The sequence below is a fragment of the Blennius ocellaris genome (assembly GCF_963422515.1).
Source record: "Blennius ocellaris genome assembly, chromosome: 3".
Taxonomy (NCBI): domain Eukaryota; kingdom Metazoa; phylum Chordata; class Actinopteri; order Blenniiformes; family Blenniidae; genus Blennius; species Blennius ocellaris.
In genome coordinates this window covers 30505445-30645172 of record NC_137652.1, presented here as the reverse complement: position 1 = coordinate 30645172, position 139728 = coordinate 30505445, and the positions used below count along the sequence as shown (strand labels likewise).

The window sequence follows — 139728 nt, the reverse complement described above, 5'->3', positions numbered from 1 at the left end:
TCTGCAAAGCCAATCGAATCAGGACAAACTGTGTGAGTGACTCCAGTTGATTCAGTTCTGAGACTTTCCCAACCTGAATAAACCAGAACGTTGTCGCAACATTTTCGCCCTTTTTAACAAGTTTGTTGCAGAACTTGAAGCTTCAATGACACGTTCTCTCTGGATTTCTATCTTCTGCTGTTCCTGTTGAAGTTTGCAGTAATTCTTCCTCTGTGCCGTCCCGCTTGGTTCAGTGTTTGGTTTGAAACGTTGGACCATGAGTTTCAGGGGTTTGCTGCACTTTTGCTGCAACTTGAGAATTATTCAGCTGAAGCTGAAAGAAAAGACATTCATGGAAACAGTGGTGGTTTTTCTTTCACATATTTTGCACTTTATATCAAATATTTGCATAAAATAAGGTTAGATTATTTGTATTAATTTGTGTGAGGCTGAAATGTGCTTCCAGCTGGTTCAGCACAGCAGGATTTAAAATGTTGTCTTGGGCAAATCAAACCCATAAAACACAATCATGGTATTGTGTTGGTGAGAAACGTGACTCTAGGACAGGCTTATCAGTGCTATCAGCTTTCTTCTCTGATGTTTCCTCATTGTGGGTGAGATCAGACACGATCAGTCCAAAGTGCTTTGACTGCTGTGGCTCTTCCTGCAGCCCTGTGTGTATATAAAGAAGAGCTCAGCCTCCTCTTCATCACTGCTTCGCCTCAACTTCACCTCACAGGTAAGACACACTCTGTCTCCTTCTGTGTGAGACATTGACTTCCTGCTTGCTCTGACCATGTCCACCCGCTCTCACTGCCCACAGCTATTACGTCACTTTGTTCCTCTTCGTCCTCATCATCATCATCATCATGAAGACTCTCCTCATCCTGTCTGTGTTGCTCAGTGGTCTTCTTGCTGCCACGGCAGCTGCAGGTCAGAACATTTCTCTCTGACACTTTGTTGGCTTTCTGAGACAACAGGAGGATTTCAGAAGGAAACACAGTTTGTGATTTTGACAGAAATTCACCTTTATATACTTTTTGCCTCTTTTATTAAACTTTGGCGTCTCATTCAGTCATTTGAATGCTGTTTTCTTTGTTTCACAAATCTTTGTTTTAAATACTCTGCGCTTGTAAATAAAAGAAAAGTCAGGCTTCCCTCTAGTGGTGGGTGGTGGTCATGACAGGAACAGTGAAGGGACTCCAGAGGATTGAAGATGAAGAGATCTGCACTGCAGAGCAGCTTAGTTTGAAAAAAACAAACAAACGAAACAAATCCTGTAGTAATAATAAAGTTAGGCACATAATACAAAGAGTTGTTTCCGACCGATGCGCTGCAGATAAAACCAGAGATAATACATATTCCTACTAATCACACTGATGCTGTTTCCAGTTGGAGCTGCTGAAGCTGCACCGAAGGAGCAGCCTGAGAACATCCAGGGTGAGCTGCTTCCACACACACACTTCACACTTCATCACTGTTTGGACAGGCTGGAACTAAACTGCTCTTTTCTTTTCTGCTCTCAGTGGTGGAAGAAGTTTCTGCAGGTAAAAAGCTGGAAGGTTCATTCATCTTGTGTCCTGGTGGAAAGGCTGAGATCATGATGAGACTTTCTTCTTGTGCTTCTTCTCAGGTGAAGAGCCTGAGCTGATCTCTCCTGAAGAGGAGGCCTCATCCCCTGAAGGTCTGCTGTCTCCTATTAAACACTGACTGTGTCCCTTCAGTCTGATCACGATGTGTCTCTGTCCCAGCAATGAGCTCATCTCCTGTCTGCTTCACAGGTCGGTTCTACTTCTGTCCCGCTGGTTGGCACAGATTCAGGGATGCCTGTTTCCTCTATGTTCGCAGTGCCTATACATGGAACAGTGCTGAAGTAAGTCCAACTCTTTGTTCTCTCTGGGTTTGTTTTGGTAGATTGATGTTACATCATGAGGAAACTAGAGCTCTGTTGGGAAGTAATGAATCAATGAACACGTGAATTCAATTTCTAGAATCAGAGTCAGTTTTACAAGTTGTCAGCTGGTTTGCTTTTACAAATGTAAATAACCAGCAGAACCTGTTCCCAACAGTTCAGAGACAACATAGTAGTCTGAGCTGCCACTAACTTACCCTGAACACAAGTTCTGAGTTATCATCAGTTCCAAGTTGTAACTCACAGCCTCAAGTCACACAAGTTATTTTCATGGCCACAAAGTTTCCTCCTGCAGCCTCAGTTCTGATTGAGCAATCACTCTTTGTGTGTAGTTATTTTTTCCATCATTCAGTCACCCATCTGCCTTTAACTGAGGTTTTACTTTAAATCACCATGAACTGGTCTTTCTTATACCAACACAATATACTGGTGGTTCTTCTCAGGTTTTGATGCATTCATATCACAGCTCTGAATCAGATCACAAGTATTGTGTGACACTGAACTCAAATGAGTTTGACACTCATGAATTAGAGAAAAGCAGCTCAGTGCTTCCTCACAGTGATGTTTCCAGTCAAGACAGTGTCATGTGGAGTCGTTGTGATCCTTTCATGAAGGTTGATATCTCTTCCTCCAGGCTAACTGTGTCAGAAATGGAGGCTCCTTGGCTTCTGCTCGTGATTCATTCGACTACAATTTCCTGCAAGACTTCACCCTGAGAGAAGGAGGCTCCACCGTCTGGATAGGAGGATTCTACTTCCAGGTTATTAGAGCAGCACACACAGTCTCCACCGCCTCCACACACCCACCAGTCACACTGTTTGTATAGAAGCATCCAGCAGCACCAGTGACAGTCTGCTGTGTTCTGCTTGATGTCTCCTGTATGCAGGCCTGGAGATGGGTGGACCAGAGCCCCTTCAGCTACTCCAACTGGCAATCACACCTGTCAGCCACCGCTAACCCATGTATCTACCTGAACACCAGAGGTGAACCTTAACATTCCTATCTGCATGCTGACACTGTCTGTTGCATCACAAATCAGTCAGTGTGATGTTGTTTCTTCAAAACTGATGGATGAACCTTGTTTCTTCCAGCCGGCTGGTCCAATGCTTCCTGTGGAGGTGGACGGCCGTCTATCTGTGCCAAGAAAATTACTTCCTGCTGAACCTGATGCCTTTCTTTGTGAAACATTGTGTTTATTTTTATGTTGCTGCAAATCAGAATTGTACAGAGGCCAAAGGCCTGCAGTGATTTCATTTTTTCTGTGGAATACATGTAACAAATAAAAACTGTTGTATGGACTGTGGTGATTTTAAATTGTGGTGATTTATTTTAAGTCTGAAGCTTAAATGTAGAAAAGAATGTCTTCATCATTGATAACATTATAATCAATGTTTGATCATGTGCTGCTGAAAACGTTGGGAACTCGTTCTAGAACATACAGCACCATATGTTGTTTTCTGCTCACGTCAAGCTCCATTCCACAACAACATACATATTACATATTCTCTCACAGTATTTCATCATGAATGAATCAGACAGTCGCCGGCCTGCATATTAAAACTTGTGTAATATCAACATGTGCAATTGTAAAAACAATCCCCTCTACAAATATGTAAAATGGCAACAAGTTCAATACACAATACAACAGAAGTGCACAATATAAATGTCTGGTGTTTGCCTGGTGCTGTTCATGGTGATTTAGCTATAGCTCTATCTAGTTCTTGCACTGTAAAAGGAGTATCCATTAACTGGTCCCCTGGTATGGGTCCACCAACAATGTTAGAATTAACCCCCTGAGTCTGGTCTCTGCTATATTTCTATACTTCTCTGACAAATTATTGCTACATTGAATTTGGCAAATGTTTTAACCATTAAATCAGCTTTGTCTTGGTCACTGCTGTTATGTCCCCCTGTTCAACAACAGGGTATGAGTGTTCCCTTCTCATCCCTCTCATCATTTGCCACACATTCCTATATCATGTCACAGTATGTCCTCCATCTCTCTTTCTTTGCCTGCTTTGCCTGACAACTTTCCTTACTTGTGCTTGAGCTCTTTTAGATTCTAACAAATTCAGCATGTTGTGCATTCTTCTGAGAACTTGAAAAGCTTTATTTCTTAACGTCACTGCCTCGGTACATCCCTCTGTCCACCAAGGCACTTTGAACTTGACCTTTTTACTCAACTCTCCTTTACTTGGAGGGATAGCCATTTCCGCTGATCTCATCATGACCTCCCTTAGCTTACCATCAGCATCCTCTATATCTGGATTCAAATCAGCCTCATCTATATCCCTTTCACATCAATACTTAAAAACTTCCCATTTACCAAATAGCCACCTCTCCTTCATTTCTTCCCCCCATCTTCTTTATTTAAATAAACGCTACACAGAACTAGATGATGATCCCTACCTATTGTGGAATCCTCCCTCAGCTCCCGATTGGGACAGGTGGAATTTGGATAAAACGTTAGGCAGACTCTCTTGAAGCGAACAGGTCGACTACTGCTCAGCCCAAGCAACGCCACATCTCCTGGACTACCTGAGGATGTGGGCCCCCGCTCGACATGATGTCCACTGCTGTGTTTGACAGTCCTGGCACATGTAGGGCTCTGAGTGAGCAAAAGAGTGGGTGAGCCCACTTCCACAGCTGGGTTGCCAGCTTGATGCTGCTGTACGCTGCACTCACAGTACTGTCTGTCATGACCATGACATGGAAACCTCTCAGCCTTGGCAGGACTTGCCGAAGTGCAAGGGAGACAGCTTTCATTTCCAGTACATTTCTGTGCTGGGTGACCCAATGGCCAGTCCAGAGCTCTCTGACCCCGCAGCCTTCGTGCACAGTGGCCAGCCTAGAAGAGACACATCGGTGAAGACGAGCTAGTGATAGATCACGGTTCCTAGAGCACTCCCTTTTCGTATATTGGCCGAGTCCCTCCACCAGTGAAGGGCCTTGTGTAGTTCCTGAGAAACCACCACTGGGGTCCAGTGGGACCTCTGTGGACAAAGGCCTGTTCTCAACAGCACCTTTGTACAGGCCACATATGCAGGAGACTGAGAGGGACTACCTGCACCATGGCGGTCATTCCCACATGGAAAGAACCTATATAAGGATATATGCACATATATGAAACCTATATGCAGCATATATGCACATATATGACAATATATATGCTGTATATATGCACATTTATGCACATATATGACCATATATATGCTGCATATATGCAGCATTTATGTGCATATATGCACATATATGACAATATATATGACCATATATATGCTGCATATATGCACATATATGCACATATATGACCACATATATGCTGCATATATGCATATATATGCCACATATAGGCAAAATTGATATATATGACAATATATATGCTGCATATATGCACATAAATGCTGCATATATGCACATATATGACCATATATATGCTGCATATATGCACATATATGACAATATATATGACCATATATATGCTGCATATATGCACATATATGCATATATATGCCACATATAGGCAAAATTGATATATATGACAATATATATGCAGCATTTATGTGCATATATGCACATATATGACCATATATATGCTGCATATATGCACATATATGACAATATATATGACCATATATATGCTGCATATATGCACATATATGACCACATATATGCTGCATATATGCACATATATGCACATATATGACAATATATATATGACCATATATATGTTGCATATATGCACATATATGCACATATATGACCACATATATGCTGCATATATGCATATATATGCCACATATAGGCAAAATTGAGGTGCATATATGTGAATATACAGGCCATATAGGTCTCCTGTACTGCTTCTTTATTTCCACATATATATATAGCCCATCCCACATGGACAGAACCTATATGAGGATATATGCACATATATGAAACCTATATGCAGCATATATGTGCATATATGCTGCATATATGACAATATATTTGCTGCATATATATTCGCATATATATGCAGCATATATGCACAGAAATGCTGCATAATGCACATATATGACAATATATGCTGCATATATATGCGAATATATATGCAGCATATATGACCCTGCCAGGGTCGCGTAGGGTTAAAATGTCAGACAGGTAAGAAGAACCAGGGCCCTCCAGGGTTACTAGAGTTAAAATATCAGACAGGTAAGAAGAACCAGGGCCCTCCAGGGTTACTAGAGTTAAAATATCAGACAGGTAAGAAGAACCAGGGCCCTCCAGGGTACGAGAGTTAAAATATCAGACAGGTAAGAAGAACCAGGGCCCTCCATGGTCACTAGAGTTAAAATATCAGACAGGTAAGAAGAACCAGGGCCCTCCATGGTCACTAGAGTTAAAATATCAGACAGGTAAGAAGAACCAGGGCCCTCCAGGGTCACTAGAGTTAAAATATCAGACAGGTAAGAAGAACCAGGGCCCTCCAGGGTCACTAGAGTTAAAATATCAGACAGGTAAGAAGAACCAGGGCCCTCCAGGGTTACTAGAGTTAAAATATCAGACAGGTAAGAAGAACCAGGGCCCTCCAGGGTCACTAGAGTTAAAATATCAGACAGGTAAGAAGAACCAGGGCCCTGCCAGGGTTACTAGAGTTAAAATATCAGACAGGTAAGAAGAACCAGGGCCCTCCAGGGTCACTAGAGTTAAAATATCAGACAGGTAAGAAGAACCAGGGCCCTCCAGGGTCACTAGAGTTAAAATATCAGACAGGTAAGAAGAACCAGGGCCCTCCAGGGTTACTAGAGTTAAAATATCAGACAGGTAAGAAGAACCAGGGCCCTCCAGGGTCACTAGAGTTAAAATATCAGACAGGTAAGAAGAACCAGGGCCCTGCCAGGGTTACTAGAGTTAAAATATCAGACAGGTAAGAAGAACCAGGGCCCTCCAGGGTCACTAGAGTTAAAATATCAGACAGGTAAGAAGAACCAGGGCCCTCCAGGGTCACTAGAGTTAAAATATCAGACAGGTAAGAAGAACCAGGGTCACTAGAGTTAAAATATCAGACAGGTAAGAAGAACCAGGGCCCTCCAGGGTCACTAGAGTTAAAATATCAGACAGGTAAGAAGAACCAGGGCCCTGCCAGGGTCACTAGAGTTAAAATATCAGACAGGTAAGAAGAACCAGGGCCCTCCAGGGTCACTAGAGTTAAAATATCAGACAGGTAAGAAGAACCAGGGCCCTGCCAGGGTCACTAGAGTTAAAATATCAGACAGGTAAGAAGAACCAGGGCCCTCCAGGGTCACTAGAGTTAAAATATCAGACAGGTAAGAAGAACCAGGGCCCTCCAGGGTCACTAGAGTTAAAATATCAGACAGGTAAGAAGAACCAGGGCCCTCCAGGGTCACTAGAGTTAAAATATCAGACAGGTAAGAAGGACCAGGGTCACTAGAGTTAAAATATCAGACAGGTAAGAAGAACCAGGGTCACTAGAGTTAAAATATCAGACAGGTAAGAAGAACCAGGGCCCTCCAGGGTCACTAGAGTTAAAATATCAGACAAGTAAGAAGAACCAGGGCCCTCCAGGGTCACTAGAGTTAAAATATCAGACAGGTAAGAAGAACCAGGGCCCTGCCAGGGTCACTAGAGTTAAAATATCAGACAGGTAAGAAGAACCAGGGCCCTCCAGGGTCACTAGAGTTAAAATATCAGACAGGTAAGAAGAACCAGGGCCCTGCCAGGGTCACTAGAGTTAAAATATCAGACAGGTAAGAAGAACCAGGGCCCTGCCAGGGTCACTAGAGTTAAAATATCAGACAGGTAAGAAGAACCAGGGCCCTCCAGGGTCACTAGAGTTAAAATATCAGACAGGTAAGAAGAACCAGGGCCCTCCAGGGTCACTAGAGTTAAAATATCAGACAGGTAAGAAGAACCAGGGTCCTCCAGGGTCACTAGAGTTAAAATATCCGACAGGTAAGAAGAACCAGGGCCCTCCAGGGTCACTAGAGTTAAAATGTCAGACAGGTAAGAAGGACCAGGGTCACTAGAGTTAAAATATCAGACAGGTAAGAAGAACCAGGGTCACTAGAGTTAAAATATCAGACAGGTAAGAAGAACCAGGGTCCTCCAGGGTCACTAGAGTTAAAATATCAGACAGGTAAGAAGAACCAGGGCCCTCCAGGGTCACTAGAGTTAAAATATCAGACAGGTAAGAAGAACCAGGGTCCTCCAGGGTCACTAGAGTTAAAATATCAGACAGGTAAGAAGAACCAGGGTCCTCCAGGGTCACTAGAGTTAAAATATCAGACAGGTAAGAAGAACCAGGACCTCCAGGGTCACTAGAGTTAAAATGTCAGACAGGTAAGAAGAACCAGGGTCCTCCAGGGTCACTAGAGTTAAAATATCAGACAGGTAAGAAGAACCAGGACCTCCAGGGTCACTAGAGTTAAAATATCAGACAGGTAAGAAGAACCAGGACCTCCAGGGTCACTAGAGTTAAAATATCAGACAGGTAAGAAGAACCAGGGTCACTAGAGTTAAAATATCAGACAGGTAAGAAGAACCAGGGCCCTCCAGGGTCACTAGAGTTAAAATATCAGACAGGTAAGAAGAACCAGGGCCCTGCCAGGGTCACTAGAGTTAAAATATCAGACAGGTAAGAAGAACCAGGGCCCTCCAGGGTCACTAGAGTTAAAATATCAGACAGGTAAGAAGAACCAGGGCCCTGCCAGGGTCACTAGAGTTAAAATATCAGACAGGTAAGAAGAACCAGGGCCCTCCAGGGTCACTAGAGTTAAAATATCAGACAGGTAAGAAGAACCAGGGCCCTCTAGGGTCACTAGAGTTAAAATATCAGACAGGTAAGAAGAACCAGGGCCCTCCAGGGTCACTAGAGTTAAAATATCAGACAGGTAAGAAGGACCAGGGTCACTAGAGTTAAAATATCAGACAGGTAAGAAGAACCAGGGTCACTAGAGTTAAAATATCAGACAGGTAAGAAGAACCAGGGCCCTCCAGGGTCACTAGAGTTAAAATATCAGACAAGTAAGAAGAACCAGGGCCCTGCCAGGGTCACTAGAGTTAAAATATCAGACAGGTAAGAAGAACCAGGGCCCTGCCAGGGTCACTAGAGTTAAAATATCAGACAGGTAAGAAGAACCAGGGCCCTCCAGGGTCACTAGAGTTAAAATATCAGACAGGTAAGAAGAACCAGGGCCCTCCAGGGTCACTAGAGTTAAAATATCAGACAGGTAAGAAGAACCAGGGTCCTCCAGGGTCACTAGAGTTAAAATATCCGACAGGTAAGAAGAACCAGGGCCCTCCAGGGTCACTAGAGTTAAAATGTCAGACAGGTAAGAAGGACCAGGGTCACTAGAGTTAAAATATCAGACAGGTAAGAAGAACCAGGGTCACTAGAGTTAAAATATCAGACAGGTAAGAAGAACCAGGGTCCTCCAGGGTCACTAGAGTTAAAATATCAGACAGGTAAGAAGAACCAGGGCCCTCCAGGGTCACTAGAGTTAAAATATCAGACAGGTAAGAAGAACCAGGGTCCTCCAGGGTCACTAGAGTTAAAATATCAGACAGGTAAGAAGAACCAGGGTCCTCCAGGGTCACTAGAGTTAAAATATCAGACAGGTAAGAAGAACCAGGACCTCCAGGGTCACTAGAGTTAAAATGTCAGACAGGTAAGAAGGACCAGGGTCACTAGAGTTAAAATGTCAGACAGGTAAGAAGGACCAGGGTCACTAGAGTTAAAATATCAGACAGGTAAGAAGAACCAGGGTCACTAGAGTTAAAATATCAGACAGGTAAGAAGAACCAGGGCCCTCCAGGGTCACTAGAGTTAAAATATCAGACAGGTAAGAAGAACCAGGGTCACTAGAGTTAAAATGTCAGACAGGTAAGAAGAACCAGGGCTCTCCAGGGTCACTAGAGTTAAAATATCAGACAGGTAAGAAGAACCAGGGTCACTAGAGTTAAAATATCAGACAGGTAAGAAGAACCAGGGTCACTAGAGTTAAAATATCAGACAGGTAAGAAGAACCAGGGCTCTCCAGGGTCACTAGAGTTAAAATATCAGACAGGTAAGAAGAACCAGGGTCACTAGAGTTAAAATATCAGACAGGTAAGAAGAACCAGGGTCACTAGAGTTAAAATATCAGACAGGTAAGAAGAACCAGGGCTCTCCAGGGTCACTAGAGTTAAAATATCAGACAGGTAAGAAGAACCAGGGTCACTACAGTTAAAATATCAGACAGGTAAGAAGAACCAGGGCCCTCCAGGGTCACGGAGGGTTAAAATATCAGACAGGTAAGAAGAACCAGGACATTGATGGTATTAAAAACAAACAACAGAAGTTTAAAATCGATTCTAAAAGGAACTGGAAGCCAGTGGAGAGACGACGGCACAGGGGGAATGTGTTCACGTCTGGGTGAATTTGTTAAAAGCCTGGCAGCGGCGTACTGCACTAATTGGAGACGTGTAATAGAAGACTGGCTGAGGCCCACATAAAGACTGGCTGAGGCCGACATAAAGACTGGCTGAGGTCAACATAAAGGCTGGCTGAGGCCCACATAAAGACTGGCTGAGGCCCACATAAAGACTGGCTGAGGCCGACATAAAGACTGGCTGAGGTCAACATAAAGACTGGCTGAGGTCAACATAAAGACTGGCTGAGGCCCACATAAAGACTGGCTGAGGCCCACATAAAGACTGGCTGAGGTCAACATAAAGACTGGCTGAGGCCCACATAGAGACTGGCTGAGGCCCACATAGAGACTGGCTGAGGCCGACATAGAGGGAAGACTGGCTGAGGCCCACATAGAGACTGGCTGAGGCCCACATAAAGACTGGCTGAGGCCCACATCGAGGGAAGACTGGCTGAGGCCCACATAAAGACTGGCTGAGGCCCACATAGAGAGAGGACTGGCTGAGGCCAACATAGAGGGAAGACTGGCTGAGGCCCACATGAAGACTGGCTGAGGCCCACATAGAGGGAAGACTGGCTGAGGCCCACATAGAGGGAAGACTGGCTGAGGCCAACATAGAGGGAAGACTGGCTGAGGCCCACATAGAGGGAAGACTGGCTGAGGCCCACATAGAGGGAAGACTGGCTGAGGCCCACATAAAGACTGGCTGAGGCCCACATAAAGACTGGCTGAGGCCCACATAGAGGGAAGACTGGCTGAGGCCCACATAAAGACTGGCTGAGGTCAACATAAAGACTGGCTGAGGCCCACATAGAGGGAAGACTGGCTGAGGCCCACATAAAGACTGGCTGAGGCCCACATAGAGGGAGGACTGGCTGAGGCCAAAATAGAGGGAAGACTGGCTGAGGCCCACATGAAGACTGGCTGAGGCCCACATAGAGGGAAGACTGGCTGAGGCCCACATAAAGACTGGCTGAGGCCCACATAAAGACTGGCTGAGGCCCACATAGAGGGAAGACTGGCTGAGGCCAACATAAAGACTTGCTGAGGTCAACATAAAGACTGGCTGAGGCCCACATAGAGGGAAGACTGGCTGAGGCCCACATAAAGACTGGCTGAGGCCCACATAAAGACTGGCTGAGGCCCACATAGAGGGAAGACTGGCTGAGGTCAACATAAAGACTGGCTGAGGCCCACATAGAGGGAAGACTGGCTGAGGCCCACATAAAGACTGGCTGAGGCCCACATAGAGGGAGGACTGGCTGAGGCCAAAATAGAGGGAAGACTGGCTGAGGCCCACATGAAGACTGGCTGAGGCCCACATGAAGACTGGCTGAGGCCCACATAGAGGGAAGACTGGCTGAGGCCCACATAAAGACTGGCTGAGGCCCACATAAAGACTGGCTGAGGCCCACATAGAGGGAAGACTGGCTGAGGCCAACATAAAGACTTGCTGAGGTCAACATAAAGACTGGCTGAGGCCCACATAGAGGGAAGACTGGCTGAGGCCCACATAAAGACTGGCTGAGGCCCACATAAAGACTGGCTGAGGCCCACATAGAGGGAAGACTGGCTGAGGTCAACATAAAGACTGGCTGAGGCCCACATAGAGGGAAGACTGGCTGAGGCCCACATAAAGACTGGCTGAGGCCCACATAAAGACTGGCTGAGGCCCACATGAAGACTGGCTGAGGCCCACATAGAGGGAAGACTGGCTGAGGCCCACATAGAGGGAAGACTGGCTGAGGCCCACATAAAGACTGGCTGAGGCCCACATAGAGGGAAGACTGGCGGAGGCCCACATAAAGACTGGCTGAGGCCAACATAGAGGGAAGACTGGCTGAGGCCCACATGAAGACTGGCTGAGGCCCACATGAAGACTGGCTGAGGCCCACATAGAGGGAAGACTGGCTGAGGCCCACATAGAGGGAAGACTGGCTGAGGCCCACATAAAGACTGGCTGAGGCCCACATAGAGGGAAGACTGGCTGAGGCCCACATAAAGACTGGCTGAGGCCCACATAGAGGGAAGACTGGCTGAGGTCAACATAAAGACTGGCTGAGGCCCACATAGAGGGAAGACTGGCTGAGGCCCACATAAAGACTGGCTGAGGCCCACATAGAGGGAAGACTGGCTGAGGCCCACATAGAGGGAAGACTGGCTGAGGCCCACATAAAGACTGGCTGAGGCCCACATAGAGGGAAGACTGGCTGAGGTCAACATAAAGACTGGCTGAGGCCCACATAGAGGGAAGACTGGCTGAGGCCCACATAAAGACTGGCTGAGGCCCACATAGAGGGAAGACTGGCTGAGGCCCACATAGAGGGAAGACTGGCTGAGGCCAACATAGAGGGAAGACTGGCTGAGGCCAACATAGAGGGAAGACTGGCTGAGGCCCACATAGAGGGAAGACTGGCTGAGGCCCACATAGAGGGAAGACTGGCTGAGGCCCACATAGAGGGAAGACTGGCTGAGGCCCACATAGATGGAAGACTGGCTGAGGCCCACATAGATGGAAGACTGGCTGAGGCCCACATAAAGACTGGCGGAGGCCCACATAAAGACTGGCTGAGGCCCACATAGAGGGAAGACTGGCGGAGGCCCACATAAAGACTGGCTGAGGCCAACATAGAGGGAAGACTGGCTGAGGCCCACATAGATGGAAGACTGGCTGAGGCCCACATAGAGGGAAGACTGGCTGAGGCCAACATAGAGGGAAGACTGGCTGAGGCCAACATAGAGGGAAGACTGGCTGAGGCCCACATAGAGGGAAGACTGGCTGAGGCCCACATAGAGGGAAGACTGGCTGAGGCCCACATAGAGGGAAGACTGGCTGAGGCCCACATAGATGGAAGACTGGCTGAGGCCCACATAAAGACTGGCGGAGGCCCACATAAAGACTGGCTGAGGCCCACATAGAGGGAAGACTGGCGGAGGCCCACATAAAGACTGGCTGAGGCCAACATAGAGGGAAGACTGGCTGAGGCCCACATAAAGACTGGCTGAGGCCCACATAGAGGGAAGACTGGCTGAGGCCCACATAGAGGGAAGACTGGCTGAGGCCCACATAGAGGGAAGACTGGCTGAGGCCAACATAGAGGGAAGACTGGCTGAGGCCAACATAGAGGGAAGACTGGCTGAGGCCGACATAGAGGGAAGACTGGCTGAGGCCCACATAGAGGGAAGACTGGCTGAGGCCCACATAGAGGGAAGACTGGCTGAGGCCGACATAGAGGGAAGACTGGCTGAGACCCACATAGAGGGCATTACAGTAGTCCAGTCTGGAGCTAATGAAAGAGGTATCACCTTCTCAAGATCCTGTTGATTCAGGAACGGCTTCACTTTGACCAGGAGACGGAGCTGATAAAAACTGGCTTTGACCACAGAACTAATCTGTTTATCAAATTTAAGCCCGTTGTCAAACGTTACCCCAAGATTTGTAACAACTGGTTTAAAATAGGGGGCCAGAGCACCAGAGTGTGTTTTAAAAACATTCGCTATAGGTGATGTGCCAAACAAGATGCATTCTGTTTTTGTGTCATTTAAATGCAGAAAGTTGTGTGCCAACCACTGCTTTATATCAGTAAAACAATCCATTAGCCTTGTAAGAGCAGTGCTTTCATTGGGTCTTATGGGTAAATATATCTGCAGGTCATCAGCATAGAGGTGGAAAGACAGATTGTGTTTTCTTATAATTGATCCCAGAGATAGCAGATACAAGGAAAACAGAACAGGGCCGAGAACAGATCCCTGTGGCACCCCACAAGGGAGAGATGTGCGTGAAGAGCAGAGGTCACCAATCATCACAGAGAAGCTCCTGTTTGCCAAGTATGACCTAAAGCATTGGAGGGCGGTGCCACGGATGCCAGCATACTGCTCTGGGCGAGATAGAAGGACTGCATGGTCGACTGTATCAAAGGCTGCTGTGAGGCCCAGCAGCACCAACACAGCGGGGTTCCCAGCATCCAAGGACAAGGCAATGTCGTTATGCACCCTTAGTAGTGCTGACTCAGTGCTATGTCTGGATCTAAAGCCAGATTGGAACTTGTCAATAGCACAATGTGTCTCTAGAAATGTCTGTAATTGGATAAAAACAACTTTTTCTAAGACCTTAGAAATAAAAGACAAATGGGAAACAGGCCTGAAATTGGACAGCACCGAGGGGTCAAGATGTGTTTTTTTAAGGAGGGGCCTAACCACAGCATGTTTGAAGGCAGCTGGGACGGACCCTGAACTAAGGCAAATGTTTATAAGAACAAGCAGACTGGGCCCAACAGAATTAAAAACCTCCTTCAAAAATGTTGTTGGAATAATATCTAAGGAACAGTTAGTGGGTTTCATGCCACGAACCACCTTAGTGAAAGACGGTAAAGAAATGGTCTCAAACTGCTGGAAAACAGCAGGTTGCATAGAAGGAGCACTCACATCATCAGGGGACGTACCGAGGGTATTACTGATAGTCCGCCTGACTGATGCCACTTTGTCAGTAATAAAGGCTAGAAACTCTTCACAGGTTGCGGTGGAGGCATCAGACAAGACGGCGGGGCGAGGGTTAATAACAGAGTCAATAGTGGTAAACAACAGTCTTAGCTGGTGAGAACTGTTGGCGTTAATGGAGGACAGATATCTGGACTTAGCCTCCTTGAGAGATCTCTGGTAAGCAGCCAAACTATCCCTCAACCAGCCGAGAGATACATGCAGTTTGTCCTTTTTCCACCGTCGTTCAGCCTGTCTACATTGCTGTCTGAGCAGACGGGTGTGATCGTTCAGCCTGTCTGCATTGCTGTCTGAGCAGACGGGTGTGATGGTTCAGCCTGTCTGCATTGCTGTCTGAGCAGACGGGTGTGATCGTTCAGCCTGTCTGCATTGCTGTCTGAGCAGACGGGTGTGATCGTTCAGCCTGTCTGCATTGCTGTCTGAGCAGACGGGTGTGATCGTTCAGCCAGGGATCTGTCTTGGTTTTGGTGTGTTTTTGCTGAAACGGTGCAACAGAGTCCAGAATTGCAGAACATGTTGAATGAAAGTTGGAGAGCAGGCCATCAGGACAAGGAGGAGAAACCAGCCTCCTGCCATCAGGACAAGGAGGAGAGACCAGCCTCCTGTCATCAGGACAAGGAGGAGAGACCAGCCTCCTGTCATCAGGACAAGGAGGAGAGACCAGCCTCCTGTCATCAGGACAAGGAGGAGAGACCAGCCTCCTGCCATCAGGACAAGGAGGAGAGACCAGCCTCCTGCCATCAGGACAAGGAGGAGAGACCAGCCTCCTGCCATCAGGACAAGGAGGAGAGACCAGTCTCCTGCCATCAGGACAAGGAGGAGAGACCAGTCTCCTGTCATCAGGACAAGGAGGAGAGACCAGCCTCCTGTCATCAGGACAAGGAGGAGAGACCAGTCTCCTGCCATCAGGACAAGGAGGAGAGACCAGCCTCCTGTCATCAGGACAAGGAGGAGAGACCAGCCTCCTGCCATCAGGACAAGGAGGAGAGACCAGCCTCCTGTCATCAGGACAAGGAGGAGAGACCAGCCTCCTGTCATCAGGACAAGGAGGAGAGACCAGTCTCCTGTCATCAGGACAAGGAGGAGAGACCAGCCTCCTGTCATCAGGACAAGGAGGAGAGACCAGTCTCCTGCCATCAGGACAAGGAGGAGAGACCAGCCTCCTGTCATCAGGACAAGGAGGAGAGACCAGCCTCCTGCCATCAGGACAAGGAGGAGAGACCAGCCTCCTGCCATCAGGACAAGGAGGAGAGACCAGTCTCCTGCCATCAGGACAAGGAGGAGAGACCAGTCTCCTGCCATCAGGACAAGGAGGAGAGACCAGCCTCCTGTCATCAGGACAAGGAGGAGAGACCAGCCTCCTGTCATCAGGACAAGGAGGAGAGACCAGCCTCCTGCCATCAGGACAAGGAGGAGAGACCAGCCTCCTGCCATCAGGACAAGGAGGAGAGACCAGCCTCCTGCCATCAGGACAAGGAGGAGAGACCAGTCTCCTGCCATCAGGACAAGGAGGAGAGACCAGTCTCCTGTCATCAGGACAAGGAGGAGAGACCAGCCTCCTGTCATCAGGACAAGGAGGAGAGACCAGTCTCCTGCCATCAGGACAAGGAGGAGAGACCAGCCTCCTGTCATCAGGACAAGGAGGAGAGACCAGCCTCCTGCCATCAGGACAAGGAGGAGAGACCAGCCTCCTGTCATCAGGACAAGGAGGAGAGACCAGCCTCCTGTCATCAGGACAAGGAGGAGAGACCAGTCTCCTGTCATCAGGACAAGGAGGAGAGACCAGCCTCCTGTCATCAGGACAAGGAGGAGAGACCAGTCTCCTGCCATCAGGACAAGGAGGAGAGACCAGCCTCCTGTCATCAGGACAAGGAGGAGAGACCAGCCTCCTGCCATCAGGACAAGGAGGAGAGACCAGCCTCCTGCCATCAGGACAAGGAGGAGAGACCAGTCTCCTGCCATCAGGACAAGGAGGAGAGACCAGCCTCCTGTCATCAGGACAAGGAGGAGAGACCAGCCTCCTGTCATCAGGACAAGGAGGAGAGACCAGTCTCCTGCCATCAGGACAAGGAGGAGAGACCAGCCTCCTGTCATCAGGACAAGGAGGGGAGACCAGCCTCCTGTCATCAGGACAAGGAGGAGAGACCAGCCTCCTGTCATCAGGACAAGGAGGAGAGACCAGCCTCCTGTCATCAGGACAAGGAGGAGAGACCAGCCTCCTGCCATCAGGACAAGGAGGAGAGACCAGCCTCCTGTCATCAGGACAAGGAGGAGAGACCAGCCTCCTGCCATCAGGACAAGGAGGAGAGACCAGCCTCCTGCCATCAGGACAAGGAGGAGAGACCAGCCTCCTGTCATCAGGACAAGGAGGAGAGACCAGCCTCCTGTCATCAGGACAAGGAGGAGAGACCAGCCTCCTGTCATCAGGACAAGGAGGAGAGACCAGCCTCCTGTCAGCATGCAGATGAGAGTCACTAAAGGCAGCGGCAAACTCTCCAGCCGTCGATGAGGTGAAGATACGGCGTCTGCCAGCTGGAGAAACAGGCTGATTGGTAGGTGGGGGGGCAGCAAGGTCAAAAACAATGGGGAAGTGATCCCAGATCGCTGTGTCCACTATTTCTCTGAGGGAAACTGAAAGTCCATGAGAGATGACGAAGTCAAGGGTGTGCTCATGTGTTGGTGCATTTACAGCTTGAGTGAGACCAAAGGAGTCCAGGAGGCCTTTAAACTCATTAGCCTGTTGATTTGCTGCACAACAAATATGAATATTAAAGTCTCCACAGATCAAAAATTTGTCGAATTTTGGTATAAAATCAGACAGGAACTCAGAGAACTCTTGAATAAAGTCCTTATCATATTTGGGAGGGCGATAGACTGGGGCACACAACACGGGGCAGGCGAAGTCGATCACAAACAGTTGCAGTTCGAAGCTGGAATAATTATTAGCGGTTATCATTGGGCATCTGAAGCTCTCCTTAAATATTGCAGCAAGACCGCCGCCACGACCAGCGGCTCGCGGGGTGCTGAAGAAGGAACAGCCGGGGGGCGGAGCTCGGAGAAGGTGCTGTCATCACCTGGTTTCAACCAGGTCTCTGTCAGCAGGAGGAAATCCAGGTCATGTGTAGTAAAAAAGTCATTCAAAATAAATGACTTCTTTGTGAGAGATCTGGAATTAATCAGCGCCATATGAGCTGAGCATCGGTCAGTCTGGAGAGAGAAGCGGGTGAGCGAGTGGAGATTCCCCGGCACACCGCCCCGCTGGGAGGTCCGTACAGGCCGACAACATGGGAGCAGCTCCCCGGCGTCCCCGTGAACCGGCCGGAGCCACCGGCGTCTGTACTCCGCGGAACTCCGCAGATCGTAGCCCCGATAATCCGTGGAGGATCCAGCTCGTAGGCAAAAGGGCTCGGGACGGGAAGAAGCCAGGGAGGATTTCAGCCTGTTGAGAATTCCTCCTCGTTTTCCGCGTCTTCTGCGGCGACCGTTGCGGGGCATCCAGCAGGAGAGACGCCGTAGATGTGGCGGTATGGACGCCAGGAAAGGCAGAGGTGTTTTTGAATAGTCATCAGAGCCGCAGATTGTCAGTTTTTCCAGAGACTCGCGAATATTAAGAAGTGTCAGGCGATCGTACACCTGCAGTGATGACACACTCCATAAGGCAGACAGCAGACATAACAGCAACACACTTAGCAGAGGGAGACGGCCAGCCCAACACAGAGGCGCCATCTTGGTAGAGAGAGAGTGAGAGAGAGAGAGAGAGAGAGAGAGAGAGAGAGAGAGAGAGAGAGAGAGAGAGAGAGAGAGAGAGAGACAGAGAGAGAGAGAGAGAGAGAGAGAGAGAGATGGCTTCCAAACGTCAATATGATTCAGGAGTTAGCAAAAGAAAGAAAAAGTCCAAACAGTCAGAGTCTCGTGCTTCACTTGAAGGTGGGATGTTGTTGAAATAGAAAAGAAAAAACTTTGTGGCATAAACTGTTTATGCCACAAAGTTTTTTCAGACGTGAGCATCTGTAAAGTTCTTGTTCATTGTTGATTCGTCAGTAACTGTGATGTATTATTGTTATTATTATTATTATTATTATTATTATTATTATTATTATTATTATTATTATTATTATTATTATTATTATTATTATTATTATTATTATTATGTTATTGGAAGGGGGGCCCCAAATAAAATCCTGCTTCGGGCCCCCACTTGGCCAGGGGCGGCCCTGCTTCGAGGGGACCCGAGTACCCTTGGGTACCAGACCCTGTACTGTATATAAAGCTTTCGTTTTTGTTTTCTCTATCTATCTATCTATCTATCTATCTATCTATCTATCTATCTATCTATCTATCTATCTATCTATCTATCTATCTATCTATCTATCTCTCTCTCTCTCTCTCTCTCTCTATCTATCTATCTATCTATCTATCTATCTATCTATCTATCTATCTCTCTCTCTCTCTCTCTATCTATCTATCTATCTATCTATCTATCTATCTATCTATCTATCTATCTATCTATCTGTCTATCTATCTGTCTATCTATCTATCATAGTCCTCTGGAGTGGACATTTCTGTGAAAATGCCCCTTGAAGCACTTAAAAAAACACAACATGATTAGTAAATGTGTTTGAATGAGTCAGTCTGATTGAATGATGATGATTTTGTTTTTTATAAATTGGCGTGAAATGAATGTGCAGTTTGTTTGAATCAGTAAGTAACGTTGTGCTAACAAAAGCTTCAGGAGACTCATTGGCCTGCAGTACCCTGGCGGGACGGGAGGGGGCAGCAGGGCCTGCAGCACCCTGGCGGGACGGGAGGGGGCAGCAGGGCCTGCAGCACCCTGGCGGGACGGGAGGGGGCAGCAGGGCCTGCAGTACCCTGGCGGGACGGGAGGGGGGCAGCAGGGCCTGCAGTACCCTGGCGGGACGGGAAGGGGGCAGCAGAGCCTGCAGTACCCTGGCGGGACGGGAGGGGGCAGCAAAGAGCAGGAGAGGATTGACCCGACCTGTATTGCGCACCACAGTGAGAGCAGAAGAAGGAAGTGGGATTGTTTTGGTCCAGCGGGTTGAACAAAAGCTCAGAAAAAGGAGTATAAACGGTGATAAAACGGTGTAATCGTCTCCTCGGACTCGTTTTTTTTTAATTTGCAGGTACGTTCAGACTCTCGTTCTGATTAAAAGTCAAGCTAATCGTCCGCGCGCGCGTGGAGAGCTGCTGTAAACACACTTTTCTATCACTCTTCTCTATTCACACACATTCAACCTACTGGAAACACTGGCGATGCTCATTTTTCTTTTAGTCTTTTACATATGATTTGAATGGGAACTTTAAAGGAAACAACTTCAGACTGAATTGCAACAGTGCTTTAATCTGTAGCAGGGTACAGAGGTAAAACACACTAAATAGAACATGTCGGCTTCTACCACACGTATGATCTAATGAAGTGTGTGTGTGGGACTGTACCAGCAGGTGGTCTGCTGACACATCAACACACCACCATCCACACCAGTCCTCACAATCTAGGAGATTAGTTTGGAGAAGCAGGGAAATAAACCATGGAAACATTGAAACAGCAGGACTAAAACATTTTCTGTTTGACCACCATTGAAAAACATGTACATTTACTGTAACATGACACGATTCTGTGCTATTTTTAAGATTTAAAAGTAACTGGTGTGACTGTAGAAGCTCTGTGAACACTGATGTCCAGCACCCAGTACTCACGATGACCTCATGTGGTGAGGTCATGTGGTGAGGTCCAGTACTTCATGTGGTGAGTTCCAGTACTTCATGTGGTGAGGTCCAGTACCTCATGTGGAGAGGTCATGTGGTGAGGTCCAGTACCTCATGTGGTGAGGTCCAGTACTTCATGTGGTGAGGTCCAGTACTTCATGTGGAGAGGTCATGTGGTGAGGTCCAGTACCTCATGTGGTGAGGTCCAGTACTTCATGTGGTGAGGTCCAGTACTTCATGTGGAGAGGTCATGTGGTGAGGTCCAGTACCTCATGTGGTGAGGTCCAGTACTTCATGTGGTGAGTTCCAGTACTTCATGTGGTGAGGTCCAGTACCTCATGTGGTGATGTCCAGTACCTCATGTGGTGAGGTCCAGTACTTCATGTGGTGAGGTCCAGTACCTCATGTGGTGAGGTCCAGTACTTCATGTGATGAGGTCCAGTACTTCATGTGGTGAGGTCCAGTACCTCATGTGGTGAGGTCATGTGGTGAGGTCCAGTACTTCATGTGGTGAGGTCCAGTACCTCATGTGGTGAGGTCCAGGTCCAGTACCTCATGTGGTGAGGTCCAGGTCCAGTACTTCATGAGGTGATGTCCAGTACCTCGTGTGGTGAGGTCCAGTACTTCATGTGGTGAGGTCCAGTACTTCATGTGGTGAGGTCCAGTACCTCATGTGGTGAGGTCCAGTACCTCATGTGGAGAGGTCATGTGGTGAGGTCCAGTACCTCATGTGGTGAGGTCCAGTACTTCATGTGGTGAGGTCCAGTACTTCATGTGGTGAGGTCCAGTACCTCATGTGGTGAGGTCCAGTACTTCATGTGATGAGGTCCAGTACCTCATGTGGTGAGGTCATGTGGTGAGGTCCAGTACTTCATGTGGTGAGGTCCAGGTCCAGTACCTCATGTGGTGAGGTCCAGGTCCAGTACCTCATGTGGTGAGGTCCAGCACTTCATGTGGTGAGGTCCAGTACTTCATGTGGTGAGGTCCAGGTCCAGTACTTCATGTGGTGAGGTCCAGTACCTCATGTGGTGAGGTCCAGTACCTCATGTGGTGAGGTCCAGGTCCAGTACTTCATGAGGTGATGTCCAGTACCTCGTGTGGTGATGTCCAGTACCTTATGTGGTGAGGTCATGTGGTGATGTCCAGTACTTCATGTGGTGAGGTCCAGGTCCAGTACTTCATGTGGTGAGGCCCAGTACCTCGTGTGGTGAGGCCCAGTACCTCATGTGGTGAGGTCATGTGGTGAGGTCCAGTACTTCATGTGGTGAGGTCCAGTACCTCATGTGGTGAGGTCCAGTACTTCATGTGGTGAGGTCCAGTACCTCATGTGGTGAGGTCCAGGTCCAGTACTTCATGAGGTGATGTCCAGTACCTCGTGTGGTGAGGTCCAGTACCTCGTGTGGTGAGGTCCAGTACCTCATGTGGTGAGGCCCAGTACCTCATGTGGTGAGGTCATGTGGTGAGGTCCAGTACTTCATGTGGTGAGGTCCAGGTCCAGTACTTCATGAGGTGATGTCCAGTACCTCGTGTGGTGAGGTCCAGTACCTCATGTGGTGAGGTAATGTGGTGAGGTCCAGTACTTCATGTGGTGAGGTCCAGTACCTCATGTGGTGAGGTCCAGTACTTCATGTGGTGAGGTCCAGGTCCAGTACTTCATGTGGTGAGGTCCAGTACTTCATGTGGTGAGGTCCAGTACTTCATGTGGTGAGGTCCAGGTCCAGTACTTCATGTGGTGAGGCCCAGTACCTCGTGTGGTGAGGCCCAGTACCTCATGTGGTGAGGTCATGTGGTGAGGTCCAGTACTTCATGTGGTGAGGTCCAGTACCTCATGTGGTGAGGTCCAGTACTTCATGTGGTGAGGTCCAGTACCTCATGTGGTGAGGTCCAGGTCCAGTACTTCATGAGGTGATGTCCAGTACCTCGTGTGGTGAGGTCCAGTACCTCGTGTGGTGAGGTCCAGTACCTCATGTGGTGAGGTCCAGCACTTCATGTGGTGAGGTCCAGTACTTCATGTGGTGAGGTCCAGTACTTCATGTGGTGAGGTCCAGTACCTCATGTGGTGAGGTCCAGTACCTCATGTGGTGAGGTCCAGGTCCAGTACTTCATGAGGTGATGTCCAGTACCTCGTGTGGTGAGGTCCAGTACCTCATGTGGTGAGGTAATGTGGTGAGGTCCAGTACTTCATGTGGTGAGGTTCAGTACCTCATGTGGTGAGGTCCAGTACTTCACGTGGTGAGGTCCAGTACTTCATGTGGTGAGGTCCAGGTCCAGTACTTCATGTGGTGAGGTCCAGTACCTCATGTGGTGAGGTCCAGTACCTCATGTGGTGAGGTCCAGTACCTCATGTGGTGAGGTCCAGGTCCAGTACTTCATGAGGTGATGTCCAGTACCTCGTGTGGTGAGGTCCAGTACCTCATGTGGTGAGGTCATGTGGAGAGGTCCAGTACTTCATGTGGTGAGGTCCAGGTCCAGTACTTCATGTGGTGAGGCCCAGTACCTCGTGTGGTGAGGCCCAGTACCTCATGTGGTGAGGTCATGTGGTGAGGTCCAGTACTTCATGTGGTGAGGTCCAGTACCTCATGTGGTGAGGTCCAGTACTTCATGTGGTGAGGTCCAGTACCTCATGTGGTGAGGTCCAGGTCCAGTACTTCATGAGGTGATGTCCAGTACCTCGTGTGGTGAGGTCCAGTACCTCGTGTGGTGAGGTCCAGTACCTCATGTGGTGAGGCCCAGTACCTCATGTGGTGAGGTCATGTGGTGAGGTCCAGTACTTCATGTGGTGAGGTCCAGTACCTCATGTGGTGAGGTCCAGGTCCAGTACTTCATGAGGTGATGTCCAGTACCTCGTGTGGTGAGGTCCAGTACCTCATGTGGTGAGGTAATGTGGTGAGGTCCAGTACTTCATGTGGTGAGGTCCAGTACCTCATGTGGTGAGGTCCAGTACTTCATGTGGTGAGGTCCAGGTCCAGTACTTCATGTGGTGAGGTCCAGTACTTCATGTGGTGAGGTCCAGTACTTCATGTGGTGAGGTCCAGGTCCAGTACTTCATGTGGTGAGGCCCAGTACCTCGTGTGGTGAGGCCCAGTACCTCATGTGGTGAGGTCATGTGGTGAGGTCCAGTACTTCATGTGGTGAGGTCCAGTACCTCATGTGGTGAGGTCCAGTACTTCATGTGGTGAGGTCCAGTACCTCATGTGGTGAGGTCCAGGTCCAGTACTTCATGAGGTGATGTCCAGTACCTCGTGTGGTGAGGTCCAGTACCTCGTGTGGTGAGGTCCAGTACCTCATGTGGTGAGGTCCAGTACTTCATGTGGTGAGGTCCAGTACCTCGTGTGGTGAGGTCCAGTACCTCGTGTGGTGAGGTCCAGTACCTCATGTGGTGAGGTCCAGTACTTCATGTGGTGAGGTCCAGGTCCAGTACTTCATGTGGTGAGGCCCAGTACCTCGTGTGGTGAGGCCCAGTACCTCATGTGGTGAGGTCATGTGGTGAGGTCCAGTACTTCATGTGGTGAGGTCCAGTACCTCATGTGGTGAGGTCCAGTACTTCATGTGGTGAGGTCCAGTACCTCATGTGGTGAGGTCCAGGTCCAGTACTTCATGAGGTGATGTCCAGTACCTCGTGTGGTGAGGTCCAGTACCTCGTGTGGTGAGGTCCAGTACCTCATGTGGTGAGGTCCAGTACTTCATGTGGTGAGGTCCAGTACCTCATGTGGTGAGGTCCAGTACTTCATGTGGTGAGGTCCAGTACCTCATGTGGTGAGGTCCAGTACCTCATGTGGTGAGGTCCAGGTCCAGTACTTCATGAGGTGATGTCCAGTACCTCGTGTGGTGAGGTCCAGTACCTCATGTGGTGAGGTAATGTGGTGAGGTCCAGTACTTCATGTGGTGAGGTCATGTGGTGAGGCCCAGTACCTCATGTGGTGAGGCCCAGTACCTCATGTGGTGAGGTCATGTGGTGAGGTCCAGTACTTCATGTGGTGAGGTCATGTGGTGAGGCCCAGTACCTCATGTGGTGAGGCCCAGTACCTCATGTGGTGAGGTCCAGTACTTCATGTGGTGAGGTCCAGGTCCAGTACTTCATGTGGTGAGGCCCAGTACCTCATGTGGTGAGGTCCAGTACCTGAACGGTGTTGATCTGGTCCTCTCATGTAGGAAACCTGATTGATGGATGTCCTACAGTATCAATGAATCAACCACAATGAGAACATCCACACTGATTCTTCTGTCCTGGTTTCAGTCACATAGATTCAGATCAACTCCAATCAGTGTAATTTATAGAGACCAAATATATTGCAGACATTTGAAAGCACTGTTATAGAGAAAACATTTCCACATGAGTCAGCATGAGCCACTCTGGAAAGGAAAAGCACTGAAACGTTTGTGTTTTCTAGCTCCAGCATGAAGACGAAGCCTGGTCTGATCACTGATTCCTTTAAGGTGGTGAAGAAGGACAGACGAGTGCGTAAAGGAGAGAGGAAGCCATCTCCTCCTCCTCCTCCTCCTCCTCTGGACGGTGAGGAAGAGCCGTCTGCTGCTTCAGCCAGTCTGAGACACTTCAACCTTCCAGTCCATCTCCCAGCAGATCAGTGATGTTGTGTGCTGCACCTTCTATCACACCATGGCTGAAGGTCACATGTTCAGTGTGGACAGTAGCCATTGCATTTTTCATTCTGCCAAGTATTTTGTTTATGCTGACGACGTGTTTGTTTTCTGAGACATTCGTCTGACACAGTGATCTGACCTGTTCCTCTGGGTGTGAGCAGAGCCTGACGCTGACCCGGGGCCCGAGGAGCTGCAGAAGCTCCGACAGTTTGACCTGGACTGGAGGTTCGGCCCCTGCTCAGGTAACATGACAGTTCGGCCCCTGCACAGGTAACATGACGGTTCGGCCCCTGCACAGTTAACATGGCGGTTCGGCCCCTGCACAGTTAACATGACGGTTCGGCCCCTGCACAGTTAACATGGCGGTTCGGCCCCTGCACAGGTAACATGACGGTTCGGCCCCTGCACAGGTAACATGACGGTTCGGCCCCTGCACAGGTAACATGACGGTTCGGCCCCTGCACAGGTAACATGACGGTTCGGCCCCTGCACAGGTAACATGACGGTTCGGCCCCTGCACAGTTAACATGGCGGTTCGGCCCCTGCACAGGTAACATGGCGGTTCGGCCCCTGCACAGGTAACATGACGGTTCGGCCCCTGCACAGTTAACATGACGGTTCGGCCCCTGCACAGGTAACATGACGGTTCGGCCCCTGCTCAGGTAACATGACGGTTCGGCCCCTGCACAGTTAACATGGCGGTTCGGCCCCTGCACAGGTAACATGACGGTTCGGCCCCTGCTCAGGTAACATGACGGTTCGGCCCCTGCTCAGGTAACATGACGGTTCGGCCCCTGCACAGTTAACATGGCGGTTCGGCCCCTGCACAGGTAACATGACGGTTCGGCCCCTGCTCAGGTAACATGACGGTTCGGCCCCTGCTCAGGTAACATGACGGTTCGGCCCCTGCACAGTTAACATGGCGGTTCGGCCCCTGCACAGGTAACGTGACGGTTCGGCCCCTGCTCAGGTAACGTGACGGTTCGGCCCCTGCACAGTTAACATGGCGGTTCGGCCCCTGCACAGGTAACGTGACGGTTCGGCCCCTGCACAGGTAACGTGACGGTTCGGCCCCTGCTCAGGTAACGTGACGGTTCGGCCCCTGCACAGGTAACGTGGCGGTTCGGCCCCTGCACAGGTAACGTGACGGTTCGGCCCCTGCACAGGTAACTTGACGGTTCGGCCCCTGCACAGGTAACGTGACGGTTCGGCCCCTGCACAGGTAACTTGACGGTTCGGCCCCTGCACAGGTAACGTGACGGTTCGGCCCCTGCTCAGGTAACGTGACGGTTCGGCCCCTGCACAGGTAACGTGACGGTTCGGCCCCTGCTCAGGTAACGTGACGGTTCGGCCCCTGCACAGGTAACGTGGCGGTTCGGCCCCTGCACAGGTAACGTGGCGGTTCGGCCCCTGCACAGGTAACGTGACGGTTCGGCCCCTGCACAGGTAACGTGACGGTTCGGCCCCTGCACAGGTAACGTGGCGGTTCGGCCCCTGCACAGGTAACGTGACGGTTCGGCCCCTGCACAGGTAACGTGACGGTTCGGCCCCTGCACAGGTAACGTGGCGGTTCGGCCCCTGCACAGGTAGCGTGACGGGAGAGTGTCTGCACTCACATGGACACAGAGAGACAGAAGAGCAGATGGAACGTATTGATCTGGGGCTTTAGAAGATCATTTCAGTGTCACTGCATCACTACTGCTGGCAGCTGCACTAATAGTTTGCTGCATTGCACTGGAAAAACAATCTACGATTTCACAGTTTCTCTATGCAGAAGTGAGACCTTTTATGGAAGTATTTTATTCTGGTAGAGTAACTTTAATTGCTGTACGTTATAAAGGGTTTAATACCATTTTGGTCTGAATATAAGAACAGTGCGATCTCTTAACTCTTTGTGCGCTCCATATTCTTACGTTGCTCTCTGTGATTCTGTATTTTTTTCATCATCCTAGCAGTTATAATCTCAGCTGCATTGATCACCATCAGATTCAAATCATCCTCATCACTCCTCCTGGCAGGATATTCCTTTGAATTTTCATACTTTTCTCCAGGAGAATGCTGTTTTGGTCATTTTTTAACCATTGATTTTATGTTAGGAAGGTTTGTTTATACTTCTTTGTGGGATATAAGATGCATCAGATTATGTTTATTGATATTTAAAATACAAGGACAAGCAGATATTTCTTTTCCTACAAACCTTGAATATGCTGTGTGACACACTCACTTTTCCTGAATTATTTCCTGGAGAAAATACAACTTGACTTATGTTCAGATGAAGTCAGTACTGAGAATTGTGGTGGGACAATATATTATTATGATATATGAGATATATATGATTTTCCCTTCCCTTTGTCCTGTTCAGCAGCTTGGTCAGACAATACGATGTGATTGAGAGCTTCTGATGTCAGAAGAGTTTTTACTCTTGTAACAGGAAGAGACTAAGAGTCTCCTCATGTTGCTGCTTTATTAGAAGTTGGCATGGCTGCTGTACATGACTGGGGGGAACGCTTAGAGAGAGAGAGAGAAGATTGAGAAGAGAGAAAGAGAGAGCGAGAGAGAGAGAGAGAAGATTGACAGGAGAGAGAGAGAGAGAGTGGAGGGTGGGGGGGGACATACAATACCCTTGTTAGTGCTACATATATTATCTACAGTTTTCACACTGATCCAAATATTTTCCAACTGTTGTGCAGCCAGTAACATGATTGTCTAGATTAAACAAGCCTGAGCAGCTCTATCTAGACAGTAACATGATTGTCTAGATAAAACCAGCCTGAGCAGCTCTATCTAGACAGTAACATGATTGTCTAGATAAAACCAGCCTGAGCAGCTCTATCTAGACAGTAACATGATTGTCTAGATTAAACCAGCCTGAGCAGCTCTATCTAGACAGTAACATGATTGTCTAGATAAAACCAGCCTGAGCAGCTCTATCTAGACAGGAACATGATTTTCTAGATGAAACCAGTCTGAGCAGCTCTATCTAGACAGTAACATGATTGTCTAGCAAGAATATAAATTAGCAGGTAGGCACAAGAACAAAAAACAAAAAGAACGATAACAAAAGCAAACAAAAACATGATTTTGATATTTGAAAGAACAATAGCAGAAAACAAGAAAAATCAGCAACAAATCTCATCAATGAGTGGAAGTGTGTGTGTGTGTGTGTGTGTGTGTGTGTGTGTGTGTGTGTGTGTGTGTGTGTGTGTGTGTGTGTGTGTGTGTGTGTGTGTGTGTGTGTGTGTGTGTGTGTGTGTGTGTGTGTGTGTGTGTGTGTGTGTGTGTGTGTGGTTGGAACTGTTGTGGGGGGGCCTGCAGCAACACCCGGGGTCCGAAGCCACCTGGGCCAGACTCTGCCATTCCGGCACCCGGCGTCCCCTGGACCCAGGGGGGCCCCAACAAACTCCCCCCGGAGAGCCATGCCCCAACCCGGAAGGCACCAGACGGAGAGTGCAGAGAGGACCCCCCCAGGCCAGAGGGGCCCACAGGAGAAGGATAAAGGGCGCGGAGCCCCAGGCCGCAACCCAAGGCACCAAGCCGGGATCGGGCAGAACTCCCTGTTCGGGACTCCAGTACCTCGGAGCCCCGCCTATCCCGGTGGCTAAGCCCGCCGCACTCCTGGACCAGCCACCACACCCCCCTCCCCCCGACCAGGAAGCACGAAGGCCCAGTCAGACCTGGCTGGAGGACATCCGCTCCCCCACCCCCAGGAGCCCCAATACCCCCATCCCTAATCCCAACACACACACACGTGAATTTCTCTTGGTGTGAATTTCTCTTGGAGATCATTAAAGTATTTATCTATCTATCTATCACTCACTCACTCACACACACACACACACACACACACACACACACACACACATACACACACACACACACCTCTACACTTGCACATACACATAAACATACATACACCTACACACCTACATTCACATACCTACAACTACATACACGTACACGTACACACACATGCACAGACACATACATTTACTTGGGGGGGAGGGGGATGCCCCCTACTCCCCAGGCCCCCACCAGACCTCTACAAGTACCATCATCCATCAATCCAACCGTGAATTGGGAGGGAGAACCACAACACCACCCCCCCCCCCCCAGGAGTGCCACGCCCGAGCAAGCCCGAGGAGCTGAGCCAAAAGACGAAGCTCTTGATTTACCCGTCGATCTTCGTTCCTCCCCTCACCTATGGTCATGAACTATGGGTCATGACCGAAAGAACCAGATCCCGGATACTGGGATCTCTAAGGGTGATGGGCGGGGTGAGGAGCTCAGTCACCCTTAGAGATAGGGTGAGGAGCTCAGTCGCCCTTAGAGATAGGGGGAGGAGCTCAGTCAGATAGGGGGAGGAGCTCAGTCACCCTCAGAGATAGGGTGAGGAGCTCAGTCGCCCTTAGAGATAGGGTGAGGAGCTCAGTCACCCTTAGAGATAGGGTGAGGAGCTCAGTCACCCTTAGAGATAGGGTGAGGAGCTCAGTCACCCTTAGAGATAGGGTGAGGAGCTCAGTCACCCTTAGAGATAGGGTGAGGAGCTCAGTCGCCCTTAGAGATAGGGTGAGGAGCTCAGTCACCCTTAGAGATAGGGGGAGGAGCTCAGTCACCCTTAGAGATAGGGTGAGGAGCTCAGTCACCCTTAGAGATAGGGGGAGGAGCTCAGTCACCCTTAGAGATAGGGTGAGGAGCTCAGTCACCCTTAGAGATAGGGGGAGGAGCTCAGTCGCCCTTAGAGATAGGGGGAGGAGCTCAGTCACCCTTAGAGATAGGGTGAGGAGCTCAGTCACCCTTAGAGATAGGGTGAGGAGCTCAGTCACCCTTAGAGACAGGGGGAGGAGCTCAGTCACCCTCAGAGATAGGGTGAGGAGCTCAGTCGCCCTCAGAGATAGGGTGAGGAGCTCAGTCGCCCTTAGAGATAGGGTGAGGAGCTCAGTCACCCTTAGAGATAGGGTGAGGAGCTCAGTCACCCTTAGAGATAGGGTGAGGAGCTCAGTCACCCTTAGAGATAGGGTGAGGAGCTCAGTCACCCTTAGAGATAGGGTGAGGAGCTCAGTCACCCTTGGTTGGATGGATGGTTGGATGGATGGATGGATATGATCATGTGTAATAGATAGACACAACTTCTAAAAGCTATGGTTCCATGCACCGTGCATTGAAAATGACAAAATTACAGAAAAGTGTATTTATTTTTGTTAGTATACAAAGGCTGTGTGATTAACTAATGAACCATCTCCACTTCTGAAACTCTGCTGGGGCAAACTGCAGGACCACTCAGTTATTGAAATATCAGTTCATTGATAATAGCTGAGCAGAGCTCACTGAGCCAACTGTGTATTGACAGTTACTATGTCACGAAAGTCGTGGTTAATGGAGTTAGCTCATCAACTCTGAACTAACTCAGTCCTCCTGACAACAACACGGAACCTGCTCCGCTTTGCACTTCCTTTCACTTCAGATGAGAAATGTTGAGTTTCCAAAGTCTCGTTTGGGTCAGATAACCAGGATTATGAGGGAAATGGATAAATACCTTCACTGGCGACCTGCTGCTTCACCTGGATCTTTGACATGTGCACACAAACTACAGGAACCTGATGAAGATCTGAGACTGATGAAACCACCAACAAGCAGATTTAAAAAGATGACATTTCTCAAATGTGTAAAAAAAAAAAAAAAAAAGTCTAAAAAAGGGTTCAATGGCCAAAAACATTTGACAAATCAAAAAAGGAAACATTTACCAAAAAAGACTCAAAATAATTCTAAAGAGATAAACTGTGTTATTGTTATTTATTTAAACCACTTTGTCTTTGCTTCATTTGTAAAGTTGAATGTTTTGTGGCTTCAGATGAAATTGATTTGGTAGAAAGCTGTAAAAACAGCTCTGTTGAATACATCCATGTGCACCTAATGAAGAGGAATGAAACCATACAAATAGTTACTTTTCCAATTGAATCGGTTACTTTTTATCGGTAGTAACTAGCAAGTAACAGGAAAACGCTAACAATGGTGCTATGCAGACTTTTTCAATGACGTTCACAACAGGGTCTTATTGTTGAACATTTTTGTAATCCGGATTACAATTCTTAATATTTCTAAACAAGTGATGCAGTGACAAATGGAGAAACTTCACACAATGACGGACCTGAGCAGGGAGTGTGTGTGTCCAGAGCAGGAACATGTCCCTGATCACACACCTGACGCTGGTTCAGTGAGAGAAGGTGGCGCGCTGAAGACAGGTGAGGACAGGACAGATGAGGACAGGACAGGTGAGGACAGGACAGGACAGGTGTGGACAGGACAGGTGAGGACAGGACAGGTGAGGGGAGGACAGGACAGGACAGGTGTGGACAGGACAGATGAGGACAGGACAGGTGTGGACAGGACAGGTGAGGATGGGGAAGTGGATACACAGCCTCTGAAGCTTGTGATGTTTCAGGGATCAGCAGGCTGCAGCGATGGGAGAGAGCCAGGCTTCATGGACTGAATCCGTCTGAGGAGATCAAAGAGCTGCTGCAGACACACACAGACCCTGAGTACAACAACAGGTAACACACACACACACACACAGAGTGAAATGTCAGTATGATTGAAGTACGTTGACTGCGGCTGTGCTCTCTTTTATCTCTCATATTTATCTGACGCTCACCTTCATGTCCCTCTGAATGAAATCTTTTAGAAACAACGGTGTTTTTTGCCTTTCAGCCTGTGGAGCGACTATCCTTTATGAGGAAGATGAGAAGAAAAGAGGACAAGAGTGATTGAAATTTGTAAAAGCACTACACTTTGCATGAGAGAAACAGGTCAAAACTATTCCACAGAATATTAGAAAACTCTAAAACCCAAAATTCACCGTGTCCTGTGTCCTGTAGTTCAATATCTTTTTTAAATAAATGGCTTCTGGTTGAACTCTGGCCTCCTCTCTCATTTTATGAGGTGTTTCTGTGTGAACACGAAAGGATGGATTAAGTAAATCCCTCATGCTAAGCTCCTCTCTGGACTCTCCTGTGGGGTCGTACGATCACATTCATTCACCTTGCTCTTTTTATAACTGAACTAACAATAACACTGTGTGTGTGTGTGTGTGTGTGTGTGTGTGTGTGTGTGTGTGTGTGTGTGTGTGTGTGTGTGTGTGTGTGTGTGTGTGTGTGTGTGTGTGTGTGTGTGTGTGTGTGTGTGTGTGTGTGTGTGTGTGTGTGGATTGAAATGCATCTTCAGTCAAACTCCTCAAAAATTCTGTGCCCCGACCGCTGAGCCGTGCAGCTGAATATTGCCTTTGAAATAGAAGCAATAATTTTTCCTGCAAATATTAGTTTGCTTTCTTCATTTCATTGTTTCAAAGAAAAAGAAGAAAGGTATATTTTCAAATAATCAAGGGCACACAAGGTTTTGGAAAGTGACGGACTGGATTATGTCAAAGTGTAGTCAGACGACTTGGTGGAAGCAGATACACTAAGAAATGTAACACACTTCAACAAATATAGTCATCAATAATCTGACCTGCCAAAAGGTATTTTTCGGGTAGTTATTAGGAACAAAATACACACACACACACACACACACACCCGGAATACCCCCCCTCCCCCTCCCCCCAGGTTTCGATTGGCTCTCACATCGATCAGTTCGGCAGCAGCAGACGCACCGCCAGTTGATTGGTCCGTCGCGCCGTGATGCGATCAACAGGCGGGTGCTCGTGTCCTTAAAGCTCCTAGTGGGCGGGCCTGTCAAAGATCCTGTGTGCTGATTGGTTGAAGCAGCACGTCTGTCCAATGTCTGGGCTGCTCATTGGTTTGCTTCCAGCAATTTGGAGCTCCTGCATCACACCGTTAATCATGTTCGCTGCTGCATCACCGCTGGTAAAGCCAGCAAGGCGGAGCCGTGACATCACCGGAACTACCGGACTTAAGGTGAATTAAGGGCTTAAAACATGTCATTCTTAACAGCACACAACTCAATCAATACGCGCATGTACTTATAAAACACTTTCCTGAATTATGTATGCATAATAAGCAATACTTGACACGTCTGTGTAGAAATAAGTAGTGACTTTTAGACCGCTCACCGGAAGTGTGTTGGTGTGAGTGTTTAGCTTGACGCTAAATTCTGCAGAGGTCTGTCGTCTGGTTCCTGGCCCACAGATACTCTCATCCAGCCTTCAAATGGAGTAACTACACCCTCTTTCATGGAGAAAGTCTTCTTAAATAAGATTTCGGAGAGGATTTGCCCGCAAAGCTTTATTTGTATTCAACATTCGGGAGTAGCTTTAATGGATATACGTTTATGATGCGGTCTCCCTTCTGATCAGCTGTCAAAGTGTTATTGAACGAGCCTCGGTGTTTCCGCAGCGGTGTGTCGTCGTCGTGAGGAGCGAAGAGCTGCGATTACATCCTCCAGCTGGACCCTGGACAGAGACCGTGCTCCGGTAAGCAACCTGTTCCTCCAGCTGGGTGAAGGCTGCCGGCCGCTCACCGCTCCTCGTCCTGGAGCCCTGCGCTCCGGGGAGCTGCCCGGTGCCCGGTGCCCGGTGCCCGGTGCCCGGTGCTGCTAGGGAGGCTGGAGTCTGTCCAACCTGCGGCCCGCGGCCCACCCAGTGAGCAGAGAGCAGAACGCACATCAACCCACTTCTGGTGGTGGCGAACATCCACCATCGTTAGAATGACAAAAAGTACCGCGAAACACTGTTCATTCATCCATAATGAGCCATGAGCTCGTTCAGTGCAGGATTCACACCTCTCATTCTTTGTTGTCCCCACTGTTTATATACATTTTTTTGTTTATTGTTATTATTTAATGTTGCACTTGCTCCAAAAGTTCCTACCACAGTCAAAATCCTGCTACGTTCAACATATCTGGCAATAAAACTGATTCTGATATTTACTGCTATTTAACATAGAATCAATGATAAAGAAACAACATGATACATTACCAATAGAAAACGAAGGAACATTTGTCATAAAGTCTGTTTATTTACAAAATCTATATTTTATTTAGTTTGTTGTTATTTATATAGAATAATAATTGAAAAATGTAACATGAGTATTAACAATATATATATATATATATATATATATATATATATATATATATATATATATATAGATTTTTTTTATATTATTGATTTACTCCCCCTTGAACTGCAACCTTATCGTGGTGGGGAGTTTGAGCACCCGAATGACCCTCGGAGCTATGTTGTCGGGGGGCTTTATGCCCCCCAGTAGGGTCTCCCAAGGCAAACAGGTCCGAGGCGACGGGTCAGACTAAAAGCAGTTCAGAAGATCCCTATGAACATACACCAGAGGAGAGAAGTGACGTCGCCCGGATTGGCACAGCCGGGGCCACACCCTGGAGCCAGGCCCGGGGTGGAGGCTCGCACGCGCCTGGTGGCCGCGTTCTTGCCCGCGGGACTCGGCCGGGCTCAGCCCGAAGGGATGACGCGGGCCCCTCCTCCTCATCCTCCTGTGGGCCCACCACCTACAGAGGCTGCCGTAGGGGTCGGGTGCAGTGTGGATTGGGTGGCAGTCGACGGCAGGGGCCTCGACGACCCGATCCCCGGACACGGACTCTGGCTTTTGGGACATGGAATGTGACTTCGCTGGGGGGGAAGGAGCCCGAGCTTGTGAGGGAGGCTGAGAGATACCGTCTAGATATAGTTGGGCTCACCTCCACTCACAGCTTGGACTCTGGAACCCAGCTCCTCCACAGGGGCTGGATATTCCACGTCTCTGGAGTTGCCCGCGGTGTAAGGTGGCGGGCTAGAGTGGGCTTGCTTATTGCCCCACAGCTCAGCCGCCATGTGTTGGAGTTCACCCCGGTGAACGAGAGGGTTGCGTCCCTACGCCTTCAAGTAGGGGACAGGTCTCTGACTGTTGTCTCGGCCTATGCACCGAACAGCAGCTCAGAGTACCCAACCTTCTTGGAGTCCCTGGGAGGGGTGCTGGATAGTGCCCCAACTGGGGACTCCATTGTTCTCCTGGGGGACTTCAACGCCCACGTGGGCAATGACAGTGAGACTTGGAAGGGGGTGATTGGGAGGAACGGCCTCCCTGACCTGAACCTGAGCGGTGTTCTGTTATTGGACTTCTGTGCCAGTCACAGCTTGTCCATAACGAACACCATGTTGGAGCACAGGGGTGTCCATAAGTGCACGTGGCACCAGGACACCCTAGGCCGGAGGTCAATGATAGACTTTGTGGTCGTGTCATCTGATCTCTGGCCGCGTGTCTTGGACACTCGGGTAAAGAGAGGGGCAGAGCTATCAACTGATGACCACCTGGTGGTGAGTTGGATGCGCTGGACCGGGAGGAGGATAGACTCGACAGGCCCAAACGTGTTATGAGGGTCTGCTGGGAACATCTGGCCGAGCCCTCCGTCCGCGCAGTTTTCAACTTCCCCCTCCGGAAGAGCTTCTCACAGATCCCGAGGGAGGCTGGAGACATTGAGTCCGAGTGGACCATGTTCTCCACTTCCATTGTTGAAGCTGCTGCTCGGAGCTGTGGCCGCAGGGTCTCTGGCGCCTGTCGTGGCGGCAATCCCCGAACCCGGTGGTGGACACCGGAAGTAAGGGATGCCGTCAAGCTGAAGAAGGAGTCCTACTGGGCACTGTTAGCTCATAGGACTCCCGAGGCAATCGACAGGTACCGGCAGGCCAAGCGAGCTGCAGCCCGGGCTGTGGTGGAGGCAAAAACTCTGGTCTGGGAGGAGTTCGGAGAGGCCATGGAGGAGGACTTTCGGTCAGCCCCGAGGAAATTCTGGCAAACCGTCCGGCGCCTTCGGCGGGGGAAGCAGTTCTCCACCAACACTGTTTACAGTGGAAGTGGGGAGCTGTTGACCTCAACTGGGGATATCGTTGGGCGGTGGAAGGAATACTTCGAGGACCTCCTCAATCCCACCACCACGTCTTCCATTGAGGAAGCAGAGGCTGGGTTCTCAGAGGTGGACTCGTCCATTTCCCAAGCTGAAGTCACCGAGGTTGTTGTGAAGCTCCTCGGTGGCAAGGCACCGGGAGTGGATGAGATTCGCCCAGAGTTCCTTAAGTCTCTGGATGTGCAGGGACTGTCGTGGCTGACTCATTTCTGCAACATCGCGTGGCGGGCGGGGACAGTACCTCTGGACTGGCAGACCGGGGTGGTGGTCCCTCTCTTCAAGAAGGGGGATCGGAGGGTGTGTTCCAACTACAGAGGGATCACACTCCTCAGCCTCCCCGGGAAAGTCTATTCCAGGGTACTGGAGAGGAGGGTCCGGCCGTTAGTCGAACCTCGGATCCAAGAGGAACAATGCGGTTTCCGTCCTGGTCGTGGAACACTGGACCAGCTCTATACCCTCCACCAGGTTCTCCTGATGGTGGAACACTGGACCAGCTCTATACCCTCCACCAGGTGCTCCTGATGGTGGAACACTGGACCAGCTCTATACCCTCCACCAGGTTCTCCTGATGGTGGAACACTGGACCAGCTCTATACCCTCCACCAGGTTCTCCTGATGGTGGAACACTGGACCAGCTCTATACCCTCCACCAGGTTCTCCTGATGGTGGAACACTGGACCAGCTCTATACCCTCCACCAGGTGCTTGGGGGTTCGTGGGAGTTCGCCCAACCAGTCCACATGTGTTTTGTGGATCTGGAGAAGGCGTTCGACCGTGTCCCCCAAGATGTCCTGTGGGGGGTGCTCCGGGAGTATGGAGTCCGGGGTCCCTTGTTGAGGGCTGTTCAGTCCTTGTATTCCCAGAGCAGGAGTCTGGTTCACATTGCCGGCAGTAAGTCAGACCTGTTCCCAGTGCACGTTGGTCTCCAGCAGGACTGTCCTTTATCACCAATTCTGTTCATCATATATATATGGACAGAATCTCTAGGCACAGCCGGGGGCCGGAGGGGGTCCAGTTTGGGGACCACAGGATCTCATCTCTGCTATTTGCAGATGATGTGGTTCTGTTGGCTCCATCAAACCTGGACCTTCAGCGTACACTGACGCGGTTCACAGCCGAGTGTGAAGCAGCTGGGATGAGGATCAGCACCTCTAAATCCGAGGCCATGGTTCTCGACCGGACAAAGGTGTCTTGCCCCCTCCAGGTCGGTGGAGTGCCCTTGTCCCAGGTGGAGGACTTCAAGTATCTTGGGGTCTTGTTCACGAGTGGGGGGAAGATGGAGCGTGAGATCGACAGGCGGATCGGTGCAGCGTCTGCAGTCATGCGGACGTTGTATCGGTCCGTCGTGGTGAAGAAGGAGCTGAGCCAAAAGACCAAGCTCTGGATTTACCGGTCGATCTTCGTTCCTCCCCTCACCTATGGTCATGAACTATGGGTCATGACTGAAAGAACCAAATCCCGGATACAAGCGGCTGAAATGAGCTTCCTCCGTAGGGTGGCTGGGCGTACCCTTAGAGATAGGGGGAGGAGCTCAGTCACCCTTAGAGATAGGGTGAGGAGCTCAGTCACCCTTAGAGATAGGGGGAGGAGCTCAGTCACCCTTAGAGATAGGGTGAGGAGCTCAGTCACCCTTAGAGATAGGGTGAGGAGCTCAGTCACCTTAGAGATAGGGTGAGGAGCTCCGTCACCCTTAGAGATAGGGTGAGGAGCTCAGTCACCCTTAGAGATAGGGTGAGGAGCTCAGTCACCCTTAGAGATAGGGTGAGGAGCTCCGTCACCCTTAGAGATAGGGTGAGGAGCTCAGTCACCCTTAGAGATAGGGTGAGGAGCTCAGTCACCCTTAGAGATAGGGTGAGGAGCTCAGTCACCAGGGAGGAGCTCGGAGTAGAGCCGCTGCTCCTCCACATCGAGAGGAGCCAGCTGAGGTGGCTCAGGCATCTATTTCGGATGCCCCCCGGTCGCCTCCCCAGGGAGGTGTTCCAGGCATGTCCCTCCGGTAGGAGGCCTCGGGGCAGACCCAGGACACGCTGGAGGGACTACGTCTCTCTCTGGCCTGGGAACACCTTGGGGTGCCAATGGAGGAGCTGGAGGAAGAGTCTGGGGTGAGGGAAGTCTGGGCAACTCTGCTTGGACTGCTGCCTCCGCGACCCGGTCCCGGATAAGCGGTAGTCAATGGATATGATGGATGGATGATTTATTCATTTATTATTTGTTTCTGTGGATAGGAAAACCATTCAATTTACCTTTAAAATCCATCAACTTTGAGCTACTACAGTTTCCATGCTTTTATTGAACTTTTAAAATATTGCCACTGCTGTCATTCATGGGACATTCTCAGTTGGAGTCCTGCAAGTAGCAGGGATCCGTTCAACAATGTCTGCAGCTTTCATTTGAATAATAACAATACATCACATAGCACTTTTTAGGCAGTCGAAGATGCTTCACAAGAAGAAAAAAACAAAGACAAGTTAAATGAAGAGTTTTTACCCTGTAATGAAGAAATGCTATCATCGCTACATACAGGAAAGTTTTACGAATCATTTTTGATGTACTTACACATAAAATGTGATGGATGAACCCTTTTAAAAGCGATTTGTACAGCCATCTTCACTACCTTGTCATGCTCCGTAATGTTGTTTTACCACTACTAGAAGTCAAAGCTCATTGACAGCCTCGACCGGCCTAGACCAGCCTCGACCAGCCTCTAACGGCCTCGAACGGCCTCGACCGGCCTCGACCGGCCTCTAGCGGCCTCTAACGGCCTCTAACGGCCTCGAACGGCCTCGACCGGCCTCGACCGGCCTAGACCGGCCTAGACCGGCCTCGACCGGCCTCGAACGGCCTCGACCGGCCTCTAACGGCCTCGAACGGCCTCTAACGGCCTCGAACGGCCTCGAACGGCCTCGAACGGCCTCGAACGGCCTCGACCGGCCTCGACCGGCCTCGACCGGCCTCGACCGGCCTCGACCGGCCTCGACCGGCCTCGACCGGCCTCGACCGGCCTCGACCGGCCTCGAACGGCCTCGAACGGCCTCGAACGGCCTCGAACGGCCTCGACCGGCCTCGAACGGCCTCGAACGGCCTCGACCGGCCTCTAACGGCCTCTAACGGCCTCTAACGGCCTCGACCGGCCTCGAACGGCCTCGAACGGCCCAATGCGGGTGGAGAGTTTATGTATGTTTATGCGACCACCACTCACAAATTAATCATTGAGGCCAGAAACTGCATAGAAACCAATTAAATGTTTACAGAATGATCAGTTTTGAGTCAAAGTTAATGCTTGAACAAACACTCTGACTGGGCTCTTTTAGGACTAATATCTGTCTTTGTTTTATTGTTCTGTGTTCAAGAGTTGAATCAAGTCACTGTTGTCATTCAATACATGGAAAGCCAGTGAAATGTCCCTGATAGCTGGGCAGATGTGTCAAAAAGATGTTCACTTCCAAATGAAAGCATGAACATTTGTATACATGGGTTTTTTAGTATGTTGAATCCAATTTAAAATTAGAAAAATCCAAGATGGCTGCCACACATAGTGCATTATTATAACGGCTTTAGAAGCGATCGAGGCAACGCCTCTTCTATTGTCCAAATCTTCCGTATTAAGAATCAGCCGGCAGAGTGACAGTATTTATTGATTTATTAATTTATTATTTGTATATATATATATATATACATATATATACAGTGGGGAGAACAAGTGTTTGATACACTGCTGATTGTTGACGTTTTCCCTCTTACAAAGCATGTAGAGGTGTGTAATGTGTATCACAGGTCCTATTCAACTGTGAGGGACACAATCTAAAACAAAAATGCAGAAAGTCACAGTGGAGGATTTTTAAATAATTAATTTCCATTGTATTCATGACAGAAGTATTGATGGCCTATCAACCAGTAACAATTGAGGCTCCTGTTAGTTCTTCTTTAAGAAGCCCTCCTGTTCTCCACTCATTACCTGTATTAACTGCACCTGTTTGAACTCCTTACCTGTATAAGAGACACCTGTCCACACTCCAACCTGTCCACAATGGCCGAGACCAGAGGGCTGTGCAAGGACATCAGGGATAAACTGTAGACCTGCACAAGGCTGGGCTCCAGGACAAGAGGCAAGGACATCAGGGATAAACTGTAGACCTGTACAAGGCTGGGCTCCAGGACAAGAGGCAAGGACATCAGGGATAAACTGTAGACCTGCACAAGGCTGGGCTCCAGGACAAGAGAAGCAGCTTGGTGGGAAGGCAACAACTGTTGGTGCAATTATCAGGAAATGGAAGAAGTTCAAGACAACGGTCGATCTCCCTCTGGAGCGCCATGCAAGATCTGTCCTCGTGGGGCATCAATGATCATGAGGACAGTGAGGGATGAGGCCAGAACCACACGGCAGGACCTGGTCAATGACCTGGAGAGAGCTGGGACCACCGTCTCAAAGAAAACCATCAGTAACACTCCGCCATCATGGATTATAATCCTGCACTGCACGCAAGCTCCCCCTGCTCAAGACAGCATGTCAAGGCCCTCATGCTCAAGACAGCATGTCAAGGTCCCCCTGCTCAAGACAGCATGTCAAGGTCCCCCACAGCATGTCAAGGTCCCCCTGCTCAAGACAGCATGTCAAGGTCCCCCTGCTCAAGACAGCATGTCAAGGTCCCCCTGCTCAAGACAGCATGTCAAGCTCCCCCTGCTCAAGACAGCATGTCAAGGTCCTCCTGCTCAAGACAGCATGTCAAGGTCCCCCTGCTCAAGACAGCATGTCAAGGTCCTCCTGCTCAAGACAACATGTCAAGCTCCCCCTGCTCAAGACAGCATGTCAAGGTCCTCCTGCTCAAGACAGCATGTCAAGCTCCCCCTGCTCAAGACAGCATGTCAAGCTCCCCCTGCTCAAGACAGCATGTCAAGCTCCCCCTGCTCAAGACAGCATGTCAAGGTCCTCCTGCTCAAGACAACATGTCAAGGTCCCCCTGCTCAAGACAGCATGTCAAGGCCCTCCTGCTCAAGCCAGTGCATGTCAAGGCCTGTCTGAAGTTTGCCAATGACCATGTGGATGATCCAGAGGAGGACTGGGAGAAGGTCATGTGGTGTGATGAGACAAAAGTGGAGCTTTTTGGTCTAACACTCGCCGTGTTTGGAGAAAGAAGAAGGATGAGTACAACCCCAACAACACCATCCCAACTGTGAACATGGAGGTGGAAACATCATTGTATGGGGATGCTTTCTGCAAAGGGACGACTGACTGTATTGAGGGAGGATGATGAGGCCATGTATGGTGAGACCTGGGCCAACAACCTCCTTCCCTCAGTAAGAGCAGTGAAGATGGTCTTCTCAAGGTCTCATCTCAAGGTCCTGGAGTGGCTCTGTCGGAAGCATCTCAAGGTCCTGGAGTGGCTCTCTTGGAAGCATCTCAAGGTCCTGGAGTGGCTCTCTTGGAAGCATCTCAAGGTCCTGGAGTGGCTCTCTTGGAAGCGTCTCAAGGTCCTGGAGTGGCTCCGTAGGAAGCATCTCAAGGTCCTGGAGTGGCTCCGTAGGAAGCGTCTCATGGTCCTGGAGTGGCTCTGGATGAAGCATCTCAAGGTCCTGGAGTGGCTCCGTAGGAAGCGTCTCAAGGTTCTGGAGTGACTCCGTAGGAAGCGTCTCAAGGTTCTGGAGTGGCTCTCTTGGAAGCATCTCAAGGTCCTGGAGTGGCTCTCTTGGAAGCATCTCAAGGTCCTGGAGTGGCTCTCTTGGAAGCATCTCAAGGTCCTGGAGTGGCTCTCTTGGAAGCATCTCAAGGTCCTGGAGTGACTCCGTAGGAATCATCTCAAGGTCCTGGAGTGGCTCTCTTGGAAGCATCTCTAGGTCCTGGAGTGGCTCTCTTGGAAGCATCTCAAGGTCCTGGAGTGACTCCGTAGGAATCATCTCAAGGTCCTGGAGTGGCTCTGTAGGAAGCATCTCAAGGTCCTGGAGTTCCTCCGTAGGAAGCACCTAAAGGTCCTGGAGTGGCTCCGTAGGAAGCATCTCAAGGTCCTGGAGTGGCTCCGTAGGAAGCATCTCAAGGTCCTGGAGTGGCTCCGTAGGAAGCGCCTCAAGGTCCTGGAGTGGCTCCGTAGGAAGCACCTCAAAGTCCTGGAGTGGCTCCGTAGGAAGCACCTCAAGGTCCTGGAGTGGCTCCGTAGGAAGCACCTCAAGGTCCTGGAGTGGCTCCGTAGGAAGCATCTCAAGGTCCTGGAGTGGCGCCGTAGGAAGCATCTCAAGGTCTTGGAGTGGCTCTGTAGGAAGCGTCTCAAGCTCCTGGAGTGGCTCCGTAGGAAGCGTCTCAAGGTCCTGGAGTGGCTCCGTAGGAAGCGCCTCAAGGTCCTGGAGTGGCTCCGTAGGAAGCGCCTCAAGGTCCTGGAGTGGCTCCGTAGGAAGCACCTCAAGGTCCTGGAGTGGCTCCGTAGGAAGCATCTCAAGGTCCTGGAGTGTGGCCGTAGGAAGCATCTCAAGGTCTTGGAGTGGCTCTGTAGGAAGCATCTCAAGGTCCTGGAGTGGCTCTCTAGGAAGCGTCTCAAGGTCCTGGAGTGGCTCTGTAGGAAGCATCTCAAGGTCTTGGAGTGGCTCCGTAGGAAGCATCTCAAGGTCCTGGAGTGGCTCTGTAGGAAGCATCTCAAGGTCCTGGAGTGACTCCGTAGGAATCATCTCAAGGTTCTGGAGTGTCTCCGTAGGAAGCATCTCAAGGTCCTGGAGTGACTCCGTAGGAAGCATCTCAAGGTCCTGGAGTGGCCCAGCCAGTCTCCAGACCTGAACCCAATAGAAAATCTTTGGAGAGAGCAGAAAGTCTGTGTTGCCCAGCGACAGCCTGAAACTCTGGAGAACATCTGTATGGAGGAGTGGCCTGAACCCTGAACGCTCTGGAGAACATCTGTATGGAGGAGTGGCCTGAAACCTGAACGCTCTGGAGAACATCTGTATGGAGGAGTGGCCTGAACCCTGGACGCTCTGGAGAACATCTGTATGGAGGAGTGGCCTGAACCCTGGACGCTCTGGAGAACATCTGTATGGAGGAGTGGCCTGAACCCTGGACGCTCTGGAGAACATCTGTATGGAGGAGTGGCCTGAAACCTGAAACTCTGGACAACATCTGTATGGAGGAGTGGCCTGAACCCTGGACGCTCTGGAGAACATCTGTATGGAGGAGTGGCCTGAACCCTGGATGCTCTGGAGAACATCTGTATGGAGGAGTGGCCTGAACCCTGGACGCTCTGGAGAACATCTGTATGGAGGAGTGGCCTGAACCCTGAACGCTCTGGAGAACATCTGTATGGAGGAGTGGCCTGAACCCTGGACGCTCTGGACAAATTCTGTATGGAGGAGTGGCCTGAACCCTGGACGCTCTGGAGAACATCTGTATGGAGGAGTGGCCTGAACCCTGGACGCTCTGGAGAACATCTGTATGGAGGAGTGGCCTGAACCCTGGACGCTCTGGAGAACATCTGTATGGAGGAGTGGCCTGAAACCTGAAACTCTGGAGAACATCTGTATGGAGGAGTGGCCTGAACCCTGGACGCTCTGGAGAACATCTGTATGGAGGAGTGGCCTGAACCCTGAACGCTCTTGAGAACATCTGTATGGAGGATTGGCCTGAACCCTGAACGCTCTGGAGAATATCTGTATGGAGGAATGGTCTGAACCCTGAACGCTCTGGAGAACATCTGTATGGAGGAGTGGCCTGAACCCTGGACGCTCTGGAGAACATCTGTATGGAGGAGTGGCCTGAACCCTGGACGCTCTGGAGAACATCTGTATGGAGGAGTGGCCTGAACCCTGAACGCTCTGGAGAACATCTGTATGGAGGAGTGGCCTGAACCATGGACGCTCTGGAGAACATCTGTATGGAGGAGTGGCCTGAAACCTGAAACTCTGGACAACATCTGTATGGAGGAGTGGCCTGAACCCTGGACGCTCTGGAGAACATCTGTATGGAGGAGTGGCCTGAACCCTGGACGCTCTGGAGAACATCTGTATGGAGGAGTGGCCTGAACCCTGGACGCTCTGGAGAACATCTGTATGGAGGAGTGGCCTGAACCCTGAATGCTCTGGAGAACATCTGTATGGAGGAATGGCCTGAACCCTGGACGCTCTGGACAAATTCTGTATGGAGGAGTGGCCTGAACCCTGGATGCTCTGGAGAACATCTGTATGGAGGAGTGGCCTGAACCCTGGACGCTCTGGAGAACATCTGTATGGAGGAGTGGCCTGAACCCTGGACGCTCTGGAGAACATCTGTATGGAGGAGTGGCCTGAAACCTGAAACTCTGGACAACATCTGTATGGAGGAGTGGCCTGAACCCTGGACGCTCTGGAGAACATCTGTATGGAGGAGTGGCCTGAACCCTGGACGCTCTGGAGAACATCTGTATGGAGGAGTGGCCTGAACCCTGAACGCTCTGGAGAACATCTGTATGGAGGAGTGGCCTGAACCCTGGACGCTCTGGAGAACATCTGTATGGAGGAGTGGCCTGAAACCTGAAACTCTGGAGAACATCTGTATGGAGGAGTGGCCTGAACCCTGAACGCTCTGGAGAACATCTGTATGGAGGAGTGGCCTGAACCCTGAACGCTCTTGAGAACATCTGTATGGAGGATTGGCCTGAACCCTGAACGCTCTGGAGAACATCTGTATGGAGGAATGGTCTGAACCCTGAACGCTCTGGAGAACATCTGTATGGAGGAGTGGCCTGAACCCTGAACGCTCTGGAGAACATCTGTATGGAGGAGTGGCCTGAACCCTGGACGCTCTGGAGAACATCTGTATGGAGGAATGGCCAGAATCCCTGCTGCAGTGCAAAGCTGGTGAAGAACTACGTCTGATCTCTGGAATTGCAAACAAAGGTTTCTGTACCAAATATTGAGTTGTTTGTCTGATGTATCAAATACTTCTGTCATGCAATACAATGGAAATTAATTATTAAAAAATCCTCCACTGTGATTTTCTGCATTTTTGTTTTAGATTGTGTCCCTCACAGTTGAAGAGTACCTTTGATACACATTACACACCTCTACATGCTTTGTAAGTGGGAAAACTTCAAAAATCAGCAGTGTATCAAATACTTGTTCACCCCACTGTATATATAATTTTTTTTTTCTTTCTCCCATAATATATTATTTGGTGTTTGGTTCCTTCAACATAAACTGGTCCTACAATTCATCACATGTGTATTTTGTAGTCCACATTAAATTAGAATGCAACCTTTAAGGTCTATTTTTTCCTAGATTTCTGGGTGTTTGTGGGAAAATTAAAGCTTCTTTTTTTTTGCTCCATTTCTTTATTTTTAATAACATAAAAACTTTGACCCTGCCCCCACTGCTGAACAAAATCTTAGAGGAAACACTGCTCACCTGTCCAGGTGTATCTACCTTCACCAGTTCAGGTGTTCCTACCCTCTTCTATCCTGGTGTGTCTGCCCTCGCCTGTCCAGATGAACCTGCTCTCAACCATAAGTAGCTGCACACTATACCATTCCAACACTGTGAACAGTATTGAAGATGATGGGCGGAAGTTAAAGGAATACATTTGATATAAGTTTCATAAAGTTTGTATAACTTAACATAATTGACCAACCTGGAAATGTTTAAATTCCCAGGCATTCAGCAGGTGTAGCCTGGTGTATCGGTTCCAAGTTAATTTCATTCATCAAACTGCCAATGTGATTTAAGAAAGCATCTTGTTGAAGGGTCCTCGGGGTGTTAGTAGAACCAGAACTATGTTTCAGAGAGGAGGGACTTCGTAGAGAGTCCAGAGGAATGTGTTGTGGCCTTCAGTGTTTATGTCTTTTTGAACTCTTTAAATATTCCAGACTTTTTCTAGCACAGGGTCACAATGGTGGGAGGAGATCATGGAAATAACCAGCACTCACTCAATGAAATGAGTCATGGCCTTCTTGAAATGCATTGGACAGAATCAGTTGTTCATTTGGAAAAAAAGTGAATTATCCTCACAAAGTAAACAGTCAGTTCTTCCACTATCCTTCTTTAATCTAATCAAGCATCATGAACATTTGTGTGCAAGATGTTTGCGGCTTTGCTTGTGTTTAAGACGATTCCTTTGGTTCTCTAGAGCTTGATGTTCATATTTGTGGGTGTACTTTTACCCAGATTCACTGTGCTGAAGTAAGTAAGTAGGTAAGTATGTGAAGTTTATTTATAATGCGCTTTTCACAGTTAAAAATCAAGTGTTGTACAAGGAATGGGTGCAATAAAATGGAACAAACAAAATTACATAAACACAGTAAAAGTGAGGGAAATAAATAGATAAAAGCTTTCTTCAATAAAAATGTTTTCAATGCTTTTTAAAAAAGTCATTCCACAGTCTGGGGGCTACAGCCTGAAAGGGTTAGGGGGTGATGTGGGCCGTTTTAACTGAACGTGTCAAGAGTGTAGCTGCTGAGTTTGTATGATCTGAAGCCTGCCGAGGGCGGTCTTAGTAAAGCAGGTGAAAATGGAATTGTAGTAATGAAAGCAGAGACGAAATGAAAGCATGAATTCTCACTTCAACATCTGGTTTGGACAGCCTCCTGCTCACGTTAGAGATGTTCTCAGGTGGAAAAAGCAGTTGTTGCTCAGTTGTCAGGAGTGGTCCTCTAAAGACAAGACCTGAGGTTCCTGAGGTTCTAACAGTCGCCCAGGGCACCAAGGAGGTTTTTGATCAGGGGCAATGATCAGAGTTTGTGTTTTGTCAGCATTTATCTGGAGGTCATTTGAAGAAAGCCCGTTTTTAATGCAGGTCACACATTCCAAACAAGTAGACAAGACGTGAAAGTGAGTCAGTGAAGGAGCAGAACAACTGGATGTCCTCAGTAGGACATATGTTGAAAGTCACCAATGAGACGACTGAGAGGCAAAAGGTCCAATAAACAGAACAGGACCCAGGACAGAGCCTTGAGCCACTCCCCAGGACAGGTTGGACACGTGGGACAGTTTGTTGTTGACGGCAACATTGAAAGTTCTTCCTTGTATGTAGGAGGAGAACCCTGAAGGACCCAGCCAGTCTGCTGAGCAGTATATTGTGGTCCAGCGTATCAAGAGCAGATGTTAAGTCCAGTAAGACCAGGACTGTGAAGTGACCCCAGTCAACTGCCATCATCCTGTCATTTCAGACTTTTAATAGAGCCGTTTCAGTAGAGAGCATTTTACTAAAGCCTGATTGAAATTTGTCATAGAACTCATGCTGTTCCAAATACCAGGTGAGCTGGGTTGACACTGCTTTTTCCAAGGTAAGGTTTCTGAGAGAAACGGGAGTTTTGATGTTGGCCTGTAGTTTTTTGGCTCCATGGAATCGGGATTCGTTTTTTTGAGAACAGGGTTCCCCACAGCATGCTTTAAGGAGCTGGGGACGAGCCAGATTCAGGTGAGAGGTTGAGCAGTTTTAGAACCCAAGGACCAACTCCATCAAAAACATTTATGAACAGAGATGTGGGTATAATGTCAGCGGGGCTTGATGAGGGCTTCAGCTTGCTCACTAAAATCTTGTCATCCTCAACGCTGACAGGAGTGAAGGACGACCAGGACGACAGTGGAGAAGATACAGTGCAGAAGCTGTTCAGGGGAGGACTGATGCTGGACCTGAGTCATTACATCCTTCCTGTGTGTGGACAGGCACTTCAGGAGTTGAAGGTGCCACAAGATGCTCAATACTGTCAAACAGTATTGTAGGTTTTTTTTTACTGTTTGAGATGAGCTTAGAAAAATATGCTGAGCAGGCATGTTTTACAATTTCGTTCAACTCAGTGGTCATTTCTTTAAGATGGAGCCTATGAACTTCTAATTTAGTGGCTTTCTACAGGCGCTCCACTTTCCAACAGTTTCTTCTGAAGCTAGATATGGCTTGATTAATCAACGGACAAGGTTTTGTATTCACACCAAAGGAGAGTTTATCAGGAGCTACAGTGTCCAGAACAGTCAAACAATGGCTATTAAAGCGATCCATAGGTTTTTGAACATTTTCACAATCTCTAAAGGAGGAGGGATAAAAAGATGTAGAAAAACCACTAACTGATGGTTCATTGACGATGCGTTTCTGCGTTGCCACATTGGAAGTAGTAGGAGACAATGTAATGACAGGTCAAATAGGATACAACAGTGGTTGTTTATTTGAAAAGCCTGGTCAACGTTTAGTCCAAAAAAAACCCAAAAACTAATCTAGAGTGTGGCCTTTTTTATGTGTGAGAACAGTAATGTGCTAGGCAAAGTTAAAGTAGTCCATAACAGTTAACAGTTCAGCTGCACGGGACAAGAGGGATCATCAGCATGGAGATTAAAATCCCCAAGAATTAAAACCAGTTTAATCTCCAGTTTAATGATGGATGACAGAGACTCAGTACATTCATCGAGAACGAAGCGAGCGCCACGTGGCACCAGGAGGTGGATAAATGACGAGGCAGTGAAAGGAGTGTGCGTTTCCAACCTTACACATCTGCAGTTCAAAGAGGTTGGAAGCGCTCGTGTCCATCAGGGTGCAGTAGAAAGAGTCCCAGTAAACCATCGCCACGTCACGCGATCCACGGTGTCCCCAACACGGAGGAGACCGGGGGGCACAACTCTTTAAGGTGGACGGACTGGTTCTCCCTCTGCCAAGGTGTTACACTTTGAATCACCATTCTGAAACAAAGCACTTCAGTACAGTTGTTTGATTCAGTTGGAGCCAGTGCAGCTTAACTAAACATGTAATGCACAGGAGGTTAAAATGTTAGGGGTTTTTTCAACTCTTTATTTAGTTTTGTTTATAAATGCACAGCAAAAACAAAAAAGATAACAAATAAAGATAAAAATAAAAAGATGTGTGCAAAGTCACATGTTTTGATTGGCAGATGAAAAGTCATTTCCTCCTTTGCATAAATCTCCTCCATAATGAACGTCCAATGCTCGCTTTTTGGGGCATCGCTTCTTAAGCAGTTCCTGGCCATGGCCTTCTCATGGACGACAACCATTATTTTGAAGAGGGACCTGTCTTCTTTCTTAATAACTCCTTCTGGATCAGTCCCAGGTACAGAACCTGTGGGTCCCGGGAACCTTATATTTTCAGATGTCCTGCGTAGTCGTGATCGAAGAACAGCGGGCGCTTGAATCTTACCCCGTTTCCAAGCTTCTCTTGACACCGTTTCTTTAGTTGTGAATTCCTGGAGGTTAATGAGAAGGGGTCTCGGGTCCTCGGGTCTTGGTTTCATGGCGAGGGACTGGTGAGCCCGCTGTCTCTTCAGGTCCATGTCTCTGGGCAGTGGCAGCTCCCGTTTGAGAAGGTCTGAGACCAAGATCATCACATGGCCTCCCTCCTGGACCCCTGCAACTCCAGAGATACTGTTTCTTCTTGATCTGGACTCCAAATCTGAGACTTTTGTTGTAGTTCTCTGCCGATTTACAACTGTTGTGAGCTTCGGTCATTCCTGCAGCCACGACCCCCACTTGCTCCAGTCGTGTCTCCATCTCACCCACTCAGTCCTGCAGCCACGACCCCCACTTGCTCCAGTCGTGTCTCCATCTCACCCACTCAGTCCTGCAGCCACGTCCTCCACTTGCCCCAGTCCTGTCTCCATCTCACCCACTCAGTCCTGCAGCCACGTCCTCCACTTGCCCCAGTCCTGTCTCCATCTCACCCACTCAGTCCTGCAGCCACGTCCTCCACTTGCCCCAGTCCTGTCTCCATCTCACCCACTCAGTCCTGCAGCCACGTCCCCCACTTGCCCCAGTCCTGTCTCCATCTCACCCACTCAGTCCTGCAGCCACGTCCTCCACTTGCCCCAGTCCTGTCTCCATCTCACCCACTCAGTCCTGCAGCCACGTCCTCCACTTGCCCCAGTCCTGTCTCCATCTCACCCACTCAGTCCTGCAGCCACGTCCTCCACTTGCCCCAGTCCTGTCTCCATCTCACCCACTCAGTCCTGCAGCCACGTCCTCCACTTGCCCCAGTCCCGTCTCCACCTCACCCACTCAGTCCTGCAGCCACGTCCTCCACTTGCCCCAGTCCCGTCTCCACCTCACCCACTCAGTCCTGCAGCCACGTCCTCCACTTGCCCCAGTCCCGTCTCCACCTCACCCACTCAGTCCTGCAGCCACGTCCTCCACTTGCCCCAGTCCCGTCTCCACCTCACCCACTCAGTCCTGCAGCCACGTCCTCCACTTGCCCCAGTAGTGTCTCCACCTCACCCACTCAGTCCTGCAGCCACGTCCTCCACTTGCCCCAGTCCCGTCTCCATCTCACCCACTCAGTCCTGCAGCCACGTCCTCCACTTGCCCCAGTCCTGTCTCCATCTCACCCACTCAGTCCTTCAACATTTCAACACTCACTTCTGTGCAAAAGGTGTCAGTCTCCTTTCTAGAGTTGTGGTTGTCCCTCTGCAGCTTGGATTTTAGTTATTTTATTGTCTCGGTCTCCTGACGTTACGCTCGTTCTGAAGCGTCCTGTAGCTCCGCACGGGTTGCCGTTAGCTTGTGATGCTACTTTGCGATCATTGCTGTTTTTATCTTGAGTTTTCCGCATTATGACTTTTGTCTGTTGAGTCTTTTTGTTAAATTTTTTTTCTGTTTATTGAGATGTTCACTTTCTGCTGGAGTATCGAGTCTTTTCGCGAAGTTATTGAATTTACGCTGAGGAGCCTCTCTCCACACATCCCCCAACTCCAGCTAGCAACCGCTAAAACCTTTGTTTTAGATCCACTTTCTGACTGTTTTCATTTAAAAAGTATTGAGGTTGGATCCTTTGATCCGCTCTCTTCTTGTGGTTCAGTGGAATTTATGTTAGATCAGAGTAATTGTTGGCCTCTTTATGGAAGTAGTCCATCCTTTACTTTGTCATCACACCAGTTTTCTCAAATTGTGGCAAGCACATCTCTACAAATGCTTCAGATTTCATCATTTCTTTGAAAGGCTGAATGCCTTCAGAAGTGTTGGTGAGCTGGTCCATTATCAAAGTGCTCCTCTTCAGTTTTCATGTGTCTACAGAAGATTCTCTTTCTGACTTTCAGACACTATAGCCCCGGTTCCACCGCACACAAGTGCCGGGACGGAGCGGAGCGGTATGGAATAGAGACCCCGACCGAAATTTTGGGTCGCGTCCCCACTGCAGAGAGGAGCATGAAAAGTGGGCGGGGCTTATGAGCTGACATTATAAATGTGACATTATAACAGAAAAGAATGTCGTCAGATGTAGATCTTATGAATCCTCTGTTGTTGTTTAAATTCTCCACTTTGCACTGTTTTTTTTTGCAGCGGAAAAAAAAAAAGTTACTTTTTGCAGCAGTCATTTTTTGCAGCGGAGAGCTGCAGCGCAACTTCCGTGTTTGTTGTGAGAGAGCGAGTCGCTCGGACACTTGCCCGCGACTTGAGGCAACTTGCCCCGCACTCGAGCGCTCGGGTGTGGGGCAAGTGGCCGGAGCGTTCCCTCCAGTTGGCTGAGGCTCAGACACGGGAGTCTGAGCTTTCTGCTCAAACGCAGGAGGTTCTCCACTCCGGCGCTGATCGCGGTCCGGCAGCTCAGCGTCGGAACACGGAGGCGCCGAGCTCCGAGCTCCTTTTGATCGCTTCCGCGGTCCGTCCCCGCGATAAAGCGCCACTGACCGCGGCTGAACAGAACGCTGACCGCCTCTGAAAAGTGGAGCTGCCGGAGCGCGGTCAGCGCCGGAGACGAAAGCTCCAGACTCCGGTGTCCCGGGCGTGCATCCACGCCACGGCGAGCGCTATGCTGTAAACAGAAAGCTCCAACGCGATGCAAAGTCCCTCCCCCCGGTCTCCCCCTGCCTCAAGTTGCTCTTTCACCACAAACACTAAAGTTGAGCAGCAAAGAAAAGAAAATGAAAATAAAAACAACCAGAGCACAGCTGACCACACTGACAGCAGAGGATTCAGCCGGCACGTTAACATATTGAGGGCGTGTAGTAAATCACTGACCAATCAGCAGACAGCAGCTCAACCTCAGACCCGTTCCATGGTCCTGGTACCCCGACGGAAGGGGAGCGGGGTGCCTTTTGTTTTCACTCAGTGTAAACTCCTGTGGCTCTCACTGTTTTTTCTCTAACTCTGGGCACATTGAGTTGATTAAGATAGATAGATAATAACTTTATCCATCCCCGAAGGGAAATTGTTTTGTTGCAGCATTCTGGTACCTAGGAATGTTATAAAATACAATAGAATAGAATATAAAAGTAAAAAATAAAAATATAAAATGTAAAAATATCTGGGTAGGACATAAAATATCTGGGTAGGACATACATTTAGTAAAACACAGAACTGAACATGGGCACTTAGAAATAAGCATGAGTAATTATATTGAGGCTCTGACGGAGGTAGACGACGAGTTAAAAAGTCTTATTGCCGTGGGGAGGAACGACTTCCTGTAATGTTCCTTCGAGCAGCAGGTTGGATCAGCTGCTCTTCAGCTTGTCCAGTGTCTTGTGGGGGGGGGGGGGGGGGGGGGGGGTTGTCCATGATTGCTAGCAGTTTTGCCAGCATCCTGTCCTCCACCACCTCCTCAGGGGGACAAGCTTGGAGCCAACAACAGACTCTGCCTTCCTGATCACTTTGTTCAGTCTGTTGGCGTCCTTTGCCTTGATGCCCGCACCCCAGGACACCACAGGACACCCCAGGACACCCCAGGACACCCCAGGGCACCCCAGGACACTGCAGGGCACCCCAGGACACCCCAGGACACCCCAGGACACCCCAGGACACCCCAGGGCACCCCAGGACACCGCAGGACACCCCAGGACACCGCAGCAAAAAAGATGGTGCTTGCAACGACAGACTGATAGAACATGTGCAGCATCTTGTTGCAGACATTAAAGGACCTGAGCCTCCTCAGGAAGTGAAGCCGGCTCAGGCCCTTCTTGTAGAACCTGTGTGTTGGTGGACCAGTCCAGTTTATGGTCCAGTGTGACACCCAGGTACTTATAGGAGTCCACTAAGTCCACGTCCTTCCCAGTCCAGTTTATGGTCCAGTGTGACACCCAGGTACTTATAGGAGTCCACTAAGTCCACGTCCTTCCCACTGATGCTGACTGGAGAGGGCAGGGGCTTGTTCCTCCTGAAGTCCACCACCATGTCCCTCGTCTTCTCCACGTTCAGCAGCAGGTGCTTCTCCCCACACCACTTCACAAATCGCTCAACCAGGACCCTGTACTCCGCCTTCCCCCCCGCCCCCAACACACCCCACAATGGCCGTGTCATCAGAGAATTTCTGCAGATGACACGACTCAGTGCAGTACTTGAAGTCAGATGTGTATGTGGTGAAGAGGAAGGGGGACAGTACAGTTCCCCGGGGGCCCCCGATGTTACTGATCAGACCACCAGACACACAGTTCCCTGGGGGGCCCCGATGTTACTGATCAGATCACCAGACACACAGTTCCCTGGGGGGCCCCGATGGTACTGATCAGACCACCAGACACACAGTTCCCTGGGGGGCCACGATGTTACTGATCAGACCACCAGACACACAGTTCCCTGGGGGGGCCCCGACGCTACTGATCAGACGACCAGACACACAGTTCCCTGGGGGGCCCCGATGTTACTGATCAGACCACCAGACACACAGTTCTGTAATCTCACAAACTGCGGTCTGCCCGTCAGATAGTCGTCCACCCAAGTGATGAGGGGAGCAGCAACCTCATGTTCTCCAGTTCGGCCCTCAGCAGTCTGGGCTGGATGGTGTTGAAGGCGCTGGAGAAGTGGAAGAACATGATCCTGACTGAGGAGTTGGGTCTGTCCAGGGAGGAAAACGCCTTCTGCAGCAGGTAGATGATTGCATCATCAACCCCAACATGGGGCTGATATGCAAACTGCAGGGGGTCTTGCGATGGGCACACCAGCGGTCTGAGGTGTGCCAGGACCAGTCTCTCCATGACCTTCATAATATGAGAGGTCAGTGCCACCGGCCTGTAGTCCTTCAGTGCAGCAGGGCGTCCTTTTTTGGGCCCGGGGTCCAGGCAGGATGTTTTCCAGAGCACTGGCACTCTCTGAAGGTGTAGGCTCAGGTTGAAGAGGTGCTGCAGAACTCCACAGAGCTGGCTGGAACACGCCTTCAACACGCGAGGGCTGATGGAACACGCCTTCAACACGCGAGGGCTGATGGAACACGCCTTCAACACGCGAGGGCTGATGCGGTCCGGTCCGGCAGCTTTCCTCTGTTTGAGCCTCTCCAGCTCTCTCCTCACCTGGCTGGATGTGATGTGGAGTCCAGACGGGGGGGTGGGGGATATGGCAGTGTCTGAGGTGGAAGGTGGATGAGTTGGAGGTGATGAGGGTGGGGCAGGTGGGTGTCCACCGCAGGAGGTGGTGGGGAGCTGTGGTGGCTGGGAGGATGTCCAGTTGGTGGGAGGTGTGAAAAGGTCTGTGGTGGATGTCAGCAGGGGGCAGGGAGGTGTTAGGGGTGATGGGGGTGGTGTATGGCAGGGGGTGGTGGGGGGAGGTGGGGGGTTGTAGCTAGTAGGAGCAGTAGAGGGGCCGCCGGGCGTGGAGGTGTTGGAGTTGAACCTATGGAAGAATGTGTTCAACTCGTTGGTGCGTCGTTCCTCCCCCTCAGCTGCAGTCCCACCTCTCCGCTGGAAGCCGGGGATCTCTCTCATCCCACTCCAGACGTCCCTGCTGTTGTTTTCCTCCAGTTTGTGTTCCAGTTTTCGTCTGAAGTTGTCCTTGCTCTCCCTGATGCTGCGTTTCAGTTCCCTTTGTACCCGTTTGAGTTCTTCTCTGTCCCCAGATCTGAAGGCCTTCTTCTTCTCATTAAGAAGGGCCTTCAGGTCGCTGGTTACCCACGGTTTGTTGTTGGGGTAGCAGCGGACCCCTTTAGTGGGGAGGGTGTTGTCTATGCAGAACCCAATGTACTCAGAGACACAGTCAGTCAGGCCATCGATGTCTTCGCCATGTGGCTCATACAGAGCATCCCAGTCTGTGGCCTCCAGCGCTCCACGCAGTGTCTCCATGGCCTCAGGAGACCATTTCCTCACCGTCCTCACTGTGACTGGGTGCTGCTGAACCACAGGCTTGTATGATGATGAGAGCAGGACTAGGTTGTGGTCTGACCTGCCCAGTGGTGGCAGGGCAGTGGAGCTGTACGCATCCTTAGCATTTGCGTACAGCAGGTCCAAAGTCTTATGTCCACGGGTGGTGCATGTCACAAAGTGGTAGAAGGTAGGGAGAGTGGATGAGAGGTTGGTTGAAGTCACCTGTGATGATGATGAAGGCCCCGGGGTGTTTGGTTTGCAGTCTAGCAGTCACAGTGTGGATGGTATCGCACGCTGCTTCAGCATTACCAGATGGAGGAATATAAACAGTGATGATGATGACACAGGTAAACTCCCTCGGCAGATAATAAGGACGGAGTCTGACGGCGACGAGCTCGACGTCGCGGCTGCAGACTCTCTCTTTAGCGGTGACCCTCCTTTCTTCTTACCGGTCGCTGTGGTGTCTCTGTCCGCTCGGACCGTCTGGAAGCCGGGAATGGTGACGTTAGAGTCCGGTATCTGCTCGTGCAGCCACGTCTCCGTGAAGCACATCATACTGGACTCTCTGTTCTCCCTCTGCGTCCTGACGAGCGCTTCCTGCTCCTCCACTTTATTTGCCAGAGAGCGTACGTTTCCCGTGAGGACTGCGGGGATGTGCGGCTTAAACCGTCTCTTTTTCATCCTCCGTTTAAGCCCCGCTCTGCAGCCTCGCCGTCTCCTCTTTAGCTCCTCCGGTACGGCGGGTCTCCCTCCGGCCAAGAGGGTCGGGTGCCTGAGGGCCATCAGCTGGTCGCGAGTGTACCCACATGGAAAGAACCTATATGAGGATATATGCACATATATGAAACCTATATGCAGCATATATGCACATATATGACAATATATATGCTGTATATATGGAAAGTCCCACATGGACAGAACCTATATAAACATATATGTTTTAATATAGGTTTTGATATAGGTTTGGCTTATATGTGACATATATAAAATTGGCCGTTTTCCTATATATATATATATATATATATATATATATATAAATATGTACCTATCTGTGCATATAGGTCCATATATGCAGGCATGACTCCCAGTGATCCGAGGAGACCCGAGTGCACTTAAAGAGAAGAAAAAGTGTCCAATCTGTTGGAAAAGCATCTTGCCGTTGTGCTTTGTGAAGATGCGCAGGACAGTGCAAAAATAGCAATAAATACAAACGCAATAAAAATAGACCAGGAGCTGCTGCAACAGGCTGCCGCTAGGACGGCGCCATCTTGGGAATCACTCACTTCACCTGTGCGTTGATGTCAGAGCTGTTTTTAAATCTTAATACTAATGGGCGTCCCCACATACAGTGTCTGAACCAGGACTGTTATAGGCTGTCTGTGAACTATGAGCTCCGATCAAAAAGAGATGGAGAGCGCCACGTTTCAGTTCTGACCAAGAGTGGCAGAAGACTGAAGTCAGCACTGGTTCAATATTTCCTTCATAGAAAGTCTTATAAGCTGCTGAATTTCAAGTCCAAGAACAGAAATGGAGTGAGCATCACGGAGGTTCTGGAGGACTATTCAGAATGGATCTTCACTGTTAAGACCACACAGGACCAACAGGCCTGGAAGAGCACCACATCTTGTTTCTGTTGGCCCCATTGTGAGGCAGGTTCAGTTCAAGCTTATTCTATTGTAGTAAAGCAGAAGTGCACAAACACCTACACAAAGAACAAATTGCCTTTCCTGAGAGCAGCTGATGAAAATAGCAGTGTTACAGTGGATGTGGAGCTCCACAGGGGCCCTCCTGAGCCCTGGGGGCCGATCTGCTGCTTCACGTCTGCCTCCTGAGGCCCCCCTCACTGTGGTTGCTTGGCTGTATAGAACATTTCATTTGAAATCCGTGTTCTAACAGAAGAGTTCAGCATGTGATTTTCATTATATGTACCAAGAAACTGTTTTTTAGGGAAGGTCTGATTGGCTCCAGTCAGTGGGCCAAAAACTACACTCAGCAGGATTCAGTGGCATGTTACAAAACAAAATGTACAACAGTGAAAACAAAAGACATGCATGGAACAGTTCAATGAAAAAACTTCCCAACGGCATTTTCTTTTTATCAGGAACTTTGTCTTCCAGTTCTGAAGTATTTGTAAGCAAAGTGTTTGGATGCTGCTCACACTGATTGAAGGCCTTGCTCTCTCCGCAGTGATGGATAATGCTCACACTAAGACGGTGGAGGAGGCTCTGGGCTGTTTTGGAGTGAATGAATCTACAGGTCTGAGCTGTGAGCAGCTAAAAAAGAACAGAGAGAGATGGGGACCAAACGGTATGATTTATGAATTATCTTCCTATAAAGGCAGTATCACTGTGTCGGGTTATTTCTTTGTTGTAACAGAGCTTCTGGGTATATATCAATGTACCAAGAAGTATATTGGTATATTGATATAATAATATAACTATCAATATTGATAGTTCAATATCAATTTATAGCCTATTTCAGTCCCTTTTAAAAGAGTGCACCACTCAGCGATTGTTCTCTGCCTCTTCTGCATTAGTGAACCTCATAGGTTCACACGTTCACACAAGAGTGGAATCAGGCATGAAGGTGAAGAAGCCCTCTTGGTGGTCCTGGAGGTCTGAGAGGAGATCTCTTGACCTGCACAAGTGCCCTGAGGAGGAACATGCAGCCGGTCTGGAAACAGAACCCCACAGCTCAACCCCTTTGGTTGGTGGACTGAGTAGCTTGAGTCTTAACAACATGACCACATTGTTACAACCAAGAAATAATCTACCAAACGCAAATGTGTGTATTTTTGTCACTTCAGTGTGTTTTTACACTTTGTTAATTCCTCTCCTTCCAGAGCTGCCAGCTGAAGAAGGTGAGTCCCTCTTTGATTTCCTCTTCTCTTTGTTCACTCCCAACCTACAACGCTCTACAACAATTATAATTTCAATGTCATCTGAAGGTGAAACACCTCAAACATGCTGAGATCAGAGCAGCAGAAAGTAAAAATGATGATCTGTTTATTATATATAATGAACTCTGAACAATGTGTGGTGGTTATCGGAGATAACACTATTAGAAATACGTCTGTTGAGTAGAAATGATTGAAAATCACTGAACACGTCTCCATCGCGTGCACACACTGTAATACACACTCTGAGCCCATGCTTTCAAATGTGTGGTTGTCCATCTGCCCTCTGCAGGGAAGTCACTGTGGGAGTTGGTCCTGGAGCAATTTGAGGATCTGTTGGTTCGAATCCTGCTGCTCGCCGCATGCATCTCCTTTGTAAGGAAGCAACAACACACACACACACACACACACACACGTTTCACCTCGTTCTGATTGGTCTCTGCTGTGCTGTAGACCCTGGCCTGGTTTGAAGAAGGTGAGAGGACGATCACAGCTTTTGTTGAGCCCTTCGTCATCCTCCTCATCCTCATCGCTAACGCTATCGTTGGAGTTTGGCAGGTAAACTGTTCACTTGAGCTTTTCTTGTTCGACCACTTTCTCACTGGAGTTTATCTGTTATGTCATGTTGGATCGTCATCACCCAGTTTCCAGTCTTTTATTTTGGTACATTTTAACAAAGGAATGAAGCCTTCCTCTTATTTCCAGCGCATTAAAGTCTGTTGTGCAGTTGTTTTAAATAAGGATCCTGTCGTCACACTTCTGTGCCCGTACTCACGAAGCGTCTCAGAGTCTCTCAGAGCTCCTGTCTCACACTAAAAGCCCCTTAATAAAGAATTCTGAGCTTAAAGTGACTCAGAGTAACTCAGCAAGGAGTTGAAGGTAACTTTTACCTTAGTGAGGAGGAGTGGTGGACCCCGGTGCTCTGTATGATGCAGTCTGCTGAGAGCTGATTGGTTGTTAGAGAGGAAGATGCTCTGTATGATGCAGTCTGCTGAAGGTATGTTTACACTACGTTCACGGCAGCCCGAACAGGGTGCACTGTGGAATTTGGGGAATTTTGTATTCTTTTTTTGTCTGGAAACAGACCTTGTGTTTGGTACGATTGCGCCACAGTTCACCCCCTTTGGTTTGTGGAAAATCAGCTTGCCTCTTAATAACATGACCACTTCCTGAACCATTGTTACAACCAAGAAATAATCTACCAAACGCAAATGTGTGTGCAGTGGCAGCTGTAATGTGGAGTCTCCAAAACGCACCACGGTTCATCTCATGGTCCATCACAGTTGTTTCCTCAAGAGGCGTCACGTTCTGGTGGAGCCAATGACAGGCGTCGCATGTTTTGTATGGATGAAGCTGTGAGATGAGACTATTTTTAAGCACGTTTATTCCAATAATTGAAATTGTAAACAGCTTAAAAATGATTGATCTTACCTTGTTCACATGCAGATTCTTTTATTGATTTAATTCTTATCTTTTCTGTCCACACTGGTTATTTTTACCACTTAATGTATTATTATGATATTAATGGCGGACAAGACGCAGCGTCATCAATCCCAGTGATTCACCACCAATGTGGGGCCGTGAAAGAACGTGACGGTCAGACTGACACTGCTGACGGAGGCTTGATAGACCATCATCACCTCTGCTGCAGCTCACCTGTAGACAGGAGTTACAGTGTTCTGCTGCAGCTCACCTGTAGACAGGAGTCACAGTGTTCTGCTGCAGCTCACCTGTAGACAGGAGTCACAGTGTTCTGCTGCAGCTCACCTGTAGACAGGAGTCACAGTGTTTTACTGCAGTTCACCTGTAGACAGGAGTCACAGTGTTTTACTGCAGCTCAGCTGTAGACAGGAGTCACAGTGTTTTACTGCAGCTCACCTGTAGACAGGAGTCACAGTGTTTTACTGCAGTTCACCTGTAGACAGGAGTCACAGTGTTTTACTGCAGCTCACCTGTAGACAGGAGTCACAGTGTTTTACTGCAGCTCACCTGTAGACAGGAGTCACAGTGTTCTGCTGCAGCTCACCTGTAGACAGGAGTCACAGTGTTTTACTGCAGCTCACCTGTAGACAGGTGTCACAGTGTTTTACTGCAGCTCACCTGTAGACAGGAGTCACAGTGTTGTTCTGCAGCTCACCTGTAGACAGGAGTCACAGTGTTTTACTGCAGCTCACCTGTAGACAGGAGTCACAGTGTTTTACTGCAGCTCACCTGTAGACAGGAGTCACAGTGTTTTACTGCAGCTCACCTGTAGACAGGAGTCACAGTGTTTTACTGCAGCTCACCTGTAGACAGGTGTCACAGTATTTTACTGCAGCTCAGCTGTAGACAGGTGTCACAGTGTTTTACTGCAGCTCAGCTGTAGACAGGTGTCACAGTGTTTTACTGCAGCTCACCTGTAGACAGGTGTCACAGTGTTTTACTGCAGCTCAGCTGTAGACAGGTGTCACAGTGTTTTACTGCAGCTCACCTGTAGACAGGAGTCACAGTGTTTTACTGCAGCTCAGCTGTAGACAGGTGTCACAGTGTTTTACTGCAGCTCACCTGTAGACAGGAGTCACAGTGTTTTACTGCAGCTCACCTGTAGACAGGAGTCACAGTGTTTTACTGCAGCTCACCTGTAGACAGGAGTCACAGTGTTTTACTGCAGCTCACCTGTAGACAGGTGTCACAGTATTTTACTGCAGCTCACCTGTAGACAGGAGTCACAGTGTTTTACTGCAGCTCACCTGTAGACAGGAGTCACAGTGTTTTACTGCAGCTCACCTGTAGACAGGAGTCACAGTGTTCTGCTGCAGCTCACCTGTAGACAGGAGTCACAGTGTTTTACTGCAGCTCACCTGTAGACAGGTGTCACAGTGTTGTTCTGCAGCTCACCTGTAGACAGGAGTCACAGTGTTCTGCTGCAGCTCACCTGTAGACAGGAGTCACAGTGTTCTGCTGCAGCTCACCTGTAGACAGGAGTCACAGTGTTTTACTGCAGCTCACCTGTAGACAGGAGTCACAGTGTTTTACTGCAGCTCACCTGTAGACATGTGTCACAGTGTTTTACTGCAGCTCACCTGTAGACAGGAGTCACAGTGTTCTGCTGCAGCTCACCTGTAGACAGGAGTCACAGTGTTTTACTGCAGCTCACCTGTAGACAGGAGTCACAGTGTTCTACTGCAGCTCACCTGTAGACAGGTGTCACAGTGTTGTTCTGCAGCTCACCTGTAGACAGGTGTCACAGTGTTTTACTGCAGCTCACCTGTAGACAGGAGTCACAGTGTTTTACTGCAGCTCACCTGTAGACAGGAGTCACAGTGTTTTACTGCAGCTCACCTGTAGACAGGAGTCACAGTGTTTTACTGCAGTTCACCTGTAGACAGGAGTCACAGTGTTTTACTGCAGCTCACCTGTAGACAGGAGTCAAAGTGTTTTACTGCAGTTCACCTGTAGACAGGAGTCACAGTGTTTTACTGCAGCTCACCTGTAGACAGGAGTCACAGTGTTCTACTGCAGCTCACCTATAGACAGGAGTCAAAGTGTTTTACTGCAGCTCACCTGTAGACAGGTGTCACAGTGTTGTTCTGCAGCTCACCTGTAGACAGGAGTCACAGTGTTTTACTGCAGCTCACCTGTAGACAGGAGTCACAGTGTTTTACTGCAGCTCACCTGTAGACAGGAGTCAAAGTGTTGTTCTGCAGCTCACCTGTAGACAGGAGTCACAGTGTTGTTCTGCAGCTCACCTGTAGACAGGAGTCACAGTGTTGTTCTGCAGCTCACCTGTAGACAGGAGTCACAGTGTTTTACTGCAGTTCACCTGTAGACAGGTGTCACAGTGTTTTACTGCAGCTCACCTGTAGACAGGAGTCAAAGTGTTTTACTGCAGTTCACCTGTAGACAGGAGTCAAAGTGTTTTACTGCAGTTCACCTGTAGACAGGAGTCACAGTGTTTTACTGCAGCTCACCTGTAGACAGGTGTCACAGTGTTGTTCTGCAGCTCACCTGTAGACAGGAGTCACAGTGTTCTACTGCAGCTCACCTGTAGACAGGAGTCACAGTGTTTTACTGCAGCTCACCTGTAGACAGGAGTCACAGTGTTTTACTGCAGCTCACCTGTAGACAGGAGTCACAGTGTTTTACTGCAGCTCACCTGTAGACAGGTGTCACAGTGTTTTACTGCAGCTCACCTGTAGACAGGAGTCACAGTGTTGTTCTGCAGCTCACCTGTAGACAGGAGTCACAGTGTTTTACTGCAGCTCACCTGTAGACAGGAGTCACAGTGTTTTACTGCAGCTCACCTGTAGACAGGAGTCACAGTGTTTTACTGCAGCTCACCTGTAGACAGGAGTCAAAGTGTTGTTCTGCAGCTCACCTGTAGACAGGAGTCACAGTGTTTTACTGCAGCTCACCTGTAGACAGGAGTCACAGTGTTGTTCTGCAGCTCACCTGTAGACAGGAGTCAAAGTGTTGTTCTGCAGCTCACCTGTAGACAGGAGTCACAGTGTTGTTCTGCAGCTCACCTGTAGACAGGAGTCACAGTGTTTTACTGCAGCTCACCTGTAGACAGGAGTCACAGTATTTTACTGCAGCTCACCTGTAGACAGGAGTCACAGTGTTGTTCTGCAGCTCACCTGTAGACAGGAGTCAAAGTGTTGTTCTGCAGCTCACCTGTAGACAGGAGTCACAGTGTTGTTCTGCAGCTCACCTGTAGACAGGAGTCACAGTGTTGTTCTGCAGCTCACCTGTAGACAGGAGTCACAGTGTTTTACTGCAGCTCACCTGTAGACAGGAGTCAAAGTGTTGTTCTGCAGCTCACCTGTAGACAGGAGTCACGGTGTTGTTCTGCAGCTCACCTGTAGACAGGAGTCACAGTGTTTTACTGCAGCTCACCTGTAGACAGGAGTCACAGTATTTTACTGCAGCTCACCTGTAGACAGGAGTCACAGTGTTGTTCTGCAGCTCACCTGTAGACAGGAGTCAAAGTGTTGTTCTGCAGCTCACCTGTAGACAGGAGTCACAGTGTTGTTCTGCAGCTCACCTGTAGACAGGAGTCACAGTGTTCTACTGCAGCTCACCTGTAGACAGGAGTCAAAGTGTTTTACTGCAGCTCACCTGTAGACAGGTGTCACAGTGTTTTACTGCAGTTCACCTGTAGACAGGAGTCACAGTGTTTTACTGCAGCTCACCTGTAGACAGGAGTCACAGTGTTTTACTGCAGCTCACCTGTAGACAGGTGTCACAGTGTTTTACTGCAGCTCACCTGTAGACAGGAGTCACAGTGTTGTTCTGCAGCTCACCTGTAGACAGGAGTCACAGTGTTTTACTGCAGCTCACCTGTAGACAGGAGTCACAGTGTTTTACTGCAGCTCACCTGTAGACAGGAGTCAAAGTGTTGTTCTGCAGCTCACCTGTAGACAGGAGTCACAGTGTTGTTCTGCAGCTCACCTGTAGACAGGAGTCACAGTGTTGTTCTGCAGCTCACCTGTAGACAGGAGTCACAGTGTTTTACTGCAGTTCACCTGTAGACAGGTGTCACAGTGTTTTACTGCAGCTCACCTGTAGACAGGAGTCAAAGTGTTTTACTGCAGTTCACCTGTAGACAGGAGTCAAAGTGTTTTACTGCAGTTCACCTGTAGACAGGAGTCACAGTGTTTTACTGCAGCTCACCTGTAGACAGGTGTCACAGTGTTGTTCTGCAGCTCACCTGTAGACAGGAGTCACAGTGTTCTACTGCAGCTCACCTGTAGACAGGAGTCACAGTGTTTTACTGCAGCTCACCTGTAGACAGGAGTCACAGTGTTTTACTGCAGCTCACCTGTAGACAGGAGTCACAGTGTTTTACTGCAGCTCACCTGTAGACAGGTGTCACAGTGTTTTACTGCAGCTCACCTGTAGACAGGAGTCACAGTGTTGTTCTGCAGCTCACCTGTAGACAGGAGTCACAGTGTTTTACTGCAGCTCACCTGTAGACAGGAGTCACAGTGTTTTACTGCAGCTCACCTGTAGACAGGAGTCACAGTATTTTACTGCAGCTCACCTGTAGACAGGAGTCACAGTGTTGTTCTGCAGCTCACCTGTAGACAGGAGTCAAAGTGTTGTTCTGCAGCTCACCTGTAGACAGGAGTCACAGTGTTGTTCTGCAGCTCACCTGTAGACAGGAGTCACAGTGTTGTTCTGCAGCTCACCTGTAGACAGGAGTCACAGTGTTTTACTGCAGCTCACCTGTAGACAGGAGTCAAAGTGTTGTTCTGCAGCTCACCTGTAGACAGGAGTCAAAGTGTTGTTCTGCAGCTCACCTGTAGACAGGAGTCAAAGTGTTTTACTGCAGCTCACCTGTAGACAGGAGTCAAAGTGTTGTTCTGCAGCTCACCTGTAGACAGGAGTCACAGTGTTGTTCTGCAGCTCACCTGTAGACAGGAGTCACAGTGTTTTACTGCAGCTCACCTGTAGACAGGAGTCACAGTATTTTACTGCAGCTCACCTGTAGACAGGAGTCACAGTGTTGTTCTGCAGCTCACCTGTAGACAGGAGTCAAAGTGTTGTTCTGCAGCTCACCTGTAGACAGGAGTCACAGTGTTGTTCTGCAGCTCACCTGTAGACAGGAGTCACAGTGTTTTACTGCAGCTCACCTGTAGACAGGAGTCAAAGTGTTGTTCTGCAGCTCACCTGTAGACAGGAGTCACAGTGTTTTACTGCAGCTCACCTGTAGACAGGAGTCACAGTATTTTACTGCAGCTCACCTGTAGACAGGAGTCACAGTGTTGTTCTGCAGCTCACCTGTAGACAGGAGTCAAAGTGTTGTTCTGCAGCTCACCTGTAGACAGGAGTCACAGTGTTGTTCTGCAGCTCACCTGTAGACAGGAGTCACAGTGTTTTACTGCAGCTCACCTGTAGACAGGAGTCACAGTATTTTACTGCAGCTCACCTGTAGACAGGAGTCACAGTGTTGTTCTGCAGCTCACCTGTAGACAGGAGTCAAAGTGTTGTTCTGCAGCTCACCTGTAGACAGGAGTCACAGTGTTGTTCTGCAGCTCACCTGTAGACAGGAGTCACAGTGTTTTACTGCAGCTCACCTGTAGACAGGAGTCACAGTGTTTTACTGCAGCTCACGTGTAGACAGGTGTCACAGTGTTTTACTGCAGCTCACCTGTAGACAGGTGTCACAGTGTTTTACTGCAGCTCACCTGTAGACAGGAGTCACAGTGTTTTACTGCAGCTCACCTGTAGACAGGAGTCACAGTGTTGTTCTGCAGCTCACCTGTAGACAGGTGTCACAGTGTTTTACTGCAGCTCACCTGTAGACAGGAGTCAAAGTGTTGTTCTGCAGCTCACCTGTAGACAGGTGTCACAGTGTTTTACTGCAGCTCACCTGTAGACAGGAGTCACAGTGTTTTACTGCAGCTCACCTGTAGACAGGAGTCACAGTGTTTTACTGCAGCTCACCTGTAGACAGGTGTCACAGTGTTTTACTGCAGCTCACCTGTAGACAGGAGTCACAGTGTTGTTCTGCAGCTCACCTGTAGACAGGAGTCACAGTGTTTTACTGCAGCTCACCTGTAGACAGGAGTCACAGTGTTTTACTGCAGCTCACCTGTAGACAGGAGTCAAAGTGTTGTTCTGCAGCTCACCTGTAGACAGGAGTCACAGTGTTGTTCTGCAGCTCACCTGTAGACAGGAGTCACAGTGTTGTTCTGCAGCTCACCTGTAGACAGGAGTCACAGTGTTTTACTGCAGTTCACCTGTAGACAGGTGTCACAGTGTTTTACTGCAGCTCACCTGTAGACAGGAGTCAAAGTGTTTTACTGCAGTTCACCTGTAGACAGGAGTCAAAGTGTTTTACTGCAGTTCACCTGTAGACAGGAGTCACAGTGTTTTACTGCAGCTCACCTGTAGACAGGTGTCACAGTGTTGTTCTGCAGCTCACCTGTAGACAGGAGTCACAGTGTTCTACTGCAGCTCACCTGTAGACAGGAGTCACAGTGTTTTACTGCAGCTCACCTGTAGACAGGAGTCACAGTGTTTTACTGCAGCTCACCTGTAGACAGGAGTCACAGTGTTTTACTGCAGCTCACCTGTAGAATGGTGTCACAGTGTTTTACTGCAGCTCACCTGTAGACAGGAGTCACAGTGTTGTTCTGCAGCTCACCTGTAGACAGGAGTCACAGTGTTTTACTGCAGCTCACCTGTAGACAGGAGTCACAGTGTTTTACTGCAGCTCACCTGTAGACAGGAGTCACAGTGTTTTACTGCAGCTCACCTGTAGACAGGAGTCAAAGTGTTGTTCTGCAGCTCACCTGTAGACAGGAGTCACAGTGTTTTACTGCAGCTCACCTGTAGACAGGAGTCACAGTGTTGTTCTGCAGCTCACCTGTAGACAGGAGTCACAGTGTTGTTCTGCAGCTCACCTGTAGACAGGAGTCACAGTGTTGTTCTGCAGCTCACCTGTAGACAGGAGTCACAGTGTTTTACTGCAGCTCACCTGTAGACAGGAGTCACAGTATTTTACTGCAGCTCACCTGTAGACAGGAGTCACAGTGTTGTTCTGCAGCTCACCTGTAGACAGGAGTCAAAGTGTTGTTCTGCAGCTCACCTGTAGACAGGAGTCAAAGTGTTGTTCTGCAGCTCACCTGTAGACAGGAGTCAAAGTGTTTTACTGCAGCTCACCTGTAGACAGGAGTCAAAGTGTTGTTCTGCAGCTCACCTGTAGACAGGAGTCACAGTGTTGTTCTGCAGCTCACCTGTAGACAGGAGTCACAGTGTTTTACTGCAGCTCACCTGTAGACAGGAGTCACAGTATTTTACTGCAGCTCACCTGTAGACAGGAGTCACAGTGTTGTTCTGCAGCTCACCTGTAGACAGGAGTCAAAGTGTTGTTCTGCAGCTCACCTGTAGACAGGAGTCACAGTGTTGTTCTGCAGCTCACCTGTAGACAGGAGTCAAAGTGTTGTTCTGCAGCTCACCTGTAGACAGGAGTCACAGTGTTTTACTGCAGCTCACCTGTAGACAGGAGTCACAGTGTTTTACTGCAGCTCACCTGTAGACAGGAGTCACAGTGTTTTACTGCAGCTCACCTGTAGACAGGAGTCACAGTGTTGTTCTGCAGCTCACCTGTAGACAGGTGTCACAGTGTTTTACTGCAGCTCACCTGTAGACAGGAGTCAAAGTGTTGTTCTGCAGCTCACCTGTAGACAGGTGTCACAGTGTTTTACTGCAGCTCACCTGTAGACAGGAGTCACAGTGTTTTACTGCAGCTCACCTGTAGACAGGAGTCACAGTGTTGTTCTGCAGCTCACCTGTAGACAGGAGTCACAGTGTTTTACTGCAGCTCACCTGTAGACAGGAGTCACAGTGTTTTACTGCAGCTCACGTGTAGACAGGTGTCACAGTGTTTTACTGCAGCTCACCTGTAGACAGGTGTCACAGTGTTTTACTGCAGCTCACCTGTAGACAGGTGTCACAGTGTTTTACTGCAGCTCACCTGTAGACAGGTGTCACAGTGTTTTACTGCAGCTCACCTGTAGACAGGTGTCACAGTGTTTTACTGCAGCTCACCTGTAGACAGGTGTCACAGTGTTTTACTGCAGCTCACCTGTAGACAGGTGTCACAGTGTTTTACTGCAGTTCACCTGTAGACAGGAGTCACAGTGTTTTACTGCAGCTCACCTGTAGACAGGTGTCACAGTGTTTTACTGCAGCTCACCTGTAGACAGGAGTCACAGTGTTTTACTGCAGCTCACCTGTAGACAGGAGTCAAAGTGTTGTTCTGCAGCTCACCTGTAGACAGGAGTCACAGTGTTGTTCTGCAGCTCACCTGTAGACAGGAGTCACAGTGTTGTTCTGCAGCTCACCTGTAGACAGGTGTCACAGTGTTTTACTGCAGCTCACCTGTAGACAGGAGTCACAGTGTTGTTCTGCAGCTCACCTGTAGACAGGAGTCACAGTGTTTTACTGCAGCTCACCTGTAGACAGGAGTCACAGTGTTGTTCTGCAGCTCACCTGTAGACAGGTGTCACAGTGTTTTACTGCAGCTCACCTGTAGACAGGAGTCACAGTGTTGTTCTGCAGCTCACCTGTAGACAGGAGTCACAGTGTTTTACTGCAGCTCACCTGTAGACAGGAGTCACAGTGTTGTTCTGCAGCTCACCTGTAGACAGGAGTCAAAGTGTTGTTCTGCAGCTCACCTGTAGACAGGAGTCACAGTGTTGTTCTGCAGCTCACCTGTAGACAGGAGTCACAGTGTTTTACTGCAGCTCACCTGTAGACAGGAGTCACAGTATTTTACTGCAGCTCACCTGTAGACAGGAGTCACAGTGTTGTTCTGCAGCTCACCTGTAGACAGGAGTCAAAGTGTTGTTCTGCAGCTCACCTGTAGACAGGAGTCACAGTGTTGTTCTGCAGCTCACCTGTAGACAGGAGTCACAGTGTTGTTCTGCAGCTCACCTGTAGACAGGAGTCACAGTGTTTTACTGCAGCTCACCTGTAGACAGGAGTCAAAGTGTTGTTCTGCAGCTCACCTGTAGACAGGAGTCAAAGTGTTGTTCTGCAGCTCACCTGTAGACAGGAGTCAAAGTGTTTTACTGCAGCTCACCTGTAGACAGGAGTCAAAGTGTTGTTCTGCAGCTCACCTGTAGACAGGAGTCACAGTGTTGTTCTGCAGCTCACCTGTAGACAGGAGTCACAGTGTTTTACTGCAGCTCACCTGTAGACAGGAGTCACAGTATGTTACTGCAGCTCACCTGTAGACAGGAGTCACAGTGTTGTTCTGCAGCTCACCTGTAGACAGGAGTCAAAGTGTTGTTCTGCAGCTCACCTGTAGACAGGAGTCACAGTGTTGTTCTGCAGCTCACCTGTAGACAGGAGTCACAGTGTTTTACTGCAGCTCACCTGTAGACAGGAGTCAAAGTGTTGTTCTGCAGCTCACCTGTAGACAGGAGTCACAGTGTTTTACTGCAGCTCACCTGTAGACAGGAGTCACAGTATTTTACTGCAGCTCACCTGTAGACAGGAGTCACAGTGTTGTTCTGCAGCTCACCTGTAGACAGGAGTCAAAGTGTTGTTCTGCAGCTCACCTGTAGACAGGAGTCACAGTGTTGTTCTGCAGCTCACCTGTAGACAGGAGTCACAGTGTTTTACTGCAGCTCACTTGTAGACAGGAGTCACAGTATTTTACTGCAGCTCACCTGTAGACAGGAGTCACAGTGTTGTTCTGCAGCTCACCTGTAGACAGGAGTCAAAGTGTTGTTCTGCAGCTCACCTGTAGACAGGAGTCACAGTGTTTTACTGCAGCTCACCTGTAGACAGGAGTCACAGTGTTTTACTGCAGCTCACCTGTAGACAGGAGTCACAGTGTTTTACTGCAGCTCACCTGTAGACAGGAGTCACAGTGTTGTTCTGCAGCTCACCTGTAGACAGGTGTCATAGTGTTTTACTGCAGCTCACCTGTAGACAGGAGTCAAAGTGTTGTTCTGCAGCTCACCTGTAGACAGGTGTCACAGTGTTTTACTGCAGCTCACCTGTAGACAGGAGTCACAGTGTTTTACTGCAGCTCACCTGTAGACAGGAGTCACAGTGTTGTTCTGCAGCTCACCTGTAGACAGGAGTCACAGTGTTTTACTGCAGCTCACCTGTAGACAGGAGTCACAGTGTTTTACTGCAGCTCACGTGTAGACAGGTGTCACAGTGTTTTACTGCAGCTCACCTGTAGACAGGTGTCACAGTGTTTTACTGCAGCTCACCTGTAGACAGGAGTCACAGTGTTTTACTGCAGCTCACCTGTAGACAGGAGTCAAAGTGTTGTTCTGCAGCTCACCTGTAGACAGGAGTCACAGTGTTGTTCTGCAGCTCACCTGTAGACAGGAGTCACAGTGTTGTTCTGCAGCTCACCTGTAGACAGGTGTCACAGTGTTTTACTGCAGCTCACCTGTAGACAGGAGTCACAGTGTTGTTCTGCAGCTCACCTGTAGACAGGAGTCACAGTGTTTTACTGCAGCTCACCTGTAGACAGGAGTCACAGTGTTGTTCTGCAGCTCACCTGTAGACAGGTGTCACAGTGTTTTACTGCAGCTCACCTGTAGACAGGAGTCACAGTGTTGTTCTGCAGCTCACCTGTAGACAGGAGTCACAGTGTTTTACTGCAGCTCACCTGTAGACAGGAGTCAAAGTGTTGTTCTGCAGCTCACCTGTAGACAGGAGTCACAGTGTTGTTCTGCAGCTCACCTGTAGACAGGAGTCACAGTGTTGTTCTGCAGCTCACCTGTAGACAGGAGTCACAGTGTTTTACTGCAGCTCACCTGTAGACAGGAGTCACAGTGTTTTACTGCAGCTCACCTGTAGACAGGTGTCACAGTGTTTTACTGCAGCTCACCTGTAGACAGGAGTCACAGTGTTTTACTGCAGCTCACCTGTAGACAGGTGTCACAGTGTTTTACTGCAGCTCACCTGTAGACAGGTGTCACAGTGTTTTACTGCAGCTCACCTGTAGACAGGTGTCACAGTGTTTTACTGCAGCTCACCTGTAGACAGGTGTCACAGTGTTTTACTGCAGCTCACCTGTAGACAGGAGTCACAGTGTTTTACTGCAGCTCACCTGTAGACAGGAGTCACAGTGTTTTACTGCAGTTCACCTGTAGACAGGAGTCAAAGTGTTTTACTGCAGTTCACCTGTAGACAGGTGTCACAGTGTTTTACTGCAGTTCACCTGTAGACAGGTGTCACAGTGTTTTACTGCAGCTCACCTGTAGACAGGTGTCACAGTGTTTTACTGCAGCTCACCTGTAGACAGGAGTCACAGTGTTTTACTGCAGCTCACCTGTAGACAGGTGTCACAGTGTTTTACTGCAGCTCACCTGTAGACAGGAGTCACAGTGTTTTACTGCAGCTCACCTGTAGACAGGTGTCACAGTGTTTTACTGCAGCTCACCTGTAGACAGGAGTCACAGTGTTCTGCTGCAGCTCACCTGTAGACAGGAGTCACAGTGTTGTGATCACCTTCATCTCAGCATTATGATGATGCTTCACTGTGGGAGAAGGAAGATCCTCCCTGATCCCTGGCCACAATCATTATTCCTGCACATGGAGCCGGTAGCAGGTCATTAATTGTTGTGAATAAACACAGTGGCGCCGCCAGGATTCACTTTCATAGTATGAAACATACATTCCCCCACCCCCTGGTTCTCTATGAGCATCATGTGCACAAAGATCATTCTTCGTGAGCGCACGGGGTGTGTGTGTGTGTGTGTGTGTGTGGGGGGGGGGGGGGGGGGGTCGTACAGAAACAGCGCACCAGACAGAGACAAAAACAAACACCCCTTTAAAATATGTACTTTTTTCACACCTTCAAAAAGATTGAATTCCCGGTGCCACTGATTAAACAAACAGAACATCTTTCCTTTCTCTTTGTCTTTCTGTCATCTTGTCTCTTTAAATAAGAAGCTCTTAGCTCCTCTTCACTACTTTTAATGGTTTTCTACCTGAGGAGCACTCTTAGGGCTTAAGATGCGTTGTGAGTTAATTTGAGCTTAGAAAGGAAATGTCTAATAAAAATCAGAAATTTCAAGGTCAGACCTGTAAATCTGTCTGAACCTTGGCTGGTGCTGTCATTGGACTTCCTCACACGTTCACACTCTGCTTTTCTTTCAGGAGCGCAACGCAGAGAATGCCATTGAGGCCCTGAAGGAGTACGAGCCCGAGATGGGCAAGGTGTACCGACAGGACAAGAAAAGTGTCCAGAGAGTCCGAGCCCGAGACATTGTGCCCGGGGACATTGTGGAAGTCGCAGGTGAGCTGGAAGACACAGCTGAAACAGCTGGAAATGAAACATCAGAGCTGCATCGTCCCTGTTTCTCAGGCTTCACTCATTCTGAGAGAAAAGTGGACTTGATTGAAAATATAAGCTCATTTCGGTCTAACTGCTGTAGTTCCTCATAATACAAGCATTGAATGGATGAAAATCGGTAGAGGGAAGAACAGAAATACGCCAGCAGGGTCCTGAGAGGACAAAGAAGAGCAGCCACAGGTGAGAGGTCACAGGTCAAGGCAGGGTTGTGCTGTCAGCTTCAGTGTCTTTCCAGACTATCTTTTCTTATCTTTACTATTTCACTGAGCTCCTGTCACTGGAAGCCACCCCTGAATGTGTCGTGGAAGGTGTGGTCCTCTGACCTCTGTGTTGCTCAACTGGTAGCCTCTCTTTACAACACCTCCAGAACAAGACGGGGTCATGGTGAGGCCGTTTCACCGCTGGAGCTCGTGTGCCACAAAGCCACTGTGGCCATAAACGGCTGAAGGAAACTTCAGTTCAGGATGGAAGCTGGAGATAAAACAGGCTTCAACATTGCTTCTTCGTTTGGTTCAATAAGTTTAATATCAAATAGGATGACATCAAAGAATCAAAAGCTGATGACATGACAGGGTGAGAGAAGCGACTTCTAACAGGAAACTCCAACACACACAAAGGAAACACCGTGGTTTATATGGTCAGCAACACACAATAGAATACACTTTGCTGGAGCCACAGCACCTGGTCTCACTGAGGACCTCTGCTGGCCTCCAGGAACCCAAACAGAAGATGATATGACCTGACATTGACCTTTCACTCTGTCCAGACTCTCTGGAGCCGGCCTGCAAACTGCAAAGCAGAGCAGCATGATAGTAAAACAAGGAATAAACATACATGAGGAGATAGAAGAAAATAGACTTCACGGTAAAAAGAGAAGTTGAATCCAACCGTTCTCACTTCCTTCTCATCTGTAGTCCTTCAGAAGGACCTTTGCTATGCGTTTGTTTAAACATGGTGGATCTTTGTTTAGTTGTTGCTGGCACCCATCTCCATCTGCATGCCTCCGCCTCTCTGCTCTGCTTGGGCCTTATCGCTCTGGAAAACCAGCCAGATGAAAAGTATCTGCACCCTCTGCAACAACAAGAACAACACACACACACACACACACACACAAAGGAGAATGTCTCTTGGTCCCGTAATAAAAAAATGGAATCCTCTGAATACTGACAGATATTTGCGGCTCCTCAGAGACTGAAATGAGAGTTGGTGTGTTTGAGAGCATGAGAACTCCGTGACACCAGCACTCTGGTACTATATTCTCTGTACATGTGGAGCTGGAGGCTGTTTGCAGGAAGTGTGTGCCTCTTGAAGAACTGCCTTTCCAACCTTATTCTTTACTCATTTTTCAGTATTTTTCTGTTATCGTAACGATAGACTTGGGGTCATTTCACTATAAATTATAAATGAGTGCTGTAAATTCATACCAACATTCACAATATACATATCCAGAACACTGATCTGTGATAAATGATGTTTTCTCTGTACATTCAGGCTCTGCTTGTCAACATATTTCACCAGATGAGTCTTGCTCTAAATTGTGGTAACGGATCTGAATTCACTTCAGAATTTCAACATCAAACCTAAAGACAACAGGACAAAAGTCAGAAGAACAAAGATTTAAAAAAAAGAAGTAAAAACAACAAAATGAAACTGTGCTGGAAGAAACTGGATGAAAACATGAACGTTTACATTATTTCTTTACTATTTTATTTTGCGAGATGTATTGCATTTGCACGTTTAACCACAGCACCAAGTAAACTTTGGTCATTCTGAAAAACTTCAGCATGGTGTTCTGGTTCCACTTTACAGGAGGATAAAAAGAATTGGATGTGAACAATCCTGAAATCATGGTTTTGTGAACAAGTCAGCCCACAGACACAAGACAAAGACTGTTTCCTTGTCATTTCATGGAGATTGGAAGTACGTGTTCAGTGAGAATGAGTTGAATTCAAACCATAACCTAGAACATGAAGTGTTTTTTCTGAATGATTCACTCTTTATAATGAGCTCTGGGTAGACCGGTGGAAAACAACAGAGCCCCTCAACTATGAACCTCTGCTAGCACCTTGTCCCTAGTGTCCTAGCCATCGATATAAAACACTCGATGCCTCACGGTGCGGCTTGTGACGAGCCTACAACGCCGCCATCTTGGGGAGCTTGTGCTAAACATATAGAGCCCAGTCTAGAAAACCCGCAAACACATTCGTAGCTCGTTTGCTAGTCCACGTAGCAACACAAGTAACACCTTCTTTTAAAGCTGAGGTAAAGCTCTGTCCTGTGGAAACCTCATGGGAAAATGATTGGGAGGGGGGGAAAGGCTTCCACAAGATAGAACTTTCCCTCGGCTTTAAAATGAGGTATTACTTGTGTTGCTATGTTTTGTGGATTTTCTAGCCTGGGATAGCTTTAGCACAAGCGGGCGACCTCCCCAAGATGGCGGCGCTGCAGGCACATCACGTCAACAGGCGGTGATTGGCTGGGCGGCATCTCTGTTTATATCTCTGGTCCTAGCAACTGGAAGTGCTTAGATAATCAGTACACTTCTCCAGTGTCATGCCACAAACTGGAATCATAGTCTGGGTTTTACATCTGGTTCATATCATGAAGGTGAGTAGAGGAAGTGGCACCACTTGTTGAATCAGTAGATGTGTCTCTCAGTCCTTCCAGAAGGTCTTCGGACTGATCGGAGGGTCGTGATTCTGAATGGAGGGTTTGCTTCTTGTATCTGTCAAGCTACTGCCATATTTGCTGTCGTATGTAGGAAAAAGTAGGACAATTGAAAGGTCTCCATGTCTGTCATTGGAATGGGAGAGGATTATAAGTCATCATTAACCCCAAAAAATAAGTATAATATTGTATTTTTGTGGTTGTTTATCAGTGGCTCATTCCATTAATTGAATAGAAGGAGCGACATTCTTTTCAATTAAAGTGGCACCACTGGAAACAGGAGGCGTCCTTTAGTAAAGGAATGTATTGTGGTGTGTCCTCTATGATCCCAGTGGGTGATAAAGTCCCAGCAGACATCCGGCTGACCTCCATTCGATCCACCACGCTCAGAGTTGACCAGTCCATCCTGACGGGGGAGTCGGTGTCGGTGCTCAAACACACGGACCCTGTACCAGATCCCAGAGCCGTCAACCAGGACAAGAAGAACATGCTGTTCTCTGTGAGTGCCGACCGTCCACACACAAAACACACAGCAGCTACAGAGGGGTCGTGCTTCTGAAGCCATCCTTTCCTTGAGTCCATTCTAAGCTCAGAGCTCAGACCTGCATGGAACTGCACCCCCCCCCGGTGGGCCGGAACCTTTTCTCACCATGCACTGTTCCAACAAGGGACTGGGTGCAGTGGCAACACCAGCTTCTGTTTTAGCTGGACCAAACCTGACACAGTGAGAGAATAAACTCTATGACTGAAGGAAGTAGACACTGTGACATAGTCACTGGACACAAACACAATGGACTTAAAACGATTAAAAAGTCCAAAAGGTCTTTAGCTTTTGGGATCATAATTGAACAGACCTTGATGTTTTATTGAGTGTTTTACCTCTCTACTGCTGAACTGTCACATTTCAGTCTGTGAAGTTATTCCCTCTAAGCTTTACATTCAAATGACATGTAAAAGGAAAATAAACCTTCACCAATCTTTCCAGTACGTTACATGTAAGTGTGAATAAGGAAAAAGAGCCATTCCAAACGTTGTGTGTTTCTCTTTTCCATCATGTGAAGGGTCGAGACAAACCAAACATGAGTGGTCAAGTTTAACAGAGTTTATTCAGAAAAGGCAAAGGTATCCAGAGAAAATCCAAAACCGTAATACAAGAACAGGCAAACTTCCAAAAACGCAATAGATCGACCTCTGGGGAAACATTGTGGAATGAGAAATGATGCGGGATGTCTTGTCACAAACAACAAAGACCATCAGGAACAATTAGGACAGGTTTGTTTGTCTTTTTCTATATTAAGGTTTTCCTTTTAACAATTTGGTGGTTGGGTGTAAATAGGGTTGCCAAATTCCCGGGAATTTTCAAAGTTGAAAACTTTCCTTGGGAATTAACAGGAATTTATGGGAATCTGTTGGCCCTCAACAGGGGTCCGTGTATGTTTTGGTCATTGGATTTTCCGTTCAGAGAAGGATATTAAAAAACAAAAAATGAGCATTAATTAAATGTCATTATTTGATTTTAAATTTAAATTTCAAAAATCTAAATTGAAATTCAATACATTTTTCTTTATCATGATCAAGAAGGGACAAACAAAGCTTTAAAAACCAGTTGATTTTCATTTTCTGTTTCTCAATACAACAAATAAAATCATTGGATAACAGAAACAAAAACATGTCTTTTTTCATATCGTGCAACAAGATCACATATGAGGACGGTGTGTTTCTGGCAAGAGTGCTACAATCTCTGACTTCTACCTGTGGGTTCCTTTACCCACATTAAAATGTCTTTGGAACCTTCATGTGATGTGATTGTTGACATGGCTTCGACACACCAGCCCCAAATATGTTCATGGAAAGGGGGCAAAAAGAATTCAAAACATATTTCCATAACTGAGTCAAGTTTCTGTATAATTGTCACTTATATTGTGCCATTTGAAATAAGTCAAGAAATTAACACTTTTTTAAAATGACATTTTTCTTAAATTTTTCCTGCTGATCTTGTCCAGCAAGCTCGGTCCCTTAACTTTTCTTTTTTGGTTTTCCTTTTCATCTTCCTCCTCTTTTCTGATGCTGTCCTTTTCCTTTTCTGATGATCTCGTCTCCCCTTCCCCATCTTTGGTTTTCATCTTCTGTGCCATTGCCCTCCTGGGAATCAGTGACTTCCTGCTGTTCTGAGGTTTGAGCTTGTAGATCCTCAGGTGGCTCATTTCCTGCCTCTCAGACCTGGACATGCAGGCGTTCTTCAGAGTGCACCAGCAGTTCACCTCCTTGTTTTTGGTCCTGGGAAATGGATGTGGTGATCCAGGCCGAAGTGAAGAAGGCACCTGCCTGCAATGAGACCCACACGGGAGGTTTCTGGATGACAGCTTCATAGTCCTGACCCGGGTTCTGCTGGAAGCTCTTCTCCTGGTGGGACACGGGCTGCTATTCAGTCACCACATCAGCAAAGTGGGACTTCTCCTCCCGTTGCCCATGTATAGCAGGTCCTCCTCCTCCTGCCTCCTCAATGAGGCACCCTGCTGGCTTGGGTCCAGGTTGTCGTCATCACAGTGAGGCCCAGCTGCTCTGTTCCCCTCTTCATCATCCGGCCCATACTCATCCTCGCGCTGCTCCTCCAGCTTCCTGGAGGTCATGTTAAATGTCCCAGTGGAGTTTCCAGTCTCACGCTGTTCTTTGTTATTTCCAGCCCCTGTATGGTCACATGTTTATACAGAGCAGTGCATTGCTAACCTCGGGTTCCTCGGGCTGTTTTGATAAGACCTCTTGCTGCGGAACCTGGATGGACTTTGTCAATTTTTCAGATGCAGATCTCTCAATATTAGAGACACTGGTTGAAAAGCAAAACCTTGATTTTGACGGTTCATTTGAGCAGGCTTTCTGACGAGCAGACGATAAGCACTGCTGTTTAGCCCCAAGGAGCAGATATTTCTTGTTTCCAGCTCCAGCCTTGCCTTTCTCATGTTCAGCTCCTCCAGCTGGTCCTCCAGAGCCGGCCTCTCCCTCAAGGCTGCAGAGCAGGCTTCCAATGCTCTCTGCTCGGGCCTGGATGCATGCTAATGAGATGGAAGATGTGATTTTTGAGGTGGTGTAAGTTTTCGTATTTGATTTTACAGTATATTTAGAGAGTGTTTCAGTTTCACTAGTGGGTCCATGGTGGCAGCAGGCTCATCAACAATCATATTGTCCATTTGTACCCCAAAATCAGAGTCTATATGTAATGAAAAGCAATAAGAAACTCCAAAAAAATACTTTTTCAACAAAACTGCCCTTCACACCGAGACCACCCACAGTTTGGTTGAATGTCCATTTTTACAAATGCATTGGATTTTCCATTTTTTTTATTTTTTTTATTATGTGTGCACTCAAAAAATTTGAATTGCCTTAGTATGCTACACATTCCTAAAGTCCAGTAGGTTTTGTGAAGCAATCTGGGGTTGATCCCAAGTTGAAGTTGAGGCCTCGTTTGCACGTGCCCGGGTATTTAAAAAAAATGACCTTTCTCTACATTTGACCGTTGCATTTACACATAAATGCAGCTAAAAACTCACCCCGAACGAGGATTCCTGAAAACTGTGGCGGCAGTGGAGATCTGGAAAAACTAAAGTGTCTCTGTTTGCATCTAAAGGGGGGTCGGCGAATATTTTCCTTCTGGTGGGCTATTATGGCTTCGTGCTTCTTGTTGCACTGCCCCCTGCAGGTTTGGCATTCTCATAGCTCTGAACCAGTCGTATATTCAGGTCCATGTCAATGAAGAATCTTTTTGTCAGCGTAGAAGGGGAGATATCAGCTTTTGTAAAATCCCAGGTGCGTGTAAACGTGTAATGCGTTCAGGGGCGACAATGATCCAGGTCCAAGGAGCAGCTACTGTATGTCTTTGGATATGACAATCCATTTATTAGCATTCTTCAGTCCAACATTGCTGCCTATCATTACTCAGCCCACCACTGAGTTCCTTGTGATCCTATAATGCCAACAACAACCAAAGTTTTTTCCTGAGACTCTGCCACTCCCCTGACCTATCTCCCTGGCATGGTCTGGAACCTGATTGCTCTCCACACATGGCATCAATAGCCTGGAGGTTTTATAACTTCCCTACATTGTCCAATCTCCCCCTACCTGCACATAAATGCAGTTTTCAGGTGAGCACACACAGACAACAGGAATAAACAATAAATCCGTACGAAACAAAGTAGAAGCCGTGTGTGAGGCTGAAATCCATCCATTGGCAGAGATGTGGGTTTCAGTGTCTTGTTCCAGGACACTTCAACGTGTAGACAAATAGGGAATTGAAAGTCCAACCTCCGATTGACAAACAACTTGCTCTACCATCCAAGCCAACTAGCACAACTGTCTGTTGAAGGCTGTGGCTTGTTGTGGTTTCTCACGGGAAGCCACCCCCAGTCCCAGCTGTCTCATCAGTGATTGGTCCATGACGTAGGCATCAGCCCTGTCAATAGCACCCCCTGTTGGAGAGAATTGGAGGCAGGGGGAAGGGTTTCCGTGGGCCCAGAGCAGGAGGAGATGATGGGTAACTCTGTTTGTTTGTCTCTGCCCTAGTGTCCACAGTAGAGACACATCAGTCCTATCATTAAATCTGTAGTATTACAGATCCACTGCGGTCTTTTTGTTTACCATTCCAGGGCAATCCACAAAATGCCTAAAATACCTCAGTGACGTTTATTTAATTCCATCTCTTCCCATGAACTCAAACAGCAATAAACTCAAACACAGGAGTTTTCAGTCAGGAGGTTGAGCCTTAAAGAAAACAACTGTGACTGAATTCAGTTCTCCATAAGAACAGACTCTGGGTGACCTCAGCAAAGCTCTTCTTTTGCTGAAGTTCTTGTTCTCGTTGACAGGGAACCAACATTGCAGCAGGGCGAGCCATCGGGGTTGTCATAGCAACAGGAGTTCAGACAGAGATTGGTAAAATCCGAGACGAGATGGCCTCGACTGACCCTGAAAGGACGCCGCTGCAGCAGAAGCTGGACCAGTTTGGAGAACAGCTGTCGAAGGCATGAGTCTCCTGCTTCTTCTCTGTGTTCATACTTCACCCTCAATGAGTGCTGATGTGTTGGTTTCCCCTGCAGGTGATCAGTGTGATCTGCGTGGCCGTGTGGGCCATCAATGTGGGACACTTTAATGACCCGGTTCATGGAGGCAGCTGGCTCAGAGGAGCTGTTTACTACTTCAAGATCGCCGTGGCCTTGGCTGTGGCGGCCATCCCAGAAGGTCAGTGTGTGAGCTAACCCTAACCCTACCCCCATCCCAGAAGGTCAGTGTGTGAGCTAACCCTAACCCTACCCCCATCCCAGAAGGTCAGTGTGTGAGCTAACCCTAACCCTACCCCCATCCCAGAAGGTCAGTATGTGAGCTAACCCTAACCCTACCCCCATCCCAGAAGGTCAGTGTGTGAGCTAACCCTAACCCTACCCCCATCCCAGAAGGTCAGTGTGTGAGCTAACCCTAACCCTACCCCCATCCCAGAAGGTCAGTATGTGAGCTAACCCTACCCCCATCCCAGAAGGTCAGTGTGTGAGCTAACCCTAACCCTACCCCCATCCCAGAAGGTCAGTGTGTGAGCTAACCCTAACCCTACCCCCATCCCAGAAGGTCAGTATGTGAGCTAACCCTACCCCCATCCCAGAAGGTCAGTGTGTGAGCTAACCCTAACCCTACCCCCATCCCAGAAGGTTAGTATGTGAGCTAACCCTACCCCCATCCCAGAAGGTCAGTGTGTGAGCTAACCCTAACCCTACCCCCATCCCAGAAGGTCAGTGTGTGAGCTAACCCTAACCCTACCCCCATCCCAGAAGGTCAGTATGTGAGCTCTACATGTTGTTCCACACATGCACACTTTTCATCATTTTAAAGCAACAACGGTTATACACTCTTCATACATGTTTATATATTTATCAGTTAAGCAGCCTTCTGTGAATAACCCGACCTGTGCCCTAAAAGAATAAGGTATATTCTGATTGGATCTAATGAGTGGTTGATGAAATAAACCTGAAAAACCCCAATCCATCCGAACGCAAGAGAAAAGCTTCCTTTGTCATGACTCATGGCAGGCCTTCCAGCGGTCATCACCACCTGCCTGGCCCTGGGCACACGGAGGATGGCCAGGAAGAACGCCATCGTCCGCAGTCTGCCATCGGTGGAGACGCTGGGCTGCACCTCCGTCATCTGCTCTGACAAGACAGGAACACTGACCACCAACCAGATGTCGGTCTGCAGGGTAAGGAGTGTGAGGCATCAGAAGTGAGCAAGGCAGCCTCCTGGAAGCGCCGCTACTGATTCTAACTGATCTTAACATCCACTTACAGTCCATTAGCGCACAACCAGCACGGTCAGTGATGAAGCTGAAGCAAAGTGTGTTTGAGCCGGAAGAGACTGAGAAGTGGAGAATATCTGATTGATGAGTTTGTCTTTACAGAGGAAACTAATGAGAAGCTTTTAACTCAGCAGATAAAGGCATATTGACAATGATTCAATAGAGTCTTCATCAGACTTGTCCACTGATTGTGATCACATGTGCGTTGAGAGAGCTGGACTTAGAGAAGCGTGTCACCACCGTTGCAAGAAGTAAACTCGTTTTATTGCTCAAATGCAAACCAAAAGTCCAAAAACCAAAAGTGTTCCTGTAAGCAGCAACAAAGTCCGTAAAAGCACCGAAGCTGCAGCTCAGAGGGCAGAGGCACAAACAAATCGACAACCAGAGCTCACTAGACAAGTCCCTTGTGTATACTAAAGGCATCTGATATATAATAATAATAATAATAATAAGAAGAAGAAGAAATCAAACTTATATAGCACTGTTTTGAACATTCGAAGATGCATAGCAAAAACAAAAATATTAAAAAGTGACAATGAAAATAAAATAAGAGTTTAAGGAAATGCCAATTTGAACCTTGAGGAACCCAGTGGGTGACAGGGGAAGTGTGGGGTTTGTTGACAGAGACAAAATGGTGACAGTCAGAAAGGCTGGAGGTGAACCAGAGGTGTTCAGTGACTGCAGACGTGAGACCAGTGGCGTGGAATGCAGTGGACAGGTCAGGCAGGACAAAGAGGGAAATGGAACCAGTGCCAGCGGCAAGGAGCAGATTGCTAATGACTTCAAGGAGGGCAGATTCTGAACCGTGGTGTGACGGAATCCAGACTGAAGAGTTTCAATTGCTGAGAGCAGTGGAGGTGTTGGACTTGTGCGATGGCCGAGCCTTCAGGAGTTTTGACTGTAGCAGAAGATTGGAGATGGTCTGGAATAGTCCAGGTTGTCAGGATTGAAGTCAGGTTGTTTGAGGTGGGTGTGATGGTGGCGAGTGTGAGCAGAGAAGGGTCAGAGCCAGTGGGGAGAGAGGTGTTCATGATACAGGTGATGAGAGGGATCAGAGTGGGAATACAGGTTTTGAGTAGGGGAGACGGGATGGGCTCAAAATGGCAGCTGCACATTGTCATGGCTGGTTTGCTGGTGTCATATCAGGACAGAGAGGAAAAGGGGAACGTTACACGATAAATAGAGTGAGTTCAGGATTTGGAGTTAACAAAGTGGAGGAAATAGATACAAGTAAAACATGAGTGAGAAGATAACAGGAAGTTTTTCCATTCGTCTGTTGTGAATGTGGAAGTGATATTGTCTTGAGTTTGGCCAGTTTAGCAAATGTGGAGATGACAACAATCACAAAATCAGGCACAGGTGAAAGACCTCAGAGCCTGGTTGTTCGTTTTACCAGCCATTGAATACATTTAACCGACCGTTCACTTAAACAGCACTGTCGTCGTGGTCGTCCTTCACTCCTGTCAGCGTTGAGGATGACAAGATTTTAGTGAGCAAGCTGAAGCCCTCATCAAGCCCCGCTGACATTATACCCACATCTCTGTTCATAAATGTTTTTGATGGAGTTGGTCCTTGGGTTCTAAAACTGCTCAACCTCTCACCTGAATCTGGCTCGTCCCCAGCTCCTTAAAGCATGCTGTGGGGAACCCTGTTCTCAAAAAAACTAATCCCGATTCCATGGAGCCAAAAAACTACAGGCCAACATCAAAACTCCCGTTTCTCTCAGAAACCTTACCTTGGAAAAAGCAGTGTCAACCCAGCTCACCTGGTATTTGGAACAGCATGAGTTCTATGACAAATTTCAATCAGGCTTTAGTAAAATGCTCTCTACTGAAACGGCTCTATTAAAAGTCTGAAATGACAGGATGATGGCAGTTGACTGGGGTCACTTCACAGTCCTGGTCTTACTGGACTTAACATCTGCTCTTGATACGCTGGACCACAATATACTGCTCAGCAGACTGGCTGGGTCCTTCAGGGTTCTCCTCCTACATACAAGGAAGAACTTTCAATGTTGCCGTCAACAACAAACTGTCCCACGTGTCCAACCTGTCCTGGGGAGTGGCTCAAGGCTCTGTCCTGGGTCCTGTTCTGTTTATTGGACCTTTTGCCTCTCAGTCGTCTCATTGGTGACTTTCAACATATGTCCTACTGAGGACATCCAGTTGTTCTGCTCCTTCACTGACTCACTTTCACGTCTTGCCTACTTGTTTGGAATGTGTGACCTGCATTAAAAACGGGCTTTCTTCAAATGACCTCCAGATAAATGCTGACAAAACACAAACTCTGATCATTGCCCCTGATCAAAAACCTCCTTGGTGCCCTGGGCGACTGTTAGAACCTCAGGAACCTCAGGTCTTGTCTTTAGAGGACCACTCCTGACAACTGAGCAACAACTGCTTTTTCCACCTGAGAACATCTCTAACGTGAGCAGGAGGCTGTCCAAACCAGATGTTGAAGTGAGAATTCATGCTTTCATTTCGTCTCTGCTTTCATTACTACAATTCCATTTTCACCTGCTTTACTAAGACCGCCCTCGGCAGACTTCAGATCATACAAACTCAGCAGCTAGATTCTTGACACGTTCAGTTAAAACGGCCCACATCACCCCCGTTTCATCCAACTTTTATTGGCTCACAGTCAAATTTGTAATTGACTAAAATCCCACAGTACATTGTGGACATGCTGTGTCCCTCCACCTCAGGATGCAGCCTCCAATCCTCAGGACAGAGTCTCCTGAGACCCCCCGGGGGTACCGGTCCTTAAAGGCTGTAGCCCCCAGACTGTGGAATGACTTGCCTCCGTCCATCCACATACTTGATTCCACAAACTCTTTTAAAGAGCACTTGAAAACATTTTCATTTAAGAAAGCCTTTAGCTCAATATCTCCCACACCTTTACTGTATTTTATGTAATTATGTAATTTGGTCTGTTCCTTGATTTATATCTGTGAAAAGCGTTTTATAAATAAACTTTACTTACTTACTTACACTGTTATCTTGTTCAAAACTGGGTTAACTTTAACCGGATGTTAATAACGTATTCCCTCTTTACTATAAATAAATGAGGTTGGAGCTTATTTTTCACCATGTGGTCATTACATCGTGGATTTCTGCTCCTTTCACTTTATTTCTGGACGTGTCTGAATCAAAAGCTTCAACATCAGGAGGAATGGAGGTGGAGAATGAGAGAAGGAGGAATGGAGGTGTAGAATGATAGAAGGAGGAATGGAGGTGTAGAATGATAGGAGGAATGGAGGTGTAGAATGATAGGACGAGGAATGGAGGTGTAGAATGATAGAAGGAGGAATGGAGGTGTAGAATGATAGGAGGAATGGAGGTGTAGAATGATAGGAGGAGGAATGGAGGTGTAGAATGATAGGAGGAGGAATGGAGGTGTAGAATGATAGGAGGAATGGAGGTGTAGAATGATAGAAGGAGGAATGGAGGTGTAGAATGATAGGAGGAATGGAGGTGTAGAATGATAGGAGGAATGGAGGTGTAGAATGATAGAAGGAGGAATGGAGGTGTAGAATGATAGGAGGAATGGAGGTGTAGAATGATAGGAGAAATGGAGGTGTAGAATGATAGGAGAAATGGAGGTGTAGAATGATAGGACGAGGAATGGAGGTGTAGAATGATAGGAGGAATGGAGGTGTAGAATGATAGAAGGAGGAATGGAGGTGTAGAATGATAGGAGGAATGGAGGTGTAGAATGATAGGAGAAATGGAGGTGTAGAATGATAGGAGAAATGGAGGTGTAGAATGATAGAACGAGGAATGGAGGTGTAGAATGATAGAAGGAGGAATGGAGGTGTAGAATGATAGGAGGAATGGAGGTGTAGAATGATAGAAGGAGGAATGGAGGTGTAGAATGATAGAAGGAGGAATGGAGGTGTAGAATGATAGGAGGAATGGAGGTGTAGAATGATAGAAGGAGGAATGGAGGTGTAGAATGATAGGAGGAATGGAGGTGTAGAATGATAGGAGAAATGGAGGTGTAGAATGATAGGACGAGGAATGGAGGTGTAGAATGATAGGACGAGGAATGGAGGTGTAGAATGATAGAATGAGGAATAGAGGTGTAGAATGATAGAATGATGAAACCTATATAAACACAGTGATTAAAGTTCTCTTTCACATAAAGCCATTAAAAGACTCATTTTATGGTTAAAAATCCAGCTTTCATTTTCAGTAGTTTGTAGTTTGTTTAGTAGCTTCTGATGAACCAAAAGTGTCACAAAAGTGCAAGACCTGGAAGTGAAGTGAGTTACAATTATATTACAATGAATAGCATGGAAAAACCACAACGGAAAACTGGTTCAAAATTCTATATCCTATGCAGCTGACTGTGTGACAGTGCAACAGTGGGTCCGCCGTCACTACAATGTCACTACAGGTGGCCAGTGAAGAGTAAAGCATCTTGTGGCCAGAGATGAAATGATCTCGTTCCCTGGCTTGATTAATTTGAGGTAATGACTCATTGTCTCGTGAGGAGCTCAGTCACCAGGGAGGAGGACCGAGGACACCTGGAGGGACTATGTCTCTCTATGGCCTGGGAACGCCTTGGGGTGCCACTGGAAGAGCTGGAGGAAGAGTGTTGGGTGAGGGGAGTCTGGGGAACCCTGCTGGACTGCTGCCTCCTCCACCCGCCTGGATCAGTGACTGATGATGGATGGATGGTTAAAAACACTGTTTTTATCAGTTACATTATCACCACAATGTCATTTTGGGTCACCGGAAATGCTGAAGATATTATGCAGAAGAACGGAGACTTGAAATGTGGGCGGAGCCTTGGGTGGAGTGGCATCAGGCACAGGAAACAGTGACGTTAACCTCGCAGGTCACTTTGATGGTGATGTTAGTTAACGGGATGACGAACCATGGTTTGAACAACGCATATTTAACGGTTGGGTAGCTAACAGCGGGTTAAGAATTTAACCAGTGTTTAGGGCTTAACCAGTGGTTAAAATAACCTAGTTTTGAACAACCAGGACCAGGAGGGGAAGCCAGGGAGCCTGAGGAACTGAGAAACACCAGATTGAACAGGAACCTCCCAGAGATCAAGTTCTTTCCAGAGGAAATAATGATCTCATACAATCTCCTGTGACGCACATTTCTCCTGAAGCGTGATGAACACCACTGCTTCTTCAATTGTCTGACGGCGTAGAAGCTTTTCTGTAGAGCCAACCTGTACCACTGTCTCACTGCACTCACATGTATGGAACCTAACACTGCTACTAATGTACTAATCACTGTGTGTGTGTGTGTGTGTGTGTGCAGCTGTTTGTGGTGGACAGTGTGTCCGGGGAGCGCTGCAGCCTGAACGAGTTCACAGTGACTGGATCTACTTACGCCCCTGAAGGGGAAGTGTGAGTGCGTCTGGACCCCGGCAACACCTTGACACTGTTTCCTCCCACAGTCTACACATCTCATCCTGCCCTGTCTTCCTTCCCTCTACTCCTCCCCATCCCTCTTTTCCTCCAGGTATAAGGACGGCTCGGTTGTGAAGTGCAGTCAGTATGAAGGCCTGGTGGAGTTGGCCTCCATCTGCGCCCTGTGCAACGACTCCTCTCTGGACTACAATGAGGTGAGGGCAGGGTTGGAATTACAACGTGGCTTTCGGGGGAGCCCTATTTTCCGATCAGACCTCTCAAGTTTGTAGAATGGGTATGCGTGAGATTTTTTTTTGCGTATGTAAATGTAAATGTAAAAAAATGTGCTTGGCAACTTGCCAAGCACATTTTTTTTACATGCACGCGTCGTGACTCACGACGGGAGACGCAGCGGTTGCATAGAAGAGATTTTCGGAAATGGTAGGCCTAGCCTACTGTAGGCCTGATGAGCGAATAAACTCACAACATTGACATCATTTTATTACTATTATTTATTTCAGGAACCTGATGAAGCTTAACCCATAGAAAATATAAATATATGTGCGAAAATTGCCAGTGTTTTTAGAGCTCCCCCTAAATGTTTCAAATTAGGCTTTCAGGGGAGCCCAGCTCCCCTTAGCTCCCCCGTAATTCCAACTCTGGGTGAGAGGCCTGGTGAGCTACTGGGGAGGTTCTGGACTGTGAGTCTGGCCACACCCCCCCAGGTGAGTTCTCCCAGAGGACGAGACTCTGTGGAGAACTCACCTGGGGAGGTTCTGGACTGTGAGTCTGGCCACACCCCCCCCAGGTGAGTTCTCCCAGAGGAGGACACTCTGTGGAGCTGGGAACATTACTTTAAACTGTCATCCATTACAGTTACAAGTTACCTGTCAAAAATGGAATCGGTAACTTACTCTAAGTACTAAAATACAAAAGTAATGTACCAGAGTACTTTTAGTTACTTTTGGATTACTTCACCAGCAAACAGAAAAAGAAAGAAAAGACTGTCTGCTCAGTGTGTCGACTCGTCTTGTACTCTAATTACTCTGAACAAGTTTAGAACGAAATCAAAACTCAGTAACAATCAGGTGTCGAACACTGATTCTCTCTCTCTCTCTCTCTGTCTCTCTCTCTCTGTCTCTCTCTCTCTCTCTCTCTCTCTCTCTCTCTCTCTCTCTCTCTCTCTCTCTCTCTCTCTCTCTCTCTCTCTCTCTCTCTCTCTCTCTCTCTCTCTCTCTCTCTCTCTCTCTCTCTCTCTCTCTCTCTCTCTCTCTCTCTCTCTCTCTCTCTCTCTCTCTCTCTCTCTCTCTCTCTCCCCCTCCCTCCCTCCCTCCCTCTCCAGGTGAAAGGAGTGTATGAGAAGGTGGGTGAGGCGACAGAGACGGCCCTGTGTTGCCTGGTGGAGAAGCTGAACGTGTTTGACAGTGACGTTGGAGGACTGAGTCCAGCTGAGCGAGCGACGGCCTGCTGCTCTGTGAGTGACGCTCAGCAGAAAGCTTGTCCTGACGCTGCAGAGCGTGACTGAGTGAATCCTCTGAACCAGGTCATCAAGCAGCTGATGAGAAAGGAGCTCACACTGGAGTTCTCCCGGGACAGGAAGTCCATGTCTGTCTTCTGCTCTTCTAATAAAGTCACCAGGTCTTCCTCTGGTACCAAGATGTTTGTGAAGGTCAGTTTCAAGGTTTCTGGAGACGTTGGATCAACTCCCTCGCTCATGGGGAACTTATGATAAAGATGCTGACTGCTCATCAATGGTGTGTGTGTGTGTGTGTGTGTGTGTGTGTGTGTGTGTGTGTGTGTGTGTGTGTGTGTGTGTGTGTGTGTGTGTGTGTGTGTGTGTGTGTGTGTGTGTGTGTGTGTGTGTGTGTGTGTGTGTGTGTGTGTGTGTGTGTGTGTGTGTGTGTGTGTGTGTTCAGGGAGCTCCAGAGAGTGTGCTGGAGCGCTGTAATTACATCCGGATTAGCGGCTCTGCCCGCGTGCCTTTGAGCATGGCTGTGCGGGAGCAGCTTCTGTCCACAGTGCGGGCCTGGACCTCAGGTCGAGATACCCTACGATGCCTTGCTATAGCAACCAGAGACTCACCCCCTGACGTCCACAGCCTCAACCTGGAGAATTCTGCTGAGTTTGCAAACTACGAGGTGACGATGAACCATGAAAACGTTTAGATTAACGGAACTCAGCAGTTTCCTGCAAAGAATGCAGAAGATGTATTCAACACTGGTGGAACATGAACTGGAGCAGTTGGGATTTCCACCATCAGTGCAGATATTATTTCATTATTATAGTGGTGATTCATCAATTGTATGGCGTGTGGATCACTCACCTGTCTATTGTCCTGCTAGTTTGTACACGAGTCCTGCAGGCCAGCGTATTGTCTCTGTTTATAACTCTGGTACTTTGAGATGTTTACTTTCTGAAAGGAAAAATGGATCAACAGTTGTTGTAATGATGCATGTTTGTACTTAATACTTCCTGACATGCATTCTGACGCTGTATTCCTCATTTCAGTCCACGTCACACAGCTCACATGTAAACACCCCCTGTCTCTCTGCCTCGTCCTCCCCAGTCTGACCTCACCTTTGTGGGCTGTGTGGGCATGTTGGACCCCCCGAGGAAAGAGGTGCTGGGGGCTGTTCGGATGTGTCGGCAGGCAGGCATCCGTGTTATCATGATCACTGGTGAGCGTGCACACACACACACACACACACACACACAACTCATTTTTCTCCTTTCTGACCCGTCCTCAGTGCTGCACAGCGGGGAGGCTGGTGAACTCTCCCAGCACAGTAAACAGTGCAGCTGCTGTAGAGCAGTGTTCAGTGTCATCATGATGTGACGTCACTGTGACTCCCCACGGCCACCGTGGCTCCCCACGGCCACCGTGGCTCCCCACGGCCACCCTGGCTCCCCACGGCCACCGTGACTCCCCACGGCCACCGTGACTCCCCGCGGACACCGTGGCTCCCCGCGGCCACCGTGGCTCCCCGCGGCCACCGTGGCTCCCAACGGCCACCGTGACTCACTACGGCCACCGTGACTCACTACGGCCACCGTGACTCACTACGGCCACCGTGGCTCCCTACGGCCACCGTGGCTCACCGCGGCCACCGTGGCTCCCCGCGGCCACCGTGGCTCCCCGCGGCCACCGTGGCTCCCCGCGGCCACCGTGGCTCCCCGCGGCCACCGTGGCTCCCCGCGGCCACCGTGGCTCCCCGCGGCCACCGTGGCTCCCCGCGGCCACCGTGGCTCCCCGCGGCCACCGTGACTCACTACGGCCACCGTGGCTCCCTGCGGCCACCGTGGCTCCCTGCGGCCACCGTGGCTCCCTACGGCCACCGTGGCTCCCTACGGCCACCGTGACTCCCTACGGCCACCGTGACTCCCTACAGCCACTGCACTCACTGCTTTCTGTTTGCTGACCAAAGGTTTTCTGACAAACTCCTGACAATGTTAACTTTTGTCACGTAAAAGTGCGAGATCAGCAACAATCAAATGAAAATATTGAATGCCATCTTATTTTGCGAGCGCGACAGAGAGCCATTCCAGACAGGCTGCAGAGCCACACATGGCTGTAAAGCCCTGGTCTAACCGCAGGTGGCAATGAAAGCATGAAAAGCTGCCATTTGGGGTCCCGTGTCTCTGAAGGCTGCAGAGATCTGACACTGGCAATCAGATGACACGCTCTAGGAGGAAGGAGGCAAATGTGAAAAGACCCAGATTGGATGACCTGGACAGGACATGAGAAGTAGAACACATTGGTTTGTGAATGATCACGGAGGTGTTTGGTGTGTTCCTCTACAGGCGATAACAAAGGCACGGCGCTGTCCATCTGCAGGAGAGTGGGCATCATCACAGAGCAGGAGGAGGAGCAGCAGCAGGCCGCCGGCCTCACCGGCGGCCTGACGGGCCGCGAGTTCGACGAGCTGCCACCTCACCTGCAGCGGCAGGCCTGCCGCACCGCCTGCTGCTTCGCTCGGGTGGAACCGGCCCACAAGAGCCGCATAGTGGAGTACCTGCAGAGTCTGAACGACATCACGGCCATGGTGAGGCCGGCCGTTGGGCGGAGCAGGTGTGTGTGGTGGGGACAGGCCAACTCATCCTCTCTCGCCGTGCAGACGGGGGACGGCGTGAACGACGCCCCGGCTCTGAAGAAGGCGGAGATCGGCATCGCCATGGGCAGCGGCACCGCAGTGGCCAAGTCGGCGTCGGAGATGATCCTGGCGGACGACAACTTCTCCACCATCGTGGCCGCTGTGGAGGAGGGCCGCGCCATCTACAACAACATGAAGCAGTTTATCAGATACCTCATATCCTCCAACATCGGAGAGGTGGTGTGGTGAGACGGAACATTCAATGGCTTCAACACCACTTCAGCTCGTAACAACAAATAAGAGTCATGCTGGGATACAAAGCCATTTCAACTTTAATAATGACAATAACACGGCTCATATATAGTTTCCATATACCAAAACATATCTGAAGTGACATTTATAACATTTTTAACTAGTGTAGAATGGTAGACATTGTATGAATGTTTGATATGTTTATGATCCAGTGTTTTTTTCTCCAGCTGTTTATAGCAGCTTTATTTATTTTCTTCAGCCGCAGCATGTGGCTGTAGAGCCGCAGGCTGCAGGCTTGATGAGGAGGTCTTCACATGTTGCCTGGGCTGGACGAGCTGCAGACTGTGACGGTCTGTGTCCTCAACAGTATTTTCCTCACCGCCGCACTGGGCATGCCCGAAGCTCTGATCCCCGTGCAGCTGCTGTGGGTCAACCTGGTCACGGACGGATTCCCCGCCACCGCTCTGGGCTTCAACCCCCCCGACCTGGACATCATGTCTCGCCCCCCCCGCTCTCCCGAAGAGCCTCTCATCTCCAGCTGGCTGTTTTGTCGCTACCTCATCATCGGCTGTGAGTCGGGAAGATTCCCTCTGCCACACATCCTCTTCTTCACCGTTCAGGATTCATTCAATCATTCAGCAATTACTTACATCCATTAATTCAGTCGGTCATTTTCAAATACAGTAACACTGATCATATCACAGTAGTTCTAGTCTGCATCATGAGAATGGAGCTTGAAGTTGAAATGTTCACCACACTTTGTCCTGCAGGTTATGTGGGCGCCGCCACAGTGGGAGCTGCTGCCTGGTGGTTCATGGCCGCTCACGATGGACCCAAGCTAACTTTCTACCAGCTGGTAATATACTGTGTCTGTCGGTGTCTGGTCAGTTCCTAATCCGCCACAGCATCACGGCCTGATATCGTGGGTCTCCGTCACATTGTCCATATGTGATAAAGTGTGTTTCCTTGTGTAACCTGCCAACCAAAGAAGAACTACCACGGGTACTCGGTAGAGTACCTTTACCAACACCACCTTGCAATTTTCAGGTTAAATCTAAATTACAATGTTCTGTTGGTTCCCATTCTTTTGCGTCACTTGAACGCAGTGTCAGAGTGAGCTGGCCTGTGATTGGCTGAGAGTGGAGAAGGGGGATGGGAGTTAGCAGTGTGCTATCAGAATGCTAGCGGCACACCATGAAGCTCCAGCATGTCGACAATATATCTCCAGGAGCTGTTCCAGCCCAACTGTGAGGATTGGTCCTGAGAGGACCACCAATCATCACTGAACCCAGCATGCAATTTGGGTTATTATTTGTGAAAAGTTGGTAACATACATACGTACCAATACATACAGACAAAAACATAACCTTGGACTTCTAGTCTTTGTCTGAGCTTCAAGTGAAGAGGAATGAAGCGGTGCACTGATAAAGGTTCCATGCTGAAAGAGTGTGAATGAATACAACAGTATTCATCCACCTGCCTCGAAGAGGGGAAGGTTCCTCACTCGACAGTTAGAACAACTCTGCAGGTCCAGAACGTCTTGAAGTAATACTATTCTGTCTGTCCTAGTCACATTACCTGCAGTGCACTGAAGGCCATGCTGAGTTTGCTGGTGTGCAGTGTTCAGTCTTTGAGTCACCACATCCCATGACCATGGCTCTGTCTGTACTGGTCACCATCGAGATGTGCAATGCCTTGAACAGGTGAGAAGAGCCCCCCCCCCCACACACACACACACACACACAGTGAGTGATGCTTGTGGAGAAGCTCTCCCATCATGTTCTCTTCATGCAGTCTTTCAGAGAACCAGTCCCTGCTGAAGATGCCCCCCTGGTCCAACCCCTGGCTGGTGGGGGCCATCTGTCTGTCTATGGCCCTGCACTTCCTCATTCTCTACGTGGATCCATTGCCTGTAAGAAGCATGCAAACAATAAATACTCTTCAGGGCTGTCTAACAAACAACACACAGGTCAAAATCAGTTCAAGCATTTGACTTTTCCAGTGACAGTAACCTCTGTCAGTGTTTTTCAACCACTGTGAGGTCTCGTCAGGTGAGCCGTGGGAAAGTATCCAATTTCACATTTTTTTCTTAAAATCATTTGCTCTCACAGCCGCTGTCAGCTGTGAGAGCAGTGTGTTGCAGAGTAATGATGTATAAATACTCTTCACCACTAGAGGGCAGCACAGAACTTTGCCGGTGAAATGTAAAGTGACAGACGTCAGTGTGGTTCATCTCCACCTCCTGCTACCATCTTGTATCAAAGTACTGTGTCAGTGACAGTGATGGAGAAGTTTTTGAAAACCAGGATCTCAGCTCTTCATCCATCAGGTCCAGGTTTCACACTGAGGGAGGCACTATTAAAAAAAGTCCTTGCTTTCTGGATTTACTGGATTCCTGTTGATCAAACTTTGATGAGAAAGACTTTTTATTGTTAATAAAGGCTGCAGAGTTTAACATTTTCAGGTGGTGGTGTGCCTCCAGAGTTTTCCAAAGAAAAAAAGTGTGCCTTGGTTTAAACAGGTTGAAAAACACTGCTCTATGTCTTACGGCCACTGTTTGATGGACAGAAAGAAAGGCAGCTACCATATTGTTGGTGAAGTAGCATTAACATCAGCACAGCCACACAGTGAGTATGGTTTTACACTGTCAGTCTCCAGAGAAACACAGTGGCCGGCAGGATTTCAGCGCTTTAAGCAAATCTGACTCATAAAGCACCAACTGGACTCATTGGATGAAGTAATGCTTCTACATTTCACTGGAACATGTTGAAGAATGGAATGTCATTTGTCTTACAAATTCCAACTTGTCTGGTTTCTGTCAAAAGACACTGAACAAATGTAGCAGTGGGTCATGTGGTGTCTGTTTGAGCTGAAGCTTTCCTGAATGTCTGGAGCACTCGGGGTTTAAATGTTACTGCGGGACATCGTATGAGAATGTTGATGCTGTGTCCTCAGGTCATATTCCAGATCCGCCCTCTGTCCTGGCCCCAGTGGGTGGTGGTGCTGAAGATGTCCCTGCCTGTGATACTGATGGATGAAGCCCTCAAGTTCCTGGCCCGGAACTACATAGAGCCTGGGAATCAGCTGCAGGTGAGAGGAGTGATGACAGGATGCACAGAGGTTATGGAGGGTGAGAGTATCTTAGCTTCTTCCTGCTGTCTCCTCACACCACCCAGACACTGGAGGAGGAGGAGGAGCAGCTCCGGGTGGGGGCGGGGCTGCTGGGCTCCGTCAGCTGCAGGCTGCGTCAGTCCGTGAAAGGCGTGTCCTGGTCATTCGTCCTGATCTCTGCTCCGCTCGTCTTCTGGATCTTCAGTCTGGACTCTGACATCACCAACATCTTCTGGGAGTGAGACACAGAATGAGGGTGAAGGTGGCAGCAGGCGAGAGGGACCCAGCTGAACGTAAAGGAGAGAAGGGAAACATTTAGCCAATGACAAGAAACCCCTGAAGGCACACGAAGGAGCTCTATTCAATCCAACTGCTCCACCATAACATGCTGACACAAAATCTTAAAAGTTCTATTGACCTGCTATCAGACTAAATTAACCAAAGTGACCAGCGAGCGGAGGCTCAGTGTCTCAGACTCAGTGGTCAACCACTTTAGCATCCAGACTGCTTTCCCATAAATATTTACTCTTTCTTTCCATCATCTTTGAAATCTTATGATCACAGGGGCAATAAGTGGTTCAGCACTATGGCCTCACAGCAGGTGGACTCCTGGTTTGAACCTACAGGCTTGACAGTGCAGAGGCGCCGCCCTGAAGTGACTGACACACTGAAAATCCCCCGACCACTGATCTTGCTGCTGTGAAGCCAGAGTGCTGACCACCACGCTCAAGACGAGACTCACCTACACTTCATGTTACAGTTTGTTTAGAAGGGAAAGAGTGAAATATGAGGATCTTGAGGTGAGGAGACTGTCCTCTGTCTTTCCTCCTTGTCCTCCGTGTCCTCCGACCTTGTCTTCCGATTGCGTCTTCTGTGTCTTTTCCTTGATCTGACCTCGTCCTCTGGGCTGTCTCAGCCACGTGCTGGTGAGATGGAGCTTCCTGACCTGCAGCAGTCACATGCTTCACTTCTTTTAAAATTGCTCTTCTGCAGGTTTTTGGGCTGTTTTAAAGATTTGATTTTCTTGTAAATGTCATGTGATGTTTCACTTTGAATAGTTTTTTTATGGCTGCTTTAAAGGGGAGAGCCGGTGTTGAGGATAGTTAAAGAAACTGAGTTGTTTTTGTCATTGTTTCTATTGTTTTCATGCTATCTTCATAGATTTTTACAACTGGCTGAAAAGGAATACAACTATTGCGAGGATGTGTGTTGCAATAAAGTTTTTTTGACTGGTACAACAGATCTTTCACATGTAGAGACACTTAGAAGGTATTTATTTGTTTTGGAGTTAGTTTTTTCATTATTGTGGTATTTCTGATTGTTGCAGTGATTGCGCTATGTTGAGAAAGCACAGCTATGATTATTCATTCATTTTTCAGTTTATTTGACTTGTCTTTCAATAAAAACATGTCGGTTTTCTGATTTTTTACTTTGTATCACTTTTACTTGTCACGTCAGTTTTGGATCTACAGTGATGGCTGTGTTTTTGTAAATTATATTATGAACTGAAAATATTAATAAAATGGTTCTCAGCTTAGGTGGACTTTTCAATTTGACAAGCCAAATTAACATGTGTTGACTGTTTTCCCATCTGGAGTTTGCAGCTTGGGGTTTTTAAATATTAATTTCCACAGTCATTTGCTAATATTTATTGACAATCTTGCTGCTTGTAAATATCTGATTCATTCATGCAAAGAGAAATGGTAAATGCATTTCACTTGTATATCGTTTTTCAAGTGCTTGAGGAGTCCTAAAGCACTTTACATCGTTAATTCAATGGAGGCAGCCGCCATTCATGGCACCTAATCGGTGGTGGGTTTGACGTGGGAAACGTGGAAAGAGGGATGGATCGGGATGTTCCTGGGGAGTTGGAGACGAACAGCCACGGGGTTGATCACTTTGGAAATGGGAAAAGGGCCAATGAATCATGGGGTTAACTTGCGTGACGGTCCCTGGAGTCGGAGGTTCCTTGTGGAAAGCCACACTCACTGTCCTGGCCGGTAGGTTGGTGCCTGTGACCGATGACAGTCAGCGTAGATCTTATGAGACGCCGCCGCTCAGAGAAGACGCTGGCGGGCTTGGATCCAGACCCTCTGGCACCTCCGAATCAGGGCAGCCGTCGAGGGAACATGAACCTCCTTCTCCAGGGCTGGGAAGAGTGGGGACTGAAAACCATAAACACAATGAAAGAGTGAGAGTCCAGTAGATGCAGAGGGAAGAGAGTTGTGTGCGTACTCCACCCAGATGATGTTTTTGGACCAGGAGGAGAGTTGTTGGTGGGACAGGAGACGAAGGCCGGTCTCCAGGACTTGGTTTAGACGCTCCATCTGTCCATTCGACTGAGGGTGGTAGCCAGAGGAGAGACTTGGGGAGGCTCCAATGAGAGCACAGAACTCCTTCCAGAAATGGGAAGTAAACTGGGGGCCGCGATCTGAAACCAGATCCTGAGGGAGGCCGTGAAACATGGAGGACTAATTCAGCGGTCTCTTTGGCGGAGGGTAGTTTAGTGAGGGGAATGAAATGAGCCATTTTAGAAAAATGTCAACAACAGTGAGGACGGTGGTTTTCCCATGGGATTTGGGAAGTCCAGTGACGAAATCCAAAGCGATGTGAGACCAGGAACGTGAAGGGACAGACAGAAGGAGGAGACTACCTGCAGGGGGTGAATTACTGGACTTGCAATGGGAGCACTCAGGACAGGCTGCCACATACTCCCTGACGTCCGTTCGCAGTCTGGGCCACCAAAACCGTTGTTGGACCGATGCCAAAGTCCGACTGACCCCAGGGTGGACCGCCAACCGAGAAGCATGAGCCCATTGGAGGACCTGGGAACGGAGCTCTCCTGGAACAAACAAGCGGTTATCAGGGGTGTTGTCAGGTACCTGCTGTCCCACGAGAGCGTCCAACACTCGCTGCTCCACTTCCCAAAGGACCGCCCCGATGATCTTGGCTGAGGAAATGAGAGACTCATCTCCTCAGGCTGGGCAGTGGCCTCCCCCTCCTTGTAGATGTGAGAGAGCGCATCAGGTTAAATATTCTTCTCTCCCGGTCTGAAGGTTAAAGAGAAGTTAAAGCGTGCAAAGAACAAACTCTAGCGGGCTTACCACGCATTTAACCTCTTTGCTGTTCTCAGATACTCGAGGTTTTAGTGGTCTGTCCACACAATGAAGGGTTGGGTAGAGCCCTCCAGCCAATGCCGCCACTCCTCAAGAGCCAACTTGATGGCCAGCAGCTCCCGGTCTCCCACTCAGTAATTCCTCTTGGCATCTGAAAGGCGACGAGAAAAGAACGCACACGGGTGAAGATGTCCATCTGAAACAGACCTCTGGGACAAGACTGCCCCCACGCCCAGATCTGAGGAGTCGACCTCCACCACGAATTGCCTCTCAGGCAATTTGAACAAGGTTGAACAAGAATGGGGGCCGAGCAGAAAGCTGTCCGGAGGTTCTTGAATGCCTAGAATCTCAGGCGTCCATGAGAATGGAGAAACAGTGGAGGTGAGTCTGTGCAACCATGCTGAAATCTTTAACAAACTTCCTGTAAAAGTTGGCGAAGCCAAGGAACCGCTGTAGCTGTTTGCGGTTTTCTGGAGTGGGCCATGAGGCGACAGCACTGACCTTGGCAGGGTCCATCCGGATGTGTCCTGGGGAAATAATCCGACTGAGGAATGACGTTGAGGGAACATGAAACTCACATTTCTCCGCTTTAACAAATAGGTTGTGTTCCAGGAGGCAAGAGAGAACCAGTCTCATATGCTGGATGTGAGTCTCCTGATGAATGTCATCCAGGTACACAAACACAAAACAGTTGAGGAAGTCCCTCAGGACATCGTTGATTAAGGCCTGAAAGGTGGCAGGTGCGTTACACAGCCCAAAGGTTATAACCAGATACTCATAGTGGCCGGAGGAGGTATTGAACGTTGTCTTCCATTCATCGCCCTCACGAATGCGAACCAAGTGGTACGCATTTCGTAGGTCCAGTTTGGAAAAACAGCTGGCGTCTCTGAGGAGCTCAAATGCAGATGCCATAAGTGGCAGAGGATAGTGGTTCTTAACAGTGATGGCGTTGAGGGCTCAATAGTCGATACAAGGTCTCAAAGACCCATCCTTCTTCAAAACAAAGAAAAATCCAGCTCCAGCGGGTGAAGAAGATGGTCTGATAATACCTGTTTCCAGAGAGGCCTTGCTCTAATCGTCCATCGCCTGCTGCTCCGGTTTTGACAGAGAGTAAAAACGGCCAGGAGGAATTGGAGCGGCAGGCTGTAGGTCTATGGCGCAGTCATAGGGCCTGTGTGGAGGCAGCGAGGTAGCCCGGCTCTTTGAAAACACCTACAAGAGGTCGTGATAGCAGGCCGGGATCTTCTCGAGGTCAGGGGAGGGCGTGACAGAGCTGGCTCAGGTTAGTCCAAGGTCAAAACCAGTACAGGTAGTGATGTTTCCTCTGACACAGAGCTTCAAACCACGCCCCAAAACATGGCAGGGTTTTTTTCTGAAGCACTGCTCTGGAGCTTGCATCAAATCACGTGACTGATGAGGTTTGGACCACTTCACTGGTTCACTCAGACTGAATCAGCTGACTGGTTTAGTTCAATGGGCGGGGCTTTGAAAGACTGGCGGGTCTCAGTTATGTTTAAAATGGGTGAAGACGTCTATGCGTTGCCCATCTGGTCAATTCCTTTTGGATTGATTTGATTAGCGTATTGCTTTCGGTTTGCTCTGCAATGGAACCAACCAGGAAGAGATCTCAAGTCTGGGAACATTTTGAAATGGTGCTGCCAAACAAGGTAATTTGTGACAAACTTTTTTTTCCAACTCTTCATTCATACAGAGATTATAATAAACCACACACATCTCATATTTAATTTGCAGGTGAAGTGTTTGCTTTGTTCCCGGCATATAATAATAACATGTCATCTATGATGAGGCATTACCGAGCCAAACATGAGAATGAAGCTGGTAGTGCTGCTGTGATGACGTGTCCACCAGGTGAGTGGGATAAATGTTTGCTGTTCCAGGCAACATCCTCCAGAGACCTAGCAAAGCATTTTTTGGCCATTTTTTGGACATGGGTTTCTCAGCTCTATTTATATTTAAATATATTTATATTCATAGATGGAGCTATTTGTACAGCTCTATCTATTTAGTCGAGGTTTGGGTGTATAAAATGAATACTAAACTTACTGTTACGGTGGGACTTCAGAGGCTCAGGTGCGGAGAAACCAGCGGGAGACAGATGAGTACGCTGGGAAGAGTTTATTCTTTTATCAAGCGTGGATTGAAGGTGCTGCAGTCCCTGGAGGGAGGAGGTCAAGGCGGCTAGCTGGGGCAGGAGCTACTGGGGGCTAGAGTCAGGTCTGGTCACGGTGGGTCAGGAACCAAGGAAGCTGAGGCTGGCAAGTCTTCAAAGGGGAAGCAAAGGAAACGGCGTTAGTAGAAGACTAAACTGGGACAACGTACACGCAGGTCTACTAACTCTGGGAGTTTTACGATCCAGCGCCGAGTGGAGTTGATCACACGCTTAAGAGGTGCAGCTGATCAGCAGAAAACGAGCTCCACCCGGTCGTCGCAGTTGAACTGAATCAGGAGATGAATCCCTCAGCAGCTCCACCTCCTTAAACACAACCTGCAACCAAAAGGGGAGGAGAGACAGGAGAGGGAGAAACACCCAGCCACGCCCCTAAGAGGCCTCTGAGGAGTGGGGCGTGACAATTTCAGCAAAAATGAGTGATTAGAGTGTTTCCAGTAGGTTTTAGAGTTCCTCAGAGCACAGAGACTCTGGTCAAAGTTACTAATGATCTTCTCTTCAGACAAAGACCTGGTCTCTGTTCTGGTCCTGGTAGATCTCAGTGCTGCTTTTCATACTATTGATCAGAATATCCTGTTAAGAGGCCAGAACACATCATGATCAGAACATCCTGTTACAGAGGCTACAACACATCATGATCAGAACATCCTGTTACAGAGGCTAGAACATCATCGGGCTTAAAGGTACGGCACTAAACTGGTTCTGATCATATTTATAAGACAGGTTCCATTTTGTTCATGTTCAGGATAACTCCTCACTCCAGACTGAGGTTAAACATGGAGTTCCACAGGGTTCTGTCTTAGGTCCTATACTTTTTACTTTATACATGCTTCCTGTAGGGAATATTATTTAAAAAAACACTCCATTAACTTTCATTGTTATGCAGATGACACACAAATCTATTTGTCTATGAAACCTGATGATAATAACCAACTTTCTAAACTAGAAGCTCGTCTTAAAGATATAAAAGATTGGATGAGCCTTAATTTCCTGCTCCTGAACTCAGATAAAACTGAAATTATTATATTTGAGGCAAACTATCTGAAAGACAAATTATCTAAAGATATAGTCACACTGGATGGTATTACTTTGACCTCCAGTACCACTGTGAGGAACCTGGGAGTTATTTTGACCAGGATTTATCCTTTAACTCACATTAAACAAATCTGAAGGACTGTCTTTTTTCACCTCCACAATATTTCCAAAGTTAGAAACATGCTGACTCAGTGATGCTGAAAAACCAATCCAGGCATCTGTTACTTGCAGAGTAGACTATTGTAACTCCCTATTATCAGGGTGTCCAAATAACTGCTTACAAAGTCTTCAATTAATTCAAAATGCTGCAGCGAGAGTCCTGACAAGGACCAGCATGAGAGATCACATCACTCCAATACTAACCTCTCTTCATTGGCTCCTGTTAAATCTAGAATAGAATTTAAAATCCTTCTTCTAACCTAGAAAGCTCTTAACAACCATCTTATCTTAAAGAACTGTTAGTCCCGTATCTCCCCAGAAGAACTCTAGGTTCTCAGTACTGCCCCCTGGAGGTTCCTAGGGTTTCTAACAGTAGAATGGAGGCAGAACCTTCAGCTCTCAAGCTCCGTCTTGTGGAACCAGATCAGTTTCAGTCATGAGGCTGAGACAGTCTCTACTTTTAACACCAGACTGAGAACTTTTCTAATCTCGCATCTCTCTCTCTCTCTCTCTCTCTCCACTTCTTTCTCTAGCTCCTTCTACCTCTTTCTCTCTCTACCTACCCAGACCAGGGTCTGTTTCTGGCCAATTTCCCGAATCAAAGTTTGTATCTACCCACCCAATCCATCTCTCCTCTCCTCTCCTCTCCTCTCCCCCCTATCCTCCCCTCTATCCTCTCCTCTCCTCTCCCCCTATCCTCCCCTCTATCCTCCCCTCTATCCTCTCCTCTATCCTCTCCTCTATCCTCTCCTCTATCCTCTCCTCTATCCTCTCCTCTGGTTTCTACAAAGGTTCTTCCTGACTTTTTCTTTCCACAGTCAGAAACAAACCTGCTGCTCATGTTAATATGTTGGGCTTTTCTATTTTCGCTGTTAAAAGCACCTAGAAATGACTGTTGTGTTTAAAAATGTTTCTTTAATTAAAAAAAAAAAACATTTTTAAAGGATAAAAGAAAAATAAAGGTCAAAATCATGATCTGTGGTCAGGAATTGAGATGCATGCTAAACCTGTCCTCATAATGTGTAAACACACCTTTGCTATATAAATAAAGTTCAATTGAATTTACATTTTATTCTCTCAATATTATCAAACACAGATTGTACCGAACAGGAAGCTCGTTCCTTTATTTTGATGCACTCGCAGCACTTTAAAAGGTTTATCAGCACTTTAAGAAGCACACGGCACTTTAGGATCAAGATATTTGTACATATATAAATGAATATAGCACACAATTGTTGTTTTAACTTATTTATTTTGTCTTCTGTTGTGGATAGGTCCGGTCACCTGTGGAGAAACACAACAATGAATGGAGCAATGTGCAATATGTGTATTTAAGATCGTCTTATTCTTTTAGTTGTTGATGAGTGCTGTGAATGTTTGAGGATGTGGTGTGTGAGGAGTTTCCACTTACCTTGTCTTGTGTTCAGACCGGTGTCCAAGTAAAAGATTCCCCCTGGGACGGACACATTGAAGAAGGTTCCGGGCTGAACCAAGAGGAAGAGCAATTGGGGGGGTTGCACATAGTTTTAGTAGAGTTTAGGATTTCATTTACTATTTAGGTGTTTGGTTTTAGAGGTATTGGTTAACAGGAGTTTTGTTTCATTAAGTTATAGTTAGGGTTTTGGTTTGGAGGATTTTAACTTGGTTTTTAGACCCTAATGTTAACTTTTAGTACCTATGGAGTTTTAATGGTTTCACCCAGTTCAGGGAAGTGTATTTAAGGCGCCTTTTTACATCATTCACTGTTCTGCTGCTGGAGAAGCCACACTCCTCAATCCTCCAATGCATTTCTAGCACGTTGTAAGTTTTTGTTTTGGGCACTTCTGAAAATAAAAGAAAGAAAGATGTGGACCACCTGCAAAGCTGACTCATCCCTGATTTTACTCACTGCTCAAACCGCTCGCCAGCCATTCTGAGGCCATATCGGAGATCCGAGGCCTAACACAGATCATTGAACACTGTAAAAACTGCAGAAGAAAACCGAAGAAAAACCAAATGTCTTTCTGAAGTTCCACAAGCAATACACTAATAATTGTTACACATATAACATGTACAGTTCTACTTATACACAAACAAATAATGACATTCTCAAATAAAATGCATAAGTCACTTGACAGCAATACACAATTGTTATACAACAATATGACAAGAATCATAGCATTCTAGCAACATTTCTATACCTTGATCTGCTTTCCAAAGGGCGCTGGTTAGTGGTTTCTGCCGTTAGTGCTTTCAATGTACGTGTCTTTGGTTTGGAGCTCATAAAATAAAAAGAATGAACAATAATGAAGTAAATAACAATATAAAGTCTTCCTGACAGAGTCCAGCAGATAAACAGACCGATAATCAAGTTTTGTGAAATGTTTTTACGGGTAAGTTTGACGATGGAGACAGAACAGAAAAACGTTCAACACACAAACACACACAAAACACTGTCTGAGGCTCTGTTCACAGCACCACATTTCACATGACAACGCCTCATCCGTGAAAAATAAGGAGTGCGTTTACGCTGCAGCAGCGGACGCACTGACAATGATGTAGTGGGGATAACTGACCACAGGAGGGCGCTTGCGGCTTGCTTTAGTAATGAAACCACAGAGACGTTTGCAGGGAACAATAAACGGGGGTAAAACATCTAGAGAAAATGACGTTTATATGGACTGATGATGAATCGGACGCTAACGGGTGAGTTTCCACTATAAAATTACTTATATGGACTATAAAGCTGAAATATGTATGGAATCACAGGAGTGCCAAAATTAAAAGGAAATAAATGTGGAAATACAAAGAGAATCGATTATGCAAAAAATATACAAAGGTAGTTCAATGCTTCTCCTGTTTTGTTTTTGTCTTCTCCATTTTCTTTTTGTCTTTTCATTTACTTGTGTCGAGCCATCTGGAAAAGACCAAAGCAATACAATGCACATCAGTGAGGGCTGTGGGCGGGGCTAATCAGTGAGGGCGGGGCTAATCAGTGAGGGCTGTAGGTGGGGCTAATCAGTGAGGGCTGTGGGCGGGGCTAATCAGTGAGGGTGGGGCTAATCAGTGAGGGCTGTAGGTGGGGCTAATCAGCGAGGGTGGGGCTAATCAGTGAGGGCTGTAGGTGGGGCTAATCAGCGAGGGCGGGGTTAATCAGTGAGGGCGGGGCTAATCAGTGAGGGGATGTGGGCGGGGCTAGTCAGCGAGGGCGGGGCTAATCAGTGAGGGCTCTAGGAGGGGCTAATCAGCGAGGGTGGGGCTAATCAGTGAGGGCGGGGCTAATCAGTGAGGGCTGTGGGCGGGGCTAATCAGTGAGGGCTGTGGGTGGGGCTAATCAGTGAGGGCTGTAGGTGGGGCTAATCAGTGAGGGCTGTGGGCGGGGCTAATCAGTGAGGGTGGGGCTAATCAGTGAGGGCTGTAGGTGGGGCTAATCAGTGAGGGCTGTGGGCGGGGCTAATCAGTGAGGGTGGGGCTAATCAGTGAGGGCTGTAGGTGGGGCTAATCAGTGAGGGCGGGGCTAATCAGTGAGGGCTGTGGGCGGGGCTAATCATGAGGGTGGGGCTAATCAGTGAGGGCTGTGGGCGGGGCTAATCAGTGAGGGTGGGGCTAATCAGTGAGGGCTGTGGGCGGGGCTTCCTGTTCAGGGTGACTCGTCATACCGAATCACAACATTCCTGCTTGAAGGACGTCATGTTGAGCATTTTGTGTTCCTGCCAATAGATACATACACTGTTGCATTAAGAATAAGTTTGAAATATTTATTGTAGTTTTCCTTTCACATATTTCTTATTGTACAATATTGTAAATATCATTTCTTGTTTTGTAACAAAAGTAGTTAGTTTGAGTAAGAATCTGCTGGCTATGTTAGTTTCTGGTGTAGTGTGAGCGTGTCCCCTCATATTTATATTTGCGGGTTTGCCGATGAACAAGAGACATTTTGGACTTGAGAGGAAACATATATTGGGTGTGTGACTAAGGCATACAGTGTTTCTGTAGAAGCCTCTTCTCAATTCCTCCACGTCCCTCATATTTAACTTTCCCTCTTTCACTTCAAATGAATGAGCCTCGGAGTTTCCTTCCTGCTGCTACACAGCCACTGCAAGCAGGAATGGTGTGATCAGGTCACGAGTCACCCTGAACAGGAAGCCCCGCCCACAGCCCCCTGCTGAGCTGTGGCTTGACTTCATAGCCTCCATCAGTCTCTGCAGGAGGGAATCACAGCCGTGAAAGAATCTTTCCACCTTGGAGCTGAATTAAAAAGATGGTGGATACAGTGCATCCGCACACTGGTGCCGTGTAAACCAACCCCCCCAAAGGTGAAGAAAGTGGACACACTGGTAGTCATTGTGGTGTAAATGGGGCCTGTGTTACGGCTGGGAGCCAGAGTGGAGTGCTCTGAAGTCTGACGCTGGGAGTGAGGAGCCGTGTAGCACACCAGGGGCGCTGCAGGCGGAGGCACGAAGCACAGAGGAGGTTGGCCGAGGACGCGAGGAGCCACGGAGCGCATGAAGGAAGCAGGTGACTCGGTTGAGAAACACAATCTTCTGGCACTGGACCCGCCTCACTGCAGGACTTAAGAGGAGGGAAGAATCGGTTGGTGAATTACCTGCAGGAGTGTCAGTGTGACGGACGAGTCCACACAGTGAAGGCTGAAGGCGAGGCATTCACTCACCTCACCTCACTTCCTTGTTTGCAGGCAGCCACAACCCAAACATTTCATATTCACACTACACTTGATTTATTCCCTTTATTTATGATAGATTTTTCTAGTCTTACACTGTTTAAATGAAGTGCACGCATTTTCACACTGAAAGACCATCGTTGCCACATTTCTGTTGTATCAATTGTGTTTTTCTACTTTGCGTTCCTCTGCTGATGGGAGGAGTCGTCCTGCAGGGACAAAGGCGCGGCAACAGACCAGAGACTCGTATGCCCACGACCAAGCAGTTTTTCCCCACCATCTCTTGCCATAGCGGGGGGGGGGGGGTTCTTTTAGGTTCGGTAGTTTTCCCATCATTGGTTTGTATATTGTCATTTGTTTCCCCCTGGTGTCTTCATTGGTTTTACCCCGTCACTACATATACTCCCTCGTGGGTCAGTTTGTTGTGTGAACATCTGTTTGTTAGATATTGAGTTTGTTTTGTTCATCTCGTTTTTTGTCAAAGAAACTTAATTTGTAATTTGTACTTTCTTTGGGTGAATAAAACCTTCATAGAGAAAAACCTGTTTGCCTTGTAGCCTAACTGCTGGTCCCTGACGGTCAGTGAGGGAGGACCGGTCTGGACTGAGGTGTGGCTCCTCACAGCCGGAGGAAGTGACTGCTGCTCCGCAAAACAATGACGAAGCTGGCCACAAGGTGGCACTGCAGGACCAAAACATCCTACAGGAATTTCAAGTGTGGAGCAGAGCTTCAAAATCCTTCTAGCTTTACTGTTAATTCTGGGAATTGTAATTCATTTAACTATTGGTTCGAATTCCAAATTAATTTGTATAGTATATGTTATGAGACTGATATAACTGAATTGGCTATCACTTCCTGTTAAACAGGTGGTAGCCCTCGATACAGATCATCTCAAACTTTTTATAAAATAATGAATAACTAATTTTTATCATCATAAATCATTATTGATAGCCAATCTGCCCAAAACCCAATTAGCCGGAGGAATCAGAAAAGTCACCACTCACTTGTGGCGGCCAAACGTTAATAGCAACGTGGCATTTCGGGCCCCCGATGCCGGCGCCTCCTCTCGTTGTGAAGCAGAATTGACCAAGCGTTGGCTGCTTCAGCCAGGAATAGGGAACGTGTGCTGGGCTGAGACAGCTCAGTTCTACTCTGCTGATGACGTGTTGTTGCAATAGTAATTCTACCATTGTTGAGGATGGCGTGAAGTTCCTGATGCATATCAATTCATTTGGTCTCCAGAGGTCGACTTTCTTTGAGTTACGTTCCCATTTATCATCAAAAAAGGGCATAAAGTACAATATGAAATGACTCCTATTGCACTCTGCTATGGTAAGAACCTTGTTGTTTCCAACTTCCACACCTTCTCTTCACCTGTACTCATCATTACCTTTAACCTTTTACATAAAACCCATAGGACTTATGACAGCCAGTACAGTACAGCTCCATGTGGGCCAAATAATGATAAACAAGACTAAATCAAAGTGGGTGTGACTTCAAATGGCCCCGACACGTGGGTTTCAGTCTGAACGGAGTTTGCTTGTTCTCTCTGGACGGATTGAGGTAAAGTTTCCACAGTGAGGGCTGCCAGCAAACCAGAGGTAAAGTATACTTCAATTCAAGTTTGTTGGGCTTGGAAAACAAAAACAAGTATTTGCTGATCAAGGTTTGGTTAAAAGGCTTTTTACAAATGATGAGGAAATCCTGAATATTGCAGCGATCACAGAGGTGGTCGCTGCAAGGCATGATGGGAATTCATGTTTTGTGTTGTTGGAGGTTATTGTGGGTTGTTGTTGGGCTTGGTGTTGTGTTGATTGTGTTTATGTGTTTTTGTTCCCCAGTTCAGGGAGGAATTATTTCATCTAGTTTATTTTGGTTTGTTAGAATGTTGGTGTGCAACCATGAGTGATGAAGGTGTTGTGTGGAGTCTCGTCCGCTCTGAAGATCCGGTTGCGATGTTCGTGTTGTCAAAATAAAAGCCTCTGGGTGATCAGCTGCCAAATAGCAATCTATAGCAGAGCAATTCTTCCACGGCGCTCGCCACAATGTTTCCCAACAGCATGTGTATAAATGGAAATATTTCTGATGTGTTTACTCACATCAACACCCGGCTGTGATGAACAGAATTAATTATTAGAAAGATTTCAGGTCATTTTCGTTGCGTCCGCACTAAATGATTGTATCTGGTATCTGTGGATCAATGGCTTCAGGGATGTGAGGACGTTAGTGCTGGCTGAAGATCTCAGGACTTTCAAATGGGCTGAGTGGCTGAAATGAAAGTCTCGTCTTTAATGTGTCGGCTTTTAAACCTGTGTTGTTTACGTGACCAAACAATACAAACAAATCTGTGTTGTTTACGTGACCAAACCACGCAAACAAACCTGTGTTGTTTACGTGACCAAACCACGCAAACAAACCTGTGTTGTTTACGTGACCAAACAATACAAACAAACCTGTGTTGTTTACGTGACCAAACCACGCAAACAAACCTGTGTTGTTTACGTGACCAAACCACGCAAACAAACCTGTGTTGTTTACGTGACCACACCACATAAACAAACCTGTGTCGTTTACGTGACCAAACCACACAAACAAATCTGTGTTGTTTACGTGACCAAACAATACAAACAAACCTGTGTTGTTTACGTGACCAAACAATACAAACAAACCTGTGTTGTTTACGTGACCAAACAATACAAACAAACCTGTGTTGTTTACGTGACCAAACAATACAAACAAACCTGTGTTGTTTACGTGACCAAACCACGCAAACAAATCTGTGTTGTTTACGTGACCAAACAATACAAACAAACCTGTGTTGTTTACGTGACCAAACCACGCAAACAAATCTGTGTTGTTTACGTGACCAAACAATACAAACAAACCTGTGTTGTTTACGTGACCAAACCACGCAAACAAATCTGTGTTGTTTACATGACCAAACAATACAAACAAACCTGTGTTGTTTACGTGACCAAACAATACAAACAAACCTGTGTTGTTTACGTGACCAAACAATACAAACAAACCTGTGTTGTTTACGTGACCAAACCACGCAAACAAACCTGTGTTGTTTACGTGACCAAACAATACAAACAAACCTGTGTTGTTTACGTGACCAAACCACACAAACAAACCTGTGTTGTTTACGTGACCAAACAATACAAACAAACCTGTGTTGTTTACGTGACCAAACCACACAAACAAACCTGTGTTGTTTACGTGACCAAACCACACAAACAAACCTGTGTTGTTTACGTGACCAAACCACGCAAACAAACCTGTGTTGTTTACGTGACCAAACAATACAAACAAACCTGTGTTGTTTACGTGACCACACCACATAAACAAACCTGTGTTGTTTACGTGACCAAACCACACAAACAAACCTGTGTTGTTTACGTGACCAAACAATACAAACAAACCTGTGTTGTTTACGTGACCAAACAATACAAACAAACCTGTGTTGTTTACGTGACCAAACAATACAAACAAACCTGTGTTGTTTACGTGACCAAACCACGCAAACAAACCTGTGTTGTTTACGTGACCAAACAATACAAACAAACCTGTGTTGTTTACGTGACCAAACAATACAAACAAACCTGTGTTGTTTACGTGACCAAACAATACAAACAAACCTGTGTTGTTTACGTGACCAAACAATACAAACAAACCTGTGTTGTTTACGTGACCAAACCACGCAAACAAATCTGTGTTGTTTACGTGACCAAACAATACAAACAAACCTGTGTTGTTTACGTGACCAAACCACGCAAACAAATCTGTGTTGTTTACGTGACCAAACAATACAAACAAACCTGTGTTGTTTACGTGACCAAACCACGCAAACAAATCTGTGTTGTTTACATGACCAAACAATACAAACAAACCTGTGTTGTTTACGTGACCAAACAATACAAACAAACCTGTGTTGTTTACGTGACCAAACCACGCAAACAAACCTGTGTTGTTTACGTGACCAAACAATACAAACAAACCTGTGTTGTTTATGTGACCAAACCACACAAACAAACCTGTGTTGTTTACGTGACCAAACCACACAAACAAACCTGTGTTGTTTACGTGACCAAACCACACAAACAAACCTGTGTTGTTTACGTGACCAAACAATACAAACAAACCTGTGTTGTTTACGTGACCAAACAATACAAACAAACCTGTGTTGTTTACGTGACCAAACCACGCAAACAAACCTGTGTTGTTTACGTGACCACACCACATAAACAAACCTGTGTTGTTTACGTGACCAAACAATACAAACAAACCTGTGTTGTTTACGTGACCAAACCACGCAAACAAACCTGTGTTGTTTACGTGACCAAACAATACAAACAAACCTGTGTTGTTTATGTGACCAAACCACACAAACAAACCTGTGTTGTTTACGTGACCAAACCACACAAACAAACCTGTGTTGTTTACGTGACCAAACCACACAAACAAACCTGTGTTGTTTACGTGACCAAACAATACAAACAAACCTGTGTTGTTTACGTGACCAAACAATACAAACAAACCTGTGTTGTTTACGTGACCAAACCACGCAAACAAACCTGTGTTGTTTACGTGACCAAACCACATAAACAAACCTGTGTTGTTTACGTGACCAAACAATACAAACAAACCTGTGTTGTTTACGTGACCAAACAATACAAACAAACCTGTGTTGTTTACGTGACCAAACCACGCAAACAAACCTGTGTTGTTTACGTGACCACACCACATAAACAAACCTGTGTTGTTTACGTGACCAAACAATACAAACAAACCTGTGTTGTTTACGTGACCAAACAATACAAACAAACCTGTGTTGTTTACGTGACCAAACAATACAAACAAACCTGTGTTGTTTACGTGACCAAACCACGCAAACAAATCTGTGTTGTTTACATGACCAAACAATACAAACAAACCTGTGTTGTTTACGTGACCAAACCACGCAAACAAATCTGTGTTGTTTACGTGACCAAACCACACAAACAAACCTGTGTTGTTTACGTGACCAAACCACACAAACAAACCTGTGTTGTTTACGTGACCAAACCACACAAACAAACCTGTGTTGTTTACGTGACCAAACAATACAAACAAACCTGTGTTGTTTACGTGACCAAACAATACAAACAAACCTGTGTTGTTTACGTGACCAAACAATACAAACAAACCTGTGTTGTTTACGTGACCAAACAATACAAACAAACCTGTGTTGTTTACGTGACCAAACCACGCAAACAAACCTGTGTTGTTTACGTGACCACACCACATAAACAAACCTGTGTTGTTTACGTGACCAAACAATACAAACAAACCTGTGTTGTTTACGTGACCAAACAATACAAACAAACCTGTGTTGTTTACGTGACCAAACAATACAAACAAACCTGTGTTGTTTACGTGACCAAACCACGCAAACAAATCTGTGTTGTTTACATGACCAAACAATACAAACAAACCTGTGTTGTTTACGTGACCAAACCACGCAAACAAATCTGTGTTGTTTACGTGACCAAACCACACAAACAAACCTGTGTTGTTTACGTGACCAAACCACACAAACAAACCTGTGTTGTTTACGTGACCAAACCACACAAACAAACCTGTGTTGTTTACGTGACCAAACAATACAAACAAACCTGTGTTGTTTACGTGACCAAACAATACAAACAAACCTGTGTTGTTTACGTGACCAAACCACGCAAACAAACCTGTGTTGTTTACGTGACCACACCACATAAACAAACCTGTGTTGTTTACGTGACCAAACAATACAAACAAACCTGTGTTGTTTACGTGACCAAACAATACAAACAAACCTGTGTTGTTTACGTGACCAAACCACGCAAACAAATCTGTGTTGTTTACATGACCAAACAATACAAACAAACCTGTGTTGTTTACGTGACCAAACCACGCAAACAAATCTGTGTTGTTTACGTGACCAAACAATACAAACAAACCTGTGTTGTTTACGTGACCAAACAATACAAACAAACCTGTGTTGTTTACGTGACCAAACCACGCAAACAAACCTGTGTTGTTTACGTGACCAAACCACACAAACAAACCTGTGTTGTTTACGTGACCAAACCACACAAACAAACCTGTGTTGTTTACGTGACCAAACAATACAAACAAACCTGTGTTGTTTACGTGACCAAACAATACAAACAAACCTGTGTTGTTTACGTGACCAAACCACGCAAACAAACCTGTGTTGTTTACGTGACCACACCACATAAACAAACCTGTGTTGTTTACGTGACCAAACAATACAAACAAACCTGTGTTGTTTACGTGACCAAACAATACAAACAAACCTGTGTTGTTTACGTGACCAAACAATACAAACAAACCTGTGTTGTTTACGTGACCAAACCACGCAAACAAATCTGTGTTGTTTACATGACCAAACAATACAAACAAACCTGTGTTGTTTACGTGACCAAACCACGCAAACAAACCTGTGTTGTTTACGTGACCACACCACATAAACAAACCTGTGTTGTTTACGTGACCAAACCACACAAACAAACCTGTGTTGTTTACGTGACCAAACAATACAAACAAACCTGTGTTGTTTACGTGACCAAACAATACAAACAAACCTGTGTTGTTTACGTGACCAAACAATACAAACAAACCTGTGTTGTTTACGTGACCAAACCACGCAAACAAATCTGTGTTGTTTACATGACCAAACAATACAAACAAACCTGTGTTGTTTACGTGACCAAACCACGCAAACAAATCTGTGTTGTTTACGTGACCAAACAATACAAACAAACCTGTGTTGTTTACGTGACCAAACCACGCAAACAAACCTGTGTTGTTTACGTGACCAAACAATACAAACAAACCTGTGTTGTTTATGTGACCAAACCACACAAACAAACCTGTGTTGTTTACGTGACCAAACCACACAAACAAACCTGTGTTGTTTACGTGACCAAACCACACAAACAAACCTGTGTTGTTTACGTGACCAAACAATACAAACAAACCTGTGTTGTTTACGTGACCAAACAATACAAACAAACCTGTGTTGTTTACGTGACCAAACAATACAAACAAACCTGTGTTGTTTACGTGACCAAACCACACAAACAAACCTGTGTTGTTTACGTGACCACACCACATAAACAAACCTGTGTTGTTTACGTGACCAAACCACACAAACAAACCTGTGTTGTTTACGTGACCAAACAATACAAACAAACCTGTGTTGTTTACGTGACCAAACAATACAAACAAACCTGTGTTGTTTACGTGACCAAACAATACAAACAAACCTGTGTTGTTTACGTGACCAAACCACACAAACAAACCTGTGTTGTTTTACGTGACCACACCACATAAACAAACCTGTGTTGTTTACGTGACCAAACCACACAAACAAACCTGTGTTGTTTACGTGACCAAACAATACAAACAAACCTGTGTTGTTTACGTGACCAAACAATACAAACAAACCTGTGTTGTTTACGTGACCAAACAATACAAACAAACCTGTGTTGTTTACGTGACCAAACCACACAAACAAACCTGTGTTGTTTACGTGACCAAACCACACAAACAAACCTGTGTTGTTTACGTGACCAAACCACACAAACAAACCTGTGTTGTTTACGTGACCACACCACATAAACAAACCTGTGTTGTTTACGTGACCACACCACATAAACAAACCTGTGTTGTTTACGTGACCACACCACATAAACAAACCTGTGTTGTTTACGTGACCACACCACATAAACAAACCTGTGTTGTTTACGTGACCACACCACATAAACAAACCTGTGTTGTTTACATGACGTCCCCAGAGGGAAGCAGGTCATCACACAACCATCCTTTGTGTTTTTCAATGCCATGATTGCCTCTTTCTGTTAACGGCTTTACACACTCACTGGCCAGCTGGAGATTGTGTGTGTGTGTGTGTGTGTGTGTGTGTGTGTGTGTGTGTGTGTGTGTGTGTGTGTGTGTGTGTGTGTGTGTGTAAGACTTGACGATGGGCTTATCCTTACAGCCCCTGCTGTCATTTTAATCTCACTTGTGTGTTCACGTTCACTGCGACGCCAGACAATGACAATAGAACACAAACATACATTACTGTGTCAGTGTGTCACATGACAGGATTAAAACCTCATGTCACAAATAGTTTCTGTCCACACTGATCAGAAAATGTTGTCACAAAGACTTATTATCTGTTGTGTCTGAGAGAAAGCAGCCGCACTGCATGGCTCATCTGATCACTTTATCATGTGAATGGAGTTTGTAGGGGGAAACAATTGCAAGCTGACGTCTGTTTGTTTGATATTATTTATATTGTATTTCATATTTTCATTTCCGAAAAAACATCAATAATACTTGCTAATAGATAAATATAAATAAATAGATGTGTTGGGATGGAAAAGGTTGATTCCACGTAACGTATGTTGAGGACAGAAAAACACCAACAATGAATTAACTTAAGCTAAATCGGCTTCTGCACCATCTGTTTTTCCTTCCCAGCCACTGATAAACACAAACACCAAGACAATACAAGAGAAGACAAATAAAGAATAAATAAATCAACAGGATTAGACAAACTAAATAAAACGAATAGTTAATTAAGAAAGAAGGAATTCCTCTGTTAAAGACAAAGCAGCTTTCACAAAACATCCTAGACACAAAGTGAAGTAGCAACACATCAGTCAGACAAATAGAGGATTTTTCTTCCATTTCTCTGACAAGCAGCTGGAGGAGATGAGACCCAATGCTGGGATGAGTATTTATCACAGATGATGTTTCCCGACTGTTAGGAAGCAGAACAGCTGCTCACACAACAGCAACTTGGGGTAGGGGGGGTGGATAAAATTAGAATTTGCATGTAACAGGTTTAAATTGACCTTATTTATATACAAATCACATATATAATATCATTTTTTGATTTTCAGGTTGCTACTGCCTGCTACTGGCCATATAAGGAAAACCGCGTTTTGGGCGAATTTCTCGAATTTTGCCACTTTTGACAGGTTTTGTGATTTAATGGCTCAACAGTAACGTATCATATATTACATTCACACATTTGTCATGCTAATCAATGTTTTATTTGTTTATTTTAGGTAGTCTGAGACAAGATGCTTCCCAGAAGTAGCCAAGTTTTCAGAATATTTGCCACTGTGGGACGAAAGAGAACAATGCTAACACCAGAACAATTTGGCAACAACCTCAAGATAGTTTTGGGGAAAACAACTGACAGATCCACTGTTACCTTGACAGAATTCCGTGCCGCGATGGAAAGACTGTCTGTTCAGCCATTATAATCATTAATAATGTGCATGCTATTGTTTTTTTTTTGGTGTGTTCTAGTATAAACCATACCTTTTAGTTCATAAATAAACAAAATAAAACAAGTAATCACTATATTTGTACACAATGTTGAGACAGAGTCATTATCATATATAGCTGAAAAAAGCGTGCAAAAGTGTGATATACGCAGTACATCAAAACATGCCAGTAGCAGGCAGTAGCAGAACCAAAATTGAAAATGCAGGTTACTTGTGTGTTTTATATATAAATAAGGTCAAAATAAACCTGTTACATGAAGGTTTTGGGAAAAAAGGTCATTTATCCACCCCCCCTACTTGGGGATTCAGAGACGCCCAGCAAAGATCACGTGAAAGCCACATTTCAACTTCAATACAGGTAAGATGAAAATCAAAAACATGGTTTGTTTTCATGAATTTTTACTCAGGATGGGATTGAAAAATGGTCAAATCCACTGGAGGACGTCTGCTCCACCCAGAGATCAAACCTTCACTGTGGGTCATGTGAGGACGGCATGGTGGAGGAGTGGGCTGCTCCCCCGCTTCACGTCCTGAACATGACGGAGGCAGGTCGTCTCCTGAACATGACGGAGGCAGGTCGTCTCCTAAACATGACGGAGGCAGGTCGTCTCCTAAACACTGATGGAGGCAGGTCGTCTCCTGAACACTGACGGAGGTAGGTCGTCTCCTGAACATGATGGAGGCAGGTCGTCTCCTGAACATGACGGAGGCAGGTCGTCTCCTGAACACTGACGGAGGCAGGTCGTCTTCTGTCTCCTAAACATGACGGAGGCAGGTCGTCTCCTGAACACTGACGGAGGCAGGTCGTCTTCTGTCTCCTAAACATGACGGAGGCAGGTCGTCTCCTGAACTTGACGGAGGCAGGTCGTCTCCTGAACACTGACGGAGGCAGGTCGTCTTCTGTCTCCTAAACATGACGGAGGCAGGTCGTCTCCTGAACATGACGGAGGCAGGTCGTCTTCTGAACACTGACGGAGGTAGGTCGTCTCCTGAACATGACAGAGGCAGGTCGTCTCCTAAACATGACGGAGGCAGGTCGTCTCCTGAACACTGACGGAGGCAGGTCGTCTTCTGTCTCCTAAACATGACGGAGGCAGGTCGTCTCCTGAACACTGACGGAGGCAGGTCGTCTTCTGTCTCCTAAACATGACGGAGGCAGGTCGTCTCCTGAACATGACGGAGGCAGGTCGTCTCCTGAACACTGACGGAGGCAGGTCGTCTTCTGTCTCCTAAACATGACGGAGGCAGGTCGTCTTCTGAACACTGACGGAGGCAGGTCGTCTCCTGAACACTGACGGAGGTAGGTCGTCTCCTGAACATGACGGAGGCAGGTCGACTCCTAAACATGACGGAGGCAGGTCGTCTCCTAAACACTGACGGAGGCAGGTCGTCTCCTGAACACTGACGGAGGCAGGTCGTCTCCTGAACACTGACGGAGGTAGGTCGTCTCCTGAACATGACGGAGGCAGGTCGTCTCCTAAACATGACGGAGGCAGGTCGTCTTCTGAACACTGACGTAGGCAGGTCGTCTCCTGAACATGACGGAGGCAGGTCGTCTCCTGTCTCCTGAACATGACGGAGGCAGGTTGTCTCCTGTCTCCTGAACATGATGGAGGCAGGTCATCTCCTGTCTCCTGAACATGACGGACGCAGGTCGTCTCCTGAATACTGACGGAGGCAGGTCGTCTTCTGTCTCCTAAACATGACGGAGGCAGGTCGTCTCCTGTCTCCTGAACATGACGGAGGCAGGTCGTCTACTGAACACTGACGGAGGCAGGTCGTCTCCTGAACACTGATAGAGGCAGGTCGTCTCCTGAACACTGACGGAGGCAGGTCGTCTACTGTCTCCTGAACATGACGGAGAAAGGTCGTCTCCTGAACACTGACGGAGGCAGGTCGTCTCCTGAACACTGACGGAGGCAGGTCGTCTCCTGTCTGTTGACCATGACGGAGGCAGGTTGTCTCCTGTCTCCTGAACATGATGGAGGCAGGTCATCTCCTGTCTCCTGAACATGACGGACGCAGGTCGTCTCCTGAACACTGACGGAGGCAGGTCGTCTTCTGTCTCCTAAACATGACGGAGGCAGGTCGTCTCCTGAACATGACGGAGGCAGGTCGTCTTCTGAACACTGACGGAGGCAGGTCGTCTCCTGAACATGACGGGGGCAGGTCATCTCCTGTCTCCTGAACATGATGGAGGCAGGTTGTCTCCTGAACATGACGGAGGCAGGTCGTCTCCTGTCTCCTGAACATGATGGAGGCAGGTCATCTCCTGTCTCCTGAACATGACGGAGGCAGGTCGTCTCCTGTCTCCTGAACATGATGGAGGCAGGTTGTCTCCTGAACATGACGGAGGCAGGTCGTCTCCTGAACACTGACGGAGGCCGGTCGTCTCCTGAACACTGACGGAGGCAGGTCGTCTCCTGAACACTGATGGAGGCAGGTCGTCTCCTAAACATGACGGAGGCAGGTCGTCTCCTAAACATGACGGAGGCAGGTCGTCTTCTGAACACTGATGGAGGCAGGTCGTCTCCTGAACACTGACGGAGGCAGGTCGTCTCCTGTCTCCTGAACATGACGGAGGCAGGTCGTCTCTTGAACACTGACGGAGGCAGGTCGTCTCCTAAACATGATGGAGGCAGGTCGTCTCCTAAACATGACGGAGGCAGGTCGTCTTCTGAACACTGATGGAGGCAGGTTGTCTCCTGAACACTGACGGAGGCAGGTCCTCTCCTGTCTCCTGAACATGATGGAGGCAGGTCGTCTCCTCAACATGACGGAGGCAGGTCGTCTTCTGAACACTGACGGAGGCAGGTCGTCTCCTGAACATGACGGAGGCAGGTCGTCTTCTGAACACTGATGGAGGCAGGTCGTCTCCTGAACATGACGGAGGCAGGTCGTCTACTGTCTCCTGAACATGACGGAGGCCGGTCGTCTCCTAAACATGACGGAGGCAGGTCGTCTTCTGAACACTGATGGAGGCAGGTCGTCTCCTGTCTCCTGAACATGACGGAGGCAGGTCGTCTCCTGAACACTGATGGAGGCAGGTCGTATTCTGAACACTGATGGAGGCAGGTCGTCTCCTGAACACTGACTGAGGCAGGTCGTCTCCTAAACATGACGGAGGCAGGTCGTCTCCTGAACACTGACGGAGGCAGGTTGTCTCCTGTCTCCTGAACACTGACGGAGGCAGGTCGTCTCCTGAACATGACGGAGGCAGGTCGTCTCCTGAACACTGATGGAGGCAGGTTGTCTCCTGAACACTGACGGAGGCAGGTCGTCTACTGTCTCCTGAACACTGACGGCGAAAGGTCGTCTCCTAAACATGATGGAGGCAGGTCGTCTCCTGAACACTGACGGAGGCAGGTCGTCTCCTGTCTACTGAACACTGACGGAGGCAGGTCGCCTACTGTCTCCTGAACACTGACGGAGGCAGGTCGTCTCCTGAACACTGACGGAGGCAGGTCGTCTCCTGTCTCCTGAACACTGATGGAGGCAGGTCGTCTCCTGAACACTGACGGAGGCAGGTCGTCTCCTGAACACAGATGGAGGCAGGTCGTCTACTGTGTCCTGAACACTGACGGAGGCAGGTCGTCTCCTGAACACTGATGGAGGCAGGTCGTCTCCTGAACACTGATGGAGGCAGGTCGTCTCCTGAACACTGATGGAGGCAGGTCGTCTCCTGAACACTGACGGAGGTAGTTCGTCTCCTGTCTCCTGACCATGACGGAGGCAGGTCGTCTCCTGAACACTGATGGAGGCAGGTCGTCTCCTGAACACTGACGGAGGCAGGTCGTCTCCTGAACACTGACGGAGGCAGATCGTCTCTTGAACACTGACGGAGGCACGTCGTCTCTTGAACACTGATGGAGGCAGGTCGTCTCCTGAACACTGATGGAGGCAGGTCGTCTACTGTCTCCTGAACACTGACGGAGGCAGGTCGTCTACTGTCTCCTGAACACTGATGGAGGCAGGTCGTCTACTGTCTCCTGAACACTGATGGAGGAAGGTCGTCTCCTGAACACTGACGGAGGCAGGTCGTCTCCTGAACACTGATGGAGGCAGGTCGTCTCCTGAACACTGACGGAGGCAGGTCGTCTACTGTCTCCTGAACACTGATGGAGGCAGGTCGTCTCCTGAACACTGACGGAGGTAGGTCGTCTCCTGTCTCCTGAACATGACGGAGGCAGGTCGTCTCCTGAACACTGACGGAGGCAGGTCGTCTCCTGAACACTGATGGAGGCAGGTCGTCTCCTGAACACTGACGGAGGCAGGTCGTCTACTGTCTCCTGAACATGACGGAGAAAGGTCGTCTCCTGAACACTGACGGAGGCAGGTCGTCTCCTGTCTCCTGAACATGACGGAGGCAGGTCGTCTCCTGAACACTGATGGAGGCAGGTCGTCTTCTGAACACTGATGGAGGCAGGTCGTCTCCTGAACATGACGGAGGCAGGTCATCTCCTGAACACTGACTGAGGCAGGTCGTCTCCTAAACATGACGGAGGCAGGTCGTCTCCTGAACACTGACGGAGGCAGGTTGTCTCCTGAACACTGACGGAGGCAGGTCGTCTCCTGAACATGACGGAGGCAGGTCGTCTCCTGAACACTGATGGAGGCAGGTTGTCTCCTGAACACTGACGGAGGCAGGTCGTCTACTGTCTCCTGAACACTGACGGAGAAAGGTCGTCTCCTAAACATGATGGAGGCAGGTCGTCTCCTGAACACTGACGGAGGCAGGTCGTCTCCTGTCTACTGAACACTGACGGAGGCAGGTCGCCTACTGTCTCCTGAACACTGACGGAGGCAGGTCGTCTACTGTCTCCTGAACACTGATGGAGGCAGGTCGTCTCCTGAACACTGACGGAGGCAGGTCGTCTCCTGAACACAGATGGAGGCAGGTCGTCTACTGTGTCCTGAACACTGACGGAGGCAGGTCGTCTCCTGAACACTGATGGAGGCAGGTCGTCTCCTGAACACTGACGGAGGTAGGTCGTCTCCTGTCTCCTGAACATGATGGAGGCAGGTCATCTCCTGAACACTGATGGAGGCAGGTCGTCTCCTGAACACTGACGGAGGCAGGTCGTCTACTGAACACTGATGGAGGCAGGTCGTCTCCTGAACACTGACGGAGGCAGGTCGTCTCCTGAACACTGACGGAGGCAGGTCGTCTCTTGAACACTGACGGAGGCAGGTCGTCTCTTGAACACTGATGGAGGCAGGTCGTCTCCTGAACACTGACGGAGGCAGGTCGTCTACTGTCTCCTGAACACTGACGGAGGCAGGTCGTCTACTGTCTCCTGAACACTGATGGAGGCAGGTCGTCTACTGTCTCCTGAACACTGACGGAGGCAGGTCGTCTACTGTCTCCTGAACACTGACGGAGGCAGGTCGTCTACTGTCTCCTGAACACTGATGGAGGCAGGTCGTCTACTGTCTCCTGAACACTGACGGAGGCAGGTCGTCTCCTGAACACTGATGGAGGCAGGTCGTCTCCTGAACACTGACGGAGGCAGGTCGTCTACTGTCTCCTGAACACTGACGGAGGCAGGTTGTCTCCTGAACACTGATGGAGGCAGGTCGTCTCCTGAACACTGACGGAGGTAGGTCGTCTCCTGTCTCCTGAACATGACGGAGGCAGGTCGTCTCCTGAACACTGACGGAGGCAGGTCGTGTCCTGTCTCCTGAACATGACGGAGGCAGGTCGTCTACTGAACACTGACGGAGGCAGGTCGTCTCCTGAACACTGATGGAGGCAGGTCGTCTCCTGAACACTGACGGAGGCAGGTTGTGTCCGGGACTGGATTGGAACCTATCCATCTGTACGTCCTATTTCAGCCCGCGAGCCGCATGTATGAGACCCCCGATTTGGACCAAGCGGGACGTCCTCTATTGGGAAGGCGGGGCCATGCCACCACCCCTGAGTCAATAGAATGCGCAGGACGCTTGATTGACAGCTTGGCCGACCAATGAGCGCGGCGCTCTTCGCCACAGTGCCGCTGTGGAGCGTCGCTGCCGTGGGTGAAGGCAGACAAACATGTCGGCCTGTGGGAGTCACCTGGACTCTGGTTCTCCGGATGTGTGAGCGCCGCACACCGCCGTCCCCCTCCGAACCTCCGCGGTGACAGGCAGTCTGCATGTGGGCGCCTCCTCTGGATCTGTGAGCGGATAGAGCAGCCTTGGCCCGGCCGGAGGTGCAGCGGGCTGCCTGGAGGAGACACCGTGAGGCGGATCCGCGGCGAGCCGCTCATCACTCCGCTTAGCTGGGCGCGGAAGCCGCTCTCCACCGGGAGGAGACCCGGAGCAGGACGGACCTGTCCCCCCTGGCTGCCAACCCACCACCAGGTAACGTCCCGTTCACCGCGAGGAGCCGCAGCCGCCGGAGGAGCTGTTCAGGTGAGGGGGACGATGGGCTCCTGCTAGCCGAGGCTCCACACTGGCTGGCCGCTAACCAGTGTGGAGCCTCGGCTGGCCGCTAGCCGCGACCCGTCACGATGAAGGCTTCGGATAATGGGACCGCTCAGTGGTGGATGTTGATGGAGCTTCGACTGACGGCTGCCTCACCTCCACCCAGTATATACCTCCACCCAGTATACACCTCCACCCAGTATATACCTCCACCCAGTATACACCTCCACCCAGTGTTCACCTCCACCCAGTATACACCTCCACCCAGTGTTTACCTGCACCTCCACCCAGTGTTCACCTCCACCCAGTATACACCTCCACCCAGTGTTTACCTGCACCTCCACCCAGTATACACCTCCACCCAGTGTTCACCTCCACCCAGTGTTCACCTCCACCCAGTATACACCTCCACCCAGTGTTTACCTGCACCTCCACCCAGTGTTCACCTCCACCCAGTGTTCACCTCCACCCTGTATACACCTCCACCCAGTGTTCACCTCCACCCAGTGTACACCTCCACCTCCACCCAGTATACACCTCACCCAGTATACACCTCCACCCGGTGTACACCTCACCCAGTGTTCACCTCCACCCAGTGTTCACCTCCACCCTGTATACACCTCCACCCAGTGTTCACCTCCACCCAGTATACACCTCACCCAGTATACACCTCCACCCAGTGTACACCTCCACCTCCACCCAGTATACACCTCACCCAGTATACACCTCCACCCAGCGTTTACCTCCACCCAGCATACACCTCACCCAGTATACACCTCCACCCAGCGTACACCTCACCCAGTGTACACCTCCACCCAGCGTTTACCTCCACCCAGCATACACCTCACCCAGTGTACACCTCCACCCAGCTCCCACTGCCACCATCACGAACTCAACACCTGTCGAACACTCAACATCTGGCCTCCACACACGGGGCAGTGAGGTGTGACCCCCACCCTGGTCTCCATGGGACGCTCCACCTTGTGCCGGCCGGGTTAACACCACCTTCTCCCGACTGGCTTCCTGCACATTGTGTCAGTCCAGCTCTGAGTCATAGCGCATGTTGACTTCAAAGTTGGAGCACCCACCCACACCCCTAGCACCCACCACCCACACCCCCAGCACCCACCACCCACACCCCCAGCACCCACACCCCCAGCACCCAGCACCCACACCCCCAGCATCCACCACCCACATCCCCAGCACCCACACCCCCAGCATCCACCCACACCCCCAGCACCCAGCACCCACATCCCCAGCATCCACCCACACCCCCAGCACCCTGCACCCACACCCCCAGCACCCACCACCCACACCCCCAGCACCCACCCATACCCCCAGCATCCACCCACCCACACCCCCAGCACCCACACCCCCAGCACCCAGCACCCACATCCCTAGCAACCACCCACACCCCCAGCACCCACACCCCCAGCACCCACCCACACTCCCAGCACCCACCACCCACACCCCCAGCATCCACCACCCACTCACACCCCCAGCACCCAGCACCCACACCCCCAGCACCCACCACCCACATCCCTAGCACCCACCCACACCCCCAGCACCCAGCACCCCCAGCACCCAGCACCCACCCACACCCCCAGCACCCACCCACACTCCCAGCACCCACCACCCACACTCCCAGCACCCACCACCCACACCCCCAGCACCCACACCCCCAGCACCCACCACCCACACCTCCAGCACCCACCCACACCCCCAGCACCCACCCACCCAGCTCCGACCTGCATGCACACATACACCAGTTGACAGAGCAAAGCTCTGCTGTGGTTGTTTAGCTTGTTAGCTTGGTTGAGGTGGAGGCTCCACTCCACCCTGCTGCAACCTCTCCCCTGTGTTTCCCTGAACACAGCTTGGCCTGACAGGCCTCCTCCACCCTTGTGGGCCTGCAGGTCCTGACCACCACCAGTTGTGAGAGGCTGGAGGCCTGAGGCAGAGGAAACACACAACTGGTGCTTGGTGGAACAACGGCACCAGTGACCTTCCAGGGCTTATTGGGGCTGTTTTCCTCGGGTCAGAGGAAATGTGTGTCTGCAGGTGTGTGAGTACTGTTTGGAGTTGGTAGTTTGAGCACTGATGCTGCACAGCCTCACATGGACTCTCTAACACCACTCCGTTGGTTGTGTGAGAGGAGTGGTTGCAGTGTCTCCTAACCTACTGCCTGTGACCTTTGACCTCTGAGCTGCAGATGTATAGCTGACAGTCAAGCTAACAGCTGTGTGTGTGTGTGCTGGGAGTGACTGAGGTGTGATTCTACGGAGTTGGACATGATGGGAGAGGATGTTGTAGAACTTATCGGAGTGTGACAGCTACTCCACTCCCTATCCTGAACTCTGCTCACGATGTTTGGCTCTTGGATGAACCATAAGCTTGATGCCGCAGTGATGCATCATGAAAGTAGAGTATTTAAGTAGAATCATGCAATGGAATTGTAGGGAGTTTACTCGAGTACCGCTGTGGGAGCTTACTTGAGTACTACTGCGACTTGAGTCCTCCTGCAGCAGGACTACTACCTGCTCTGTTAGAGGAAGGGTGAATGACGCTTCAGTAGTTCTTTTTACTTGAGTACAACCTTCCGTTAGGTTGTGGACTAGTTGAAGAAGCTACTTGGATAAAAGACTAATTACTGCATCACAAATGTGTGTATATATATATATATATATATATATGAACCTTCCCAGGTTAGCACACGCTGAATCAGAGGGAAACGGTGGTGGGTAGAGGAAGCGTCGGCAGACAGGTGTGTTACTTGAGCAGGTGTGTTCTCCTTGTACTGTTGGCCTGCGTTTGTCTTCTACTCTTCATCTAGCACAGGCTATATTCTCCAGAGGGAGACATTGTTGTCTGGACATTAGTTACACATACATTTTATGTTTTGTGCATGATTGGGTGGGGGAGGGGGGGGGTGCTAGTTTTCTGCATGGACGGTCTAAATTTGCAGTCTGCTTTAAACTGGGAAGTTAAACACAATGTGCTTCACCGAGCTTCACAGTTGGTGACTAATATGCAACGTCTTTATCTCACAGCCATTAAACATTGACCGTGCTGCTGGACCTGGAAGTGAACCTTGGATTGAATACCAGCTGAAGTTCCTCCTGTATCACCTGATCAGAGCCGCGCAGCATTGAGGAGGAAGTGAAGGGAATGAGAGTGCGGGATGCAGCAGCCCTCTGGCTTCAGGTAAATGTCCTCATGCATGGTCTTTCAGCTGGAGGACACACACCTTGACCTGACAATTCCAATAACAAGCACAATGTCACTTCTGTTGGTACAAACATTCAAATGTTAACATGTAACCATACAACTTTAAACTCAAAATGTGCATTAAGAGGGCATCTTATGGCCATAAGAGGTAACTGCACTCAGTGCAAATTGTAGAGAAGGACCAAGAATACTTTTCTTTACATTCAAGTACAAGGCCAATTGTTATAGATTTTAGAACTTCAGCCAACTTCGATAAGCAGCCTGTCTTTGACATTTGCTGTATCGTTTGCGTCACTCAAGATGAGAATGTCGCTGTAACATCTCTGTTTGCCTGCTGCATGCTCATTCTGCAAATAATGGAACTCTTCATCGTCATCATCATCATCATCATCATCATCTGACTGACACACATACTCTAACATTACTCCTGTAACAACAAAACACCTTGCAGTGTTCCTTTGAGGATTAGTTCTTAACAGGGAATGTTTCATTTCTGAATTAACCAGATCTGTGTTGGACTTCGTGTCTCATTAAATGTTTCAGTGTGAAATTGATGCCATGTCCTGTCGGCTCTGACACCCGGAGCTCCGCAGTGGAGCAGAGTTGTTAGGGGCCTTCCACCTTAGGATGGTCTGGGACACGGTACACCTTCATTCGGTTCGCGATCACGCTGCATTTTAAGAGCTGATCACGCCACCTGGAAAACGTGCATTACAACAGATACTCTTTTGGGGGCGCTGTTGCTCAAAAGAACCACTGACCAGAAGGGAAGTAAAGAAGAAACAATGCTCATTGATTGGCTTGGACTGAAAGCGCAAGTCTGGTGTAGGTACCAGTGCCCGTATTCACAAAGCATCCGAAGGCTAAAAGTAGCTCTTAGTGACGTAACTCTTCAAAAAAATTTGAGAATTCCTCGGATTTGAAGACTTTTCTTAGAATTTTTCCTTACTAAGATAAGGAAGTATCTTAAGCCATAAGAGTGCTCCTAATGGCGTGTTTCCACCGCACAAAAAGTGCAGGGACGGAACAGAGCCTTACAGGTACGGCAAAGTGTAACCGGAGCCAAATCCGGTGCATTTCCACTGCAGAAAGTAGGTTAAAAAGTAGGCGGGGCTTAGAGCTCCACAGATATGTGACGTTACAACAGTCGTCTCAGCCTGGAGGAAGATCTGGACCTGATGAGTCCTCTGTTGTTGTTGTTTACATCCTCCACCTTGCACTTGTTGTCTTGTTAGCTTTTTTTTGCAGCCACAGAGCTGCAGCTGCAACTTCTGCGTTAGTCCATAGAGAGCGAACGCTCCGGTGACTTGCCCTGCACCTGAGTGCGCCGGGACGCTGCACCGGGACACTAGAGCCCTGAGTTTCCTGCTCAAACCGCTGCACTGTGTCCGCGCCGCCGGTCGGGGGCTGCTCCGAGTGTCTGTCTTTGCATCGCGACCGCGGTCCGTCCCCACACCGCACCTTCTGCCCGACCACCGGGGCGGCATAGAGCCTCCCCAACCTCTGTGCCTCAGCAGAAATCGCGGACGTGGTGAAAAGACAGATCCCGGCGCGGCGCACCGGAGCACAACCGGCAGCGCAGACGCGATGCTGCTAAGAGAAAGCTCGGACGCGATGCAAAGACGGGCCCCGGTCTCCCCCTGCCTCACGTCCACTCTTTCATGACCAGCACGGAAGTTGAGCAGAAAAGAAAAGAAAAACCACCAGAGTAAAGCTGAGCACTCTGACAACAGAGGATTCATCCAGCCAACATATTAAAACATTGAGGATGTAGTAAATCACTGACCAATCAGCAGACGGCTCCTCAAACTCAGACCTGTTCCATGGTCCTGGTACCCTGATGGAGGGGGGGCGGAGAAGCCTTTGAAGCGGTTGTTTAATACATTAAATGATAAAAATAATAAATGTCACTGTCACCCATCACAGGTCTTTACAGCATTAAGTGAATACTGGTAGCTGCCAATTACTGATCGTTCTGTAGGAAGTAGTGAGGCCCAGCAAGTTAATTTATATTGAAGATTTCATACATGAGCCAATTCAAAGCCCTTTACAAAGAAAAAAAAACAGGTTATGTTGAGGAAATGTGCTTGATGCTCTAAAAACACTTGGAAAGTACTTGGAAGGTAAAAGTAAAAGGAAGAGGGGCAAAAAAAAAGGACACTTTATAATGATCAGACGAAGATCCATGGTTAGACACCTTCAGTCCTACACTCTCCTGAAGGTAAACCACACACCTTCAGTCTCTACACTCTCCTGAAAGTAGACCACACACCTTCAGTCTCTACACTCTCCTGAAGGTAAACCACACACCTTCAGTCTCTACACTCTCCTGAAAGTAGACCACACACCTTCAGTCTCTACACTCTCCTGAAGGTAAACCACACACCTTCAGTCTCTACACTCCCCTGAAGGTAGACCACACACCTTCAGTCTCTACACTCTCCTGAAGGTAGACCACACACCTTCAGTCTCTACACTCTCCTGAAGGTAAACCACACACCTTCAGTCTCTACACTCTCCTGAAGTAAAACCACACACCTTCAGTCTCTACACTCTCCTGAAGTAAAACCACACACCTTCAGTCTCTACACTCTCCTGAAGTAAAACCACACACCTTCAGTCTCTACACTCTCCTGAAGGTAAACCACACACCTTCAGTCTCTACACTCTCCTGAAGGTAGACCACACACCTTCAGTCTCTACACTCTCCTGAAGATAAACCACACACCTTCAGTCTCTACACTCTCCTGAAGTAAAACCACACACCTTCAGTCTCTACACTCTCCTGAAGTAAAACCACACACCTTCAGTCTCTACACTCTCCTGAAGATAAACCACACACCTTCAGTCTCTACACTCTCCTGAAGTAAAACCACACACCTTCAGTCTCTACACTCTCCTGAAGTAAAACCACACACCTTCAGTCTCTACACTCTCCTGAAGTAAAACCACACACCTTCAGTCTCTACACTCTCCTGAAGGTAAACCACACACCTTCAGTCTCTACACTCTCCTGAAGGTAGACCACACACCTTCAGTCTCTACACTCTCCTGAAGATAAACCACACACCTTCAGTCTCTACACTCTCCTGAAGTAAAACCACACACCTTCAGTCTCTACACTCTCCTGAAGTAAAACCACACACCTTCAGTCTCTACACTCTCCTGAAGATAAACCACACACCTTCAGTCTCTACACTCTCCTGAAGTAAAACCACACACCTTCAGTCTCTACACTCTCCTGAAGGTAGACCACACACCTTCAGTCTCTACACTCTCCTGAAGGTAGACCACACACCTTCAGTCTCTACACTCTCCTGAAGTAAAACCAGACACCTTCAGTCTCTACACTCTCCTGAAGGTAGACCACACACCTTCAGTCTCTACACTCTCCTGAAGTAAAACCACACACCTTCAGTCTCTACACTCTCCTGAAGGTAGACCACACACCTTCAGTCTCTACACTCTCCTGAAGGTAGACCACACACCTTCAGTCTCTACACTCTCCTGAAGGTAGACCACACACCTTCAGTCTCTACACTCTCCTGAAGGTAGACCACACACCTTCAGTCTCTACACTCTCCTGAAGTAAAACCACACACCTTCAGTCTCTACACTCTCCTGAAGTAAAACCACACACCTTCAGTTTCTACACTCTCCTGAAGTAAAACCACACACCTTCAGTCTCTACACTCTCCTGAAGGTAGACCACACACCTTCAGTCTCTACACTCTCCTGAAGGTAGACCACACACCTTCAGTCTCTACACTCTCCTGAAGTAAAACCACACACCTTCAGTCTCTACACTCTCCTGAAGATAAACCACACACCTTCAGTCCTACACTCTCCTGAAGGTAAACCACACACCTTCAGTCTCTACACTCTCCTGAAAGTAGACCACACACCTTCAGTCTCTACACTCTCCTGAAGGTAAACCACACACCTTCAGTCTCTACACTCTCCTGAAAGTAGACCACACACCTTCAGTCTCTACACTCTCCTGAAGGTAAACCACACACCTTCAGTCTCTACACTCCCCTGAAGGTAGACCACACACCTTCAGTCTCTACACTCTCCTGAAGGTAGACCACACACCTTCAGTCTCTACACTCTCCTGAAGGTAAACCACACACCTTCAGTCTCTACACTCTCCTGAAGTAAAACCACACACCTTCAGTCTCTACACTCTCCTGAAGGTAGACCACACACCTTCAGTCTCTACACTCTCCTGAAGGTAAACCACACACCTTCAGTCTCTACACTCTCCTGAAGGTAAACCACACACCTTCAGTCTCTACACTCTCCTGAAGTAAAACCACACACCTTCAGTCTCTACACTCTCCTGAAGTAAAACCACACACCTTCAGTCTCTACACTCTCCTGAAGTAAAACCACACACCTTCAGTCTCTACACTCTCCTGAAGGTAAACCACACACCTTCAGTCTCTACACTCTCCTGAAGGTAGACCACACACCTTCAGTCTCTACACTCTCCTGAAGATAAACCACACACCTTCAGTCTCTACACTCTCCTGAAGTAAAACCACACACCTTCAGTCTCTACACTCTCCTGAAGTAAAACCACACACCTTCAGTCTCTACACTCTCCTGAAGATAAACCACACACCTTCAGTCTCTACACTCTCCTGAAGTAAAACCACACACCTTCAGTCTCTACACTCTCCTGAAGGTAGACCACACACCTTCAGTCTCTACACTCTCCTGAAGGTAGACCACACACCTTCAGTCTCTACACTCTCCTGAAGTAAAACCAGACACCTTCAGTCTCTACACTCTCCTGAAGGTAGACCACACACCTTCAGTCTCTACACTCTCCTGAAGTAAAACCACACACCTTCAGTCTCTACACTCTCCTGAAGGTAGACCACACACCTTCAGTCTCTACACTCTCCTGAAGGTAGACCACACACCTTCAGTCTCTACACTCTCCTGAAGGTAGACCACACACCTTCAGTCTCTACACTCTCCTGAAGGTAGACCACACACCTTCAGTCTCTACACTCTCCTGAAGTAAAACCACACACCTTCAGTCTCTACACTCTCCTGAAGTAAAACCACACACCTTCAGTTTCTACACTCTCCTGAAGTAAAACCACACACCTTCAGTCTCTACACTCTCCTGAAGGTAAACCACACACCTTCAGTCTCTACACTCTCCTGAAGGTAGACCACACACCTTCAGTCTCTACACTCTCCTGAAGTAAAACCACACACCTTCAGTCTCTACACTCTCCTGAAGATAAACCACACACCTTCAGTCTCTACACTCTCCTGAAGTAAAACCACACACCTTCAGTCTCTACACTCTCCTGAAGTAAAACCACACACCTTCAGTCTCTACACTCTCCTGAAGGTAAACCACACACCTTCAGTCTCTACACTCTCCTGAAGATAAACCACACACCTTCAGTCTCTACACTCCTGAAGTAAAACCACACACCTTCAGTCTCTACACTCTCCTGAAGGTAGACCACACACCTTCAGTCTCTACACTCTCCTGAAGTAAAACCACACACCTTCAGTCTCTACACTCTCCTGAAGGTAGACCACACACCTTCAGTCTCTACACTCTCCTGAAGGTAGACCACACACCTTCAGTCTCTACACTCTCCTGAAGTAAAACCAGACACCTTCAGTCTCTACACTCTCCTGAAGGTAGACCACACACCTTCAGTCTCTACACTCTCCTGAAGTAAAACCACACACCTTCAGTCTCTACACTCTCCTGAAGGTAGACCACACACCTTCAGTCTCTACACTCTCCTGAAGGTAGACCACACACCTTCAGTCTCTACACTCTCCTGAAGGTAGACCACACACCTTCAGTCTCTACACTCTCCTGAAGGTAGACCACACACCTTCAGTCTCTACACTCTCCTGAAGTAAAACCACACACCTTCAGTCTCTACACTCTCCTGAAGGTAGACCACACACCTTCAGTCTCTACACTCTCCTGAAGGTAGACCACACACCTTCAGTCCTACACTCTCCTGAAGGTAGACCACACACCTTCAGTCTCTACACTCTCCTGAAGTAAAACCACACACCTTCAGTCTCTACACTCTCCTGAAGGTAGACCACACACCTTCAGTCTCTACACTCTCCTGAAGGTAGACCACACACCTTCAGTCTCTACACTCTTCTGAAGGTAAACCACACACCTTCAGTCCTACACTCTCCTGAAGGTAGACCACACACCTTCAGTCTCTACACTCTCCTGAAGTAAAACCACACACCTTCAGTCCTACACTCTCCTGAAGGTAAACCACACACCTTCAGTCTCTACACTCTCCTGAAGTAGACCACACACCTTCAGTCTCTACACTCTCCTGAAGGTAAACCACACACCTTCAGTCTCTACACTCTCCTGAAAGTAGACCACACACCTTCAGTCTCTACACTCTCCTGAAGGTAAACCACACACCTTCAGTCTCTACACTCCCCTGAAGGTAGACCACACACCTTCAGTCTCTACACTCTCCTGAAGGTAGACCACACACCTTCAGTCTCTACACTCTCCTGAAGGTAAACCACACACCTTCAGTCTCTACACTCTCCTGAAGTAAAACCACACACCTTCAGTCTCTACACTCTCCTGAAGGTAGACCACACACCTTCAGTCTCTACACTCTCCTGAAGGTAAACCACACACCTTCAGTCTCTACACTCTCCTGAAGGTAAACCACACACCTTCAGTCTCTACACTCTCCTGAAGTAAAACCACACACCTTCAGTCTCTACACTCTCCTGAAGTAAAACCACACACCTTCAGTCTCTACACTCTCCTGAAGTAAAACCACACACCTTCAGTCTCTACACTCTCCTGAAGTAAAACCACACACCTTCAGTCTCTACACTCTCCTGAAGGTAAACCACACACCTTCAGTCTCTACACTCTCCTGAAGGTAGACCACACACCTTCAGTCTCTACACTCTCCTGAAGATAAACCACACACCTTCAGTCTCTACACTCTCCTGAAGTAAAACCACACACCTTCAGTCTCTACACTCTCCTGAAGTAAAACCACACACCTTCAGTCTCTACACTCTCCTGAAGATAAACCACACACCTTCAGTCTCTACACTCTCCTGAAGTAAAACCACACACCTTCAGTCTCTACACTCTCCTGAAGGTAGACCACACACCTTCAGTCTCTACACTCTCCTGAAGGTAGACCACACACCTTCAGTCTCTACACTCTCCTGAAGTAAAACCAGACACCTTCAGTCTCTACACTCTCCTGAAGGTAGACCACACACCTTCAGTCTCTACACTCTCCTGAAGTAAAACCACACACCTTCAGTCTCTACACTCTCCTGAAGGTAGACCACACACCTTCAGTCTCTACACTCTCCTGAAGGTAGACCACACACCTTCAGTCTCTACACTCTCCTGAAGGTAGACCACACACCTTCAGTCTCTACACTCTCCTGAAGGTAGACCACACACCTTCAGTCTCTACACTCTCCTGAAGTAAAACCACACACCTTCAGTCTCTACACTCTCCTGAAGTAAAACCACACACCTTCAGTTTCTACACTCTCCTGAAGTAAAACCACACACCTTCAGTCTCTACACTCTCCTGAAGGTAAACCACACACCTTCAGTCTCTACACTCTCCTGAAGGTAGACCACACACCTTCAGTCTCTACACTCTCCTGAAGTAAAACCACACACCTTCAGTCTCTACACTCTCCTGAAGATAAACCACACACCTTCAGTCTCTACACTCTCCTGAAGTAAAACCACACACCTTCAGTCTCTACACTCTCCTGAAGTAAAACCACACACCTTCAGTCTCTACACTCTCCTGAAGGTAAACCACACACCTTCAGTCTCTACACTCTCCTGAAGATAAACCACACACCTTCAGTCTCTACACTCCTGAAGTAAAACCACACACCTTCAGTCTCTACACTCTCCTGAAGGTAGACCACACACCTTCAGTCTCTACACTCTCCTGAAGTAAAACCACACACCTTCAGTCTCTACACTCTCCTGAAGGTAGACCACACACCTTCAGTCTCTACACTCTCCTGAAGGTAGACCACACACCTTCAGTCTCTACACTCTCCTGAAGGTAGACCACACACCTTCAGTCTCTACACTCTCCTGAAGGTAGACCACACACCTTCAGTCTCTACACTCTCCTGAAGTAAAACCACACACCTTCAGTCTCTACACTCTCCTGAAGGTAGACCACACACCTTCAGTCTCTACACTCTCCTGAAGGTAGACCACACACCTTCAGTCTCTACACTCTCCTGAAGGTAGACCACACACCTTCAGTCTCTACACTCTCCTGAAGGTAGACCACACACCTTCAGTCTCTACACTCTCCTGAAGTAAAACCACACACCTTCAGTCTCTACACTCTCCTGAAGGTAGACCACACACCTTCAGTCTCTACACTCTCCTGAAGGTAGACCACACACCTTCAGTCCTACACTCTCCTGAAGGTAGACCACACACCTTCAGTCTCTACACTCTCCTGAAGTAAAACCACACACCTTCAGTCTCTACACTCTCCTGAAGGTAGACCACACACCTTCAGTCTCTACACTCTCCTGAAGGTAGACCACACACCTTCAGTCCTACACTCTCCTGAAGGTAGACCACACACCTTCAGTCTCTACACTCTCCTGAAGTAAAACCACACACCTTCAGTCTCTACACTCTCCTGAAGGTAGACCACACACCTTCAGTCTCTACACTCTCCTGAAGGTAGACCACACACCTTCAGTCTCTACACTCTCCTGAAGTAAAACCACACACCTTCAGTCTCTACACTCTCCTGAAGGTAGACCACACACCTTCAGTCCTACACTCTCCTGAAGTAAAACCACACACCTTCAGTCCTACACTCTCCTGAAGGTAAACCACACACCTTCAGTCTCTACACTCTCCTGAAGTAAAACCACACACCTTCAGTCCTACACTCTCCTGAAGGTAAACCACACACCTTCAGTCTCTACACTCTCCTGAAGTAAAACCACACACCTTCAGTCCTACACTCTCCTGAAGGTAGACCACACACCTTCAGTCTCTACACTCTCCTGAAGTAAAACCACACACCTTCAGTCTCTACACTCTCCTGAAGTAAAACCACACACCTTCAGTCTCTACACTCTCCTGAAGGTAAACCACACACCTTCAGTCTCTACACTCTCCTGAAGGTAAACCACACACCTTCAGTCTCTACACTCTCCTGAAGTAAAACCACACACCTTCAGTCTCTACACTCTCCTGAAGGTAAACCACACACCTTCAGTCTCTACACTCTCCTGAAGGTAAACCACACACCTTCAGTCCTACACTCTCCTGAAGGTAAACCACACACCTTCAGTCTCTACACTCTCCTGAAGTAAAACCACACACCTTCAGTCTCTACACTCTCCTGAAGGTAAACCACACACCTTCAGTCTCTACACTCTCCTGAAGTAAAACCACACACCTTCAGTCTCTACACTCTCCTGAAGTAAAACCACACACCTTCAGTCTCTACACTCTCCTGAAGGTAAACCACACACCTTCAGTCTCTACACTCTCCTGAAGGTAGACCACACACCTTCAGTCTCTACACTCTCCTGAAGTAAAACCACACGCCTTCAGTCTCTACACTCTCCTGAAGGTAGACCACACACCTTCAGTCTCTACACTCTCCTGAAGTAAAACCACACGCCTTCAGTCTCTACACTCTCCTGAAGTAAAACCACACGCCTTCAGTCTCTACACTCTCCTGAAGTAAAACCACACACCTTCAGTCTCTACACTCTCCTGAAGTAAAACCACACACCTTCAGTCTCTACACTCTCCTGAAGGTAGACCACACACCTTCAGTCTCTACACTCTCCTGAAGTAAAACCACACACCTTCAGTCTCTACACTCTCCTGAAGTAAAACCACACGCCTTCAGTCTCTACACTCTCCTGAAGGTAGACCACACACCTTCAGTCTCTACACTCTCCTGAAGTAAAACCACACACCTTCAGTCTCTACACTCTCCTGAAGGTAGACCACACACCTTCAGTCTCTACACTCTCCTGAAGTAAAACCACACGCCTTCAGTCTCTACACTCTCCTGAAGGTAGACCACACACCTTCAGTCTCTACACTCTCCTGAAGTAAAACCACACACCTTCAATCTCTACACTCTCCTGAAGGTAAACCACACACCTTCAGTCTCTACACTCTCCTGAAGTAAAACCACACACCTTCAGTCTCTACACTCTCCTGAAGTAAAACCACACACCTTCAGTCTCTACACTCTCCTGAAGTAAAACCACACACCTTCAGTCTCTACACTCTCCTGAAGTAAAACCACACACCTTCAGTCTCTACACTCTCCTGAAGTAAAACCACACACCTTCAGTCTCTACACTCTCCTGAAGTAAAACCACACGCCTTCAGTCTCTACACTCTCCTGAAGTAAAACCACACACCTTCAGTCTCTACACTCTCCTGAAGTAAAACCACACGCCTTCAGTCTCTACACTCTCCTGAAGTAAAACCACACACCTTCAGTCTCTACACTCTCCTGAAGGTGAACCACACACCTTCAGTCTCTACACTCTCCTGAAGTAAAACCACACACCTTCAGTCTCTACACTCTCCTGAAGGTAAACCACACACCTTCAGTCTCTACACTCTCCTGAAGGTAAACCACACACCTTCAGTCTCTACACTCTCCTGAAGTAAAACCACACACCTTCAGTCTCTACACTCTCCTGAAGTAAAACCACACACCTTCAGTCTCTACACTCTCCTGAAGGTAGACCACACACCTTCAGTCTCTACACTCTCCTGAAGTAAAACCACACACCTTCAGTCTCTACACTCTCCTGAAGTAAAACCACACACCTTCAGTCTCTACACTCTCCTGAAGTAAAACCACACGCCTTCAGTCTCTACACTCCCCTGAAGATAAACCACACACCTTCAGTCTCTACACTCTCCTGAAGGTAGACCACACACCTTCAGTCTCTACACTCTCCTGAAGGTAAACCACACACCTTCAGTCTCTACACTCTCCTGAAGGTAAACCACACACCTTCAGTCTCTACACTCTCCTGAAGTAAAACCACACACCTTCAGTCTCTACACTCTCCTGAAGGTAAACCACACACCTTCAGTCTCTACACTCTCCTGAAGTAAAACCACACACCTTCAGTCTCTACACTCTCCTGAAGGTAGACCACACACCTTCAGTCTCTACACTCTCCTGAAGATAAACCAGATGCCACTGCCACTTCAGAGGCATAAAACCACTCATAGCATCCTTTTCACCTGACACAGCCACATTCATGTTCCACGAAGCTACGAAGCTAACTGTGAAAGCTAACATGAGCGTCATACTGTGACGAGAGAAACTTGCAGTCAGTAATATTGCAAAACGTCATCACAACCAATCATAATGTGACACATCAGAAAGCGTGGGTGCAAGCCCCGCTCCACCCCGGACAGATCTGGTACCTCCACCAGACACTTTAACCCATGATGGCGAGGCTTGTTAGGTTGTGGCTAATGGGTAGCCACAAACAGTTGTGATATATAGTCTTCAGACCAGATATCAATGAACACCTTCCTCACTACTACTCCTCTACTTTTTGCTCTCTACTCCACATCTGAATGCGATTTATTTTCCATCTTTTGCTTTCTGCATCTGCTTCTTCTGGCTTGCACAGTTAACTTTGTTTATTTAATACCCAAAATGCATTATGCTCTCTCATGTCCTCTCAACCCGCCCCCTGGAAAGTCCACTTGCATAGAACTGAGACCAAAGTTTTCAAGGGGGCCAGAGATCGATTATTAGATCTGGATCAGGGTTCAGTGGAGCGTGTTCAGATGCCCAAAAGAAGCAGACTTTCCCAGAAAGTCCCTGAAAAGAACTCTGGTCCAGATCAAGCACGGAACTGTGGGACGACCTTTCAGACTGCTGTGTGAAAGTTTTTGGTCCCCAGAGCTCAGAAGACGCTGTTTATGGAAGCAAGTATGGATGGCAATGGCGGTCAGCACCAGGGTTGCCAGATGCGACAAACAACATAAATCCCGCACACCTCAATTAAAAACCCACATTTCAGCCTGTGTAGAAATCATGATAAAACCATAAAAATATGACTGTATTTTCCAGACTATTGAGCACATGTGGATATAAGCCCCACCCACAAAAAAGAAGGGGGGAAAAGTACAAATATCGGAAGCACTTGATTATAAGCTGCAGGTGTTTTGGAGAAGTGGAGGCTCAAAACAGCATGCATCTACAAGCAGAAGTAGAATCTGGTGGCATGAAGCCCGTTAACCCGTAAAAATCCATACATTCGCTGTGTCATTGTATAATCCACAGGGTTCAAAGCGTGTTAAAAAAAAGGAGCGCCTTATAGTCTGGAAATTACCTATGTGCAGTAGCACGTGGTGGTGTTTTAGTCAGAGCCAGCAGTCACCCCCCCCCCCCCCCCCCCCCCCCCCGCCACCCAGTCCTGCAGCAGCACATTATGTCCTACAGCAAATACACAATCCGAATCCAATGTAAGGCCACTACTATGCATCAGTACTTAATCCACACCAACATGAGAGCTGATCAACAACCACAACACATCAAAACACACTGTGCAGGCCAACGTGCACTGGGAACAGGTCCGACTTACTGCTGCAATGTGAACCAAACTCCTGCTCCGGGCGTACAAGGACCAAACAGTCCTTAACAAAGAGCCCCGGACTCCGTACTCCCGGAGCACCCCCCACAGGACATCTCGGGGGACGCGGTGGAACGCCTTCTCCAGATCCACAAAACACATGTGGACTGGTTGGGCGAACTCCCATGAACCCTCAAGCACCTGGTGGAGGGTATAGAGCTGGTCCAGTGTTCCACCATCAGGAGAACCTGGTGGAGGGTATAGAGCTGGTCCAGTGTTCCACCATCAGGAGAACCTGGTGGAGGGTATAGAGCTGGTCCAGTGTTCCACCATCAGGAGAACCTGGTGGAGGGTATAGAGCTGGTCCAGTGTTCCACCATCAGGAGAACCTGGTGGAGGGTATAGAGCTGGTCCAGTGTTCCACCATCAGGAGCACCTGGTGGAGGGTATAGAGCTGGTCCAGTGTTCCACCATCAGGAGAACCTGGTGGAGGGTATAGAGCTGGTCCAGTGTTCCACCATCAGGAGAACCTGGTGGAGGGTATAGAGCTGGTCCAGTGTTCCACCACCAGGAGAACCTGGTGGAGTGTATAGAGCTGGTCCAGTGTTCCACCATCAGGAGAACCTGGTGGAGGGTATAGAGCTGGTCCAGTGTTCCACCATCAGGAGAACCTGGTGGAGGGTATAGAGCTGGTCCAGTGTTCCACCATCAGGAGAACCTGGTGGAGGGTATAGAGCTGGTCCAGTGTTCCACCATCAGGAGAACCTGGTGGAGGGTATAGAGCTGGTCCAGTGTTCCACCATCAGGAGAACCTGGTGGAGGGTATAGAGCTGGTCCAGTGTTCCACCATCAGGAGAACCTGGTGGAGGGTATAGAGCTGGTCCAGTGTTCCACCATCAGGAGAACCTGGTGGAGGGTATAGAGCTGGTCCAGTGTTCCACCATCAGGAGAACCTGGTGGAGGGTATAGAGCTGGTCCAGTGTTCCACGACCAGGACGAAAACCGCATTGTTCCTCTTGGATCCGAGGTTGGACTAACGGCCGGACTCTCCTCTCCAGTACCCTGGAATAGACTTTCCCGGGGAGGCTGAGGAGTGTGATCCCTCTGTAGTTGGAACACACCCTCCGATCCCCCTTCTTAAAGAGAGGGACCACCACCCCGGTCTGCCAGTCCAGAGGTACTGTCCCCACCCGCCACGCGATGTTGCAGAGACGAGTCAGTCACGACAGTCCCTGCACATCCAGAGACTTAAGGAACTCTGGATGAATCCTATCCACTCCCGGTGCCTTGCCACCGAAGAGCTTCACAACAACCTCGGTGACTTCAGCTTGGGTAATAAAGGAGTCCGCCTCTGAGAGTCCGGCCTCTGCTTCCTTAGTGGGAGACCTGGTGGTGGGATTGAGGAGGTCCTCGACGTATTCCTTCCACTGCCCGACGACATCCCCAGTTGAGGTTCGGTGTTTGTCCACCCATGGACAAACACTGTATGTTTAACTGCTTTTAGTCTGACTCGTCACCTAGGACCTGTTTGCCTTGGGAGACCCTACTGGGGGGCCTCAAGCCCCCTGACAACGTAGCTCTGAGGATCATTCGCGTGATCAAACTCCCCCACCACAATAAGGTAGCAGTTCAAGGGGGAGCGAAGTGTTTATTTTGACAACAAATTCTGAGTTAGTCTGTGTCTTTTAAGTAGCAAGCCATTTAGTCTTTGTTTAATCATCTGAAACATTTTTAGTCTTAGTTTAGTTGAATAAATCTCAGAGTTTTAGTTGAATAAATCCACAGTGGACTTGGTGGACTAAGTGTTTCTTGAGAATGTCCTGTCTTTAGAAATATCCATCAGTCTGTTATAGAAGGTATTCAAGTTTCAATATGCAATACAGACACAGATTTAACAGTTGTATTACAAAACACGTATTTTAATTTATTCTTAATGTCAAAAACGTGAGCATGGCAGTTTGTCCAGTCGTATTCTACCACTATAATAAAATCCGATCCAGTATCAATATCGGGTTCCGGTACCAACATAATTCATGGATCGAAAATTTCTGATCCAACCTGCGGAGATTTCTTATCCATGAAGCCTCATCTGTGCTTCACTGTTGCTGAAATTAGTCCACAAGTGTTTCCCTGCCGCTGCTCTGCTTGCTGGCTGCAAAATGCGGAATGGATTTCCTGAATGGAGGCGGGTCTCAATGGGACCCGGAATGATGAGTCAGGAAATCCATTCGAGAGTTTGCAGCCAGCGAGCAGGCTAACGCAGTAGCGCTGTGCTATCCCATCTTTCATGACAAAATGTCGCTATTTGGACGTGTTTTACACTCAAAACACCGCAAAGCATTGTACCACTGTACAGCGAGGCGCCACTCTGCAGCCAGATGTCAACCTTTTAAAACGCCAGCTTGTTGAGAACGGCACTGACCGTGACATCAACACAATGAACAGCACCTCCCGGCTGCAGCAGGCACTGCACACCGTGAAGCTGTGTCCTCCACGCTAAACTCCCTGAGAATAGTCCCAATCATTTGTGCTGTGTTCGAGCTGAAAACATTCTTTAAAACCTCAGAATCACTTTATTAACCCCTGGGCAGATTCTTTAGCAGCGCAGCACAAACAGAATATTTCACATTGAACAAAGATACTTTGTACTGTTTCCTTTTCTGACCTTATACTAACCTCAAGATGTCTTTTAGGAAAATGCATGCAAACATTCGTACATTTCATACTTTACTATAGAGAGGAGTTAATTACAGTGTCACATAAAATAATAATGATATTAAAGCAAACCCGGCTCTGGTATCAGAATAATATCGGTATCGGCAGATATTCAAATTTGGGTATCGGGATCGGATCGGAAGTCAAAAAACCTGGATCTGTGCTTCCTTATTTAGAACGGCTCTTAAAAACAAAGTCTCTGCTGCTTCTACATAGATCAACCTAGCCTCGAAGATTCGCTCTGATTGGCTGTCTTCACAACTTGTCCCGCAGTGAGAGCAGCTCTGATTGGCTCTATTGTCCATTCGTCCCACCTTAATGTGTCCATCTCACTTTGATTCATCGACTGAAGTGTCAGTTATGTTTCGTCAGAGTCTTGGTTTCCATGTGTTACTTTTTATTAAGTCATTGTCCGTGAAAAAGTCGACGAAATGAACGCTGACCATTGTTTGCGATGCACTGCCCCCTGCAGTTTGGGAGCCAATGCTCAGGGCATAGTGATGACACGTTGGCTGTGGGAATTGAACCAGCAACAGAATAAGATCCTCAGTCCACTCCTCTACCCTCTCGGCCACCACTGCTCACATAGAAGCAGTATTACATGTTGAATTTCAGCTCGTGAAAAATGAGCAAAATAAAGTGTTTCTATTTGGTTGCGTGTCACCAGTGGAGCTCAGTGCTGCAGTGTTTCTGGCCACGTACTACTGCACACACATTCTGTCCTGCTGCCTGGTTTTTAGTCCTTCAGGAAA

The 139728-nt window shown here is 48.3% G+C and overlaps 2 protein-coding genes and 1 long non-coding RNA gene across 4 annotated transcripts in view; all 3 read left to right on the top strand.

Annotated features, from left to right (window-relative positions):
- The first annotated feature begins 19816 nt into the window (after positions 1-19816).
- pold4 (DNA polymerase delta 4, accessory subunit) lies at positions 19817-32034 on the top strand. Its single transcript, XM_080519212.1, has 5 exons — positions 19817-19940; positions 24915-25036; positions 25287-25367; positions 31565-31673; positions 31831-32034. Exons 2-5 carry the CDS (start codon positions 24922-24924, stop codon positions 31853-31855), a joined length of 330 nt encoding a protein of 109 aa, XP_080375338.1. The 5' UTR covers positions 19817-19940; positions 24915-24921; the 3' UTR covers positions 31856-32034.
- A 1246-nt stretch (positions 32035-33280) lies between these two features.
- LOC308148848 (sarcoplasmic/endoplasmic reticulum calcium ATPase 2) lies at positions 33281-94890 on the top strand. The gene is made up of 24 exons (XM_080520379.1): positions 33281-33547; positions 57113-57232; positions 57768-57785; positions 58114-58196; positions 58275-58379; positions 71445-71583; positions 74640-74806; positions 79164-79319; positions 79395-79536; positions 80376-80542; positions 85921-86009; positions 86125-86227; positions 87355-87486; positions 87556-87681; positions 87929-88150; positions 88579-88690; positions 89814-90055; positions 90128-90348; positions 90723-90925; positions 91126-91211; positions 91925-92058; positions 92150-92267; positions 93311-93445; positions 93532-94890. The coding sequence occupies exons 2-24, from the start codon at positions 57115-57117 to the stop codon at positions 93706-93708; spliced, it is 3195 nt and encodes a 1064-aa protein (XP_080376505.1). The 5' UTR covers positions 33281-33547; positions 57113-57114; the 3' UTR covers positions 93709-94890.
- Positions 94891-120003: 25113 nt separating this feature from the next.
- Positions 120004-139728, top strand: part of LOC308148975 — a 21274-nt gene continuing 1549 nt past the window's right edge. The window contains exons 1-2 of one of the 2 annotated variants that reach the window (XR_013937221.1): positions 120004-120316; positions 123430-123583. This is a non-coding gene — a long non-coding RNA (uncharacterized lncRNA). Of the gene's footprint in view, positions 120317-122298; positions 122441-123429; positions 123584-139728 lie in introns of those variants that run through there. The other variant, XR_013937222.1, reaches the window with a different exon arrangement.

What these genes read in the sequence shown, in the direction of transcription:
- LOC308148848 (XM_080520379.1), top strand. Translation starts at nt 57,115, where the DNA reads ATGGATAATGCTCACACTAAGACGGTGGAGGAGGCTCTGGGCTGTTTT. An exon ending in TTGGAGAACAGCTGTCGAAG is followed by an intron (nt 79,320 to 79,394) that starts GCATGAGTCTCC and finishes TTTCCCCTGCAG; the next exon opens with GTGATCAGTGTGATCTGCGT. An exon ending in ACCAGATGTCGGTCTGCAGG is followed by an intron (nt 80,543 to 85,920) that starts GTAAGGAGTGTG and finishes GTGTGTGTGCAG; the next exon opens with CTGTTTGTGGTGGACAGTGT.
- pold4 (XM_080519212.1), top strand. Translation starts at nt 24,922, where the DNA reads ATGAAGACGAAGCCTGGTCTGATCACTGATTCCTTTAAGGTGGTGAAG. An exon ending in TCCTCCTCCTCCTCTGGACG is followed by an intron (nt 25,037 to 25,286) that starts GTGAGGAAGAGC and finishes GGGTGTGAGCAG; the next exon opens with AGCCTGACGCTGACCCGGGG. An exon ending in GAGGTTCGGCCCCTGCTCAG is followed by an intron (nt 25,368 to 31,564) that starts GTAACATGACAG and finishes GTGATGTTTCAG; the next exon opens with GGATCAGCAGGCTGCAGCGA.